This window comes from Odontesthes bonariensis, chromosome 12 (genome assembly GCF_027942865.1).
Source record: "Odontesthes bonariensis isolate fOdoBon6 chromosome 12, fOdoBon6.hap1, whole genome shotgun sequence".
Taxonomy (NCBI): Eukaryota; Metazoa; Chordata; class Actinopteri; order Atheriniformes; family Atherinopsidae; genus Odontesthes; species Odontesthes bonariensis.
The window spans coordinates 1296122-1437502 of NC_134517.1; the positions used below are offsets into that span (position 1 = coordinate 1296122).

Here is a 141381-nt window from a genome sequence, read left to right on the forward strand (position 1 = left end):
GTGAGCGGGACCGAGGTGTGCGTACGTTGGGATGTGCGCATGTTGGGGCATGCGCTGGACGCTTGAGCTGCAGCTCTGCCCACACGCACGATACCCTCTGCATACTTACAAGCACATAAAAACCCAAATGCGGAGGGGTTTTTGAAAATTTCTAGGGGGCGCCACTGAGCCATTTTGCTCCGCCCACACACGATACCCTTTACATACGTACGAGGTCATCAGGGTGGACGTGTGTGCCAAGTTTCATGACCTTGCGATCATGATAAGGCTTTCAAATCACAAACGCCATCACACGATTTTCACCGCCTGGCCACGCCCACACCATTCTGAGTTTGGAAAAGTTTCTCCATGAATTTTTCCCCCCATGTCTTAAGAGTAACCTGGCCAAGTTTGAAGCCTGTAGCATTAAATCTGTAGGAGGAGTTTGAGGTGTGGAAAAAAAAGACGTTTCCAACCCCCAGCAGGTGGCGCTGTAGGTGTTTATCACTGTTTTATATGTGCGCATTCAGGCTGGGTCCAGCAATCACCGTATGAAGTTTGGGACAGATTGGATAATGTATGTGGAAGTTATAAGCGACTTAATTTTTCATGGCGAGTCATAAATTTGAGGCGTGGCCACGGCCACGCCCTTTGAGGTTTGAAAAAGTTTCTCCATGAATTTTTCCCCCCATGTCTTAAGAGTAACCTGGCCAAGTTTGAAGCCTGTAGCATTAAATCTGTAGGAGGAGTTTGAGGTGTGGAAAAAAAAGACGTTTCCAACCCCCAGCAGGTGGCGCTGTAGGTGTTTATCACTGTTTTATATGTGCGCATTCAGGCTGGGTCCAGCAATCACCGTATGAAGTTTGGGACAGATTGGATAATGTATGTGGAAGTTATAAGCGACTTAATTTTTCATGGCGAGTCATAAATTTGAGGCGTGGCCACGGCCACGCCCTTTGAGGTTTGAAAAAGTTTCTCCATGAATTTTTCCCCCCATGTCTTAAGAGTAACCTGGCCAAGTTTGAAGCCTGTAGCATTAAATCTGTAGGAGGAGTTTGAGGTGTGGAAAAAAAAGACATTTCCAACCCCCAGCAGGTGGCGCTGTAGGTGTTTATCACTGTTTTATATGTGCGCATTCAGGCTGGGTCCAGCAATCACCGTATGAAGTTTGGGACAGATTGGATAATGTATGTGGAAGTTATAAGCGACTTAATTTTTCATGGCGAGTCATAAATTTGAGGCGTCGCCACGGCCACACCCTTTGAGGTTTGAAAAAGTTGGCCAATGATTTTTTCCCCCCATGTCTTAAGAGTAACCTGGCCAAGTTTGAAGCTTGTAGCATGAAATCTGTAGGAGGAGTTTGATCAAATGCGAGGTGTGGAAAAAAAAAGACATTTCCAACCACCAGCAGGTGGCGCTATAGGTGGATGTCACTATTTTACATGTGCGCGTTCAGGCTGGGTCCAGCAATCACCGGTTGAACTTTGGGAAAGATTGGATTATGTATGTGGAAGTCATAAGCGACTTAATTTTTTGTGGCGAGTGATGGCGAGTCATCAAACTTTGAGGCGTCGCCACGGCCACGCCCTTTAAGTTTTGAAAAAGTTGGCCAATGAATTTTTCCCTCCATGTCTTAAGAGTAACCTGGCCAAGTTTGAAGTCTGTAGCATTAAATCTGTAGGACAAGTTCGATCTTATGCAAGGCGTGGAATCGGTCAAAAATGGCACGAAAACGCACTTTCCATCCAAAATGGCCGCCTTCCTGTGGACGTGGGACCATGGCGGCAAGAGACTTTTTTGTGCGTCTGGGCATGATGAATGAGTGTACCAAATTTCGTCGTCCCATGCGAAACTAATCCTATTAAGGGGACCATTTTTAAGCATCATAGGGGGCGCTACAGAGTCAGTGAGCGACTCCCAAAAATATAAAGTTTAGATTCTTTCATGTCGTCGACCGGCACGTGGCGCTCGCAAAATTTCCTGAGTTTTCGCATACCTTTTGCAAAGAATAAGAAAGAAAGAAAGAAAGAAAGAATAATAACTAGAAAATTGCAAGCAGCTGTGAGCGGGACCGAGGTGTGCGTACGTTGGGATGTGCGCATGTTGGGGCATGCGCTGGACGCTTGAGCTGCAGCTCTGCCCACACGCACGATACCCTCTGCATACTTACAAGCACATAAAAACCCAAATGCGGAGGGGTTTTTGAAAATTTCTAGGGGGCGCCACTGAGCCATTTTGCTCCGCCCACACACGATACCCTTTACATACGTACGAGGTCATCAGGGTGGACGTGTGTGCCAAGTTTCATGACCTTGCGATCATGATAAGGCTTTCAAATCACAAACGCCATCACACGATTTTCACCGCCTGGCCACGCCCACACCATTCTGAGTTTGGAAAAGTTTCTCCATGAATTTTTCCCCCCATGTCTTAAGAGTAACCTGGCCAAGTTTGAAGCCTGTAGCATTAAATCTGTAGGAGGAGTTTGAGGTGTGGAAAAAAAAGACGTTTCCAACTCCCAGCAGGTGGCGCTGTAGGTGTTTATCACTGTTTTATATGTGCGCATTCAGGCTGGGTCCAGCAATCACCGTATGAAGTTTGGGACAGATTGGATAATGTATGTGGAAGTTATAAGCGACTTAATTTTTCATGGCGAGTCATAAATTTGAGGCGTGGCCACGGCCACGCCCTTTGAGGTTTGAAAAAGTTTCTCCATGAATTTTTCCCCCCATGTCTTAAGAGTAACCTGGCCAAGTTTGAAGCCTGTAGCATTAAATCTGTAGGAGGAGTTTGAGGTGTGGAAAAAAAAGACATTTCCAACCCCCAGCAGGTGGCGCTGTAGGTGTTTATCACTGTTTTATATGTGCGCATTCAGGCTGGGTCCAGCAATCACCGTATGAAGTTTGGGACAGATTGGATAATGTATGTGGAAGTTATAAGCGACTTAATTTTTCATGGCGAGTCATAAATTTGAGGCGTCGCCACGGCCACACCCTTTGAGGTTTGAAAAAGTTGGCCAATGATTTTTTCCCCCCATGTCTTAAGAGTAACCTGGCCAAGTTTGAAGCTTGTAGCATGAAATCTGTAGGAGGAGTTTGATCAAATGCGAGGTGTGGAAAAAAAAAGACATTTCCAACCACCAGCAGGTGGCGCTATAGGTGGATGTCACTATTTTACATGTGCGCGTTCAGGCTGGGTCCAGCAATCACCGGTTGAACTTTGGGAAAGATTGGATTATGTATGTGGAAGTCATAAGCGACTTAATTTTTTGTGGCGAGTGATGGCGAGTCATCAAACTTTGAGGCGTCGCCACGGCCACGCCCTTTAAGTTTTGAAAAAGTTGGCCAATGAATTTTTCCCTCCATGTCTTAAGAGTAACCTGGCCAAGTTTGAAGTCTGTAGCATTAAATCTGTAGGACAAGTTCGATCTTAAGCAAGGCGTGGAATCGGTCAAAAATGGCACGAAAACGCACTTTCCATCCAAAATGGCCGCCTTCCTGTGTACGTGGGACCATGGCGGCAGGAGACTTTTTTTTGCGTCTGGGCATGATGAATGAGTGTACCGAATTTCGTCGTCCCACGCGAAACTAATCCTATTAAGGGGACCATTTTTAAGCATCATAGGGGGCGCTACAGAGTCAATGAGCGACTCCCAAAAATATAAAGTTTAGATTCTTTCATGTCGTCGATTGGCAGGTGGCGCTCGCAAAATTTCCTGAGTTTTTGCATACCTTTTGCAAAGAATAAGAAAGAAAGAAAGAAAGAATAATAATAATAATAATAATCCTTACAGATACAATAGGGTCCTTGCAGTTTCACTGCTCGGTCCCTAATAAACCTTACAGATACAATAGGGTCCTTGCAGTTTCACTGCTCGGTCCCTAATAAACCTTACAGATACAATAGGGTCCTTGCAGTTTCACTGCTCGGTCCCTAATAATAATAAACCTTACAGATACAATAGGGTCCTTGCAGTTTCACTGCTCGGTCCCTAATAAACCTTACAGATACAATAGGGTCCTTGCAGTTTCACTGCTCGGTCCCTAATAATAATAAACCTTACAGATACAATAGGGTCCTTGCAGTTTCACTGCTCGGTCCCTAATAAACCTTACAGATACAATAGGGTCCTTGCAGTTTCACTGCTCGGTCCCTAATAAACCTTACAGATACAATAGGGTCCTTGCAGTTTCACTGCTCGTTCCCAAAAACACCGGGGAAAATACCGAGGTCATGACCTGTGTGTCCTCAATGCTGGTTACGGCACTGGTGCCCCCCCCCTATGTCTGTTCAAAGAAAAACGTTCAAAAGTACATTTTCAGTTCAAACTTTCAAACACATTTAGAAAGCAATTTCCTACTTCTGTCGGGCAGTAGAATGTAACATATATAGACTTATTATTATTATTATTATTATTATTATTATTAATAATAATTTATTTCGTATTATTTTCATTAAAGACAGAACTCTTCAGCTTTGTGTTCTGTTGGCCTCCAGAGGAGAAGAATCGCTTTTGCTTCCCTCGTGTTACTTGTCGGGTGCAGTGTTGTATAGTAACGAAGTAAAAATACTTCACTACTGTACTTAAGTATATTTTTGAATACTTTGTACTTTCCTCGAGTTTAAATTTTTTTGACAACTTTAACTTTTACTTCACTATATTTCCGAACTTAATTGCATACTTTTACTCCAATACATTTTCATTGTTCGGTTTAGTTACTCGTTACAAAAAAAAGAGAGAGAGAGAAAAAAAACGCAACAGTGTTTTGACCCCATGCATGTTATGCCTGCCCAAAGACGTGGAAATTCTATCTTACAGAAACTCCCCTTTTACAGGTTTTAAGGTAGTTTTACAAAAAAGGTCTTCCTCTTCAGATGCCAGATAAGCTGCAGTTCCCTCCCAATTCTTTTTTTCTTTTGTATAATGACTATAGGAGGTGCTGTGTGTGCACCTCCTATAGCTTGTGAAGTACAGTAATGTAACAGCTTTTTTTCTTGGTGATGTTGGCCGCATTTTCTGTACTGAGTTATTTTATTTATTTTTTAGAAAGGTTTACAAAAGGGGTTTCAAACTGGACTCCCTCTTCAGATGCCAGATAAGCTTCAGTTTTCTCCTATTTTTTTCTTTATTCTTTTTATTCTGCTTTTTTCTTCTTGTTTATAATGATGGCAATAACAGTAGCAGTCTCTTTTGTTTCATTTTTTTCTTAATGGTGTAATGTACGCCTCATTTTCAGCACTGACCTTACTTGAAGAAGAAAAACTTAAAGGTTCACAAAGTTTGTATTTTCTGTCTAAACCTGGTCTAAATTTGGCCTGCACTTGGTTGTGTGTAGATTTTAAGTGTATTTGATCTTCAAAGTTTACCCAAAATATTAAAAATGTCATTCAAACTGCATTTGCCTTGTTTACTTTTTACTTATACTTTTCATTACATTACTTAAGTACATTTATTTTTACAGTAATTCTCATACTTAAGTACAAGACGTTTCAGATACTTTAAGACTTTAACTCAAGTAACATTTCAGTCAGTGACTTGGACTTTTACCAAAGTCATATTTTGGAGGGGTACCTATACTTTTACTTGAGTGTGAGATTTCAGTACTTTATACAACACTGGTCGGGGGCACGTTGTCCTGTGTGCGCGCGCTGCGTTATGAAAGCTCTGAGCTGAGTCAGAGTGGTGTAAAAAGTATTATCTATATGTATCTAAAGCTCTGAGCTGAGTTATCTGCTGCTGTCAGATGTGAGGCCTTCAGCTGCTCCTGGGAACATGCAGACTGATGCTTTCCTCTTTCTTTTGCTCTTTTTTAAAATCTCATTTCCTGATATGTGAAACTTTGTTTTATTAGCTTTAGTTTGGTCAATCTGTGTTGAACATTTTGTTCATTTCATCATAATAAGGAAGTGAAACTCATGATTCATTTGAGCATCCAAATGTTCTCAGGATAATCCCCTTTTAGGAGAGATTTTAGTCTATTTGAACTTTAGCTCTTCTGTGAAACAGCTTAGATGTGATGACAGCATCTGAAACACCATGTAGTTGTTGAGCTGCTCCCCATCAGGAATGATGACAGGACCACCAACACCTCAGCAACCCACAAAGGATCCAACCCACAGAGGGTCCAACCCACAGAGGGGTCCAACTAACAAGTTCAACAAGTTCAACAAGTTCAACAAGTTTTCAGATGTGTTCAGATGTATTATCCCAAAACTGGAAGACAAGGAGTGTGCTTTTTCTTGTCTGACCACTAAATGTAGCAGAGAAAACAGTCAAATAATTTCAGGACTCTTGTTCAGTTGGTTTTCAGTTCGCTGAGTCTAAAGGAAAATCACTCAGAAGTCGGAGCTGAGCAGCAGTCCATGAACGCAGCAGTGGGAGGAGCTTGTTGAGTAACCGTTGTTGTGAAGGACAGACGTGCACGCGGGGCTGAGGTGTTGTTCAGCTACCTGAGCCCTGAGGACAGCCGGCGGTAAGTGCCAGCCGAGTTTCGGTGCTCACGCACGGGGAGGGGGTTGGTGTGGTCCCGGTGGGGTCCCGGTGGGGTCCCGGTGTTGTGCCGAATTCGGCACCCCTGCTGTCAGAAACACCCCCTCGCGGGAGCGAGCGCGCCCCACTCGTTTGTTCAGAAAGTGAAGCATTTCGCCTAAACAAACGCTGGGGAACATACTATTCTACGATTTAATTATTTATGAAGGAGATGGAAGAGAAGAACATCGGTTGCTTTCAGTCTTTAAAAGTCTAAATAGGGGGCGGTCGGTGGCGTAGTGGGTTAAGCAGCCGCCCCATGTACAGAGGCTACAGTCCTCGCTGCAGCTGGCCCCGGTTCGAGTCCCGCACCGGACGGCCCTTTGCTGCATGTCTTCCCCATCTCTCTGCCCCCTGCTTCCTGTCTCTCTCCAACTGTCTATCCATTAAAGGCATAAAAAAAGCCCCCCAAAAATATTAAAAATAAAAAAAAAAGTCTAAAGAGTGTACCGATGTGCTTCTCAACACAAAATCTCGTTATAGCGAACGCAAAACAACACTTTTCTGTTCTGTGAAAATATATACCCCAGCCATAAGTACAAAATGAATGGACTTGATTTTTTCAAAACAAGGTGAATATATTTGACTTGGGGTTTCACAAGACTAAATATGATTCCAGCTTTTGTTGCAAGGTTCAAAAGTAAGTGCTTTTATTTGTGTTAACCTGTAGGCTATGTAGGTCGAAACAATAGCCTTCTGATCCTGAATATCACTATATGAAAATGTAATTTGATCTATGCCTGATAGACAAGTCATAGCATCTGTGTGTTTCTCACCATTAAAGAACATATTCTCATATTCAATAGCTACACTTGTTTTTAAGAAATGAAATATTTTTCTTGCTGCTTTATAAGATAAAATACAATAAACCAATCCCCCATCCATAACTAACATATCTGTTATCAAACCTATCAAACTCATACATATATTGGCACCAAATTCATGCAGTTAACAGTACCTAATGCTGAGGTCAAAGAAATAAAATTGTGCAGATGGGGAGCATTTCATGGCAGGCCTTGTGTTCCCTTTCCTGTGATACAGCATGTCACATGCACTAAACTGACTCTGGTTAAACACACTAGTCTTATCTGTGTACTGTGAAAAGCATTTGATGCTGGGATCAACAGAAGAAATATTAAGGGGGGGGGTGCTTATTCCGGCAGGTGGAAAAACAGGCCTGCCGGAATAAGCACCCCCCCCTTAATATTTCTTCTTCGGTACACTCTTTAGACTTTTAAAGACTGAAAGCAACCGATGTTCTTCTCTTCCATCTCCTTCATAAATAATTAAATCGTAGAATAGTATGTTCCCCAGCGTTTGTTTAGGTGAAATGCTCGCTTCCGCGAGGGGTGCATCTGACAGCAGGGGTGCTGAATTCGGCACAACACCGGTACAGAGCGCGCTGAGGGTTTTTTTTTTACAGCTCTCATCAGCTCTGTTAGAGGACTTCCATCAGAACTTCCGTCCTGATGCAGACTTTATTAAAGTGTGACAGGATCCGGCTGCCTGAGAAATGCTCTGATGCTGCACACAGAAGAGCAGCAGACACATCCTGCATTATCTGAAGATTGATGCTGTTTCTCTGTGAGAGAACGCCATGAAAGCAGACCGACAGGAGCTTCCTATCCTCAGTTTTCCTGAGTTCTGGTCTGAGGCTGCTGCTGGGTTTGGGATCCAGATGTGTGTCTGTGATAATGAGGCTTAGATTTAACCCTGCCAGCAGTTCAGCACCAACACTGTGAAGAACTACTTTCATAGCAGTTTTCTCCTCAGATATATAACATTATTAATGTGACAGCTGTTAGAATCAGCTTTGCTCTCAGACATTATGAACTCATATTCTGTATTTTTCTAAATGAGCCTTGTTCCTATCCTGTGTCCCTCTGCTCAGACCACACAGTGTGTCCCTGAATGGTCTAAAGCCCTATTCAGACGGGACTAGTTCAATGGGGGGACGTATGGTAATGTTGGTTAACCAGACGACGCCAGGGAGAAGAAATGACCAATTCGGACGGGACAAGAAATCCCTGTAATATTCATCTAACATGGGAGGAGTTGTTGGTTACGCACAACCGTCACATCCTGGATGCCATGCACGTCTTCATTTCACTTCTGTAAACCCCATCTGTAAACAGACATGGCGCCGACCTTGCGTGCTTGCAAGCAGCGCTTCATCCAGAACCTCCATGTTTGCAAACAGACACACCTAATTGTTTCTCTCTTTAAAAGGATGTGACGACATATTCCGTACTTATTACCGAAGGTCGCATTCGCACGGGATTAGTATTACCTATGGTAGATACTCCGGACCGTTTCACAGGAGGTAGAATTCTCGGCAAAGTTTACCGACATACTCCGCTATCTTTACTGACATGGCGTGTTCGGAAGGGACTAGATTTCCCGGTTATCATTACTTTACCCCAGGTCCCCCCATTAAACTAGTCCCATCCGAATAGGGCTTTAGACTGACTAGTCCTGACTAAATAAGTGGGTCAGATGGGTGTGCTACAGTAGAAACACGCCCGGAACACTCACACACGATGTTTATCTGATCCAAAGAGCATGGCGACGACGGCCTGCTCATGTCACTAATAACTGAACACTTGTACTCGGGCACATGTTAGGCCAGCCTCTGAGATAAAGGTGAACGTTGATGTGAAATGTTTCTGGCTGCTCGGGCTGACGGAGGTGCTGCAGGAGCTCCGTCACGCTGAGTCAGCGCTGCCAGCCTCCACTTGGGACCACCTGGGACCACTAATACAGACTGTAACTGTAACTTCTCCCCATCCTGATGATGTCCCGTGTCTTCCTCCCAGGCCGCCATGGAAGGTGACATGAAGACGCCCCTGCTGGCCCCCCCGGCCCCCCACCACTCAGGGCTCCTGTCCCGGGATGAAGGGGCTTCTGTTATCGCCATCATTGGCTCGGGAGACTTTTCCCGCTCCCTGGCCATCCGACTGGTGGCCCGTGGTTTCCGGGTGGTGGTGGGTAGCCGCAGCCCCCACCGCGTCGCCAGGGGTCTGTTCCCCGATGGGGTGGAGGTGCAGTCGCAGAGGAGGGCGGTGGAGGCCGCAGAGAAGGTGGTGTTCGTGGCTGTGTTCCCGGAGTACTACCCCTCCCTGCAGGGCCTGAAGGAGCCGCTGGCTGGGAAGGTTCTGGTGGATGTGAGCAACGCCACCAGCATTAAGAGCGGGGGACCGTCCAACGCCGAGAGGCTGGCAGGGCTGTTCCCCCAGAGCAGCGTGGTGAAGGGCTTCAACGTGGTCTCTGCCTGGGCCCTGCAGGCTGGAGCCCAGGATGGGACCCCCAGACAGGTGAGGGCAGCAGAGGGTGAGGGTGAGGGCAGCAGAGGGTGAGCGTGAGGGCAGCAGAGGGTGAGGGTGAGGGCAGCAGAGGGTGAGTGCAGCAGAGGGTGAGGGCAGCAGAGGGTGAGGGCAGCAGAGGGTGAGGGCAGCAGAGGGTGAGGGTGAGTGCAGCAGAGGGTGAGTGCAGCAGAGGGTGAGGGCAGCAGAGGGTGAGTGCAGCAGAGGGTGGGGGCAGCAGAGGGTGAGGGCAGCGGAGGGTGGGGGCAGCAGAGGGTGAGGGCAGCAGAGGGTGGGGGCAGCAGAGGGTGAGGGTGAGTGCAGCAGAGGGTGAGGGTGAGGGCAGCAGAGGGTGAGGGTGAGTGCAGCAGAGGGTGAGTGCAGCAGAGGGTGAGGGCAGCAGAGGGTGAGGGCAGCAGAGGGTGAGTGCAGCAGAGGGTGAGGGCAGCGGAGGGTGAGGGCAGCGGAGGGTGAGGGCAGCGGAGGGTGAGGGTGAGGGCAGCGGAGGGTGAGGGTGAGGGCAGCGGAGGGTGAGGGTGAGGGCAGCAGAGGGTGAGGGTGAGGGCAGCAGAGGGTGGGGGCAGCAGAGGGTGAGGGCAGCAGAGGGTGGGGGCAGCAGAGGGTGAGGGTGAGTGCAGCAGAGGGTGGGGGCAGCAGAGGGTGAGGGCAGCGGAGGGTGAGGGTGAGGGCAGCGGAGGGTGAGGGTGAGGGCAGCAGAGGGTGGGGGCAGCAGAGGGTGAGGGTGAGGGCAGCAGAGGGTGAGGGCAGCAGAGGGTGAGGGTGGGGGCAGCAGAGGGTGAGGGCAGCAGAGGGTGAGGGCAGCAGAGGGTGAGTGCAGCAGAGGGTGAGGGTGAGGGCAGCAGAGGGTGAGGGTGGGGGCAGCAGAGGGTGAGGGCAGCAGAGGGTGGGGGCAGCAGAGGGTGGGGGCAGCAGAGGGTGAGGGCAGCAGAGGGTGGGGGCAGCAGAGGGTGAGTGCAGCAGAGGGTGGGGGCAGCAGAGGGTGAGGGTGAGGGCAGCAGAGGGTGAGGGCAGCAGAGGGTGAGGGCAGCAGAGGGTGGGGGCAGCAGAGGGTGGGGGCAGCAGAGGGTGAGGGCAGCAGAGGGTGAGGGTGAGGGCAGCAGAGGGTGAGGGCAGCAGAGGGTGGGGGCAGCAGAGGGTGAGGGCAGCAGAGGGTGAGTGCAGCAGAGGGTGGGGGCAGCAGAGGGTGAGGGTGAGGGCAGCAGAGGGTGGGGGCAGCAGAGGGTGGGGGCAGCAGAGGGTGGGGGCAGCAGAGGGTGAGGGCAGCAGAGAGTGGGGGCAGCAGAGGGTGGGGGCAGCAGAGGGTGAGGGTAGCAGAGGGTGAGGGCAGCAGAGGGTGGGGGCAGCAGAGGGTGGGGGCAGCAGAGGGTGAGGGTAGCAGAGGGTGAGGGCAGCAGAGGGTGAGGGTGAGGGCAGCGGAGGGCGGGGGCAGCAGAGGGTGAGGGCAGGGGAGGGCGGGGGCAGCAGAGGGTGAGGGCAGCAGAGGGTGGGGGCAGCAGAGGGTGAGTGCAGCAGAGGGTGAGGGCAGCAGAGGGTGAGGGTGAGGGCAGCAGAGGGTGAGGACAGCAGAGGGTGAGGGCAGCAGAGGGTGGGGGCAGCAGAGGGTGAGGACAGCAGAGGGTGAGGGCAGCAGAGCGTGGGGGCAGCAGAGGGTGAGGGCAGCAGAGGGTGGGGGCAGCAGAGGGTGAGGGTGAGGGCAGCAGAGGGTGAGGGTGAGGGCAGCAGAGGGTGAGTGCAGCAGAGGGTGAGTGCAGCAGAGGGTGAGGGTGAGGGCAGCAGAGGGTGAGGGTGAGGGCAGCAGAGGGTGGGGGCAGCAGAGGGTGAGGGCAGCAGAGGGTGAGTGCAGCAGAGGGTGAGGGCAGCAGAGGGTGAGGGCAGCAGAGGGTGAGGGTGGGGGCAGCAGAGGGTGAGGGCAGCAGAGGGTGGGGCAGCAGAGGGTGGGGGCAGCAGAGGGTGAGGGCAGCAGAGGGTGGGGGCAGCAGAGGGTGAGGGCAGCAGAGGGTGAGGGCAGCAGAGGGTGGGGGCAGCAGAGAGTGGGGGCAGCAGAGGGTGAGGGCAGCAGAGGGTGGGGGCAGCAGAGGGTGAGGGTGAGGGCAGCAGAGGGTGAGTGCAGCAGAGGGTGAGGGTGAGGGCAGCAGAGGGTGAGGGCAGCAGAGGGTGGGGGCAGCAGAGGGTGAGGGCAGCAGAGGGTGAGGGCAGCAGAGGGTGAGGGTGAGGGCAGCGGAGGGCGGGGGCAGCAGAGGGTGAGGGCAGCAGAGGGCGAGGGCAGCGGAGGGCGGGGGCAGCAGAGGGTGAGGGCAGCAGAGGGTGAGGGCAGCAGAGGGTGAGGGCAGCGGAGGGCGGGGGCAGCAGAGGGTGAGGGCAGCAGAGGGTGGGGGCAGCAGAGGGTGAGGGCAGCGGAGGGTGAGGGCAGCAGAGGGTGGGGGCAGCAGAGGGTGAGGACAGCAGAGGGTGAGGGCAGCAGAGCGTGGGGGCAGCAGAGGGTGAGGGCAGCAGAGGGTGGGGGCAGCAGAGGGTGAGGGTGAGGGCAGCAGAGGGTGAGGGTGAGGGCAGCAGAGGGTGAGTGCAGCAGAGGGTGAGTGCAGCAGAGGGTGAGGGTGAGGGCAGCAGAGGGTGAGGGTGAGGGCAGCAGAGGGTGGGGGCAGCAGAGGGTGAGGGCAGCAGAGGGTGAGTGCAGCAGAGGGTGAGGGCAGCAGAGGGTGAGGGCAGCAGAGGGTGAGGGTGGGGGCAGCAGAGGGTGAGGGCAGCAGAGGGTGGGGCAGCAGAGGGTGGGGGCAGCAGAGGGTGAGGGCAGCAGAGGGTGGGGGCAGCAGAGGGTGAGGGCAGCAGAGGGTGAGGGCAGCAGAGGGTGGGGGCAGCAGAGAGTGGGGGCAGCAGAGGGTGAGGGCAGCAGAGGGTGGGGGCAGCAGAGGGTGAGGGTGAGGGCAGCAGAGGGTGAGTGCAGCAGAGGGTGAGGGTGAGGGCAGCAGAGGGTGAGGGCAGCAGAGGGTGGGGGCAGCAGAGGGTGAGGGCAGCAGAGGGTGAGGGCAGCAGAGGGTGAGGGTGAGGGCAGCGGAGGGCGGGGGCAGCAGAGGGTGAGGGCAGCAGAGGGCGAGGGCAGCGGAGGGCGGGGGCAGCAGAGGGTGAGGGCAGCAGAGGGTGAGGGCAGCAGAGGGTGAGGGCAGCGGAGGGCGGGGGCAGCAGAGGGTGAGGGCAGCAGAGGGTGGGGGCAGCAGAGGGTGAGGGCAGCGGAGGGTGAGTGCAGCAGAGGGTGAGGGTGAGGGCAGCAGAGGGTGAGGACAGCAGAGGGTGAGGGCAGCAGAGGGTGGGGGCAGCAGAGGGTGAGGGTGAGGGCAGCAGAGGGTGAGTGCAGCAGAGGGTGAGGGCAGCAGAGGGTGAGGACAGCAGAGAGTGGGGGCAGCAGAGGGTGAGGGCAGCAGAGGGTGAGGGCAGCAGAGGGTGAGGACAGCAGAGAGTGGGGGCAGCAGAGGGTGGGGGCAGCAGAGGGTGAGGGCAGCAGAGGGTGAGTGCAGCAGAGAGTGGGGGCAGCAGAGGGTGAGGGTGAGGGCAGCAGAGAGTGGGGGCAGCAGAGGGTGAGGGTGAGGGCAGCAGAGGGTGAGGGCAGCAGAGGGTGAGTGCAGCAGAGAGTGGGGGCAGCAGAGGGTGGGGGCAGCAGAGGGTGGGGGCAGCAGAGAGTGGGGGCAGCAGAGGGTGAGGGCAGCAGAGGGTGAGGGCAGCAGAGGGTGAGGGCAGCAGAGGGTGAGGGTGAGGGCAGCGGAGGGCGGGGGCAGCAGAGGGTGAGGGCAGCAGAGGGTGAGGGTGAGGGCAGCGGAGGGCGGGGGCAGCAGAGGGTGAGGGCAGCAGAGGGTGGGGGCAGCAGAGAGTGGGGGCAGCAGAGGGTGAGGGCAGCAGAGGGTGAGGGCAGCAGAGGGTGGGGGCAGCAGAGGGTGAGGGTGGGGGCAGCAGAGGGTGAGGGCAGCAGAGGGTGGGGGCAGCAGAGGGTGAGGGCAGCAGAGGGTGAGGGCAGCAGAGGGTGAGGGTGGGGGCAGCAGAGGGTGAGGGCAGCAGAGGGTGGGGGCAGCAGAGGGTGAGGGTGAGGGCAGCAGAGGGTGAGTGCAGCAGAGGGTGAGGGTGAGGGCAGCAGAGGGTGAGGGCAGCAGAGGGTGGGGGCAGCAGAGGGTGAGGGCAGCAGAGGGTGGGGGCAGCAGAGGGTGAGGGCAGCAGAGGGTGAGGGTGAGGGCAGCGGAGGGCGGGGGCAGCAGAGGGTGAGGGCAGCAGAGGGCGAGGGCAGCGGAGGGCGGGGGCAGCAGAGGGTGAGGGCAGCAGAGGGTGAGGGCAGCAGAGGGTGAGGGCAGCGGAGGGCGGGGGCAGCAGAGGGTGAGGGCAGCAGAGGGTGGGGGCAGCAGAGGGTGAGGGCAGCGGAGGGTGAGTGCAGCAGAGGGTGAGGGTGAGGGCAGCAGAGGGTGAGGACAGCAGAGGGTGAGGGCAGCAGAGGGTGGGGGCAGCAGAGGGTGAGGGTGAGGGCAGCAGAGGGTGAGGGCAGCAGAGGGTGAGGACAGCAGAGAGTGGGGGCAGCAGAGGGTGAGGGCAGCAGAGGGTGAGGGCAGCAGAGGGTGAGGACAGCAGAGAGTGGGGGCAGCAGAGGGTGGGGGCAGCAGAGGGTGAGGGCAGCAGAGGGTGAGTGCAGCAGAGAGTGGGGGCAGCAGAGGGTGAGGGTGAGGGCAGCAGAGAGTGGGGGCAGCAGAGGGTGAGGGTGAGGGCAGCAGAGGGTGAGGGCAGCAGAGGGTGAGTGCAGCAGAGAGTGGGGGCAGCAGAGGGTGGGGGCAGCAGAGGGTGGGGGCAGCAGAGAGTGGGGGCAGCAGAGGGTGAGGGCAGCAGAGGGTGAGGGCAGCAGAGGGTGGGGGCAGCAGAGGGTGAGGGCAGCAGAGGGTGAGGGTGAGGGCAGCGGAGGGCGGGGGCAGCAGAGGGTGAGGGCAGCAGAGGGTGAGGGTGAGGGCAGCGGAGGGCGGGGGCAGCAGAGGGTGAGGGCAGCAGAGGGTGGGGGCAGCAGAGAGTGGGGGCAGCAGAGGGTGAGGGCAGCAGAGGGTGAGGGCAGCAGAGGGTGGGGGCAGCAGAGGGTGAGGGTGGGGGCAGCAGAGGGTGAGGGCAGCAGAGGGTGGGGGCAGCAGAGGGTGAGGGCAGCAGAGGGTGAGGGCAGCAGAGGGTGAGGGTGGGGGCAGCAGAGGGTGAGGGCAGCAGAGGGTGGGGGCAGCAGAGGGTGAGGGCAGCAGAGGGTGAGGGCAGCAGAGGGTGGGGGCAGCAGAGGGTGGGGGCAGCAGAGAGTGGGGGCAGCAGAGGGTGAGGGCAGCAGAGGGTGAGGGCAGCAGAGGGTGGGGGCAGCAGAGGGTGAGGGCAGCAGAGGGTGGGGGCAGCAGAGGGTGAGGGCAGCAGAGGGTGAGGGTGAGGGCAGCGGAGGGCGGGGGCAGCAGAGGGTGAGGGCAGCAGAGGGTGAGGGTGAGGGCAGCGGAGGGCGGGGGCAGCAGAGGGTGAGGGCAGCAGAGGGTGAGGGCAGCAGAGGGTGAGGGCAGCGGAGGGTGAGGGCAGCGGAGGGTGAGGGCAGCAGAGGGTGGGGGCAGCAGAGGGTGAGGGCAGCGGAGGGTGAGTGCAGCAGAGGGTGAGGGTGAGGGCAGCAGAGGGTGAGGACAGCAGAGGGTGAGGGCAGCAGAGGGTGAGGACAGCAGAGGGTGGGGGCAGCAGAGGGTGAGGGTGAGGGCAGCAGAGGGTGAGTGCAGCAGAGGGTGAGTGCAGCAGAGAGTGGGGGCAGCAGAGGGTGAGGGTGAGGGCAGCAGAGAGTGGGGGCAGCAGAGGGTGAGGGTGAGGGCAGCAGAGGGTGAGGGCAGCAGAGGGTGGGGGCAGCAGAGGGTGAGTGCAGCAGAGAGTGGGGGCAGCAGAGGGTGAGGGTGAGTGCAGCAGAGGGTGAGGGCAGCAGAGGGTGAGGACAGCAGAGAGTGGGGGCAGCAGAGGGTGAGGACAGCAGAGGGTGGGGGCAGCAGAGGGTGAGGGTGAGTGCAGCAGAGGGTGAGTGCAGCAGAGGGTGAGGGCAGCAGAGGGTGAGGACAGCAGAGAGTGGGGGCAGCAGAGGGTGAGGACAGCAGAGGGTGGGGGCAGCAGAGGGTGAGGGCAGCAGAGGGTGAGGGCAGCAGAGAGTGGGGGCAGCAGAGGGTGAGGGTGAGGGCAGCAGAGGGTGGGGGCAGCAGAGGGTGAGGGCAGCAGAGGGTGGGGGCAGCAGAGGGTGAGGGCAGCAGAGGGTGAGGGCAGCAGAGGGTGAGTGCAGCAGAGAGTGGGGGCAGCAGAGGGTGAGGGTGAGGGCAGCAGAGGGTGGGGGCAGCAGAGGGTGAGGGCAGCAGAGGGTGAGGGTGAGGGCAGCAGAGGGTGAGGGCAGCAGAGGGTGAGTGCAGCAGAGGGTGAGGGTGAGGGCAGCAGAGGGTGGGGGCAGCAGAGGGTGAGGGTGGGGGCAGCAGAGGGTGAGGGTGAGGGCAGCAGAGGGTGGGGGCAGCAGAGGGTGAGGGTGAGGGCAGGTGAGGGTGAGGACAGCAGAGAGTGGGGGCAGCAGAGGGTGAGGGCAGCAGAGGGTGGGGGCAGCAGAGGGTGAGGGTGAGGGCAGGTGAGGGTGAGGACAGCAGAGGGTGAGGACAGCAGAGGGTGAGGGTGAGGGCAGCAGAGGGTGGGGGCAGCAGAGGGTGAGGGTGAGGGCAGCAGAGGGTGAGGGTGAGGACAGCAGAGAGTGGGGGCAGCAGAGGGTGAGGGCAGCAGAGGGTGAGGGTGAGGACAGCAGAGGGTGAGGGTGAGGACAGCAGAGAGTGGGGGCAGCAGAGGGTGAGGGCAGCAGAGGGTGGGGGCAGCAGAGGGTGAGGGCAGCAGAGGGTGAGGGTGAGGACAGCAGAGGGTGAGGGTGAGGACAGCAGAGAGTGGGGGCAGCAGAGGGTGAGGGCAGCAGAGGGTGAGGGTGAGGACAGCAGAGGGTGAGGGTGAGGACAGCAGAGGGTGAGGGTGAGGACAGCAGAGAGTGGGGGCAGCAGAGGGTGAGGGCAGCAGAGGGTGAGGGTGAGGACAGCAGAGGGTGAGGGTGAGGACAGCAGAGAGTGGGGGCAGCAGAGGGTGAGGGCAGCAGAGGGTGGGGGCAGCAGAGGGTGAGGGTAGCAGAGGGTGAGGGTGGGGGCAGCAGAGGGTGAGGGCAGCAGAGGGTGGGGGCAGCAGAGGGTGAGGGTGAGGGCAGCAGAGGGTGAGGGTGGGGGCAGCAGAGAGTGGGGGCAGCAGAGGGTGAGTGCAGCAGAGGGTGGGGGCAGCAGAGGGTGGGGGCAGCAGAGGGTGAGGGTGAGTGCAGCAGAGGGTGAGGGCAGCAGAGGGTGGGGGCAGCAGAGGGTGAGGGCAGCAGAGGGTGAGGGTGAGGGCAGCAGAGGGTGAGGGTGGGGGCAGCAGAGAGTGGGGGCAGCCGAGGGTGAGGACAGCAGAGGGTGGGGGCAGCATAGGGTGGGGGCAGCAGAGGGTGAGGGTGAGGACAGCAGAGAGTGGGGGCAGCAGAGGGTCTTCACTTTTAGATTGAATGAGCCAACACACAGAATTTTTTCTGGACTTTTTCTGCTGTTTACACTTCACTTCCTCTTAGATTCAGCCTGTAACACTTGAAAAAACTCTAAGATAAAGAGCTTAAATAAGAAAGCTGTGAGGACTTTCATCATCTGAGACAGCTTCTGATTTCATTTGATCAGCTGGGGGTCACATAGAAATGTTGTCTTCCTTCATTCTGAGAGAAGAATGAGCAAAGAAATGAAGGCCAGAGCCTGCAGCTGCGTGCAGGAAAACCAGTGATGACAGTTCAGCTTTTGCACCATGGCTCATTGTTACATCAGCAGTAGGATGACATAACCAACAGAAAGGCGACAGAACATAAAACACGTTTACCTCTGACTACACAGGCCCCACCTACACCCAGCAGGCCTGGGGGGCCACAGCAGGTTTCTGCTAGAAGGCTTCTTCCATTTCACTGTGACTCAGGGCTTTCACATATCTGGTTGCTGTGATGGTGACATGGGGTAACATTCCCTCCTTTTTCTGATGAAGGGGGGGGTATAAATTGAGATGCAGCCTTCTCGGGACTGATAGAGAGGAGGAGCTAACAGCTAAACACCTGTGCAGAGTGCAGCCTGTGGCTGTGCCATTTCTCTCTGATGGTAGTGACAGAGCTGATCACCTTTGTGTTTAGCTCTGGAACACCTCTGGTTCTCTCTCTGGTGGTCTCTCTGGTTCTCTCTCTGGTTCTCTCTCTGGTGGTCTCTCTGGTTCTCTCTCTGGTTCTGTTCTGCTGGGTGTGACAGGCCTGCTCCTCCTGCTCCTCTCCAGGTGCTGATCTGCAGCGACTGCTCTGATGCTAAAGCCACGGTGCTCCAGCTGGCCCGGGGCCTGGGCTTCAGCCCCGTGGACATGGGGGGTCTTTGTGCATCTGCAGACATCGAGGAAGCTCCACTCATCCTCTTCCCCTCCTGGAGTTGTCCCATCTTGGCCACCTTCCTCCTCTTCCTCTTCTTCTATGCCTACAGCTTCATCAGGAACATCCTGCTGCCTTACCTGGATCATGGAGAGAACAACTTCTACCGGCTTCCCCTGGTCACTGTGAACGAGACGCTGCCGGCCGTTGCCCTGGTTACGCTGGCGCTGGTTTATCTCCCAGGTAAGGACCAAAGTTTGAGCCAGTGTTTAGAGACTTCAGATAGATGCTGTTCCACTGAGGCCAGAAGATGTGCATCAGTGCAGGCTGCAAACACCTGATCCTGCTCTGTCCCTGCACAGATGTGGAGTCTGCTCCTGACCAGCTGTTTGGGTCTCAGATGGCCTGTAGTCTGTAAATGGGTCTCAGATGGCCTGTAGTCTGTAAATGGGTCTCAGATGGCCTGTAGTCTGTAAATGGGTCTCAGATGGCCTGTAGTCTGTAAATGGATCTCAGATGGCCTGTAGTCTGTAAATGGGTCTCAGATGGCCTGTAGTCTGTAAATGGGTCTCAGATGGCCTGTAGTCTGTAAATGGGTCTCAGATGGCCTGTAGTCTGTAAATGGATCTCAGATGGCCTGTAGTCTGTAAATGGGTCTCAGATGGCCTGTAGTCTGTAAATGGGTCTCAGATGGCCTGTAGTCTGTAAATGGGTCTCAGATGGCCTGTAGTCTGTAAATGGGTCTCAGATGGCCTGTAGTCTGTAAATGGGTCTCAGATGGCCTGTAGTCTGTAAATAGGTCTCAGATGGCCTGTAGTCTGTAAATGGGTCTCAGATGGCCTGTAGTCTGTAAATGGATCTCAGATGGCCTGTAGTCTGTAAATGGGTCTCAGATGGCCTGTAGTCTGTAAATGGGTCTCAGATGGCCTGTAGTCTGTAAATGGGTCTCAGATGGCCTGTAGTCTGTAAATGGGTCTCAGATGGCCTGTAGTCTGTAAATGGGTCTCAGATGGCCTGTAGTCTGTAAATGGATCTCAGATGGCCTGTAGTCTGTAAATGGGTCTCAGATGGCCTGTAGTCTTTAAATGGGTCTCAGATGGCCTGTAGTCTGTAAATGGGTCAGATGGCCTGTAGTCTGTAAATGGATCTCAGATGGCCTGTAGTCTGTAAATGGGTCTCAGATGGCCTGTAGTCTGTAAATGGGTCTCAGATGGCCTGTAGTCTGTAAATGGGTCTCAGATGGCCTGTAGTCTGTAAATGGGTCTCAGATGGCCTGTAGTTTGTAAATGGGTCTCAGATGGCCTGTAGTCTGTAAATGGGTCTCAGATGGCCTGTAGTCTGTAAATGGATCTCAGATGGCCTGTAGTCTGTAAATGGATCTCAGATGGCCTGTAGTCTGTAAATGGATCTCAGATGGCCTGTAGTCTGTAAATGGGTCTCAGATGGCCTGTAGTCTGTAAATGGATCTCAGATGGCCTGTAGTCTGTAAATGGGTCTCAGATGGCCTGTAGTTTGTAAATGGATCTCAGATGGCCTGTAGTCTGTAAATGGGTCTCAGATGGCCTGTAGTCTGTAAATGGATCTCAGATGGCCTGTAGTCTGTAAATGGGTCTCAGATGGCCTGTAGTCTGTAAATGGGTCTCAGATGGCCTGTAGTCTGTAAATGGATCTCAGATGGCCTGTAGTCTGTAAATGGGTCTCAGATGGCCTGTAGTTTGTAAATGGGTCTCAGATGGCCTGTAGTCTGTAAATGGGTCTCAGATGGCCTGTAGTTTGTAAATGGGTCTCAGATGGCCTGTAGTTTGTAAATGGGTCTCAGATGGCCTGTAGTCTGTAAATGGGTCTCAGATGGCCTGTAGTTTGTAAATGGGTCTCAGATGGCCTGTAGTCTGTAAATGGACCTCAGATGGCCTGTAGTCTGTAAATGGATCTCAGATGGCCTGTAGTCTGTAAATGGGTCTCAGATGGCCTGTAGTCTGTAAATGGGTCTCAGATGGCCTGTAGTCTGTAAATGGGTCTCAGATGGCCTGTAGTCTGTAAATGGGTCTCAGATGGCCTGTAGTCTGTAAATGGGTCTCAGATGGCCTGTAGTTTGTAAATGGGTCTCAGATGGCCTGTAGTCTTTAAATGGATCTCAGATGGCCTGTAGTCTGTAAATGGGTCTCAGATGGCCTGTAGTTTGTAAATGGATCTCAGATGGCCTGTAGTCTGTAAATGGGTCTCAGATGGCCTGTAGTCTGTAAATGGGTCTCAGATGGCCTGTAGTCTGTAAATGGGTCTCAGATGGCCTGTAGTCTGTAAATGGGTCTCAAATGGCCTGTAGTTTGTCTTTAAAGATAAACGCTGTTCTTCCTGCAGGTCTGCTGGCGGCCGTGTTGCAGCTGGGCAGGGGAACCAAATATAAGAGGTTTCCTGACTGGCTGGATGGTTGGCTGTGCAGGCGGAAGCAGCTGGGCCTGCTGAGCTTCCTCTGTGCTGGACTCCACGCTGTGTACAGTATGTGCCTGACGCTGCGCAGGGCTGCAGGGTACACGCTGCTCAATGCTGCCTACCGCCAGGTGAACACGTGCGCAGCATGCGCTCAACATGCGCTCAACATGCGCTCAACATGCGCTCAACGTGCGCTCAACATGCGCTCAACATGCGCTCAACATGCGCTCTGTGTCAACACACTGATGGGTCTCTGCTAACGGATCTCCTTCTGTTCAGGTGAAGGCTGGGGTGGAGAACTCCTGGGTGGAGCAGCAGGTCTGGAGGTCTGATCTTTACCTCTCCTGTGGAATTCTTGGATTGGGGGTCCTCTCTCTGCTGGCCATCACCTCTCTGCCCTCGGTGGGCAGTGCTCTGAACTGGAGGGAGTTTACATTTGTTCAGGTGAGAATGGCCCCACCAGCTGTCTGCTCATAACAGAGCCCGTTTGGGCCACTGCAGCTAAAATGCAGCATGGAGTGGCCGGGTCTGTCTTTCAGCTGTTAGTCTGCTCATCTCTGGCTCCTTTTCACCGTTGCATATCCTCCATCCTATCTCCACCCTGCATGTCTTATTCCAGGGTTTTAAGGAGCAGTTCCTGCAGCAGAGTCGAAACAAACAAAAGAAAAAGCTGAGACACAGAAAAAAACCTGTATTATTCATCAGACCCAAACTTTTCAAACACTCCTAAACATGTTAGATGGGCTGAAGTCGTGCAGGATGGAAGCTAAAGCCGACACAGATCATGTGTTTGGCTCCCTGGTTCAGCTGGACTCAGAGGGGGCGAGGTGCTCTGCACATGCTCCATCTGTCAGTAAAAGCAGTAAAGTGGACATAAATCCAAATGAGCAGAATTCGCAGGTTAAAACATTTGATCAACTCCTGAAGTCACTGAGCGACTTCAGGTGATCTCATCAGAAACTCCACCATCGGTTACCACGGTGACCGGTGGGTGTGATATGGTGTGATGTAGAACCCAAATGCAGCTCAACAGAGCAGAAGCAGACAGAGATAAAGATGCTTTAAGCTTAAAGAGGCTAAGACAGGAGAAGCAGCTCCAGTCAGGATTATTTATTCCATCTTTGCTTGTGTCTCCAGTCAGGACTCTAACCCTTCCAGATTATTTATTCCATCTTTGCTTGTGTCTCCAGTCAGGACTCTAACCCTTCCAGATTATTTATTCCATCTTTGCTTGTGTCTCCAGTCAGGACTTGGCTACGCTGCTTTAACCCTGTCCACCATGCACACTCTCTTCTTCGGCTGGGACTTTGCCTTCTTCCTCGGGGCCTATCCATACTACCTCCCCCCGGTGTTCCTGCTGACCCTCATCCTGCCCTGCATCGTGATTGTGGGACGGCTCTTCTTGGCTCTGCCATGCCTGAATATAAGACTGGCAAAGATTCGCAGAGGCTGGGAGAGTGCACAGCACCGGGCCCCACACCACCAGGAAGCTGGAGGCTCGGGTGATGCAGAATCCCAACCAAACTTTGATGTCTGAAGAAGAAAACACAGGACGAGCCCTGCAGAGAGGGCTATGGAAACAAGCCTCACGTGTGCCTTTCCTCTGCAGACAGCCCCTCTTAGGTGTACAGAAGGACTGGCAGGCTTTATTTCAGCTGGTGTGTAGAACAGTGCCGGGGACGTCCATGAAGCTGGTTGGATAAATGTGCTGAGTGTGCGCAGCTGTCCTCAAAGGGACTAACTTTTCAAGAATTCACAGAATGAAAAATGCTTAGTTTTTCTACTTTCTTATCAACACAGTTGTGTTTGTGTTATTTCATAGTTTCTTTTTCGTTGGTTTACCATGTAGAAAATATACAGAACCTGTGTTCACTGTGAGAGATATGCCCAGATGTTTATACAGCCGTGGTACTAAAGTAAGTGAACCTGGTTCAATTCTAAGACTCTGTGCACATAGAAGGTAATCTGCTCCTCAGCAGGTGTTAAAGCTCAGTAACTCCACCCTCAGCTGAACACAGGACGTATCACACTGAGTCATTATTCATGGAAGAAAAACTGAGACAAAACACAGAAGCAGTGTGTGAGAAACTAAGTGAACCCCCGGATGTAAACCAGCTTAAACCAAGTTTAAAGCCTTTTGAAAAAGCTTGTGTTTAATTGATCTTTTTATGGAACACTTGCTTAAAATGATCTTTTTTGCATATTAATTTGCTTTTGTTGTTTTGCTGCTACTCAAAGTGTTGCCAATCTGTTATATCTGATAAGTTTGGATTATTTTATAAAGCGCTGTGGGTTTATGAGAAGTGCAATAAAGCTGACAGTGTCAGGTGTTCTAAGTGTTCCAGGTGTGGTGAGCTGCTGATGAAGGCTGCAGAGTTAAAGCATCTGATCATTCCCAGATCACAGCATGGACCCCCTCACCCACAGCCACTGATCGTCCCAGACGGTCCTTCTCCCCGTACCTGCATTATGGACAGTCATCATGTGAAGGTTACAGTTTAGTCCTAACTATGATCGTTTTCCAACCTTGACCAAGTGATGGAACTGCCTCAGTCCAGGCAGGAGGTGACAGCGTTTTTAGCCCAGAGTGGTCATGTTGCTGACGGAGCGTCAGGTGCTCCTGATCCATCCACCTCCCCTCCTTCCTGGGTCTTCTTACAGTGGAGACCGTTCAGGATGCTGTTGTGTTACTAACGCTCTGATCAGCCAGCTCCATGGGACACACATGGCATAAGGAATCTAGTGTGATGAGTCAGTCTGATGAGACTGTTTCACTCGGCTGAAAGCAGCAGATCCTGAACGAATATGGAAATATTTCATGCTTAAGTACAAGGATGAATCCTCAGCTCCTCACTAACACATAAAGATATGAATCAAGTAACAGCATTAAACACATTATTCACAGATTGAATTAATTAGTCATAAATACTGAAGCACAGCAAAGGTCCTGATCAGCCTCATTTCTTTACATAATTCCATTAAAGCAGGAAGCAGCTGATTCACTGAAACATGTTCCAACATGAACATAAACCCAGAATCTGAGGCAGAAGCAGAGTTAGTTCAGTTCTGAGCAGCTTTAAAGTGAATATCTGCTCTGAGCTCCTTTCTCCTCCAGCACAGCCTGAACCCTCTCAGACGAGCTTTCTGTCCTTTCTTTAAGGAGTCTTCAGGAATAGTTCTCCAGGCTTCTTGAAGGACATCCCAAAGCTCTTCTTTGGATGTGGGCTGCCTTTTGTTGCATTCTCTGCCAACATGATCCCACACTGCTTCAGTAATGTTGAGCTCCGGGCTCTGGGGAGGATTCATCCCTCCATCAGACCTGCTGCCGCTGATTTTCAGTCCCACTCGTGGAAGAGGAGAACATGCACACTCCACACTGAAAGAACCCAGCAGAGATTCAGAGCTGGGGACCAGGCCACCATGCTGCCCCATATTTTGTCATAAGTATAGAAAAACAGGCTTCAGAAGTCTCCAGCAGAAACAGACGAAACACTGCCATCAAGTGGTGATATGAGAGAACTGCAAGACGTTTTAAACAAGCACAGTTAAAGTATAACTATGTAACATTTCTACCTTAAAATAACAGCTTGAAAAAAATTGTGCGGCTAGAATGAGTTTTAATATTACGATTGGCCTGTCTCCTATGCCCTTCGGGGGTCTGAGTTGGAATAACTGCGCCATGTAACTTTGCTGGACCGGCCCGGGAGCTGAGCGGAAGTACTTCGACTTGCTTTCTGGCACACCTACCGCAAAAACCAATAGACCCCTCTCACGCTCCCAGGTACATTTGATTACTCTTACCTTCTCGGTCGACATAGCTGGCACCTTCTGACTCCTCGCCGGTTCGTCAAAAAACGTGAAACGTGAAAGTGAAAGGGTGTTGTATTTACGACAGTGTAACTGTACATTACCTACAAGCCTGTAGGGGGAGCTCCAGAGTGGGCTTTTTGAGAAGTTACATTGTATTGCTTTAAAGCAACATGAAGTTTATTTCTTTAAAGCAATACAATGTAACTTCTCAAAAAGCCCACAAGCTGTTATTTTAAGGTAGAAATGTTACATAGAATTGCTTTAAATAGGAAAGTAAAACACTTCTAAATCTCTTAAATGCCTCACCCAAGTTTTCTTCCCAATTGATAAAAGGTGTGACTGTGTGTTAAATTAAACTATTTCTGATGTGGCAGGAAAATATCTAAAAGCATCAATGTAGGTTTGGAGAAAATTATGGAGAAAAGGTTAACAGAAGAGAACCAGTGATAGCTTCAGAAAGATGGCTGCCGAAGGCTTGAGTGGTTTGTCAGGCTCCACTCAAACCCTCTTTTATTTAGTTATTTTGCTTTTAGCCTAACTGGCAGCATAGTCATTGCATTTTGTCTAATAACTATGGGTTCAAGAAAAAAGAACAGACGCCAGATACACACAGGGACGCAGGAACACGTTTTCAGCAGGGGGTGCTGGGGGGGATTCATTTTTTTTAGATGCAATTTCCTGCATTCTAATCAATTTTAGGGTGAGGAATAGCGAATCCTAGGCTATCTGACTTACTCTCGCATGTTTTATGTAGCCTAAACAAGGAGGCTAGATTTTACCATTTTTTTATTTTAAATCTCACGTTGAAATGATGAAGTTCTTCTTGCGGAAGGGAAACGCGCACCTGATGTGGAGACGTATCGCATATCGCAAGCCTAAGCTGCCATATCCACACGTCGAGAGCACACGCTATATATCTTAAAGATCGCGTTTTGTTTTTTTATATCACACGTGGTGTAAGGACACCCGTAAAAAGCGCCCCTTTTCCTCCTTACGGGACGCGCTGTATAATGCTTGCTTGAGGACGCGTGCCGAAATACACCACGCGTCCTCTAGACATCTAGGCACAGTGTACAGTTGCAACACTGACAGCATTGTCCGACGCAAGGTACAAGAAAATGTACAGTCCAGATGGTTTTCACTGTTCCTCAGTGGTGGAATAAGGTACCAGTTCCTACAAGAGCAGAGTCATCCCTCTCAACCTTCAAGAAGCCAGTGAAAACTCATGTCTTCTGAGAAAGCCTGTTTGACACTTAAACATAGGCCCTAAGTAGTTCTGCTCACCTCGTGACTGTAGGGTGTTTTTCTTCCCCAAGTTTTTAGCTTCTTGTCTTATTAGGCCACATCTTTGTGTGCCTACATTGCCTTGTATGTGTCTTATTATTTTATGCTACATCATTTTACCATGTGTTGGACATTGCTGTCAGTGTTGCAACTGTACACTGCACCTAAATGTCCTGTTTATTTAAATTTGCTGTGTTACCCTTATTATTTTAGGCTCCATCTTCTATTACCATGTGTTGTACGATGCTTCCAGTGTTGCAACTGCACACTGCGCCTATGTCTTTGTATATTATATACATTTAGCTTCTTAACACTTTTTTTTAATGCATCTTATTTCTTATGCTACATCTTCTTGTACGTTGCGTTGGACAATGCTGTCAGTGTTGCAACTGTACACTGTGCCTAGATGTCTTACCCTCTTCCTGCTTAGAGGCTTTGGTCAAAGGTGTCTGTGAAATGTAGTGTAAGGTAATGTAAATAAATGATTTTTTTCTGGTTCAAGTTCCATCAGCAATATGAACTACATGTACACAGAAACAAGCTATATCGTTAGTTAAGTCATGAGTAATTTTACGTATTTTTTTTTAATGGGTATTGATTTGAATTCATTTCAAGCTGAATAAAACATAATAATCAAGCTGGAACATTCCCTGTGTGTGGCACTGGCTACTCCTTATAGAATGGTATAGGCTTAGGCACGCTAACAGGGAAGAACGGTTATGAAAGTTATTTTATTATTTTTTTCGGGTTTCGAAGGGGCGATTTTAAGAGGTGAAACATGGCCGCAGGCCTTAAAGGGACACTCCACCCATTTGCATTAGGCTTTGCATTGTTAGAAACCCAGTCATACTTTTGAATGGTCATGCAACACTCTCTCACATCCCCCTGAGACGGGAGTAATCCGTATTCACCTCTTTACACTTCCTCCTACAATGACGCAAAAATCGTCATTTTGCGTCATTGTAGGAGGAAGTGGAAGAGGGGTGGATTTCTGTAGAAACTACAAGCGCTAGTTCCCACCCTTCAACACCGCCCATAGGGGGGTTGGACCTAATGCGCTAACAGACCTATCACAGATCAGTGCCAGTGCTTTTGAGAGCTGCAGCTAACATGGTCGAAGGTACCGAATACTCAGACAGATGCAATACGGAGGACTGGGATTTAGAAGAAGATATGGCTCGAGCTGGGGAGAATTGGTGGTGCCTGTGCTCTAACTGTGAGCCAATGGACACAGAACAAGAGTCTGTCTCCTGCCAAGAATTCCAGCGGTGCCAATTTCTTCTGGACGAAATCGGAGGATGACACGGACGTGTGTGTTGTTGATCACCCGAGTTTCGCACCCCATATGGATAGTGGCGTCCTGGAGACTTACTTTAGAATACCTAAAGTCAACTGGAAACGACAGCCAAAGCCTACAGGGCCAAATGGACGTCTTTCTGTAAAGTAAGTTTGTTTTCTTTGTTACTATGTCAAGGAGTACTCTTGCTAACACGCTAACGTGGCATGTTCATTGCACAAATAGCTTGCAGTTATGCAAGCTACTGTGGCACGCTAGGCTCAAATGCCATCACTCACTTTGTGATCAATGTTTTGTCTAGACAATTTCGTCTAACAGCCTACCGGCACTTTCTTGAGTGGGTCCTGCAAGGAGAGAGATTGGGCAGAGGGCGTCGTGTCGTGCAGGCTATCCGCCAGAACTACCCAGCTCCAGACGGCCAGTACTGCGGGCACCAAGAAGTGGAGGATGCCCAGGAGATAGTTTCCTTGTTTTACATTCATTCAACAGTTGTATTGTTTGTGTAGTTATTTAATTAAATGGTTAAATGTACGTTGTTGTGGTTCTTAGTAGCCTAATGTTGCTCCAAGTGTATTCGAGTTATTTAACGACCAACATTTAAGAACTGGAACCATATAGCTACTGTTACCTCAGATGACAAAACGACAGAATTGTGATCATAGCCTACCTATAATTACTATAAATTATGAAGCATTACAAGTATACATTGCACTATAAGTTTGTTGCAAATCAGTTACCTCCTTCCAAGTTTATGATGCTATTCTAAACTTTGTTGAAGGCAGACAGGAGAGAAGGAGTGACATTTTGTTTTTTAATTCACAAAATAAGAATTGTCATGAACATAAAGACACACAAACAACATTATCCACACTATTAAAAAAAAGAGGTATTGACCCTGTGATTGAGTATACAGTAAAGTGCTCGATGGAAGTGCAAACAGGTAAGGCAGTGCAAGGATAAGGTCAAAAGACCATATAAGACAAAGACATTTAGGACATATAAGACATGGTAATATTACAAAATGTATCACGAGGAATGGGTTAAGGTACAGCTGACGTCTGGCGCTGTCTGGGATTCAATGTTTTCTGATGATGAGGACAACTCTGCAGCAGACGTCGACGTCGTTTTAGTCTGAAATGTCATACGTTCAACAACGTTAAAAACATTTGAATAATGTCAGGGTAACAAAGTAAAACAAGGTGGATTTACATCGCTAATAACGAACTTATTTAGATCTACATAGCAAAGTGTCTAACGTTACATTGCTAACTTTGCTGACGAGTGGAGTTAGCGAGGCAGACACACTAGAACAGCAAGCGACCAAAACATAAAAGATATTTACTTTGTAAACAGTCAAATCATATGAGATGTGCTGCTTTACAGCAGACGACTATATCAGTGTGTGTTCTCAGTAGCCGCTAGAGTCGAGTTAGAAAAAAAGCCTTACCTCCAGGCAAATGCGTTTAGCATTGCTAGCAGTTCCAGAAGTTCCTGGCTTTTTGCACAAGTCCAACTCTTTGGGTAATCTATGAAAACTTACTCCGTGTATTTTCCTTGTGCTGGCTGAACATCCCGGTACCATGCAGGTGCACACCATTTCGAAACACAAATGAGGAGTAATTCACTAATGATTTCGCAAACTCTTCACTACAAATTGTGTGACATGATTTCCAGGTAGCGTAGTCGGTGCTACTCTCGGGGGAGTGGCCTGCGGATCTTGAGCATTGCAATGCACTATGGGGATTGTTGTCTTTAATCCAAAAGCACAAAAAAGTCATTTTCTGCCTTTTCTCGATCAAGAAGGCACCAAATTAGAAATTTATGCTACTATTCTACCACATATATGGCCCACTTTCAATACATATTCATGTCTCCACTGGTGGAATGTTCCTTTAAGCCAAGGGATAGCCTACCAAGCGCCTTGTGCTTTTTGCAGCAATGTGTTTGAAGTCAAAACAAACGGTACAACATTGTCAAACTGAATTACTTGAGAGGAGTGTGTGGTAAACGTTGACTCAAACAAGATTCGAACCGGCAATTAAAAGGCTGTTGTCATAGCTGACCATACACTTTACCACTAGACCACCAGAGGCTGATAGTGGGCCAAGTGTTTTTAGAAACTCAACTCAAGTCTAAAGCTTGTCTGGGCAGGCTTTCAAGGTTAACATGGTAAATGTTTAATTTCGTTTCATTTTCTTTTTTTAAGAAAACACCAAACAAACATCCAGTGAAAAAAGGCTGTGAATTCTTGCTTAAGCTGACAGAAAAAAAGACTGCAAACCTGCAGTCCTACGGTTCACTGCACTTTGCTTGCAAAGAGGAAGATCGGTGCTCAGGGAGATAGGCGATAGACTGGTCAGGACTCTTGGTGTATGCTAATGATTATTTAAATTCGTTCTAGAGGACGCGTGGTGAGCACGCGGGCTCATATTTCGGCACGCGGGCTCAAGCATAATACAGCGCGTCCCGTAAGGGGCGCTTTTTACGGGTGTCCTTATACCACGCGTGATATAAGCAAACAGAACGCGATCGTTAAGATATATAGCGCTGCTCTCGACGTGTGGATATGGCAGCTTAGGCTTGCGATATTAGAGGTTGGGGGAGGGACCTGAAAGTTGTATCAGTTCGAATTTTCCGACTTTAGACTCGCAATTTTGAAAACCTGCCGACCTCAGCTTTAAAGATAAAGCCTGCCATATAATCCAGTACTCTGTACTCTGGAGGAAGCGCTCTGTGATCGATTCACCGGGTCTGAACCAGCTGAAAGTTCTCGATTTATCCGTCACTCCCCGTATCTGCCTGCCACTAGTTTCATGGTTTCATAGGCTGAGAAGCTCATGCAAACGGAGCAGGAAGAGACACGAAGAGGCCCGACCAAAGACCCGGAGTTGTGGCTGCGGGTAGAGAGGACATGTCCGCCGAGGCCGTAGTCACCGTTCGTCTGGTGAGGTCTTTCCAGCACAGGAACTTCAAGCCGGTGGTGCTGCACGGAGTCAAGCTGGACCAGAGTGTGCACGACTTCATTTGCCTCGTCAGACACGGTCAGTCAACAGAACCGAGCCGACTGAACACGGCAGAAACTATCGGATCTAACGGATCCTTACGAGCATCCAAAAGCCGAACTGGAGGCGAACGTTTTTCCGTCCAAAATGTGCCAAAATGTGCTTCCTGCAGCTGACATGTTGTCCTCTGCCTGTGCGGTGCAGGGATGTGGAGAAAGAAAGAGATATTATACCGAGTACATTATTAACATGGCTTCCATAGAAACATTCAGACTTCACATCACTTGCTATAGATTTATACACACACACATATATATACATATATATATATATATATATATGTATATATATATATATATACATATACATATAGATAGATAGATAGATAGATAGATAGATAGATATGCATGTGTGTGTCTTTGGTCATATGGCTGTAGGAGATCAGTTGAACAAGTCATAAGAAAAGTGAGAATATCTGATGAAGATACAGTAAATGTTCTTAAAGCACCGTCCTGCTCTGCAAACATTGGCAGGTGATCACTGTAGAGAGACAGATGTTACAGATGTGAGCAGTTTGATTCAATAGTTTAACTGTTACAAATGGATTGATGCACAAAATCCCAATCTAAGCCTGAACTTTTCTTCCAGATATCACTTCCAGAGCAGAACTTCCTCCCCCCTTCAGGAACTATGCTTATGGTATGTATGTCTGATCTCAGACAGGCAGTCAGAACATCAGAAAGCTGCCCAGTTGCACCCCATTCTTCTCCTGTAACAAACACTCAAACTAAAGGTGGACACTGGAGACGGCTGGAATTGAGATAATTTTAAAGTCGGCTGAATGTGTTTGTTTGTGATTTCAGACACGATGAAGATCATCCACCAAGCTCATGGAGCGAAGGTATCAGAAAGGAAGTGTGTCTGTGCAGGCCGTGGCCGTCATCCCCCCCGTCAGAGAAGGGTTCCAGCTTCTGTCTCTGGAATAACATTTCATGTGGGCTCGGTTAAGGTCTGAAAGCTTCAGCCACATGTGTTCTGTTTTTCCTCAGACTAATGAGTTGGTGATGAGTTTAGACGATGATGAAAAGCTCCTTCTGCACGATGACCAAACCCTGAGCGCGGCTGGCATCGGTGAGCGCTCTGAACTGTCCACTTCACATGCTGCTCTGTTGTTGCTTTCACTCAGTCCTAAATTAAACTGGAGCCAAGACAATAGTCTGTGTCTAATAATGTTTTTGCAAGCTTTCCGTTGGGCAACAGGAAGTATCCAGGTGTTGCTTCTACAACCGCTCAGAAACAGTTGCTCTCTCACGCAGCCACAGTTTGCATCCCCCCCCCCCATAATAAGACGCCCGGCTGTAATCTCTGTGGTGCTGCCCTCTTTCATTTTCTGGATCTAATTCTAGCTTGAACGTGTACTGTTGGCTTTGAGATGCTCAAAAACAGCATAGTTTCTCCTTTGTTTATGAGTTGTAGCTTACTGAGCGTAGTAGTGCACGTTCACAAGTCACCAACATCCTGCTGTCCACCTCGGAGGCCAGCCTCCAGAAACTCAACCAACCAGAACACTCCTCCCACAAGCCCTCTGGTTCTCAGAAGAGGCTCCCTCAGAGCTAAAAGCTAAAGCTCTCCTCCTCTGCAGGCATTACACACTGTTTAGAGTTGGGATGGGTCCAGAGCTAATCAAGATAAAATGACTCCGTCTCATCTCCTTTTTCAGCAAATGAAACCGAGGTGGCCTTCTTCAGGAAAGAAGACTATGGTCTGTATAAAGCAAACCCCCAAAGTGCCTGGTGACCCCAGAGGGGCCCGCCCCGCCCAACGCTGCAGGTCAAGCATGGAAGAACCATTTAACCAACGGGACATTTCTGTGTCTAAAGCTTGTCATGCATCAATGTGGTGGTATTTATTTGACTTTTCTTATCTTTTGCTTCTGGTAAACATAAGCATGGTAATTCATTGGTTGTAAATGTTGTTTTAGAACATGTTGAATAAATCTTTTGACACATAAATGTGTTTTAAATGTTTTAGTGACAGTAATGTGTCCAAAGCTGTCGGTGTGGTCAGGAATAACCCATTAAAATGTGTTCTGTTTAATTCAATAACTAACCTGCTCAAGGAGCCACTGTGCTCTGCAACAATCAGTGACTTCATATCAGAATCTAACTCGCTTGTCAACAAAGACAGATTGATCCAATCCAATATGGAAGTATTGATTAAGGGGAAACAGTCTGGTTTAGAAGAGACTATTGCTGTTGTTAGTTCAGAGAGATCAACTGGGCAGAAGCCGTCTAAATACAAATCAGGTTCTAAAGATACTTCTAAAGCTGCTGTACTTGATGATACATCACTGATAATAGTGGGAAGGACTCCATCAATCTTCTCTCTGATAGAAACAATTTTATTAATAAAGAAGCTCCTGAAATCATCACTGCTGAGAGTTAAAGGAATAACTGGCTCAGCAGAGCTCGGACTCTTAGTCAGACTGGCTACAGTGCTGAAAAGAAACCTGGGATTATTCTTATTCTCTTCTATCAATGATGAATAATAAGCAGTTCTAGCTTTACGAAGGGCTTTCTTATACGTTATTAAACTATCTTTCCAGACTAATTGAGACTTCTAAATTAGAGGAACGCCACTGTCTCTCCAGCTTTCTGTAAGACAAAATATATCAATGATCACAGATCAACTCCTTCACTCACAGACTTGGAAAGGAGGGATCTGATATTCAGCAAACCACAGTTAACAGTTTGTTTTTGTTGCATTGCCGTACTGTTTCCTCACACAGTCCACGGCGTTGCATTGTCAGACATGTAAACGGGGGTCTTGTTAAATGGCAGTCGAGCTGTGACCGCAGCTTGATTCAACTGTTCATGTACCGACGACTCAAAGGAGTTGAAACTGATACAGAGGGCTGGCTCTGTGTTTGGAACTCTGTTGGAAATGACTGAACAAAGAAGAACGTTAAAACAACTGGACGATTTACACACCCTTCACTCAACAAAGTGATCTATCTGCAGTCTGTTCTGTCAGGGGCTTCTTCAACAAGGCTGTAACGGCACGTCAATCCTGCCCACCACGGTAACTCTTTACCATGACTTTTCTTTCTTTGCAGTGACTAATGTCTGGGAACATCTGGGACCGATCCAAAGAGACTCCCAGAAAAAGCTTCTAGATGTTCATGGGTGTGGATTTAAAAGATCTCCAAATTATTACTATGTAGTTATCATATTATTTCTATGTCCTTCTAAGTAGCTTATTGTTAGCTTTGATGTTAGCTGTAATGTTATATATGTAGTTTATTGTTAGCTTTGAAGTTAGCTGTAATGTTATATATGTAGTTTATTGTTAGCTTTGATGTTAGCAGTCATGTTATATATGTAGCTTATTGTTAGCTTTGATGTTAGCTGTCATGTTATATATGTAGCGTATTGTTAGCTTTGATGTTAGCTGTCATGTTATATATGTAGCTTATTGTTAGCTGTCATGTTATATATGTAGATTATTGTTAGCTTTGATGTTAGCTGTCATGTTATATATGTAGCTTATTGTTAGCTTTGATGTTAGCTGTAATGTTATATATGTAGCTTATTTTTAGCTTTGATGTTAGCTGTCATGTTATATATGTAGCTTATTGTTAGCTTTGATGTTAGCTGTCATGTTATATATGTAGCTTGTTGTTAGCTTTGTTGTTAGCTGTCATGTTATATATGTAGCTTATTGTTAGCTTTGATGTTAGCTGTCATGTTATATATGTAGCTTATTGTTAGCTTTGATGTTAGCTGTCATGTTATATATGTAGCTTATTGTTAGCTTTGATGTTAGCTGTCATGTTATATATGTAGTTTATTGTTAGCTTTGAAGTTAGCTGTCATGTTATATATGTAGTTTATTGTTAGCTTTGAAGTTAGCTGTCATGTTATATATGTAGTTTATTGTTAGCTTTGAAGTTAGCTGTCATGTTATATATGTAGCTTATTGTTAGCTTTGATGTTAGCTGTCATGTTATATATGTAGCTTATTGTTAGCTTTGATGTTAGCTGTAATGTTATATATGTAGCGTATTGTTAGCTTTGATGTTAGCTGTCATGTTATATATGTAGCTTATTGTTAGCTTTGATGTTAGCTGTAATGTTATATATGTAGCGTATTGTTAGCTTTGATGTTAGCTGTCATGTTATATATGTAGCTTATTGTTAGCTTTGATGTTAGCTGTCATGTTATATATGTAGCTTATTGTTAGCTTTGATGTTAGCTGTCATGTTATATATGTAGCTTATTGTTAGCTTTGATGTTAGCTGTAATGTTATATATGTAGCTTATTGTTAGCTTTGATGTTAGCTGTCATGTTATATATGTAGCTTATTGTTAGCTTTGATGTTAGCTGTCATGTTATATATGTAGCTTATTGTTAGCTTTGAAGTTAGCTGTAATGTTATATATGTAGCTTATTTTTAGCTTTGATGTTAGCTGTAATGTTATATATGTAGCGTATTGTTAGCTTTGATGTTAGCTGTCATGTTATATATGTAGCTTATTGTTAGCTGTCATGTTATATATGTAGATTATTGTTAGCTTTGATGTTAGCTGTAATGTTATATATGTAGCTTATTGTTAGCTTTGATGTTAGCTGTCATGTTATATATGTAGCTTATTGTTAGCTTTGATGTTAGCTGTAATGTTATATATGTAGCTTATTGTTAGCTTTGAAGTTAGCTGTAATGTTATGTATGTAGCTTATTGTTAGCTTTGATGTTAGTTGTCATGTTATATATGTAGCTTATTGTTAGCTTTTATGTTAGCTGTCACGTTATATATGTAGCGTATTGTTAGCTTTGATGTTAGCTGTCATGTTATATATGTAGCTTATTGTTAGCTTTGATGTTAGCTGTCATGTTATATATGTAGCTTATTGTTAGCTTTGATGTTAGCTGTCATGTTATATATGTAGCTTATTGTTAGCTTTGATGTTAGCTGTCATGTTATATATGTAGTGTATTGTTAGCTTTGAAGTTAGCTGTAATGTTATATATGTAGTTTATTGCTAGCTTTGATGTTAGCTGTCATGTTATATATGTAGCTTATTGTTAGCTTTGATGTTAGCTGTCATGTTATATATGTAGCTTATTGTTAGCTTTGATGTTAGCTGTCATGTTATATATGTAGCGTATTGTTAGCTTTAATGTTAGCTGTCATGTTATATATGTAGCTTATTGTTAGCTTTGATGTTAGCTGTCATATTATATATGTAGCTTATTGTTAGCTTTGATCTTAGCTGTCATGTAGCTTATTGTTAGCTTTGATGTTAGCTGGGAGGAAAGGTGGGGGGGAGGCTGCCTTATTTAAAGATACATTCTAGTGTAAAGATATCTCATTTGGTGAATTCACTTCTTTTGAATATCTTAGTTTTATTTTAAAGGGTGTTCCTAAAATCCTGTTCTTAATCATTTACAAATCTCCAGGATACTGTGCAAGTTTTATTGATGAATTTTCTGAATTATTGTCAGTTATTTCAACTGATTTTAACCATTTTATCTTGACCGGGGATTTTAACATTCACATAGATAGTATGACGGATGCTAATGCCAAAGAATTTTCTTCTGTGCTGGACATGTTTGGTTTGTGGCAACATGTAACAGAACCAACCCACCTTCGAGGTCACATTCTGGACCTGCTCATTTCTAAAGGTGTTGATATTTCTTATGTTGTGGTTATTGATTTGGCCTTGTCTGACCATTTATCTGACCTCATACGTGTAGCGTATTGTTAGCTTTGATGTTAGCTGTCATGTATATATATGTAGCTTATTGTTAGCTTTGATGTTAGCTGTCATGTTATATATGTAGTTTATGGTTAGCTTTGATGTTAGCTGTCATGTTATATATGTAGCTTATTGTTAGCTTTGATGTTAGCTGTCATGTTATATATGTAGTTTATGGTTAGCTTTGATGTTAGCTGTCATGTTATATATGTAGCTTATTGTTAGCTTAAATGTTAGCTGTCATGTTATATATGTAGTTTATTGTTAGCTTTGATATTAGCTGTCATGTTATATATGTAGCTTATTGTTAGCTTAAATGTTAGCTGTCATGTTATATATGTAGCTTATTGTTAGCTTTGATGTTAGCTGTCATGTTTTATCCTCATTTGTAAGTCGCTTCGGATAAAAGCGTCTGCTGAATGCAGAAACATTTACAATCTATTAATCCAGATTGTCTCATAAATTGACAGAATATTTTAAAGGCTGAGCCCACTAGACAAATTCATAAGGCCTCTGATATTCATTTCCTGAGCTCCAGATGATTTTCTCTGTGTATTACAAACCCTGGCAGAGGAGGCTGGATACATACTTACTTACATGAGCTGAAGCTCCTCTGAACACACTGAAACAGTGTAACAGCTGACAGGCCTGCTGACCTTCCCCTGCTGACCTCAGTCTGCCCTGCACTTCTTATCTGCCCCAGATCTGCAGGAACATGCCCCAGAGTCATAAACCAAAGTTATAAACCAAGTTAATTCTTTATATCTCTATGTCATTAACAATAGACAGTAGAAATGATTGGTCCCTTTTATTCACGCCACCCACTCAACCATCGCGATAATATGGCAGTCTCCGGGTCAGCCAATAGCGTTCAGAGGGGCGTGTCCGCGGCGGCGTGCTGAGGCTCCGGTGAAGTGGACTTCATCCTTCCAGACTGCAGCCCCACTGTCATCTGTCCGACCCGCGAGCTGTTTGTTACCCCAACTAACGAGGTTCATCAGAGATGGCTGACCTCCAGGTGAGTGTTGGGGGGTTCTGGGCCGGGAGGGGGCTGCTGGGGCGGGGGGTTCTGGGCCCGAGGGGGCTGCTGGGGCGGGGGGTTCTGGGCCCGAGGGGGCTGCTGGGGCGGTTCTGGGCCCGGGGGAAGCTGCTGGGGCGGTTCTGGGCCCGGAGGCGGCTGCTGGGGCGGTTCTGGGCCCGGAGGCGGCTGCTGAAGATCGCCGCAGCCCTGCCTTCCTTTTCCTTTTTCCTTTGGCCTTTATCTCCGCGCACCATCGCGCGTTGATGAAGCGCGTGTAAGTGTAGTGTAGTGTGTAGTGTATCAGCCTATGCGAGGGGTCGCGTGTGCAAAAGTACAAAGCAGCTGATGTGGAGGGTCGTTCTCCAGGAGCTGGGGTTATTTGAGCTGTCAGAGGGGTAAATGCCCCCCCCCCCTCACACCAACAACGGACCGCTGTGACGTGGCTTTACTTCCGGGGACTTTGGACACTGAGATGAATGGGACCGCCGCTGAGCCGGTCACGTGGTCACACGGTCACATGGTGGGTGAAGTTCAACAGTGACAGAAATGCCAGCAGCCTGATCTGAATAATCAGAAAGATGGTTTCCCTGGGCTCCAACCTCTGGCCCAGTTGGCACAGAACCACTCAGCTCTGGGCCAAGCGCTGCCTACTTCCTGGAGTCTTAGAAATGTTTCCATCCTGAGGTTCTGGTCGAGTGTTTCACCCTGTAACATGCAGTTAGTCCGAAGGATACGGTAGCTTCTGGGAAGCCCAGAGGAGAAAGGTTTTAATGAGCTTGTTCTGGGGGGGGACCTGTGGCCACCCTGGTGGGGTCCAGTTACTGTGTCGGCCCGGGTTCTGAGCTGTCCTCCTCTCCTGTGCAGGCCAAGTTTGATACTGCAGCAGCTGAGGTGAAGCAGCTGAAAGCCAAACCTGCAGATGAGGAGATGCTGCAGGTCTACTCCCTGTTCAAGCAGGCCAGCGTGGGCGATGTCAACACAGGTGAGGCCCCTCCCACTGCCGTGAGGCCCCTCCCCCCGCCGTGAGGCCCCTCCCCCGCCGTGAGGCTGAGGTCACCACTCTGCTGCAGGCTGACAGACCCAAAGCCAATAACAGATAGAAATATTAACCAACCTTTATTAGAAGCTCTCATGTGGGGGAACACCAGTTTAAAAGCCCCTTTAGCCTGTTTAACTGCCACCTGCTCAGTCTCTTCTCAGCACTCGTGGGCCAAACAAAATGTTCTTGTTAAACATGAGTGTGCAGCTGTGGGATTGGACCGCCACCTGCTGGATGTGTACTGATCTGCAGCTGCAGGCAGAGCTTGCCTCAGACACATAGGGGTGTTTTAGCAGTGTAATGACACTGTTGTCCAACATAAGCTCAAATGCCTTCCACCTGCAGGTCAGCAGCTAACTTGTGTTGTGTATTGAAAGCATTATTATTATTAAAGCACATTACCTGCCTACATCTGTGTCTTTTTGTCCTGCTGAAGCTCGTCCAGGGATGTTGGATTTCACCGGGAAAGCTAAATGGGATGCCTGGGAGAAGCAGAAAGGTGCGTAGACGTGGCACTTCCTCCTATGTTCCAACATGTTTGAGCTTTCCGCTGTGATTTCCTCCTACCAGCACTTTAACAGGATGCAGTGTGATTGATGTGAAACCTGACGGTGAACCTGACGTGTTGCTGTGAGAGCTGTAACTGTGGGAGGGCTTTGCAGTGCCACAAACAGGCGTGTAAAACAGGCAGCTGCAGTCACTGCTGGAACAGTTTAATGAGTCTGCATGTATTTAATGACTTTCCATCAGGGAAGAGCAAGGAGGACGCTATGAACGAGTACATCAAGCTGGTGGAGGAGCTGAAGCAGAAGTATGGAGTCTAAGGGTGTCTGCTGGGGACAGCTGCTGGATGGGCTGAGACCACTCCCAGCCCCCTTCATCCCAACAATGTGAAATGCCTTAAAGCCAAGGAGCACGTCCTCACACTGAGCTCTGATGAGCACCTCAGGGACCACCGGTCCACAGACATGAAGCTGCTCTGAGTACATGCTGATGTCAGTCTTCCACCGCCTGCTATTACGCTCCATGTACCTGAGAGAATCCTGCCATTTCAAAATAAAACCTATCTTCTCAAAGCACTGTGTGTGGTCTTTGTATTGAGAAAGTGCCAAAATCTGAACAGGTTTCCCTACACTGATCCCACCATAGCTTGATGACCCAACTTTAGGACGAATAGGCTCAGAGACGGGTTCTTCCCCAGAGCCATCAGCACTAAATACTCACCACAATAAAACACATCGACTTTAACTCCTCAAGCAAAATAAATCTGTGTGCAATCACCCTGCCCCTCCATCACCCTGCCCCTCCACCATCCTGCCCCTCCATCACCCTGCCCCTCCACCTGCTGGTGCAGTTATGTATATCCTTTTATTGGCCTTATTCTGTTGGACACTTTAATTCAACTTCTTACTTTATTGCTGTGGCACCAAACGGAGCAGCGCTCCTAATTGTCATTGTATGCAAGTCAAAATGGATTATACCGTTGGTTCCAACTCTGATGAGCTGATAAAAAAATTTATTATGAGGGATAAACTGTGTAATTTTGAATTTTATCAGGTTAATAACGCGAAGGTGGAAATGTTGCTGAAATCTTTGACGGTTGGTGGGTCTGCTGGCACAGACAACTTGGATAGTAAGCTGTTGAAATTATCAGCCGTACATGTTTCTAAACCAATCTGTCACATATTCAACAGATGTTTGATAAGTGGTGTGTACCCAAAACTTTGGAAGGAGGGCAAGATCATTCCTTTATCCAAGGATACAAAATTAACTTTCTGTGGTTCAAATAGTAGGCCTATTAGCATTTTGCCTATTTTGAGTAAATTATTGGAAAAAATTGTATTTGAGCAAGTGCAAGGTTATTTTTCTCACAAGGATTTAACCACTAAGTTTCAACATGCTTATAGGTCTGGTCATTCCACCTGTACTGCAATGACACAAATGTCGGATAGCTGGTTATCATCAATTGATAATTCAATGCTTGTGGGTACAATATTACTTGACTTCAGTGCTGCCTTTGATATGATCGACCATGACATTTTGATTTCCAAACTTATTAGTTATGTTTTACTTCCTCTGCAACCAAGTGGTTTACAAGCTATCTGTCGGAGAGGTCACAGAGAGTTTATTTTAATGGTGCATTATCTAGTAGTAAATCCTTGGACTGTGGGGTTCCTCAAGGAAGCTGCCTCGGACCTCTTTTATATTCAATCTTTACTAATGATATGCCATATGTACTCAGCAAGGCTGCATTGACTATGTTTGCTGATGATTCTACTCTTTATTATGCAGCCCCTACATATTCAGAACTTAATCAGGTTCTGTCTTGTGAGATCTGCAAATTATATAACTGGATCAAAACTAATAAACTTATTTTAAATATATCAAAAACAACGAGTATAATATTTGGTTCCAAGTATAGATTATCAGATAATCCTAAATTGAATATACAAGTAAATGGTAAGACTATACAGCAAGTAAAAAGGGTGAAGCTTCTCGGACTTTGGCTTGATTGCACATTGTCATGGTCTGATCACATCAATAAAGTGGTTGCCAAAATGGGCAGAGCTGTTGCCATAACGCGTAAATGTGCTCCATTCGTCAATTCACAGTTGTTTAGTCGTGTTGTTCGTACATTGGTTTTATGTCATTTAGATTACTGTTCAGTTGTATGGTCTGCTGCATCAAATGGTCTTCTTAGTAAACTACAGGTGGCTCAAAACAAGGCTGCAAGACTGGTTCTTGGTTGGCAGATGGTCAAGCATAGACTATCGGCTAATATATTAATATATTTTCACAGAATTATAAATACTCACACTCCTAAATTTCTTCATGATAACATAATTTATTGCTCAAATACACACTCACATTATACTAGAGGGGCAAGTAGTGGACAGATCACTTTACAACTGCCTAAGTCTGAATCCATGAAGAGGACTGTTTTCTATCGGTCAGCTGTGCTATGGAATAATCTTCCAGTGGTGGTTCGTGAAATCAAAGGGAAAATTGTCTTTAAAAAGAGACTAAAAATATATTTGTTCTCATCTTGATGATGTAATATAGCAAGGTTGGGCATAAATGAAGCGCATGTTGTTTTTCATTATTTTATTGTTTGTATTTTAATGTATACTTTCGGTATTGCTGTTTTTGTGCTTTGTATGTTTTGTCTGGACCCCAGGAAGACTAGCTGTCGTTTCGGCGTCAGCTAATGGGGATCCTTTTAAATAAACAAATAAACAAATTCAATGACAATAAAGGCTTTCTGTTTCTAAATGGAGCACAGCTGGCTGCATCCAAACAGTGGCGACACTCAGTGGTTACTGGCAGGGCAGTCCCTAAAAACAACCACCAGCCTCCATGTTAAGCTCTGTACGGTAGATGTATGCAAGAACTACTGACAGACTGAAGCAGCATTTTTAATTAAAGGTGTCCTGATTTCTTTCATCTTGAAAATAAGGTCAAACCAATCAAAATGCAAAACATATCAGGAACCAACCAGAGACGACTGCAGAGCAGGTTAAAGTGAACCCTCCTCATGAACCAGTTAGAGATGTCACAAACCAGATGAATTAATGTCGGGGCCCTCTGCTTCTGCATGTCCCTCAGTATGCCTTCACCGTGTTTAACATTGGAATCTGTAATCACAGGAATAATATTTAATCACAGGAATAATATTTAATCACAGGAATAATCTGTAATCACAGGAATAATATTTAATCACAGGAATAATCTGTAATCACAGGAATAATCTGTAATCACAGGAATTCAATATAAACACAAGAAACTTGTGCTAAAGAAAATAAAAAATAAAATAAAATAAAATAAAGGACCAGACTCAGTGAATAATTCCCTACACTCCGTATTATATAGATCAATGAGCAGTGCTGACCAACATATCATTGGGGTCATCAGGTGGGAACCTCCTTTCATCAGTGTTTCGTCTAGTTGGGCCCACGACACCTCCAGGAGGCTAGACAATGACCACTGGCGTCCCAGAGTCACCCCCCTAATGCCAGCCAACACTGCCCCTCACACCACAACGACCATAATCTACCTCAGCCTCTCACCAACTGCACACCAGTTAAAGCGGGGTGGGGATGCAAACCCTGGTTCGGGTAGGGGGAGAAATAAAAGAGGTAAGAAAAGCAGGAATGGGATTCAAACCCTGGTTCGGGTAGGGGGTAATGAAAGTATAGAGGCTGCCAGAGGTGGAGGAAGGACAAGACACACTAGCAGATTCAGCAGACAAACTCACCTAAACAGTCCTATAATCACTAAAATACCAGCAAAAACAAATCCATACAACTCACTCTCACCAACTGCACACCAGTCACAGCGGGGTGGGGATGCAAACCCTGGTTCGGGTAGGGGGAAGAAATAAAAGAGGTAAGAAAAGCAGGAATGGGATTCAAACCCTGGTTCGGGTAGGGGTAGTGAAAATATAGAGGGTGCCAGAGGTGGAGGAAGGACAAGACACACTAGCAGATTCAGCAGACAAACTCACTTAAATAGTCCTATAATCACTAAAATACCAGCAAAAACAAATCCATACAACTCACTCCAAGCCAACTCACCCAAAATGGCCGCCTGGTTTCAAAAGGATCACATGTGCCTGTAGCGACCCGACGTGAGTGCTTACCGGATGTGAGTACTCCGGATATCCGGGCGAGTATTTACGTGCGTTTCAAACATCACGAATGCTTTGCGGTACCACTGCTACCCGATGTGAGTCGCGCTGTGAGTCGCGCATGAGCAGAAGTAATCTCACGGTTGACACGAAACAATAACAATATAAGATTAGTACGACGCCGTTTGGTGCTATTGTCTACCATTTACCACTACACACGCGCTGTCAAGCAGACTGGACTGAAAGTCTTATAAACACCATTGTTTTAAAACTTTAGGATTACACTAATCTATGTTGGGAGTCAAGCACAAGACCAACCAAGAGCTGAATGCGCATAGTCAATATTGAAATATAGTAGTAAAAAAAAAAAAAAAAAAAGAATTTCATTTCAAAATTAAGGGGACATAAACAGTAGACTAACTGGTTTTATACGATTAATTTTGCAAAATATATACTAACTGGTTTTATATGATTACTTTTGCATACATTGGTGAATGACAAAAATATATATAATAATAAAAAAAAATATATATATACACACACACACACACTTACTCTCTGTTCCAGCCACTCCATCCAAGGGCAGACAGTGGAGCACGTGGAAGTTTTTAGGTACCTGGGCACCGTCTAATGTCTGTGAGAAAGACCGGAGCCACACCAAAGACAATTTTCTGTTGTTGTGCCACCTGACATTTTTGGGGGCAATCTGTCTTTACTTCTGTATGCTACAAAAAAAATAAAATTAACGCGATTTGAAATTCCACTAACCGTTAAGTATCAACAAGTGTCTAACTTATGAAAACCTGGTGCATGTGTGACCAGGGGATGTTACACAGGTCAAAACTTTGACTACGCCAGTCTCATTAAGGGTGAGGCGTCACTGGGGCTGCTGTACACAAACAATTTCCCCTGCAGGTTTGAAAGAACTTGAGGACACAGTTGTTGCAAAACATATACTTTCCTTTATTTTCTTCTTCTTGTATAAAACATTCTAAATGTGCAGAGTTGCAGAGAGGGCAGGCGAGTAATAAAAGCACAGTGCTACTCTGATATGAACATGTATAGTACACATTGCGAACTTGAAACACAGCAAACAAAGAAAACCAACACAGAAGTTAGTACATGATCTTACTGTGTTCACAATGTAGAGGTATACATTGAGACAGTCACTAGGTTCAACCTTACTCTGTCAATTGTGCCAGAAGTATATTATATGCAAACCGGAAAAACACTGGCAATTAGATTCAGACAAGGTATAAAATAAAATCCACAAGAGTCAGAAGGCCTAGACCAAAAACAAGTGGTATATAGTCATAAGGAACAGGGTGTTCAGATGCAGCCCCTGGTGGCAACAGGGGTGAGGAAAAACTCCCTTTTTACTTGATTTGATATTTTTCTTGGGATAAAAACTCAGTATAGTCTGAGGAAAAAAAAAAACCCATGAAGTCAGGAAGAAACCTCAGGCAGAGACCGACGGCCACCAAGGGGAGCCCCCTGCCAGGGCTGGTTACGAACAGGTTAAAGGAAGAGGGAGGTAGGGGGGGGTGCAGCAGGGTGACGCAGGGTGACGTTGTCTGGCCTGGGCGACTAAGAATAGGCAAGGGTGAAGAGGTGGGTCTTCAGCTGCTTCTTGAAAGAGTCGATGGAGGTAGAATCTCTGATGTGAAGAGGAAGGGCGTTCCATCTCTTGGGCGCGTAGATTTCGAAGGCGGCTTCACCAATCTTCTTTGGTGGGGGGTTGGGAATCCCTAGTCGCTAAGCATCAGTGGATCTGAGAGCTCGGGCAGGGGCATAAAAAGAGAGCACGTCAGAGATGTAACAGGGAGCAAGACCGTGTAATGCTTTAAACACTGTTAGCAGAATCTTAAAGTCAATTCTATAGGAGACAGGCAGCCAATGTAGGCCTGCCAGAACAGGAGATTATGAACACTAAGAGGTGGACAGTAATTGGAAAAACGAAACAACTACATTGCGAACTTCCTGCACAGCAAACGAAGAAAACTAAAACAAATAAGAAAATAAACAAACTCCAAACTAAGGAAAAAAAATAGCACAGCAATCAAGGCACAGCAAACAAAGAAAACCAACACAAACAAGAAAATAAACAAACTGCAAACAAAGGAAATAAATAATTGCACACCTCTACACAGTAATCACAGCACACAGATGTTTACAGCACAAAGTTCGCAATGTAGAGGTATCATGCAACCATATTAAAAGCATACCATAACCATAAAAGCACAGCAAATAAAACAGACCCCTGACCCCTAAAAACACTTTGTACACAACGGGGCAGGGCGCAGGGGAACTATAGCTTCAAATTGATACATTGTGGACTATTGTAGTTTCATGCCAATTTGCTTACCATTGGCATGTTCTCGGCCTCCCTCACGTGGTCCTCCACAGGATCCACAACCAGGTCCTCCACAGGGTCCTTTTCAGTCACCAGGTTGAATGAGGGATCACCGGTCCGAGAGGAAAACATACACACAAATGGACAGTAAAGGGTCAGGTGTGCGCACACACACTTTAGTCTTTCCTTCCAACAGAGGTAACTTATCCGGGTAACCAGTACACCTGTGTATTTGTCTTACAATCAGCTGACTGGTTGGATCAAGTTTGTGGTGGGTTCTTGTAAGGTTTTTAGTGTGTTACAGTAACAGCTATGAAATTTCATGTGCAAGTGTTGTACTTAAACCATGAATTTACTTTTCACACCTCTGGTTTGGCCATACCTTGACTTTCCGACGAGGAAGCCTATAAAGAGGCTCCAGCTTCCCGCAGAGCAGATCTTTAGCCTCCTGCGTCCAGAATGCAAAGCGTTGCCCGTGTCTGCAGAGAAAATCAATGAATACTACATGTAGTGATGTGAAATCAACAAGAAGTTTAAAAATGTCTATCCACTTTTAAATGGTCCTACCCTTCAATGGAGAACCGCTCCATGACCTCCAAACACCACCATTTGCGGATTGATGGCATGTCCTCCTACATAAAACCAATTGTGTGAAACCACTGTGAACATTTGTATCTGTGAAGACTAGACCTATGGACAATGTTAATTATGTCAGCCAATGATGAATATACAACTTACCTCTGAGAAGTTTAATGGAGAGCTGATGCAAAAGCTGAGCGCATACTACAAAACAAAGGGGAAAATATTAAGTGGAAATATTAAGAGACCACTTCGAAAGGATCAAAGTGGTCTCTTAATTTTTTCCGCGGCTGCATGTATATTAGGCAGCATACATATTAAGACGCATCTGACAAAAAAACATATTAATAATTAAATAATAATAAATAATCTTTTCAGAAGTCACTTGCCAGGGCATCTTGAAAAGGACCTGCGTCTTTGGCCCATTTGTCACCCAACCAGGCGTATCCATGGTCTTGCTTCAGGGAACAGGAATTGTAACCATGGTGGTCATGATAGACTGACAGCCTCTGACAATCGTGGCCTGCTAACATACCACGAAAACATTAATAAAAGAGAAATTAACTTTAATGTCATACAGATCACCTCCACAAATTAAGCTTCAAAAGATAAGATAACTCTTACTCTCCACTCGATGATATGGCTTGAGACGAGAGATATTGTGCTTTTGCCGTGTCCCCTTCTCTGTAGTGATTGTGGCAACACCTTTTCCCGACAGGCCTACAACTGTATATGGCCCTCTGTGGCGGGCAGACAGGCCTTCTGTGAGGGTCTTGTTCCTCGGGTTCTGCGACACCAGCACCTGATCACCAACACCAATTGGACGGACTGGCAATTTTTTGCCCTTGCGGGTGGCAAATCCCTTCATTTGGCGTTGCTGTGCCCTTTCAATGTTTTGCAAAACCTAAAATACAGTAGTAGACATAATACAATAGTCATTGTAGGCCTGGCTAAAACACACCTATTCTGATCATCACCTATTGTCTTTTAGAACTGACCTTCTCGTTCACCGCTTTCATTTTATTGACCGCACTGTCAATGTCCTCCTCTGGATTGCCCAATTCAAAGTCTGTCAGGGGACAGGCGTTATGCACCTCGGGCAACACTGGATGGCGGTGGAACATCAGATAGAAAGGTGTATGCCTTGTGGATGCCTACACACATAGCACATTTACATTAGGATTATAAATAGACAACAGGAAACAGAAAAAAGCTAGAACGAATAGCCACCTGTGAAGATGTGTTGATGCCATAGATGACAGCATCGAGGTGCAGATCCCAGTCATCATGAGCATCGTTCACATATTTCCTTAAGGCACGCTTGATGTTTTGGTTAGTCCGCTCATCCTTCACATTAATAAAAAGTACAAATTAAAATGCAATAAATTATTTTTTTAAAGCATAAATTCCATGCACGGTATGTACAAAAAAAAAAAAAAAAACATTATATTTTTTATTACCTGGCCATTCGTCTGGGGGTGATAGGCACTGGAGACCGAATGCTTAATGTGGAGCATGTCAAAAATTCTCTCATTTAACTGTGGACAAATTATGTAAAAAAGATTATGGTTCCATGAATGATTTCATTCATGGAGAAGTATGATGAGCCACAAGTTTGTAAATGGGCCAGAATGACAACAACTGAACTGGATTGAAGGCAGTTCTACTGATGCAGACACCAACACTGTTACTGATGTAAAAAGCTTCTCACCTCGTTTACAAACTCCTTCCCTTGGTCAGTTATTATTCTTTGGACCATACCGAACGTGTACATGATTTTTACAAGTGCTCGGCATACCTCCACTGCTGTCTTCGAAGGAAGAGGGGCGGCAGCAACCCACTTACTGTACAGGTCGGTCATGGACATAATGTACTTATGTCCTCTTTCCGTTTCCTTCAGTGGACCAACAAGGTCCAGCCCGATGACGGTCCAGGGATCTGTAACCTGACAAAAATGCCTCATATTTATGTCACCTACATTTTGCAGATGGATACATAAAAGTAACACACATTGTGTATGTTTTTTCTTGAAAGAATGCAAACCGCCTGCTTGAATTGAATAAAAACTCGCTACCTTTATGGGATGCAGGGCTGGGGCATCCGTTTGGATGGGGTCATTGAGCTGACACTTGTGGCAGCATCTCACCTTAGACAAATAATAACAACACATAGGAGACTTCTTTCCACTCACATTTTTACTGCGTGTGACGACAAAATCAGACACAATGAGGAACTAGGCATACAAGATGATATGAATAAAATTCTGAATAAAAGTAGGCTTCTTACTTACCCAGTTCTCGACGTCCTTTGCCTGGCCGTCCCAGAAATAGCCAGCAATAGTTTTATTTCTAGTACCCCTTACACCTCTGTGGTTGCCAGACCCAGGGAGATTGTGGCACTCGTTAAGGACGGCAGTTTTTTCCGCGTCACTGGTCACCACCAGCCGCATGTACTGCCGCTTTGGTCCGACATAAAATATGCGACGATCTATTAAAACAAGAAAAATTATAGGCCTAACGAATTTAGACTTTTTGATAAGGCTACGTGAGGTTAAGTCCTGATCGCGAATCATCTCCTTGGCTCGCTGCCAAGTGCTAGTCAGCATCAAGCGACAGTTCTGACAAACATTGACATTCTGACAAAACAGAGTAAAACAACAAAATGTAATAACATGACAGGGTGTATACAGGTATAAACAAGTTAAATTTAAGACTTTTTAAGACCTTTTAATACCACTTCTAAATGAAATTTAAGACCAAACATACGATGGAAATACCAAGTATTTCCAAGTTGACACACTGACAGTATGGTAAAATGACAATTGAGTTTAAGAACATCGGCTAAATGTGTGTCATGCGAAAAGATCGCAAAAGTGTCATCACTGTCCTAAATTAAATTTATTACAATATTTTCAGAACATTTAAGTCCCATGAACAAATGCTTATAAAATCAAGTAAATATATATAAAAAAAAAATACTGTTCCTTTAGAGCAAAAAGAAAAATACACAAATATTTAAGACCCATGCAATGTGAATTTAAGACAATTTAATACTTTTTAAGGTCTTATTTTCAGGAAAATTGATTTACGACTTTTTAGACTTTTTAAGGACCCGCGGCCACCCTGCATGATTAATGACAGTAATAAATGCGCCTCCGCTTCCGAACAAGCGGATAGGTAGGCCTATAATTGCTGACATAAATTAAGTTTATTATTTATATCTCGAGTAAGATTGAAAAAAATGTCAAGTCGGGAATGTGATGAAATTGGGCTTACCTTTCAGTACAAAGCTTTTCGATGCGCGGCGAACCTTCCATCTTTCCTCCTTCCCCCAGAGGGGCAAAACTTGCCCCGTCTCTAAAAAAGTTTTTACATTCTCATAAAACTGAGAGCCTTCCATCTTCTGTCAGGAGTCAGACCTGTCAGGAGTCTGACCACAGATTCTCTCCTCCTACTCAACTAGGTCTGTGCTACTCAAATTAAGTAGCTGAGGTAAAACTGTCGTAAATACGCGCCAAATACGTGGCCGGATATCCGGAATACGCGGACGGATATCCGGAATACGCGGCCGGATATCCGGAGTACTCACATCGGGTAAGTACTCACGTCGGGTCGCTACAGTGCCAAACCCACCACTTAAATAGCTTGAACTTCTTCTTTGCTTTTTCAAAAGTCTGTTTACCCTAAGTGCTCCCCCTGCTGGGCCCCCAGCTGCTATTGCTTCTTCTTATCCAAATCCACTGACTGGATTGTAATGCTTTATCTGAAACCTCCTGCACTATTTTTCTCACACTCTGTCCAGTTACACCCAGCTCCCTCAACAATGAGACAACAGACTTTGCAACAAATCCTCTACATCCTACTTCCACTGGACAAATTCTAACCTTCCATCCTCGCTGCTCTGCTTCTGCCCCCAACTCCACATATCTAAGCTTTTTCCTTTCATATGCTTCCTCTACCAATTCCTCCCAAGGAACAGTCAGCTCTATGAAATAGACTCTCATTCTACTCCTAGACCACAAGACTATATCAGGCCTTAAGTTTGTAGAGGCTATTTCCTGGGGAACAACAAGCTTATTTCCTAAATCTACCTGCATCTCCCAATCACAAGCATCCTCCAAGCTGCCGTGCCTCCTTATCGTCTTTTTAACTTTCTCCCCCTGTTGAACAAACTGAATTGCAACTCTCTGTACCTTGGACCCTCCTAAGTTTACCTGCCTTCGTTTATCTTCAATACCTGCAGCTAAACTTCTTAATACTTGGTCATGTCGCCATGTATACCGAATAATATTTAATCACAGGAATAATCTGTAATCACAGGAATCTGTTCCATCAAAGGTGTGTGGGACCCAGATGATGTTGGAACCGGTAAGAAAGGAAACACTGATTTCCACAGACCACCTTCAGCTTCCTCTGCTGCACTGCAGCGTCTATTTGTTTGGGTTCTGGGTTTTTTGCCTGGAAGGAAGAGCACTTCGTTCCCTGGAGCTGGAGGCGGGGCTTGTGTAAATATGGCACCATGCACTTTGGACAGTTTGCACATTGCAGTTTGCATTTTTTGATATAGATATAGTTATCATTCATTGGCTGGTTTCTATATTTCTTGTCCCTCTTTTAAAATGTTAACTGTGCTGGTCGGTGCTGTGATGTTCACATGGTTCCACCTGCAACAAAGGGACATCACATGTAATGTGCATCTGTGTGGAAATGCTGAGAGGAAGTAATGTGTGTAGATGTTGTGCAATAAGTGTCAGTGCATCGTAAAGTGTGTGTGAAGTGGTACTTACCAGTCTCTTCATAGACTTTATGAAGATTGTTTATATGTCTATGAGTCTCTCTGTCTCCAGGGTGTTTGAGTAAAAGGCTTCCCCAGCAAACAGGCACTATTTTTATAGTTCTGGGGCAGCCAAGCGGTAGTTAGTGCAAGGTATTGGAGAAAGTGTATTTTTCTCGCATAGTGCAATACACTAATGAACAGCGGCGGTCGGCCCATAGGGGGCGCTGGGGCCTGAGAAGAGGAAGGGAAACGTAAAATATATTTTTATATATTCAGTTAAAAATGTTGGTTTAAACACAAGTTTGTGCCTACATGCAATATTCATTATATGCACTAAATTCACCAGTGATTTTCCACAGACAGACTCGTATCTTTTCTGTCTTGGGGCGCTGAAAATGTGGCCCCAGCAGCAGATTTCAGGTTAAAAAAAGGTTTGTGCAGCATGGTAAATCAGCGGGATGATGGTGAACTTCACGAGCGAGGTGCAGCTTCCACCGAATTCAGGGAGATCCTGATTTATCTACCCGAAGGGGAAGAAGTTAGCTACAAGAAGCACAATGGAGGAGAAAGTCCGGATTAAGGAGCTGGGACCCGACAGCCCGACCTTATGATCAACCAGCAGACCGGGGAGAAAAAGTCTGCTGACAGGCTGTGGAACAGCCAATGAAGGAGAACTGATGACCTGCTGGTATGTGGAAAATTACTCAAATCATTATCTTGCAATCCAGTGCTTATATGCAGTGTTGTTGGTAATGTGAGTTGACCAGATAAAACACAAATAGTGACAGCGGACTTGCTACTTATTCATTGGCCCATTGAATGGGTCACTTTAGTCATCATAGCTGCTGTTGCCCCCCCCCCTCCTGAGAAAAAGGATTATCACCCAAAGCCATCAGGGGCCCAATTCAGGAAAAAAAGAAAAGAAGAAGAGGAGAAACGAGCAAAGGTTAAAGCTATGATTACTGTATCCATCATCCGTGTTATGGATGAAGGCAGGGCCGCCCCTCGCAAAACTGGGGCCCCAAGCAGAATTTTATTTAGCTCCCGACTCGTACTCTCCACCTGCATCCACCTGCAGCCTCTGGCCGCTGATTGGTCAGATGCTGCGTGCTGTCGATCATTGCGTCTCTTTTTCTTTTGTCTCCTGCCTCGGGCTGACCTCACAGCAGCGATGCGCAGCCTTTGCGCATTTGTGAAGAATGCGTCCCCTTGCTCAAAATGGGGGCCCACATGGGGCCTACGCACAGCGCATGTTCTGCGTGTAGGGAGGGGCGGCGCTGAATGAAGGGCTAATGTTAAGGCCCAATCCCAATTCACCCCTTACCCCTTACCCTCCGTTTTGCGCGTTCACGTGAAGAGGTAGTGTTGTCCCAATACTCTTCCAAAGCCCTTCCCCTTAGCCCTACCCCTCCGTTGTAGCCCTTGAAACGGAGGGCTTCGGCCAGGCAGACTCCGTTTGAAGGGGTATGATATATTTCCCAGAGTACAACGCGACTAACGGGAGATCGCGAGTCTTTTTAAAAATTCACCACACAAATGTAAGTTCTTCTAATTTTTTTTGCCATAATTTAACTGTTTTAACCGTTTTAGGTTGTGATAACTGGTGTATTGTGTGAGTTTAACATGGTGGCAATGTGTAGTTGTTTTCTGCTATAAACGCACATGGGAAAAGTCGCTATTTACATGGAGTAATCGGTCAATGCATGTGAAGGTGCTGCGAAAGAGTTGTCGTTTTTGAAATTGTAACACGAGTATTTACAAGCAATGTAGTTGGTTAACCATAGAGAAGTTCCTTTTGAGTGACATGAGCGTCATTTCGCTACCTATTATCACAAGTATTCACATACGTGACTGATTCACAGGGACTCAAGCACAAAGAGCCTGATCAGGTTTAGCGCCCAAAATGAAGATCTGTTTCTAAAGTCATCCCCATCCCCAAAAAGAAGTAGGAAGTCCAATCCCATAATGGATTACCTGATACAGAAGAGCCTGAAGGAGCAGAAGCGCCACGAGGAGACGGAGCAGAAAACGGAGCCCTTTTTTGCTCAGTTTGAGCGCATGATAGACAAACTTTACGGTGAGTTGATGCGCCATGCACCTATTGTACACACAGCCAACACTACCGCATTCTGAAACACCTTTTTAAATTTTTTACAATGGATGAAAGTGCATGCTATAATGTCATGTCGTGCCTTGTTCCCCCAGAACATCACTGAGCCCATCAGCACCTCCGATGCGCCATGCACCTTCGCTGTTCCTGCTCCGGTCATCTCGTTCTTGATGATTGCACTGTTGCCCGTTTATATTCATACTGTTTATTGTCCATATTTGCAGCAGACACTTTACAGCAGACACTTTAAGCTGTTATTTCTGAAAATAAGCAGCCTTACCAGTCTGTAATGTGAGCCTAATAAAAGAAATTAAGGACAAAGGGTTTGTGAGCATGATTATCACATCAACATCATATGAACGACTGGAACGGATATTGGTATGAAGAGATTTATTATACAAGGGATAACAAAAAAATTGGGGTAGGCTACATGTTGTGGTCCAATCGGCAATAATTTGTAGGATGACCCGTCTGCTGGAAAGAAAAACATGGAAAGATCAGGCTTTCATCCTCCCAAACCAACACATTGATAGCACACACAAGGCAGTGCATTTATTTATATCATCAAATCTGAACCTGGTACAAAGAAAACCGCTTCAAAAACGCATGAGCTGCATGTTTATCCCAAACGGAACGAGGCGAGTAACAAAGGCTAAACGTTAGCTTATGCTTTCAGCTAGGTTAGCCAGGTTAGGATACTACTCCAGTCAATAAATCAGCAAATCTCACGAGACAAGCAAATTGTTTCTATATTACGCGATTATATGTACGGTTAGAAGCACTTTCATATACACACACAAATATATTATCATTTTCACACGCCGGCTCTGGAAGCTACCAGCTGCTCACTCACACGCGTTATTTGCATTACGCAAATAATTGTACATACCGTAACAAGATCCAGCAATGCTCCCAGATGTCGAAGACGCCTTCGCCTGATGGCACTCCGTCGATTCGACGCAGATATTTCTAAAAATATCCGAATAGCCCAGGACAGCGCGAACACCACAGCACCGGTCATGTTTGTTTACTTCTGGCTAAAGCTGTCGCTTTTGGTTATGTAACAACTGACGGCGCGGACTTATTACGTTCGTGAGTGTGAAGTGCTGTCCCAATTCGAAGGGGTATGTTTTCAGCCCTCCGCCTACCCCTACGTTCGAAGGGGCGAGGGGTAGGGGTGAGGGGTGAGGGGTAGGCGAAGGGGTAGGAAAATAGAATTGGGATTGGGCCTAACTCTCACGTTTGTTAGCCTTCTTGCTGGGATGCTTACTATGCTTATCCAACAATAATTTGGTCTTAACTCAACAAACACGAGACCTAATTTCACCAGAAGATTGTGCTTTATAAAACTGTTACAGTTGGGTTATTATTTATTTTCCATCATTTGGGTTAACGTTGGGCCCTGTAATTAGCCAACAGAATCTGTAGGTAGTTTCAAAGACGAACATTTGCCATCTGCTACAACTCTATTTCGTGACAAAGCATAGTTTAACCATTCAGAACTAAAAGTGTGCCAATAATTCAAGGCAGTAACTGAGGAGCTAATAGTTCCTCCTGAAAGACAGATTAATATAGCGTCTAATGACAGACATTTAGCATGTAAGGGCATGTTTATTTCAATTAAAGAGTTATATTGTAGCCTGCGGTCTTTTGATGTCAATTTCAGTTTCAATTTCAGGGGCACTTCGAAAATATTTTGGAGCATCTTCTGCCACTGGTCAGGATGAGCCCCCCATCCTGGCCCCCTGGACAGGCCTCTGCTGGAATAGTGGGGTTACATGGCACTGAAAGGATCGGATTATTGGCTAAATTACAATCAGACTGAGTTATTAAGTGCATGTAGACACCTTAATCTGATATAAAACTGGATCGGATCGGATTAAGACCCCGAGATAACTGGGTTGAAAGTCACTCTAAACCTGCTTGTAGACGCTGAAGCACGTGGTGAATCAGACTTTGCGTTCTGAGCATGCTCCAGATGTTTTCCCGGGGTCGTGACCCGGAAGTCAAAGGAGACGATATTCCTGTTGTTGTCGCCGTCAGAAAGAAACAAACAACGCGATGGAGAATGCTCCGTTGGGCATCGAGTTTGTGCAACAAGCAGCTCATCACGGACCAAATGTAGAGGGACGTAGCTTCATCTGGCTCTGCGTTCTCCATCTTTCTCCAATGCCTGAGTTTGTTGTTGTTGTTGGTGGTGAAGAGGTCAACAGGAAGTGGCTCTATTAGCAACAGTTGGAATGGGTACAGCGCCACCTATCATACCGGGGTATGACACGCTTTGTGCCTCTGATCCCATTCATTCACCGCCATATATCCAAGGAGAATTACCCTTGCTCAGCTCTGTCTGATTGTAATTTAGCCAATAATCCGATCCTTTCAGTGCCATCAGGATGAGGAGCAGCCATCTACCTCATCAGCTACACGGGTCTCTTCTGGAATGGTCTCGACCCTTCAGGGTGAGGAGTCATCTATGTCCTCAGGTACTCACATGTCTCCACACATATCTGATATTGAAGACCTCTTAGTAGGCCTATGAGTTATGCTCCACTGCTATGCGCTTGGAGTAATGTGCCAATATGCCGCCTGATAGGAACGCCTGATACTTTACATTCTTACTGTTCTCTGCTCTCGTTACATTTTGCATCCCTGCCCAGGGAACCTGCGGGAACGCCGACCTTCTGGTAATTGGACGCCCCAATCTAACCACTGAGCCACAGCCGCCCGTCATGTTGATGTGTACATAGCAGTAAGATTATGTGGATAACCGGAAAAGAGATATGTGAGCATGTCAGAACGGTGAGTGGATTCTTCCTCCTTCAGTTGGCTGGACACCATTTATAAGGCGTGTCAGCTGGAGGTGTGACAATAAAAGAGCTCTTCTGTGACACTGACAGTCTGCCTAAGTATTCTTTTGCTGTATCGTCCAACCGTGATGATTCATTCTTACACTGTCCTTGTTTTAATGATTTACATCATTGGAGGAGCTTATTATCATATATTAGTTCTTTTTTCATATATACACCTTTTATTTGACCTCTCTGTGGTGGTACTGCTGTAATCCCCTTGTCTTGTTCACACAATCTCTTATTCTGTTGTCTATCTCTTTTTGCACTTTCTTTTATTCCACGTATTCAGTCACACATGTGGGGATTCATATACTGTATTAAATGTTTGTGTTGAAAGAGAAAACTACCTCTTATTGGCTCCTCACAAAATCCAATTTAGGCTTTAATATAATTCTCTCCACACTTAAGCTTGTTGAAATGTTACATTTCAAAGGTGTCCTGATATAATATCATCCCAACACAACTCATCTCCCACTGTGCACTCCTCCTTGTTGTTCCTATGAGTTTCTGGAAGAGGAATAGGTGGAGAAACCTGCTTATCCAATAATGAAATTGTACTTTGAATCAATGGTAATACAAGCTGAATAGTTGAGTATTTCTCTAAATATACGGTCTTGTCCTTTATCCAGACTCCCTCGGGTGTTTGCAGCTCAGTAAGTAAAACTTTCTACCTTTTAAAACAAGTCACCTGGAGGAGTAAAGGCAGCAAAGAGAAGACACCTTCAGTGCTGAGGGACTTTCCAAGTCTTAAGCTGTTTCTTAGGTGATTCACTGTGATTGGACTCAGGTGTAATCCTCCAATCCCCTGTTCTGACATCATGTGGAGCGTACCTGAAGCATGAAGTTTCTGATGTCGGGCCTTTCTATCTGACACAACCCTTCCTGGTTCTCTTCAAACCCTCTTTGGTTGCTTCACACTTCCTGTCTTGAGGGTGGAGTCTCTCTTGTCACACAGTGTTCAGAGCAACTGTCAGCCACCACCCAGAGCAGCATCTTCCTGTTTCTGGTAAGTGGTTTTTCTTTTTCATAAGGAAATTGTATTTTTCTTTTAAGAGAAAAACAAAGAAAGAAAACAAGTTTATTGGCCTTGTTGGTATTTGCAGGTTTTATAGTTCTGCTCCTACATGAAAGGCAGGTGTTGCTGTGTCTGGAGAAGGACAAAGTAGGACAGTAGACGGATAGTGAAGAACTGTATTTTGTCTCAAGACTTCATAATACCTACAGGAAGTCAGACTGCTGTCTTACAGCATCACTTCAACACCAGCTGGTAGATGTTTGTGGGACGATACTGAGCCCGACAGTGAAATTAGCTTGTTTTCTGGATCATCATTGGCTGTCACACACTAACTTTTACCATTAGAAATGTATCATCCAAATGTTGTGTTTAAGAATAAAATCTAAAATGTTCTTTAGTACACTTCACAACCAGTCACTGGACTGTTTAAATGAGAGGTTTTTAATGACCTGTCGATTAATTCAACAGCTTATATCCACAGTCATAAGGAAGCAAAGTGTCTCCTGCCAACAGTACATTAACACTGCACTCAGGTTAGTCTGTTTTACAGCTGCAAATATCAGGAAATGTCTGTAGTAAATGCACAACTGTTGTATATAATTACAGGGCCGCTGTGGTTGTCCTCTAACCCCAGCAGGTCAACATGTCAAAGTGTCCTGGAGCTGGACACTGAAAACCCAGCAACATGCCCACTGATGTGAGAGTGTAGGGATGAACGTCCGGGGAACTCTCTGCAGTGCTCAGAACTTCATCTCTGCACTCACACATCAATGTAGATATACGAAAATAAGCGCTGTATGAATGTGAGTGGGAATGAGTGAATGTCATTTGTAGTGTAAAAGTACACTCCATTTACCACTCATATGGTTTGTAAATTAAAAATTAGAAGTAGAGTAAAGAGGGACAATGAAAGCATCCAAGCAGATTTATTTGTGTTCCCCATCAGTTTATGGTAAATCAGCTTCCTCCCGCTGTTAGCATGTTGTTAGGGTGTGTTTTCTCTGTGTTCCCCATCAGTTTATGGTAAATCAGTTTCTTCCCGCTATTAGCATGTTGTTACGTTAGGGTGTGTTTTCTCTGTGTTCCCCATCAGTTTCCTCATGCTGTTAGCATGTTGTTAGGGTGTGTTTTCTCTGTGTTCCCCATCAGTTTCCTCATGCTGTTAGCATGTTGTTAGGGTGTGTTTTCTCTGTGTTCCCTATCAGTTTCCTCATGCTGTTAGCATGTTGTTAGGGTGTGTTTTCTCTGTGTTCCCTATCAGTTTCCTCATGCTGTTAGCATGTTGTTAGGGTGTGTTTTCTCTGTGTTCCCTATCAGTTTCCTCATGCTGTTAGCATGTTGTTAGGGTGTGTTTTCTCTGTGTTCCCCATCAGTTTCCTCATGCTGTTAGCATGTTGTTAGGGTGTGTTTTCTCTGTGTTCCCCATCAGCTTCTTCCCGCTGTTAGCATGTTGTTAGGGTGTGTTTTCTCTGTGTTCCCCATCAGTTTCCTCATGCTGTTAGGGTGTGTTTTCTCTGTGTTCCCCATCAGCTTCTTCCCGCTGTTAGCATGTTGTTAGGGTGTGTTTTCTCTGTGTTCCCCATCAGTTTCCTCATGCTGTTAGCATGTTGTTAGGGTGTGTTTTCTCTGTGATCCCTATCAGTTTCCTCATGCTGTTAGCATGTTGTTAGGGTGTGTTTTCTCTGTGTTCCCCATCAGTTTCCTCATGCTGTTAGGGTGTGTTTTCTCTGTGTTCCCCATCAGCTTCTTCCCGCTGTTAGCATGTTGTTAGGGTGTGTTTTCTCTGTGTTCCCCATCAGTTTCCTCATGCTGTTAGGGTGTGTTTTCTCTGTGTTCCCCATCAGCTTCTTCCCGCTGTTAGCATGTTGTTAGGATGTGTTTTCTCTGTGTTCCCCATCAGTTTCCTCATGCTGTTAGCATGTTGTTAGGGTGTGTTTTCTCTGTGTTCCCCATCAGTTTCCTCATGCTGTTAGCATGTTGTTAGGGTGTGTTTTCTCTGTGTTCCCCATCAGTTTCCTCATGCTGTTAGGGTGTGTTTTCTCTGTGTTCCCCATCAGTTTCCTCATGCTGTTTGGGTGTGTTTTCTCTGTGTTCCCCATCAGTTTCCTCATGCTGTTAGGGTGTGTTTTCTCTGTGTTCCCCATCAGCTTCTTCCCGCTGTTAGCATGTTGTTAGGGTGTGTTTTCTCTGTGTTCCCCATCAGTTTCCTCATGCTGTTAGGGTGTGTTTTCTCTGTGTTTCCTATCAGTTTCCTCATGCTGTTAGCATGTTGTTAGGGTGTGTTTTCTCTGTGTTCCCCATCAGTTTCCTCATGCTGTTAGCATGTTGTTAGGGTGTGTTTTCTCTGTGTTCCCCATCAGTTTCCTCATGCTGTTAGCATGTTGTTAGGGTGTGTTTTCTCTGTGTTCCCCATCAGTTTCCTCATGCTGTTAGCATGTTGTTAGGGTGTGTTTTCTCTGTGTTCCCCATCAGTTTCCTCATGCTGTTAGCATGTTGTTAGGGTGTGTTTTCTCTGTGTTCCCCATCAGTTTCCTCATGTTGTTAGGGTGTGTTTTCTCTGTGTTCCCCATCAGTTTCCTCATGCTGTTTGGGTGTGTTTTCTCTGTGTTCCCCATCAGTTTCCCTCATGCTGTTAGGGTGTGTTTTCTCTGTGTTTCCTATCAGTTTCCTCATGCTGTTAGCATGTTGTTAGGGTATGTTTTCTCTGTGTTCCCTATCAGTTTCCTCATGCTGTTAGCATGTTGTTAGGGTGTGTTTTCTCTGTGTTCCCCATCAGTTTCCTCATGCTGTTAGCATGTTGTTAGGGTGTGTTTTCTCTGTGTTCCCCATCAGTTTCCTCATGCTGTTAGCATGTTGTTAGGGTGTGTTTTCTCTGTGTTCCCCATCAGTTTCCTCATGCTGTTAGCATGTTGTTAGGGTGTGTTTTCTCTGTGTTCCCCATCAGTTTCCTCATGTTGTTAGGGTGTGTTTTCTCTGTGTTCCCCATCAGTTTCCTCATGCTGTTTGGGTGTGTTTTCTCTGTGTTCCCCATCAGTTTCCCTCATGCTGTTAGGGTGTGTTTTCTCTGTGTTCCCCATCAGTTTCCTCATGCTGTTAGCATGTTGTTAGGGTGTGTTTTCTCTGTGTTCCCCATCAGTTTCCTCATGCTGTTAGCATGTTGTTAGGGTGTGTTTTCTCTGTGTTCCCCATCAGTTTCCTCATGCTGTTAGCATGTTGTTAGGGTGTGTTTTCTCTGTGTTCCCCATCAGCTTCTTCCCACTGTTAGCATGTTGTTTCGGTGTGTTTTCTCTGTGTTCCCCATCAGTTTCCCTCATGCTGTTAGGGTGTGTTTTCTCTGTGTTCCCCATCAGCTTCTTCCCGCTGTTAGCATGTTGTTAGGGTGTGTTTTCTCTGTGTTCCCCATCAGTTTCCTCATGCTGTTAGCATGTTGTTAGGGTGTGTTTTCTCTGTGTTCCCCATCAGTTTCCTCATGCTGTTAGCATGTTGTTAGGGTGTGTTTTCTCTGTGTTCCCCATCAGTTTCCTCATGTTGTTAGCATGTTGTTAGGGTGTGTTTTCTCTGTGTTCCCCATCAGTTTCCTCATGCTGTTAGCATGTTGTTAGGGTGTGTTTTCTCTGTGTTCCCCATCAGCTTCTTCCCACTGTTAGCATGTTGTTTCGGTGTGTTTTCTCTGTGTTCCCCATCAGTTTCCCTCATGCTGTTAGGGTGTGTTTTCTCTGTGTTCCCCATCAGCTTCTTCCCGCTGTTAGCATGTTGTTAGGGTGTGTTTTCTCTGTGTTCCCCATCAGTTTCCTCATGCTGTTAGCATGTTGTTAGGGTGTGTTTTCTCTGTGTTCCCCATCAGTTTCCTCATGCTGTTAGCATGTTGTTAGGGTGTGTTTTCTCTGTGTTCCCCATCAGTTTATGGTAAATCAGTTTCTTCCCGCTATTAGCATGTTGTTACGTTAGGGTGTGTTTTCTCTGTGTTCCCCATCAGTTTCCTCATGCTGTTAGCATGTTGTTAGGGTGTGTTTTCTCTGTGTTCCCCATCAGTTTCCTCATGCTGTTAGCATGTTGTTAGGGTGTGTTTTCTCTGTGTTTCCCATCAGTTTCCTCATGCTGTTAGCATGTTGTTAGGGTATGTTTTCTCTGTGTTCCCCATCAGTTTCCTCATGCTGTTAGCATGTTGTTAGGGTATGTTTTCTCTGTGTTCCCCATCAGTTTCCTCATGCTGTTAGCATGTTGTTAGGGTGTGTTTTCTCTGTGTTCCCCATCAGTTTCCTCATGCTATTAGCATGTTGTTAGGGTGTGTTTTCTCTGTGTTCCCCATCAGTTTCCTCATGCTGTTAGCATGTTGTTAGGGTGTGTTTTCTCTGTGTTCCCCATCAGTTTCCTCATGCTGTTAGCATGTTGTTAGGGTGTGTTTTCTCTGTGTTCAGCCATCAGTTTCCTCATGCTGTTAGCATGCTGTTAGGGTGTTTTTTCTCTGTGTTCCCCATCAGTTTCCTCATGCTGTTAGGGTGTGTTTTCTCTGTGTTCCCCATCAGTTTCCTCATGCTGTTAGCATGTTGTTAGGGTGTGTTTTCTCTGTGTTCCCCATCAGCTTCTTCCCACTGTTAGCATGTTGTTTCGGTGTGTTTTCTCTGTGTTGCCCATCAGTTTCCCTCATGCTGTTAGGGTGTGTTTTCTCTGTGTTCCCCATCAGCTTCTTCCTGCTGTTAGCATGTTGTTAGGGTGTGTTTTCTCTGTGTTCCCCATCAGTTTCCTCATGCTGTTAGCATGTTGTTAGGGTGTGTTTTCTCTGTGTTCCCCATCAGTTTCCTCATGCTGTTAGCATGTTGTTAGGGTGTGTTTTCTCTGTGTTCCCCATCAGTTTATGGTAAATCAGTTTCTTCCCGCTATTAGCATGTTGTTACGTTAGGGTGTGTTTTCTCTGTGTTCCCCATCAGTTTCCTCATGCTGTTAGCATGTTGTTAGGGTGTGTTTTCTCTGTGTTCCCCATCAGTTTCCTCATGCTGTTAGCATGTTGTTAGGGTGTGTTTTCTCTGTGTTTCCCATCAGTTTCCTCATGCTGTTAGCATGTTGTTAGGGTGTGTTTTCTCTGTGTTCCCCATCAGTTTCCTCATGCTGTTAGCATGTTGTTAGGGTGTGTTTTCTCTGTGTTCCCCATCAGTTTCCTCATGCTGTTAGCATGTTGTTAGGGTGTGTTTTCTCTGTGTTCCCCATCAGTTTCCTCATGCTATTAGCATGTTGTTAGGGTGTGGTTTCTCTGTGTTCCCCATCAGTTTCCTCATGCTGTTAGCATGTTGTTAGGGTGTGTTTTCTCTGTGTTCCCCATCAGTTTCCTCATGCTGTTAGCATGTTGTTAGGGTGTGTTTTCTCTGTGTTCAGCCATCAGTTTCCTCATGCTGTTAGCATGCTGTTAGGGTGTGTTTTCTCTGTGTTCAGCCATCATCTGGCTGAGTACTTCTGCAGAGCACCACTGTAAGCCACAGAAAGGCCAGATCAGAGAGATAAACAGTGTATTTTTTCCTCTGGTTGTTAAAACGGTAGACCTGACATGGTCTTTTTATGACTGCGATAGCATGAAACCAGATTGTGGAAGCCTCCGTGTCTCATCCAAAGATGCCAAATGATGGTGCATTCAAAGCCAAAGCTAACATGGTTTATTCACGCATCAGTTTTTGATGATCGGGGTCGTATAAACCAGTTTCATCTGTCTGAGCGGGACCTCTGGCGGGTGACAGGTTGTATACGCTGTTTAGTTGAACTCCCCACAGATCAGGTTTCTCTCTCCACTACGCTTCCAACGTTCCAGCAGTTCTTCTCTGGACCAAAGCTTTAAAACGGACTGAGACAAAGTGGAAAACTGGGAAGTGGTCCGATGGATCAAAACCTGAAATTCTGTTTGGAAATAATGTGAAGTAAAAGGCATTTTTCTTCTGATTAGCGGGTCAACTGTTTCTTGCCCTCTTGATTGTTTGGCTGAAAAACAGCCGCAGTGATGATGCCCTTCAGAAAAATCTAAGATTTCTCTCTTTGTGTGCTCAGAGTGGCCAATGAATGTAAAATGTTCAGACAAAAGACGCTGCAGTTAGTCTGCTCTCTACAAACATTTAACAATCAGAACAAAAAGTGATGTGGACACCAGCCCAAATATGGTTTTCTGTACTCTCCATCATTCAGGCCGCAGTTACTCATGTTTGCCACAGCGGTTAAACAATACACCTCCAGCTACTGCTGGGAAATGTTTGTGTTGTTGTTTGAAAAGCACAGATGTGTGGAAACGGAAGTTTGTGGCTGTGGTTTGAGTTATATTAGTCCTTTTATAGACCTAAAACGCACAGTTTGTGTGTTTGGGTCAGCATGAAATAGTCATTTCATCAGCGGTTATATTTGCTAAAACTGTTTTATCAAATGACAACTCATGAAGTATTGTTGTGTAAGACTTCTGTCTAGTTCTGAGGGAAAAGACGAAGTGACTCGGTGAACTTTTGTTAAAAAAAGGAACAGTAGAAGAAGTAATTACACATCAAACATTGCAGCAAGATAAATGCAGTCTGCTCTCAGCGTGGTGACTTTTTTAGTCTGAGTCAGATAGAGGAAATGCTCTTATAAGACAACGTATTCACTTCTTCCTTTTATGGTGCAGACTTTAAACTGCCGCACCATTCTCTGTGAGATGGTGACAGGATACAATGTTGGTGTCATGTACGCCTTTGACTGCGTAATGCTGCAGTGACATTTATATTTAAACCCAAAATGTATCAGTCAACCAGCTCTTACAGGAAGCTCCCCAGTCTCTGGTGTTCATATGCACCAAATTAAACTGTTAACTCAGTTTGAGCTGTGTGGTATTCAGCATTTATACAGCCCCAGTTCACAACATATGAATCATAAAGCAGCCTGTCCCACCACCTGTCCCAAAACATGGCTGGATTCATCATGTTAAACTCCAGATCTCAACGGTGTGTGACCATCTTATACACAGCTCAGAGCATACTAACAGCATGTTGGTGTCATACAATCTTCATCTGAACAGAAGTCATTTTCAGGCTTAGTTGTATTTGGTCAGCCAGCTTTTAAAGGGGACATCTTATTTAAAATCACACATTTGAGTGTCTGAAGTCCCTACCAACTGAAAAACCTCAGAGAAAACATAGAACCTGTCCTTTGTTTTGTGTTTAAAAATGTCTCGTTCAGTTACCTGTTCAGATTTTCAGTTTCATATCATTGGTCAAGTTCACGTCCGCCCTCATTGCCTTGCTCACATCCCCCCTGCTGGACGGATGAAGCCAGCTTCTGGTGGAAATGTTCTGCTGTCAGCTGCACTGAGGAGCATGCATCTTCCATCCAGCAGCAGCCTCAGAGGATATCAGAGCCCCCGACTATCGTTTAGGGAACTGGCAGCTGGTTCCACAGAGAGGGGCCTGATAACTGAAGGCTCTGCCTCCCAAACTGGCAGCTGGTTCCACAGAGAGGGGCCTGATAACTGAAGGCTCTGCCTCCCAAACTGGCAGCTGGTTCCACAGAGAGGGGCCTGATAACTGAAGGCTCTGCCTCCCAAACTGGCAGCTGGTTCCATAGAGAGGGGCCTGATAACTGAAGGCTCTGCCTCCCAAACTGGCAGCAGGTTCCACAGAGAGGGGCCTGATAACTGAAGGCTCTGCCTCCCAAACTGGCAGCAGGTTCCACAGAGAGGGGCCTGATAACTGAAGGCTCTGCCTCCCAAACTGGCAGCTGGTTCCACAGAGAGGAGCCTGATAACTGAAGGCTCTGCCTTCCAAACTGGCAGCTGGTTCCACAGAGAGGAGCCTGATAACTGAAGGCTCTGCCTTCCAAACTGGCAGCTGGTTCCACAGAGAGGGGCCTGATAACTGAAGGCTCTGCCTTCCAAACTGGCAGCTGGTTCCACAGAGAGGAGCCTGATAACTGAAGGCTCTGCCTTCCAAACTGGCAGCTGGTTCCACAGAGAGGAGCCTGATAACTGAAGGCTCTGCCTTCCAAACTGGCAGCTGGTTCCACAGAGAGGGGCCTGATAACTGAAGGCTCTGCCTCCCAAACTGGCAGCTGGTTCCACAGAGAGGGGCCTGATAACTGAAGGCTCTGCCTCCCATTCTACTTTCAGAAACTCTGGGAACCTCAAGTAAACCTGCAATCTGAGAGCAAAGTGCTCTGTTGGGAAAATATCCAACTATGAGATCTTTAAGATATGATGGAGCTCGGTCATTAAGAGCTTTAAACACTAATAAACAGATTTTAAATTGCGTTTTGGATTTATCAGGATGTCAGTGAATGCTATAACTCAAAAAGTCATCTCTATTGCAGGTTCCAGTCAGCATTTTGGATCAGCAAGAGGATTCTGATCGAGCTGTTCGGACTCCTGCATGGTAAGGAATGACACTGGTCCAGCTTTTTCAGCATCACTTTAAAACAGATCTAATGCAAGACTTAGGCCAGAAACAGGTTTGCTTTTGATTACAGATAGGCGTGTTTATCATGGCTGCCTGCGTTTGTTTGGAGCGTCGTTTGTAGGTGACCAGTAGGGGCAGTGTAGGGTCTGAGTCGTCTGTCAGACGATAGAGGATAGAGAAGGTCTCTATCCTCAGGCACAGTAAACAGCTATGCCCACAGCACAGGAAGTTGCTTCCATGAATGTGTGATTAAAAAGGAAGGAAGTATACATAAGTGAAGGTAGATTTAGAGACTAGTTTTAAACTTGAGTTAAAGCAATACAATGTAACTTCTCAAAAAGCCCACTCTGGAGCTCCCCCTACAGGCTTGGAGGTAATGTACGGTTACACTGTCGTAAATACAACACCCTTTCACTTTCACGTTTCACGTTTGTTGACGAACCGGCGAGGAGTCAGAAGGTGCCAGCTATGTCGACCGAGAAGGTAAGAGTAATCAAATGTACCTAGGAGCGTGAGAGGGGTCTATTGGTTTTTGCGGTAGGTGTGCCAGAAAGCAAGTCGAAGTACTTCCGCTCAGCTCCCGGGCCGCTCCAGCAAAGTTACATAGCGCAGTTTTTCCAACTCAGACCCCCAAAGGGCATAGGAGACAGACCAATCGTAATATTAAAACTCATTCTAGCCGCACAATTTTTTTCAAGCTGTTATTTTAAGGTAGAAATGTTACATTGTATTGCTTTAAAGGACATACCATTGTACAATATAAACAGTTTACTCACACTCAGCTTTATTGTCATTCAAACCACTTGGCATGATAAGAACGCAACAGGTTTCTTGGGTTTCGGTGTGTGCAGTGTGGCTACTAAACAATAACAGGTCAAATACTAAAGACTAGAACAAAGTAACTAAAATAAATATGAGATAGAATTAACTAGATAAAAATATCTGTAATAAATGTATAATATTGCACGATGTATGTCAGGAAACAGCAACAACTTAAGGTGGTAAATGCACAGTACAGCAGCAAAACATCAGCAGCAACAATGTCTTCCCTGCAGCTGTTCAGGGCAGGCTCATAATTTATAACATTGCTCCTGTCAAGGTTAGAATGGTTAAAAGTAGGCAAAGGGCGCCATGGAGGAAAGAAGAGTCGGTCAGGGCACAGAAAAGGGAGTGCTGGAGAGCCGAACGGAAATGGTGCAAGTCAAAGCTCCAGGTTCATTATGAGACTTACAAAGAAAAGCTATGTGTGTTCAAGCAGACTTTGTGTAGAACAAGGGAGAGTTATTTTTCTGAAATCATCAAAAACTGCAGTAACAACTCTCGTGTCCTGTTTGCTACAGTAAACAGATTAACAAACCCTCCAGTTTTACTGCCTTTAGAACTCATTTCTACATCCAAGTGTAATGAGTTTGCAATATTCTTTAATGACAAAGTTCAAGACATTAAAAATGAAATAATTTCCACAACACAAATAACTACTCTGCAGCCAGCTGGACACCTAGAGCTTACACATTTCACACCTTAAACTGTGTTTTATCTGCACTCTTTGCTTTTAATTGAATAAATTAATGATTATTTTATATGTTTCATGGAATGATTTCATTTGCCTTCTTGTGATTTTATGTAGCTGTAAAGCACTTTGGATTATGCTCTACAGATGAACAAGCCTTGCCTCGCTTTGCCTTCACACGTGGCATGTTGCAGCATCAAGGCATGCTGTTGAGGTGTAAGCGCTCAGTATTTGGGGTGGAGCAGTTAAGCGGTCTGACTGCATGTGGGTAGAAGCTGTTTAACTTTGCAGTAACTTTGCTGGCTTCATAGATACGTACACACTCAAAGAAGTATTTCAGTAAACCCATCAGAGCTATTCTGCTTTATTCAGCTAATGTAATATTAGTTCAACTCAGACCCAGTGACCCCAGTGAAAACCTTTAATTAGCCTTCAAGATTATGTTCTTATGTTAATGAATCTGATAAAACAATACTGTTAAATGTTGAAAGAAGAGCATATGAATGTGTTTAATTTTGTTCCATTTCTTTCTATGTTCATTCACAAGAGCCTGATTTACTTACAACCAGCAAAACTAATCACTTAACAAACCTTCAGTCAGTTTTAGTGGCAGCAGGAGTGTTTCTATTCTCACAGAGACAGACTTTGTTCATCCCAGCTGAGAGTTAAAGGATACATGGCTCCACAGAGCTCGGACTCTGGGATGTTCTTATTCTTCTCTTCAGTGATGAATAAGGAGCATTTCTAGTTTAGCCTTTTATATGCAGATGATATCAAAGAATCTCCAGATGAAACACGACTTCTTCTCCAGCTTCCTACACATCTGCTTTAAAGTTTACAGTTGTGATTTACTAACTCCTTTCTTAGACAGGCAACTATGTCAAGCATTGTTAAGCTGTGCTGGAGGAAGATTCATGTCGCTGTACTTACACACAGCACTGATCAAACTGGTGGAATCAGTCTGCACCAGCTATGATGTAACCTCCTCCCAAAAACTGTGTAGTCCATTGGTTTATTATTAATAAATTGTAACAAAGCCCTGTTTAACTATCACACACTGAAGATGCTTTTAGTTTTCTGTGCTCACACTAAACAGAAACAGTAACGGCCAACGGCCTTACAGCCTTACAGTCTCCTGTAACAGGCGACTGTAACAGGAGGCTGTAACAGGAGACTGTAACAGGAGGCTGTAACAGGAGGCTGTAACAGGCGACTGTAAAAGAAGGCTGTAACAGGAGGCTGTAACAGGACACTGTAATAGGCGACTGCAACAGGAGACTGTAACAGGAGGCTGTAACAGGAGGCTGTAACAGGAGGCTGTAACAGGCGACTGTAACAGGAGGCTGTAACAGGAGGCTGTAACAGGCGACTGTAACAGGCGGCTGTAACAGGCAGCTGTAACAGGCGGCTGTAACAGGAGAATGTAACAGGCGGCTGTAACAGGCAGCTGTAACAGGCGGCTGTAACAGGCGGTTGTAACAGGCGACTGTAACAGGAGACTGTAACAGGAGGCTGTAACAGGAGGCTGTAACAGGAGACTGTAACAGGCGACTGTAACAGGAGGCTGTAACAGGAGGCTGTAACAGGAGGCTGTAACAGGCGACTGTAACAGGAGGCTGTAACAGGCGGCTGTAACAGGAGACTGTAACAGGAGGCTGTAACAGGAGGCTGTAACAGGCGACTGTAACAGGAGGCTGTAACAGGAGACTGTAACAGGAGACTGTAACAGGAGGCTGTAACAGGAGGCTGTAACAGGCGACTGTAACAGGAGGCTGTAACAGGAGGCTGTAACAGGCGGCTGTAACAGGAGGCTGTAACAGGCGACTGTAACAGGAGGCTGTAACAGGAGGCTGTAACAGGAGGCTGTAACAGGACACTGTAATAGGCGACTGTAACAGGAGGCTGTAACAGGAGGCTGTAACAGGAGGCTGTAACAGGAGGCTGTAACAGGCGACTGTAACAAGAGGCTGTAACAGGCGGCTGTAACAGGCGGCTGTAACAGGCGACTGTAACAGGAGGCTGTAACAGGAGGCTGTAACAGGACGCTGTAATAGGCGACTGTAACAGGAGGCTGTAACAGGAGGCTGTAACAGGCAGCTGTAACAGGAGGCTGTAACAGGAGGCTGTAACAGGCGGCTGTAACAGGCGACTGTAACAGGCGACTGTAACAGGAGGCTGTAACAGGAGGCTGTAACAGGCGACTGTAACAGGAGGCTGTAACAGGAGGCTGTAACAGGCGGCTGTAACAGGAGACTGTAACAGGCGACTGTAACAGGCGACTGTAACAGGAGGCTGTAACAGGAGGCTGTAACAGGCGACTGTCAAATCAAATCAAATCAAATTTATTTGTATAGCACATTTCATGTACAAACAGTTCAAAGTGCTTTACATAAAATAAAAGCATTGCAGCAGGGAGTGCAAGAAGCATTAAAAATACATAAAATAATATAAAGAGAAACAAATAAAATCATTTAAATGAATTTAAAATCAGGCAACAGTCTAGATAAGTTAAAAGATATTTCATGCATAGACACATGAGAAAAGAAATGTTTGTAACCTGGATTTAAAAATGTCTACATTTGGTGAAAGTTTAATCTCCACTGGCAGTTTGTTCCACTTGTTTGCAGCATAACAGCTAAATGCTGCTTCTCCATGTTTAGTCTGGACTCTGGACTGGACCAGCTGACCTGAGTCCTTGGATCTAAGAGCTCTGCTGGGTTTATATTCTCTGAACATATCACAGATGTATTTTGGGCCTAAACCATTCTGGGATTTGTAAACCATCAGCAGGCTTTTAAAATCTATTCTGTGACTGACTGGAAGCCAGAGTAAAGATTTTAAAGCTGCTGTGATGTGTTCAGATCTCTTAGTCTGGGTTAAAACTCCAGCAGCAGCGTTCTGGATGAGCTGCAGATGTTTAATGCCCTTTTTGGGAAGTCCAGTTAAAAGAGCATTACAGTAATCGAGTCTACTGGAGATGAATGCATGGATGAGTTTCTCCTGATCTTTTTGGGAGAGGAAACCTTTAATTCTGTTGATGTTTCTGAGGTGGTAAAAAGCTGCCTTGGTGACAGCTTTGATGTGGCTGCTGAAAGTCAGATCTGAGTCTATCAACACTTCGAGGTTACCAACTTGGTCAGTGATTATAAGGTCCCGAGTCTCAAGATATGTACCAACGCTGACCCTCTTCTCTTTGCTACCAAACAGAATGATCTCAGTTTTGTCTTCATTTAATTGTAGAAAATTATCTCTCATCCAGGTGTTTACTTCCTCCAGACACTGACACAGTACGTCTGCTGGGCTGCAGTCGTCCGCTGACAGAGACACATAAAGTTGTGTATCGTCTGCATAACTGTGATAATTGATGTTAAAATTCTGCAATATCTGACCCAAAGGGAGCATATACAAGTTAAACAGAAGAGGTCCAAGAATTGACCCCTGGGGGACTCCACAAGTCATGGCCACTCGCTCAGATTCATAGCTGCCAATAGTAACAAAATAACTCTGGCCTTCTAAGTAGGACCTGAACCAGTTAAGGACCGCTCCAGAAAGTCCAACCCAGTTTTCCAGCCTGTGCAACAGGATTCTGTGATCTACAGTATCAAACGCAGCACTGAGGTCCAACAGAACCAGGACTGAAACATTACCAGAATCAGTATTCAATCTAATGTCGTTTAACACTTTGACCAGAGCTGTTTCAGTGCTGTGATGACGTCTGAAGCCTGATTGAAAGTTATCAAGACTTCCACTTTCATTCAGAAAGTCGTTGAGCTGGTTAAATACAACTTTCTTAATAATCTTGGATATAAAAGAGAGATTAGAGACAGGTCTGTAGTTGTTCATCATAGAGGCGTCTAGAGTTCTCTTCTTTAGGAGTGGCTTAATGGCAGCTGTCTTTAGTGACTTGGGAAAAATGCCTGATGCCAGTGAGCTGTTAACTATTCGTAGGAGATCACTTTCTACTGAGGTAAAAACAGTTTTTAAAAAGTCGGATGGTATTATGTCCAGAGAACAAGTTGTTGATTTCAGCTGCCGAACTGTTTCCTCTAGGATTTTTAAATTAACAACATTAAATTGTGACATAACGTCAGAGTTATTTCTAGGTTTTAGACACAGATTAGTTTTCTTGTTTGTCTGTGTTGCGTGAATGTTTTGTCTAATTGTTTTGATTTTTTGGCTAAAAAAGTGGGCAAATTCGTTGCATTTCTCAGTGGAGAGGAGGTCTGGGATTGACTGTTTAGGAGGATTTGTGAGTTTTTCAACCATAGCAAACAGAGTTCGAGAATTGTTGACATTCTTATTAATCATTTCAGATAAATGCAGCTGTCTGGCCTTGCACAGCTCATTGTTATAACTACGCAGGCTTTCTTTATACAGCTCATAGTGAATCTGAAGCTTTTTTTTCCTCCATTTACGTTCAGCTTTCCTGCATTCTCTTTTCAGGTTTTTGACCGTAGTGGTGTTTCTCCATGGGGTTTTCTGTTTGATCAAGGTGCTCTTGATTCTTATCGGTGCAACAGCTTCCATTACATTAGAAATTTTCAAGTTAAAATGATCCAGCATTCCTTCAACCGACTCTGCACTCATTGTTGGTAACATAGCTATGGCCTCCCTAAACTGAGCACTTGCTTTCTCATTGATATACCTCTTCTTAACTGAGAAGCTGGTTGTTTGAACATTCTGAGTAATATGTAAATCAAATAAAATACAAAAATGGTCAGACAAGGCCAAATCAGTAACAACAACAGAAGAAATATCAACACCTTTGGAAATGACCAGGTCCAGAATGTGACCTCGAAGGTGGGTTGGTTCTGTTACATGCTGCCACAAACCAAACATGTCCAGCACAGAAGAAAATTCTTTGGCAGTACCATCCGTCATATTATCCATGAGAATGTTAAAATCCCCGGTCAAGATAAAATGGTTAAAATCAGTCGAAATAACAGACAATAATTCAGAAAAATCATCAATAAAACTTGCACAGTATCCTGGAGATCTGTAAATGATTAAGAACAGGATTTTAGGAACACCCTTTAAAATAAAACTCAGATATTCAAAAGAAGTGAAATCAACAAATGATATCTCTTTACACTGGAATGTATCTTTAAATAAGGCAGCCTCCCCCCCACCTTTCTTCCCATTTCGGCATTTATCCATAAAACTAAAGTTTGGGGGGGCTGCTTCATTAAGAACGGTAGCACTTGTGCTCTCTATTAACCATGTTTCTGTCAGAAAAAGAAAATCTAAATTGTGTGAAATGATGAAGTCATTAACTAACAGTGACTTATTGGACAGAGATCTAATATTAAGTAAGGCTAGCTTTGTGGAGTTTACAGTGGTCTCTGTTGTATTCTGAGTTGTACGTGGTACCGATAACAGATTAGATAAATTCACCCAGCAGGTTAACTGTTTTCGATTCCTTCTTTTACTAACTAATACAGGAATCCTATTGGGCCCCAGCTTGTTCTCAGAACAGCTGTCAGAAGTCGGACTTCTATAGCAGGGACCCTGAACACATCATGGCATGGTATCTTTGGTTTGAACAGTGCTATCTTTGTTTTGAACTCTGGATGTTGTGCTGCTCCTTGAACATCCTGCACATCCCCTTGTGTCCTGCTCTGCCAGGACAGATGATGTAAGAGGAGGAGGAGGGGGTGCCCTGCGTTTCTCGGTTGATGGTGGTCGCTGGAGTCCTGGCTGGGATAGAGACATCCTTTGGAGACCTTGGGTGATGTGGAGTAAAGGGTCTGGTGAGGGGGAGGGCTGGGGGTTGTTTGCCTCGCTGATGTGTCCTTCAGTCTAATCTGTACAGTCATGTTTGGGTTTGCCGTCCCAACAGCATGACGTAAATGTGCACCAAGTAATCTGCATCCAGTTCGATTGGGATGCACGCCATCAGGTCTGAAACGCTCCTTACAGTTCCAAAAGATATTAAAGTTATCAATGAACTTAATCCCATGGGCGATGCATGCATTTGACAACCATGTGTTCAGGCCAAGAAGTCTGCTGAAAAGTTCAATTCCTTTACCCACAGTAGGAATGGGGCCAGAAATGGAGACCCAGTGTGCTCCATAGTGACACAGTCTCTCAAACAGCAGAGAAAAATCCTTCTTCAAGATCTCAGAGCCACTCTTCCTTCTCAGAATATCAAAAGACCCTGTGTGGACAATGATCCTCGTGCCATCTGGATGAGTAGACAGAATGGTCGGCAAAATATCTATCAGTTCCCTGACTGATGTATCAGAAAAAGTTATATTTTCCGTCTTTGCCATTCTGACATGCTGTGTTATAGAGTCCCCGATTAGAATGGTGTCTATTGCTTTTTGTGTGGAGGTGTCGATCACTTCCGTAGTCCTCACCTTGGTTGTGGGATTTGGGCTTCTCCTGATGATCTGGTTAGCCCTAGGCTGAGGTTTGGGGCCATTTATTTTGTTTGTCTTCATGTTTGGGTTACATTCATCATCACACACTCTATTTTGAGTCAACGGATCGTATCTATTGTGCAATAGAACTTCAGGTGGCGGAGTGAGTGCTGGAGGTTTAGGTTTAGTGCTGGATTTACCTCTGCGACGGACAACATGAGACCAGATCCTGGCTGGGGTTGATGATTTGGGTTTGGCACCAACACTGTTCCAGTGTGAGATGACAGTCGGACTGTCCGGTTTGGAAGCTTCGCCAGATATTCCAGTGTCATTTGGACAGATCCAAGGAAGTGTGTCAGCCAGGGCTGCAGTATGAGATTCCACATCAGCTGTGATCCCGTGTAGAAAGATCTGAGTTAGTCCTTTGGCACATGAAGGCTCCACAGCCTGCGCAGGAACTATAATAGAGTCAATAAATTCCTCGTCGTTACGAATGTCTTGCAGCGTTTCAATCCTCTTCCCGAGCTGTGCTACCTTCGCAAAGAGTAGCTCACACTGTGTGCAGCTCACTGATACTGCAGGGTTAGGAGACATTTTTTCTGTCCGATTCTCTTTGTAAACAGGAGGGCTAATACCGTTTACAAATATACAATTAAAAGAAAAAGAATAAAAGAATAAAATTATATCCAAGACTTGTGGAAAGAAGTAGAATGATTTAAAAGTGAATAAAGCAATAAGCAGCAGGAGGAAGCAGGAGGAAGCAGAGACACGTCTGCACTCTTAAGAAGCAGGAAGTAAGGGGTTCTGTAACAGGAGGCTGTAACAGGAGGCTGTAACAGGCGACTGTAACAGGAGGCTGTAACAGGAGGCTGTAACAGGAGACTGTAACAGGAGACTGTAACAGGAGACTGTAACAGGAGACTGTAACAGGAGACTGTAACAGGAGACTGTAAAAGGCGACTGTAACAGGAGGCTGTAACAGGAGGCTGAACAGTAGACTGTAACAGGAGGCTGTAACAGGAGGCTGTAACAGGAGGCTGTAACAGGAGACTGTAACAGGAGACTGTAACAGGCGACTGTAACAGGAGGCTGTAACAGGAGGCTGTAACAGGAGGCTGTAACAGGAGACTGTAACAGGAGGCTGTAACAGGCGACTGTAACAGGAGGCTGTAACAGGAGACTGTAACAGGAGGCTGTAACAGGAGGCTGTAACAGGAGGCTGTAACAGGCGACTGTAACAGGAGGCTGTAACAGGAGACTGTAACAGGAGACTGTAACAGGAGGCTGTAACAGGAGGCTGTAACAGGAGGCTGTAACAGGAGACTGTAACAGGCGACTGTAACAGGAGGCTGTAAAAGGAGGCTGTAACAGGAGACTGTAACAGGAGGCTGTAACAGGAGACTGTAACAGGAGACTGTAACAGGCGACTGTAACAGGAGGCTGTAACAGGAGGCTGTAACAGGAGGCTGTAACAGGAGACTGTAACAGGAGGCTGTAACAGGCGACTGTAACAGGAGGCTGTAACAGGAGGCTGTAACAGGCGACTGTAACAGGAGGCTGTAACAGGAGGCTGTAACAGGAGACTGTAACAGGAGACTGTAACAGGAGGCTGTAACAGGAGGCTGTAACAGGAGGCTGTAACAGGCGACTGTAACAGGAGGCTGTAACAGGAGGCTGTAACAGGAGACTGTAACAGGAGGCTGTAACAGGAGGCTGTAACAGGAGGCTGTAACAGGAGACTGTAACAGGCGACTGTAACAGGAGGCTGTAAAAGGAGGCTGTAACAGGAGACTGTAACAGGAGGCTGTAACAGGAGGCTATAACAGGCGACTGTAACAAGAGACTGTAACAGGAGGCTGTAACAGGAGGCTGTAACAGGAGACTGTAACAGGAGGCTGTAACAGGAGGCTGTAACAGGCGACTATAACAGGACGCTGTAACAGGAGACTGTAACAGGCGACTGTAACAGGCGGCTGTAACAGGAGACTGTAACAGGAGGCTGTAACAGGAGACTGTAACAGGAGGCTGTAACAGGCGGCTGTAACAGGAGGCTATAACAGGCGACTGTAACAGGAGACTGTAACAGGAGGCTATAACAGGCGACTGTAACAGGCGACTGTAACAGGAGGCTGTAACAGGAGGCTGTAACAGGAGGCTGTAACAGGAGACTGTAACAGGAGGCTATAACAGGCGGCTGTAACAGGAGGCTATAATGGGCGACTGTAACAGGAGACTGTAACAGGAGGCTGTAACAGGCGACTGTAACAGGCGACTGTAACAGGAGGCTGTAACAGGAGGCTGTAACAGGAGACTGTAACAGGAGGCTGTAACAGGCGGCTGTAACAGGAGGCTGTAACAGGAGGCTGTAACAGGCGACTGTAACAGGAGGCTGTAACAGGAGGCTGTAACAGGAGACTGTAACAGGAGGCTGTAACAGGAGGCTGTAACAGGAGGCTGTAACAGGAGACTGTAACAGGCGACTGTAACAGGAGGCTGTAAAAGGAGGCTGTAACAGGAGACTGTAACAGGAGGCTGTAACAGGAGGCTGTAACAGGAGGCTGTAACAGGAGGCTGTAACAGGAGACTGTAACAGGAGGCTGTAACAGGAGGCTGTAACAGGAGGCTGTAACAGGAGACTGTAACAGGAGGCTGTAACAGGAGGCTGTAACAGGCGACTGTAACAGGAGGCTGTAACAGGCGACTGTAACAGGACGCTGTAACAGGAGACTGTAACAGGCGACTGTAACAGGCGGCTGTAACAGGAGACTGTAACAGGAGGCTGTAACAGGAGACTGTAACAGGAGGCTGTAACAGGCGGCTGTAACAGGAGGCTATAACAGGCGACTGTAACAGGAGACTGTAACAGGAGGCTATAACAGGCGACTGTAACAGGCGACTGTAACAGGAGGCTGTAACAGGAGGCTGTAACAGGAGGCTGTAACAGGAGACTGTAACAGGAGGCTATAACAGGCGGCTGTAACAGGAGGCTATAATGGGCGACTGTAACAGGAGACTGTAACAGGAGGCTGTAACAGGCGACTGTAACAGGCGACTGTAACAGGAGGCTGTAACAGGAGGCTGTAACAGGAGACTGTAACAGGAGGCTGTAACAGGCGGCTGTAACAGGAGGCTGTAACAGGAGGCTGTAACAGGCGACTGTAACAGGAGGCTGTAACAGGAGGCTGTAACAGGAGACTGTAACAGGAGGCTGTAACAGGAGGCTGTAACAGGAGGCTGTAACAGGAGACTGTAACAGGCGACTGTAACAGGAGGCTGTAAAAGGAGGCTGTAACAGGAGACTGTAACAGGAGGCTGTAACAGGAGGCTATAACAGGCGACTGTAACAAGAGACTGTAACAGGAGGCTGTAACAGGAGGCTGTAACAGGAGACTGTAACAGGAGGCTGTAACAGGAGGCTGTAACAGGCGACTGTAACAGGAGGCTGTAACAGGCGACTGTAACAGGACGCTGTAACAGGAGACTGTAACAGGCGACTGTAACAGGCGGCTGTAACAGGAGACTGTAACAGGAGGCTGTAACAGGAGACTGTAACAGGAGGCTGTAACAGGAGACTGTAACAGGAGGCTGTAACAGGCGGCTGTAACAGGAGGCTATAACAGGCGACTGTAACAGGAGACTGTAACAGGAGGCTATAACAGGCGACTGTAACAGGCGACTGTAACAGGAGGCTGTAACAGGAGGCTGTAACAGGAGGCTGTAACAGGAGACTGTAACAGGAGGCTATAACAGGCGGCTGTAACAGGAGGCTATAACGGGCGACTGTAACAGGAGACTGTAACAGGAGGCTGTAACAGGCGACTGTAACAGGCGACTGTAACAGGAGGCTGTAACAGGAGGCTGTAACAGGAGACTGTAACAGGAGGCTGTAACAGGCGGCTGTAACAGGCGACTGTAACAGGAGGCTGTAACAGGAGGCTGTAACAGGAGGCTGTAACAGGAGGCTGTAACAGGAGGCTGTAACAGGAGACTGTAACAGGAGGCAGAAACAGGAGACTGTAACAGGAGGCTGTAACAGGAGGCTGTAACAGGAGGCTGTAACAGGAGGCTGTAACAGGCGGCTGTAACAGGCGGCTGTAACAGGAGGCTGTAACAGGAGGCTGTAACAGGAGGCTGTAACAGGAGGCTGTAACAGGAGGCTGTAACAGGAGGCTGTAACAGGCGACTGTAACAGGAGACTGTAACAGGCGACTGTAACAGGAGGCTGTAACAGGAGGCTGTAACAGGAGGCTGTAACAGGCGACTGTAACAGGCGACTGTAACAGGAGACTGTAACAGGAGGCTGTAACAGGAGACTGTTACAGGAGGCTGTAACAGGAGGCTGTAACAGGCGACTGTAACAGGAGGCTGTAACAGGAGGCTGTAACAGGAGGCTGTAACAGGAGGCTGTAACAGGAGATTCTAACAGGAGGCTGTAACAGGCGGCTGTAACAGGAGGCTGTAACAGGAGGCTGTAACAGGAGACTGTAACAGGAGACTGTAACAGGCGACTGTAACAGGAGGCTGTAACAGGAGGCTGTAACAGGAGGCTGTAACAGGAGACTGTAACAGGAGGCTGTAACAGGAGACTGTAACAGGAGGCTGTAACAGGACGCTGTAACAGGAGGCTGTAACAGGAGGCTGTAACAGGAGGCTGTAACAGGAGACTGTAACAGGAGGCTGTAACAGGAGGCTGTAACAGGAGGCTGTAACAGGCGACTGTAACAGGAGACTGTAACAGGCGGCTGTAACAGGCGGCTGTAACAGGCGACTGTAACAGGAGGCTGTAACAGGAGGCTGTAACAGGACGCTGTAACAGGAGACTGTAACAGGCGACTGTAACAGGAGGCTGTAACAGGAGGCTGTAACAGGAGGCTGTAACAGGCGACTGTAACAGGAGACTGTAACAGGCGACTGTAACAGGAGGCTGTAACAGGAGGCTGTAACAGGAGGCTGTAACAGGAGGCTGTAACAGGCGACTGTAACAGGCGACTGTAACAGGAGACTGTAACAGGAGGCTGTAACAGGAGACTGTTACAGGAGGCTGTAACAGGAGGCTGTAACAGGCGACTTTAACAGGAGGCTGTAACAGGAGACTGTTAGAGGAGGCTGTAACAGGAGGCTGTAACAGGCGACTTTAACAGGAGGCTGTAACAGGAGGCTGTAACAGGAGACTGTAACAGGAGGCTGTAACAGGCGACTGTAACAGGCGACTGTAACAGGAGACTGTAACAGGAGGCTGTAACAGGAGACTGTTACAGGAGGCTGTAACAGGAGGCTGTAACAGGCGACTGTAACAGGAGGCTGTAACAGGAGGCTGTAACAGGAGGCTGTAACAGGAGGCTGTAACAGGAGATTCTAACAGGAGGCTGTAACAGGCGGCTGTAACAGGAGGCTGTAACAGGAGGCTGTAACAGGAGACTGTAACAGGAGACTGTAACAGGCGACTGTAACAGGAGGCTGTAACAGGAGGCTGTAACAGGAGGCTGTAACAGGAGGCTGTAACAGGAGACTGTAACAGGAGGCTGTAACAGGAGACTGTAACAGGAGGCTGTAACAGGACGCTGTAACAGGAGGCTGTAACAGGAGGCTGTAACAGGAGGCTGTAACAGGAGACTGTAACAGGAGGCTGTAACAGGAGGCTGTAACAGGAGGCTGTAACAGGCGACTGTAACAGGAGACTGTAACAGGCGGCTGTAACAGGCGGCTGTAACAGGCGACTGTAACAGGAGGCTGTAACAGGAGGCTGTAACAGGACGCTGTAACAGGAGACTGTAACAGGCGACTGTAACAGGAGGCTGTAACAGGAGGCTGTAACAGGAGGCTGTAACAGGCGACTGTAACAGGAGACTGTAACAGGCGACTGTAACAGGAGGCTGTAACAGGAGGCTGTAACAGGAGGCTGTAACAGGAGGCTGTAACAGGCGACTGTAACAGGCGACTGTAACAGGAGACTGTAACAGGAGGCTGTAACAGGAGACTGTTACAGGAGGCTGTAACAGGAGGCTGTAACAGGCGACTTTAACAGGAGGCTGTAACAGGAGGCTGTAACAGGAGGCTGTAACAGGAGACTGTTACAGGAGGCTGTAACAGGAGGCTGTAACAGGAGGCTGTAACAGGCGACTGTAACAGGAGGCTGTAACAGGAGGCTGTAACAGGAGGCTGTAACAGGAGACTGTAACAGGAGACTCTAACAGGAGGCTGTAACAGGAGGCTGTAACAGGAGACTGTAACAGGAGGCTGTAACAGGAGGCTGTAACAGGACACTGTAACAGGAGACTGTAACAGGAGGCTGTAACAGGCTCACTTTAGGCAAGGCAAGGCAAGGCATCTTTATTTATATAGCGCATTTCATACCACAGGCAACTCAATGTGCTTTACAATAAGACAAGGCATATAAAGCAGCAATTTAAAGAGAAAAAAATAGAATAAAAATTAAAAACACAGTTAAAAGAAATCAAAGAAGAGGGGGGGAAAAATGATATAAACTCAACCATAAGCACATCGCAAGAGAAATGTTTTTAACCTGGATTTAAAAGTGCTTACAGTCGGGGCTGATTTCAGTTCTGCTGGTAGTTTGTTCCAGTTGTGTGCAGCATAACGGCTAAAAGCTGCTTCACCGTGTCTAGTTTGAACTCTGGGCTCCACTATCTGACCTGAGATCTCAAAGCTCTACTGGGTTTATACTCTGCTAGCATATCATTCATGTATTCTGGATCTAAACCATTCCGTGATTTGTAGACAAGTAGCAGAACTTTAAAATCTATTCTGTATCTGACCGGGAGCCAATGTAAAGACTTGAGAACTGGGGTGATGTGATCTCTTAGTTACTTTAGTTAAGTTTGCTCCATTATACCTTTCATTTAACCACTGAACACAAGATGTAGATCTGTTCACGGTTAGAAATGTAGTTTTTTAAAATGATGATGTGAGCTAACAGTGATGGTTCTGAGCTCCTGAACTAACTGTCTGTCCTCTGTCCTCAGGACATGGGTCAGAGTCTCCTTCTACTGCTGCTTCTGCTGATGGGTAGAGACGGTAAGTTTTCAAAACCCAAAACACTCAACATGTGTGGGATGAACAGTATGTTGGAATACTGTGCGGTTAGTTAAAGGGCAGAAAACTAAGACGTGAGTCTCAGTCATGTAAGTTTTTCAGGTTGTGTAACGATTCAGTTTGGCTTTCAGAAGCGCCGCCCCCCCCAGCTTAATCCCCTCCTCTTTGGCCTATCAGCCTGAAGATTGAACAGTTTGATGAGTTTCCTCATCTGCTCAAGCTCCTGTTCTGCTGGTGTATAAAACAAGGAACGCTTTCACAGCATGTGGAGGGCAGAAATGCTCCCCTTTATGTATAAAGAACATACTATCAGCTCCTTCTGAACTGGGACATTGTGTCTTCTGACCAGCAGCTGGAAGTTATCTTTGCGATGTGTTCACGTGCTGTTTGGTTTGCCCAGATACTGGCAAAGACACAGCAGGGGGGCACTGATTCTTCACCTCACTATGGTGTATGAGAACCCTAATAATGAGAACGACTGCACAATAGGGTACTTCCCTGACTAGAGTTTTATAATTCAGTATAATTCAGGATGTTTGAAAAGGAAAGCTGTACACATTACAACAGAGTGTTGTGCAATGACACAGAATAACCTCTCATCCTTACCAAATACAGTTATCATCTATAAGGAAGGCATACAGATGATTATTTTGGATGATGCACAGCGTTTAACTTCCTTTGTCTGGTACATTTTTGTTTTGCTGCTTTCTTCGCAGGACTGTGTGAACAAGAGGAAGTGTGCTTAAAGTCGGAGATCAACTCCTGTGGTGACTGCATCAAATCTGGGCCATACTGTGCATGGTGCCAAAAGCTGGTGAGGAAGGAAGCTCGTGCCACTTTCACAGCATGAATTACACAATCCACCAGTTTACCAGTCTTTATCATTGATTCATTCTTAAAATGTTGTGAAAATGAAATATATATGTGATCCTGATGGAAAGTCTTCTTCCTTTGATGCAGGATTTCACCAAGCCCGGAGAGCAGGAAGCAGTGCGCTGTGACACCCGACGTCAGCTGCAACTGAGAGGCTGCCAGATGGAAGATATTATCTCCCCTGTCAACGTTGTGAACATTACAAAGGACAACCCTCTCTCTGCTTCATTTGTCCAGGAGGAACCTGTCCAGATGCGGCCACAGATGATACGCCTAAATCTGCGACCCGGTTGGTGGAGTCACTTTGAACATTAAAGAAATGCTGCGTCCGGTTTCCGTGTCACGGCAGAATATGAGCACTTCCACACCTCTGCATCTCTCTCCAGATTTGGGAATAAATCCTAAACACATCTTGTCATGTATTCCAATGTCATGAAGTTTGATTTGATCAGAATACAAACCTTCTGCCTCTGAGCTACAGTCATTAATGCTGTGTATCAGTCAGCTTACAGACATGACTAACTATACAGGCCTGGCAGGGTACCTGATCTTTTTCTCTTTTCATCACTGTCTCGTCTGCTTCTACAGGTCTTCCTTCCACCTTCACCGTTTCTTTTAAGAGAGCTGAGGGTTATCCAGTGGATCTCTACTATCTGATGGATCTGTCTTACTCCATGAAAGATGATCTAGCAAAGGTCCAAAACCTGGGAAATGATCTTTTTGTTGCTCTGGCAAAAATCACCAAATATGCCAAAATAGGTAACGAGACACCAGTCTAAGTTTAATGATGACACTTCACATTCTGTTCAAAGCTTTTAATGTATGTACGAGGACACCGACCAGAGTTCTCCTGGTTGGAATGCCACCAGGAGAACTCTCCTGTTAGACACACACAGAAATAGATGGTAGATACACGAGTGAGTCCGCTGCTTTTCCTGTTGCCAGGCAGAAAAAGTCTCCTTAAAACAGGGAGAATCTGCCAAAGGAGGATTTTCTGTTTTTAAAAGATGACACGGCCAATGTGCCCTGCAGGAAAACACAGATAAAAAGATATATGCGTACATGCCGGCACATTCTGGAATAAAACCTCTTCAGCAGATTCTCTGACTGTGTTCTCCTTGTTAAACTAAATCATTGCTCAGAGATGCTGAGAAGCTGGAATGCAAACATGCGACAGCGTCTCTGCTGTCAGAGGCTGTGTGCAGCTCCTCTTCTCCTCTGCTCTGTGCTTATAGTTCACACGAAATGTAAATGGGATCTCTGTATATACACAAGAAAGAGTCAGAAAGGCTACAGCTAACTGTGTAATTACAGGGTTTGGTGCCTTTGTGGATAAGACCGTCCTTCCTTATACCAACACCAACAAAGAGAAACTCCAGAAGCCGTGTGATGAGGATGAGCAGTACTGTCAGGCTGCCTTTGGCTACAGACATGTGCTCAGTATGACGTCCAGCGCGTCCGAGTTCAGAGTCAAAGTGGGACAGCAGTTCATTTCGGGGAACCTGGACTCTCCTGAGGGGAGTCTGGATGCCATGATGCAGGCTGCTGTGTGTGGGGTAAGTTTTGCAGCAGTGCTCAGACAGGAGAGCAACACAGGAATGTTAAACATGGTTCGAACTGTGTTTGGTTGAGGCGGGGCATTGAAACTTTACTGCCAGCTGATGGGAATCCTACTGTGCAGGATAAGTTAGGCTGGAGGAACAGCAGCACTCGTTTGATCGTGTTGGCCACGGATGCTGGATTCCACATGGCTGGGGATGGAAAACTGGCTGGCATCCTGGAGCCCAACGACGAACAATGCCACATGGAAAACCAACTTTATATCAAGAGCAATCACATGGTGCGTATAAATTCATGTGAGTTTAGTCTCATGACTGTCCCCAAGCTTTGATCACGCTCTGTCCCGGACTCTTTCATCTCCTTCCTCAGAGTGCTTATCAAAAGAAATGAATCATGGGTCATATTAGAGGGAGGAACACACTGCTGTGGATGTTGAGTGTCGGGGTGCAGTGCTTCCTGTCACCTGTAGGCTCAGGGATAAGCTTTCTGTGCTGCTTATGTGCAGGACTACCCATCTGTTGGACAACTAGCTATGCAGCTGGAAAAACACAACATTCAGCCCATATTTGCTGTGACACAAAACATGGAGGCTGTGTACAAGGTGAGCAAGTTTAAACTATTTTCCCTTTTTCTTTGGCTCCGCAGAGCAAACATGATCTTTCTTTACTTCGTGTTGTTCCCAGGACCTCTCTAAAATGATTCCAAAGTCAGAGGTGGGCGTTCTGTCAGCAGATTCAAGAAACGTTGTTCAGCTGATTGAAAACGCCTACAGTGTGAGTGGCCGTGTGTCTTTTTATTACCTTTTTCATCTTTTTAAAAGCGTTCCTAATGATGGGATGTTTCACTACAGAGGTTATCGTCTAAAGTAACTGTGACCCACGACAATCTTCCTGAGAACGTGAGAGTTCAGTACAACCCACGGTGTGACAATCCAGAGCCTTCGAGCAGCAGCAAAGGAGTTTGTAATGACGTGCGTGTGGGAAAAAAGGTTTGTGTTCCTTTCTATATTTGATATAAAAACAGGAAGCAGCTGCAGAGATTCACTGAAACATGTTCCAACATGAACATAAACCCAGAATCTGAGGCAGAAGCAGAGTTAGTTCAGTTCTGAGCAGCTTTAGAGTGAATATCTGCAGATGTTTCCATGGTAACAGCTGCAGAGATTCACTGAAACATGTTCCAACATGAACATAAACCCAGAATCTGAGGCAGAAGCAGAGTTAGTTCAGTTCTGAGCAGCTTTAAAGTGAATATCTGCTCTGAGCTCCTTTCTCCTCCAGCACAGCCTGAACCCTCTCAGACGAGCTTTCTGTCCTTTCTTTAAGGAGTCTTCAGGAATAGTTCTCCAGGCTTCTTGAAGGACATCCCAAAGCTCGTCTTTGGATGTGGGCTGTTTTTTATTGCATTCTCTGCCAACATGATCCCACACTGCTTCAGTAATGTTGAGCTCCGGGCTCTGGGGAGGATTCATCCCTCCATCAGACCTGACTCAGAAATGTTCCTGCAACATGCATCATTTCTCTTTATTTTAGAACCTGGTCACTCGTTTGGGCCAAGGCACACACAACCAATCCAGACTCAAATGGACCGTGCTAATATTAGAACTCTTCCAAATGTAAAGGGCTGCTGGTGTGTTCCCGAACCAGGAAGCAATCCATCTGGATATGGACTCAGTAACTGGTGGACGCCTAGAACTCGGTGGCTTTAAGGATGACTTGATTTGAATTTTCTCTACTTCTATGTTTTTGAATTGTTTGAAAGGTGTCCCTGAACTGAAATGTGCTTTTCAGATCTCCTTTGACATTACTGTGACCACGCTCTCATGTATGGAGGAGGAATCTTTCACCATCAAACTGCCGGGCATTAGAGACACGTTGACTGTGGCCTTATCTACTAACTGTGAGTGCCAGTGTAAGGATCACAAAGACACCCCCCACCCACACTGCCAGAGCAAGGGAAGCGTCGTCTGTGGAGTCTGCAGGTAGGCTTTCATCAGTGTGTTGGAGTCTCCTGCACTTTGAACCAGTTTATTCAGAATCAGAATCAGAATCAGAATGCCTTTATTTGTCATTGTACATGGTACAGCGAGATTTAAAGCCACCAAAACAGTGCAAAGAGAAAATAAAAATAAAAATTTTAAAAAATATATATATAAGTATGTACAATAAGGGAAGGGTGTAAGATGCAACAGTTTTACTTACGGTAAATGAAATAAATGGAATAAAATATGGTGTTAGTGGTGATAGATAAATAAGGTGTAAGTAAATTCAAGTTAAAGGATATATTGCACACAACAGTTTTTGGCATTTTTTGGATATTGCACAAGAGTAGGGAATTGTCCAGAGGGATGATCAGTGAGTGTCAGAGTTGAGAGTGATTATGGCTTTGGGGAAAAAGCTGTTTTTAAGTCTGCTTGTCCTTGCCCTGATGTTCCTGTAGCGCTGCCCTGAGGGCAACAGGTCAAACAGGGCAGAGCCAGGGTGGGAGCCGTCTTTGGAGATTGCCTTGGCTCTGCTGAGGCAGCGGGAGGTGTAAATATCCATCAGGGAGGGGAGAGGGCAGCCGATGATCTTCTGTGCTGCCTTGACGACTCTCTGCAGCCTCTCCCTGTCAGCGGCGGTGGAGCTGCTGAACCATACTGTGATACAGTATGTCAGCAGGCTCTCAATGGATGAGCGGTAGAAGGTCAGCAGCAGGTTGGAGTTGAGGTTGTGCTTCCTGAGAACTCTCAGGAAGTGTAGCCGCTGCCGAGCCCTCTTGATGATGGCTGTGATGTTCTCTGACCAGGAAATGTTGTCAGAGATGAGTACGCCGAGGTATTTGAACGTGTGGACCTGTTCCACGCGCTCGCCATTGATGTAAAGGGGGGCTGTATCAGTGCTGTGCCTCCTGAAGTCGATGATGACCTCTCTGGATTTCTTGGTGTTCAGAGAAAGGTTGTTCTCTGAGCACCAGTCTGCCAGCTTCAGGACCTCCTCCCTGTAAGCAGCCTCATCACCCCTGGAGATGAGACCGACCACCGTATTATCGTCAGCAAACTTAACGATAAGGTTGTCCTTGTGGGCCGGTCTGCAGTCGTGGGTGTAGAGGCAGTAGAGGAGGGGGCTCAGCACACAGCCCTGTGGGGAGCCAATGCTCAGCGTGCGGGTGGATGAGAGATGGGGCCCCAGTCGCACAGTCTGGGGTCGGTCAGACAGAAAGTTATTAATCCAGGCACATGTGAAAGGGGGGAGACCAAGGGTTTCCAGTTTTGTGGTGAGTCTGTCCGGGATTATGGTGTTAAAGGCAGAACTGTAATCCACAAAGAGCATCCGAACATAGCTCTGCTGCTGCTCCAGGTGGTTTAGCGCAGAGGGGAGAGCTACGGCGATGGCATCCTCTGTGGATCTGTTCGCCCGGTATGTGAACTGATGGGGGTCGAGGTCTGGGGGGAGGTAGTCCGTGATGTGCTGAAGGACCAGTCTCTCAAAGCACTTCATGATTACCGGAGTGAGGGCCACCGGACCGTAATCGTTCAGGCTGGTGATGGGAGACTTCTTCGGAACCGGAATTATTGTTGAAGTTTTCAGACAGGATGGGATGACTGCCTGGGCCAGGGAGAGGTTGAAAATCCTGGTGAAGGTGGGGGCGAGTTGGTTGGCACACGCTCTGAGCACCTTTCCAGGAACTCCATCTGGGCCAGCAGCTTTCTTGGGGTTCACAGCCAGGAGCACACTTCTGACATTGTGCTCCTGGACAGTGAGTGGAGTGATGCAGGAGCCGGGTGGAGGTGGAGGTGGGGGCAGGGCAGGAACAGATGAGTGCTGCTGGGATAATCCAAAACGGGCAAAGAAGCTGTTTAGCTCCTCTGCCAGTGGTGCACTCAGGTCTGCTGTAGATGCATCACGACCTCTGTAGTTGGTAATGTCGTGTATTCCCTGCCATACCTCCCGTAAGTTGTTGCTGGACAGATGGGACTCTATCTGCATCCTGTGGTCTGTTTTTGCCCTTTTCACTCCTCGTCTCAGATCAGCTCTAGCAGCACAGTAAAGCGCTTTATCCCCTGACCTGAAGGTGGTGTCACGGGCCATGAGGAGTGTGCGGACCTGGTTGGTCATCCAGGGTTTCTTGTTAGGGAAAACCCGGATGTTTTTCTCCACAGTCACATTCGTGATACAGAACTGGATATAGTCCAGGACCGTTCCTGTGTGTGTCTCCAGGTCCTGATGCTCAAATAGGTCCCAGTCTGTCTGTGAGAAGCAGTCTTCGAGTGTGGTGAGTGCATTGTCAGGCCAGGCTGTCACAGTCTTTATGATGGGCCTGACTCTGCGTCTGAGGGAGATGTAGGTTGGGGAGAGCAGGAGGGAGAGATGGTCTGACTGTCCTAGGTGGGGGAGGGGTGTGGCTCTGTATGCGTGCTTGATGTTGGTGTAGCCGTGATCCAGAGTGTTCTCCCCTCCCCAGGGTGCAAGCATCAGTCTAAATGCTGCAATCATTCTGACTGCATCATTTCTCTGAATCTTTATTTGATCAATTTATTGACTGATTAATTCAACGTTCATTGCTTCATTCATTCCCAATTTAGTTTCTAATTCTTGCTGCTCTTTGAAAGCAGCAGATTAAAACCACAGAAATATTCACACACATTCCTGCCTCACATTCAGAAAGCTGAGCGTACGTACGGTTCTCCTTTATAAATCAATCACTGTCAAACTTTCACACCAGCATGAACCTGATTTCAAATCCCTTTTAGAAAGAAAGCAGATTCTTTCCTACTTTCCCACTCATTGTTTACAGCACAATTAAACCGAGAACATAAAAACGGCTGAATTAAAACAATAGAAGAAGAGATCGCTCTGTTAGTTAGGTAAAAAGAAAGAGTGGGATTATAACACATCTCAGTGAGCTGCTGAGCAGGAGTTTCTATCAGCCCACGGTTGGTACAGAGTGAAGACATGAACGCAACCCAGCTGAGCTCCCACTGTCCCTGTTAAAGGTAAAGGTGTGCTATAAAGGTGTGTTGTTGCTGCTGCGAGGTCAACCAAAGAACGGTTTCACCTCACAACACGCTGGTGGCTGCCCGAGCTGTGGAGGTGGAGGTCTTAATGACGCCCCTGAACTGCAGGCCGGGCGGTTTAACCTACTATAGACACCAGAAACAAGACAAACTGACCAATCCCTGACCAATTTTTATTTGAAAAAGCCCACACAGTGTTCCATCCGTGCATTCAGAAGCATCTGTTTGCTGTGTGGCAGGTCTGTGGACGGCTGAAAACACCCAACCAATGAATGCCTCACCTTCTCTGATGAAATGCAGAGCTCTGCGGGTGCAGACGATTCTGTTTTTGTTGGGTTTTCTTTGCTCATTTTGGGTTTGGCTGTCCTCAGCTGCTTGGAAGGTCACGTGGGACAGTTCTGCAACTGCTCCATCGGTGATAAAGACGAGCGCTCCCTGAAAGAGTCCTGTCGGAGGCAGAATGGCACCGAGTGCGAGGGCCGAGGAGACTGTGAGTGTGGCAGGTGCCGGTGCCACACTTCAGAGAGCGGAAAGAGTTACTACGGGGAATTCTGCCAATGTGACGACGAACACTGCGAGAAGTTCCAGAACAAGCAGTGTGCAGGTAACAGATTTTCACTTTTAAGATTAAGATCCGATTTATTGGTCATGCATACACATGAAATTTGTCCTCCGCTTTTAACCCATCCAGGTTGGCACCTGTTGACACACACATGCACACACACATGCACATGCACAGGGTCACACACTCAGAGACAGATGCCAACCTGGAGCGGTGGGCAGCTATTTAGCGCCCGGGGAGCATGGGGGTACGGTGGACTGCATGGACTGACACCCCTCCAGCTATCAGTTACACCTAGGGATGCTCCGATCAGCATTTTTGGGGGCCGATCTGATCACCGATCACAGGAATCCTAAATCTGCCGATACCGATCACCGATCACAAAATCGATTGGCGAATAATAAAAATCCTCAATGTTGTGTATTTACAATCTAGCCTTGTGCACCACTTAAGTGTTAAAAAAACCATATTTGTACTAAAATAAATAATAAAGACATTTATGTACCACCATCAGCTTTTTATTTATGTAAACATTACATGCCCTTTCAAGAGCAATAGATAAATAAAAAATCAACAAATAAACCTTAACTGAGGGAATAAGCAAGTAAGAATAAGCAACCAAAATGTATTCGGTTGCTCATTCTTACTTGCTTATTCCCTCATAACGATATATAAGAATAAGTACAGTTTTTAAATAACCTTTTTAAATAACCTTAACATTTTTAAAAAACCTTGGCACAAACCAACAACTAGACCTTAACTATGAGGGAATAAGCAAGTAAGAATAAGCAACTGAAATGTATTCCATACGTCCGAAGGCTCCTGCTAAAGCGTCGGCTGTGTGTGAATTCTTGGCAGTGCAGTACGAGGTTGTGTCGCTGGGAGTTCGGGTCGATGAAATGCGCTGTTAAACTTAACATCAACATGGGACTTGCACTCGAACTCCAAATATCAGTTGTAAAACTGATTGATGTGACATTGTCTCTCAAAAGTGTGTTGACGTGTGTGTATACTGTCTCGTACAGCTGAGGGAGACATACATCCGTTAGGTATTTACGTCCGGGGGGGCATAGCGTGGCTCCAGGCACGATAACAACCGTCCGAAACCCCGTGTCCCTCCACCACAAACAGAGGCTGCTCGTCAAGTCCAATGAATTCCATAAGCGTTTTTGTTATATCCCGCCACCTTTCACTGTCCCTACGACTCCAGGCGTTTAAACGTTTCACTGACGGTGAGCTCAGTGACGGTTGGGGTTTGTTTTCCTCGCGCTTGTTTTTCATAAAACAGTCGCCGGTAAGTTACGTCACGCGCGGGAAAGAAAACCGTTTAATTCATATAAATTTAACATAAATCTCATTGATAATTTCATATAAAGTCACGCGGAGTAAAAAAAATAACTTTTTTTTAAATATGCGATCGGCTTTTCTGATCAGCACTTCCAGAGCCCACCGATCAACCTGTTTAGGGTCCCTATCGGCCAATCACGATCGGAGCATCCCTAGTTCCACCAATCTTTTTTGGGTGGCGAGAGTGGGAATTGAACCACCAACCTTCCGGTTATTGGACGACCTACTCTAACCACTGAGCTACGGCTCTTTCAAGTAGTGTGTCATTATTAGTTGTAAGTGATAGCAGTACTAATAGCAGTAGTCACTAGTTGAAAAGCCACTTGAGGCTATTGCATGAATGTTCAATAATTGTAGCTCTAATGACATTTGGCTAGAGCATTTGTTACTTGTTGACACACAGAGTGCAGGCAGTCAAACCAGTGGTCAAGTTCAAGTTCAAATGTTCTCCATCTCATGCCAAGACAAGATCTATGTAATGTTGGGCTTCTGTGTTTATGGTCTGGTCTTACAGATTATACAGTCACTGAAAACAAAACTTGTCTGACATAATTCTAAGTAACAGTATACTGGTCTATGACAGATGTGTCAATATTGCATTCTACACTGGATATATTGTACAAAAACCTTTATATAACCCAGTAAGTCATACTTCTGTCATTGTACTTCTGTGTGCACATCATGTAGTAGGCTATAGCCATGTTAAGCCAGTGCAAGAATTTGTTTGGGCACATTTTCAGATATTATATATCTAAATTATGTTTTAGTATTGACAAGCATAACTGACAACACATTATAAAAACAAGACTTGCAATGTCTTTAATTTGTGAAACTCATGTAAAAAACTTACAGTATTTAAATCAACAGACAATACAATAGACATTTACAACAAACACTTCATAACAGGTAACAAATGCTCTAATCAAATGCTCATCAACTTATTTGGGAAACAAGAAACATATTATAACATTATAACATTCATGTGTCAGCCTCAAGTGGCTTTACACTATTTGAAAGAACCAAATGTGTTTTTTCTTTGCTCATTGTGGCAAACAAACTGCTCAGCAATCATTTTCCTGTCCAACAGATCCAACTTGTGCTTTTGCACATGACACACGGCTACACTATTGAGGCGTGTTTGTGTCATTGTACTTCTTAGCCATGTCTTAAGCCTCCGGAGGCCGCTGAAGCTCCTTTCAGCTTCTGCGGAAGACACTGGGATGACTAGTAGTAATCTAACTAGAGTCTCCACTTGATTAAAGAGGCCACGGACCTCTGGAGACATCCCTTGTAAAATGGCTGCAACCTCTCTGCGCGACTGGAATGTGTATCTTGACCTAAACATTGCAAGCTGTACACTCAGATACTCAGGGTTTAGTTCTGGGTAATTTTTCACAACCTCTGCTACTTTCCCAGTCAAGAGGACTTGTTCCATTGCTCTGATTTGTTGCATCCCTTCCTGTAGAAATCGTTCATTAAACTGGACATCCACAACATCAAGAATTTTGTCAAATTCTACTCTGTAGTAATCAATGGGGGATGCATGTTTATGTGCAGGAGCACACCCTGTGAAACGGTGAGGTGGCTTGTAGGCTCGTGGAGAGGTAATGGGATTAATGTCTAGGCTTTCGCACATCTCTGTGGCTTTTCCGTACACATTGTTGAAACTCTCTGTATTTCGCTTCTGGGCATAGGTGTGTTTTACACATTCTACCGCCTTAAGCACACCATCCACTGTTTGTGCTCTCGCCTGAAGGGAAACATTCAACATCTCCAGATTCTCAGTTGTTTCCAGTGCAAACATCAGACCCAAGACAACATTTCCCTGAGTAAATTTGTCATGTAAACCTTGAGCCTTGATTGCTGCATCGCTTGAGCTTTCACCCATTTCTGCCAGGGAGTGCAAAATGCGCTCATACTGATTAAGTACAGCACGAATTGCACCTGTACGAACTGTCCACCTTGTTGGACAAAGAGGCCTGATCTCAGAGGTGTGACAGGGACCATTCTCTGACTTGGCTATTGCCTTGAAAATCTCCTTTAACTTCAGTGACTGGCCAAACAAATTCCCCAATTCATTTACCCACTCCAGTGCATTGCGGACAAAATGTGTGGCAGTGCAGGCCTGCTGTGTGATCAGATTAACACAGTGAGCTGTGCAATGTACGTAATGGGCCAGAGGTTGTTGCTGTTTAATAATGGCTTGGGCACCGTTGTATTTTCCTGCCATGTTTGCCGCCCCATCATACGCTTGACCCCGCAAACCACTGATTGGCAAATTTAGGCGCTGCAGAACATCTAACACCACTCTTGCTAGATTTTCTCATCACAGAGTACTGCAGATGTGGAACAGATGTGATGGCATCTGCAATTTCCCTAATTATTGAACAGCTGAAAAGTTTAAGCAATTCGTTCTGGATTGGGGCAGATACATACGTATTCTTTCTAGTGAGCCATTTGGAAAGGCAGGGGTCGTCCTCTGCCTTGTACTTCAGTAGTTGGTCAAAATTCCCCTCACCACTATCATGCCCTCGCATAGCAAGACCCTGCCTGGCTAGCATCTGTAACCCTCCAATTGTTTTGAGGAGACATGACCTTGCCTCCTCCTGCTGTTGAGCAGCCACACTAGACAGCTGGCACTGCACTGACTTGCCTTCCTGCAAATGGGTTGTGATGGCCGTTTTGTGGCATTCACTTTTTTCGTGAGAAATTAATTTCTCAAGGGCTTTTTTCCAATTTTTGAAGCCAGTCATTATGAAGGCTGGCTCTGAATTTTTGGCAAGCGGGGATGTCTCCGATTGAAAAGCTTTATTGCAATAAAAGCAGAGTACCCCTTCCACACATGGACTCACATGAAGCCATGGGAATTTTTTATACCACTGTGCCTGGAAAGAGAGTGTGTATTTTGAAAGAGACTGCTTCACCACATATTTAGGGTCAGGCTGATTGGGTTTAATGAAAACTGCACTCTCACTCCTAGCCTTCTCATTCTGGCCTTCTCCTTCTTCCTCCTCCGTATCTGTCCACCTCACTCCTGGACACATCTCTCAAATCTTCATCCTCCTAATTGAAATATTTAAAATTAAAATGCAGAAGATTCTATATTTCTCTATATCCTCTATATATCTATATAAATATCTATATAGTATATCTTTTATAACTCTACCCTCTCTAAATTACTACAAAGCTATGGTAAGACCACACTATATCCATTCTCAATTTCAAAGATATTAGATTGCTCACCTCTGCAACATCAATTACATCCTCATCTCCTCTCACTGAGGCAGGGAAATGCGGCAACTGCGTATCCTAAACAAGTACATAGCAATGAGCAGGAGTGTAGTGAATATTTAATGCTGGGACACAGAGTCCCCTATGTCTTATCATTCATGTATTGCTCAATTTTTAATATTTCTTTTAAGTTCGCTTGTCAAGCAAACCTCTCCTAGTTGCCTTTTGGAGACAGATCATCCTAAAGGTGTCTGCTAAATGTTATGTAATGTGAATCAAATGTTGATTATAGACCATATACACATATTCCTCCTCACTTCCTAAATACACTCTTACTTTGTAAGCACAGTGGTACAAAATATGGCTTCATGTCAGTCAGAGATCTGCTTTTATTGTATCCATCCATCCATCCATCCATCCATCATCTTCCGCTGGTCCGGGGATCGGGTCGCGGGGGCAGCAGCTTGAGCAAAGAGACCCAGACGTCCCTGTCCCCGGCCACTTCCTCCAGCTCTTCTGGGGGGACCCCGAGGCGTTCCCAGGCCAGCCGAGAGACATAGTCTCTCCAACGTGTCCTGGGTCTTCCCCGGGGCCTCCTCCCAGTGGGACGGGCCCGGAACACCTCACCGGGGAGGCGTCCAGGAGGCATTCTCACCAGATGCCCGAGCCACCTCATCTGACTCCTCTCGATGCGGAGGAGCAGCGGTTCTACTCCGAGCCCCTCCCGGATGACCGAGCTTCTCACCCTATCTCTAAGGGAGAGCCCAGACACCCTGCGGAGGAAACTCATTTCGGCCGCTTGTATTCGCGATCTCGTTCTTTCGGTCACTACCCACAGCTCGTGACCATAGGTGAGGGTAGGAACATAGATTGACCGGTAAATCGAGAGCTTCGCCTTCTGGCTCAGCTCCTTCTTCACCACGACGGGCCGGTGCAGAGCCCGCATCACTGCAGACGCCGCACCAATCCGTCTGTCAATCTCCTGTTCCATTCGTCCCTCACTCGTGAACAAGACCCCGAGATACTTGAACTCCTCCACTTGGGGAAGGATCTCATTCCCACCCTTTTCCGGCTGAAGACCATGGTCTCAGATTTGGAGGTGCTGATGGTCATCCCAGCCGCTTCACACTCGGCTGCGAACCGCTCCAGTGAGAGCTGAAGGTCACGGCCTGACGACGCCAACAGAACCAAATCGTCCGCAAAAAGCAGAGACCCGATTCTGAGGTCGCCAAACCGGACCCCCTCAACGCCCTGGCTGCGCCTAGAAATTCTGTCCATAAAAATTATGAACAGAATCGGTGACAAAGGGCAGCCCTGACGGAGTCCAACCCTCACAGGAAACATGTCCGACTTACTGCCGGCAATGCGGACCAAACTCTGACACCGGTCATACAGAGACCGAACAGCCCATATCAAGGAGTCCAGCACTCCATACTCCCGGAGCACCCCCCACAAGAGTCCCCGAGGGACACGGTCGAACGCCTTCTCCAAGTCCACAAAACACATGTAGACCGGTTGGGCGAACTCCCATGCACCCTCCAGGATCCTGCGGAGGGTATAGAGCTGGTCCACTGTTCCACGGCCAGGACGAAAACCACACTGCACCTCCTGAATCCGAGATTCGACTATCCGGCGGATCCTCCTCTCCAGTACCCCCGAAAAGACCTTACCAGGGAGGCTGAGGAGTGTGATCCCCCTATAGTTGGAACACACCCTCCGGTCCCCCTTTTTAAAGAGGGGGACCACCACCCCGATCTGCCAGTCCAGAGGCACTGCCCCCGATGTCCACGCGATGCTGCAGAGGCGTGTCAACCAAGACAGCCCCACAACATCCAGAGCCTTGAGGAACTCAGGACGGACCTCATCCACCCCCGGGGCCTTGCCACCGAGGAGTTTTTTGACCACCTCGGCAACCTCAGCCCCAGAAATGGGAGGTCCCACGTCCGAGCTCCCCAACTCTGCTTCCTCATCGGAAGGCGTGTCGGTAGGATTGAGGAGGCCCTCGAAGTACTCCCCCCACCGACTCACGACGTCCCTAGTTGAAGTCAGCAGAGCCCCGCCCTCACCATACACGGTGTTGACGATGCACCGCTTCCCCCCCCTGAGCCGCCGGATGGTGGACCAGAATCTCCTCGAGGCCGTCCGGAAATCGTTCTCCATGGCCTCCCCGAACTCCTCCCAAGCCCGAGTTTTTGCCTCAGCAACCGCCGAGGATGCGTTCCGCTTGGCCTGTCGGTACCCATCAGCTGCTTCCAGAGTCCCACTGGCCAAAAAGGCCCGATAGGACTCCTTCTTCAGCTTGACGGCCTCCCTCACCACTGGGGTCCACCAGCGGGTTCGGGGATTGCCGCCACGACAGGCACCGACCACCTTGTGGCCACAGCTCCGGTCGGCCGCCTCAACAATGGAGGCACGGAACATGGCCCATTCGGGCTCAATGTCCCCCACCTCCCCCGGGACATGGTTGAAGCTCTGCCGGAGGTGGGAGTTGAAACTCCTCCTTACAGGGGATTCCGCCAGCCGTTCCCAGCAGACCCTCACAATACGTTTGGGCCTGCCAGGTCTGACCGGCTTCCTCCCCCACCAGCGGAGCCAACTCACCACCAGGTGGTGATCAGTTGACAGCTCCGCCCCTCTCTTCACCCGAGTGTCCAGGACATACGGCCGCAAGTCCGATGATACGACTACAAAGTCGATCATCGAGCTGCGGCCTAGGGTGTCCTGGTGCCAAGTGCACATATGGACACCCTTATGCCTGAACATGGTGTTCGTTATGGACAATCCGTGACGAGCACAGAAGTCCAACAACAAAACACCACTCTGATTCAGATCGGGGGGGCCGTTCCTCCCAATCACGCCCCTCCAGGTCTCACTGTCATTGCCCACGTGAGCATTGAAGTCCCCCAGCAGGACGAGGGAGTCTCCCGGAGGAGCACTCTCTAGTGCCTCCTCCAGGGACTCCAAAAAGGGTGGGTACTCTGAACTGCCGTTCGGTGCATAAGCACAAACAACAGTCAGGACCCGTCCCCCCACCCTAAGGCGGAGGGAGGCTACCCTCTCGTCTACCGGGGTAAACCCCAATGTACAGGCGCACAGCTGGGGGGCGATAAGTATGCCCACACCTGCTTTACGCCTCTCACCGCGGGCAACTCCAGAGTGGAAGAGAGTCCAACCCCTCTCGAGGAGGCTGGTTCCGGAGCCCAAGCCATGCGTCGAGGTGAGTCCGACTATATCTAGCCGGAACCGCTCAGCCTCGCGCACCAGCTCAGGCTCCTTCCCCAGCAGAGAGGTGACGTTCCACGTCCCAAGAGCCAGCTTCAGTAGCCGAGGATCAGACCGCCAAGGTCCCCGCCTTCGGCTGCCGCCCAGCTCACATTGCACCCGACCCCCATGGCCCCTCCCACGGGTGGTGAGCCCGTAGGAAGGGGGACCCGTGTCGTTTCTTCGGGCTGTGCCCGACCGAGCCCCACGGGCACAGACCCGGCCACCAGGCGCTCGCCGGCTTTTATTGTAATAAAGATTTTAATTCAGAGACAGCCTTATGACTGGCTTTAAAAACTGGATGATTATATTAAGATAATACATTAATACACAGTGTAAATAAGGATGGTGTGTATTATTAATATTCATGTCATTTTCAATGTGTAATAGAATTGTCATATATCATTTTGAAATCACAGCTTTCTTTAAAACTTGACATCCATTCTGGTCCAGAAACTGAAGTAGGCCTACAACACTTTGGAAATTACTCGAATTTTAACAAACACATGCTTTGTGTATATTTTTAGTGATACATCAGTGGGACACCGTGGAGATTGAAGTGCGTTGTCGACGTTTGAAAATGACATGAATCACACGAGGATAGCTCTCTTCTGCATGTAGCCTAGTCAAACCTGCGCATCCCAACGGCGGTAGCACTCGACACAGACAACCAGTGACACGCTTGCAACTTACAAGCATGTCAATGTCTGCAGAGGGGGAGTGGAGAAGACAACTTACTTGTTTTTTCTTGAAAAAGCTGTCTATTGTCCCCTGTCTTTTCCTTTTCTGCATCATTGGCTATATTGCACGAAAAAAGAGGACAGTTTTAAAACTAAAGTAGGCTATATAAGTTAGGCCAGTTAGAAGAATGACTGGGAACTTTATGCTAGTAGGTAAACTTAGCCTAACTGTCATGAACTAGCCAGGAAACCTGCGTCTGTTAATGGCTTAACCTATGATGCCTGAAAATGTTGCCTTCATGGCAGGCAGTGAATTTTGCTGATCTAAAACAGTGATTAAATTCTACCTTTTCAGCGACTCTTCATTGAAGGCGTCAAGTGGGTATATGCAGCACCACGAACAGCACAACGACCTGTGAGAAATTGTTTGAATGACTGCGCTGAGCTCTCAGCAGTCAGACTCAGCACCAGTGTTGCCAGATCTTCAACGCGAAATAAGCGAACGGCGTCCTGAAAACAAGCCCAAAAGAAGCGGCCGAAGACTAATAAAAAAAAGTCAGCAATTGGCAACCCTGGTCAGCACCGCCGCAGCGCTTTCGGCAGGATGCGCAAGCTGTTGAGGCTATCCTAACCTCACCTGTTGTGCTGGGATTTACAGAGTGAGGCCTAACGACAGCAACCATTTTTAATTTCCTACAACAGGCGAACGTTTACTATTTTATTACAAAAGTAGATTTTAGTGAGGTTTTGACGGACAAAAGTGGGGGGGATGGAATGGCCTTCCAGTAGAAGTGAGGGGGATGCATCGTACTCATCCCCCCCGTAGAATACGCGCCTGTGCTGAGGAGGCGGCCATGTTGGGATGCTGCACATAAAGCACACACCCCTCTGTACAGCCTCCTCTAACGCACCGACTCCCTTTGTGCTGCCTTCTGCTGGTACGGTAGTTATGTTGTTCTGCCTTCTCCTGGTACGGTAGTTATGTTGTTCTGCCTTCTCCTGGTACGGTAGTTATGTTGTGCTGCCTTCTCCTGGTACGGTAGTTATGTTGTTCTGCCTTCTCCTGGTACGGTAGTTATGTTGTTCTGCCTTCTCCTGGTACGGTAGTTATGTTGTTCTCCCTTCTCCTGGTACGGTAGTTATGTTGTTCTGCCTTCTCCTGGTACAGTAGTTGTGTTGTTCTCCCTTCTCCTGGTACGGTAGTTATGTTGTTCTGCCTTCTCCTGGTACGGTAATTGTGTTGTTCTCCCTTCTCCTGGTACGGTAGTTATGTTGTTCTGCCTTCTTCTGGTACGGTAGTTATGTTGTTCTGCCTTCTCCTGGTACGGTAGTTATGTTGTTCTCCCTTCTCCTGGTACGGTAGATATGTTGTTCTGCCTTCTCCTGGTACGGTAGTTATGTTGTTCTGCCTTCTCCTGGTACGGTAGTTATGTTGTTCTGCCTTCTCCTGGTACGGTAGTTATGTTGTTCTGCCTTCTCCTGGTACGGTATATATGTTGTTCTGCCTTCTCCTGGTACGGTAGTTATGTTGTTCTGCCTTCTCCTGGTACGGTAGTTATGTTGTTCTGCCTTCTCCTGGTACGGTAGTTATGTTGTTCTGCCTTCTCCTGGTACGGTAGTTATGTTGTTCTGCCTTCTCCTGGTACGGTAGTTATGTTGTTCTGCCTTCTCCTGGTACGGTAGTTATGTTGTTCTGCCTTCTCCTGGTACGGTAGTTATGTTGTTCTGCCTTCTCCTGGTATGGTAGTTATGTTGTTCTGCCTTCTCCTGGTAAGGTAGTGCTGCCTTCTCCTGGTACGGTAGTTATGTTGTGCTGCCTTCTCCTGGTACAGTAGTTATGTTGTTCTCCCTTCTCCTGGTACGGTAGTTATGTTGTTCTCCCTTCTCCTGGTACGGTAGTTATGTTGTTCTGCCTTCTCCTGGTACGGTAGTTATGTTGTTCTCCCTTCTCCTGGTACGGTAGTTATGTTGTTCTGCCTTCTCCTGGTACGGTAGTTATGTTGTTCTGCCTTCTCCTGGTACGGCAGTTATGTTGTTCTCCCTTCTCCTGGTACAGCAGTTATGTTGTTCTGCCTTCTCCTGGTACAGTAGTTATGTTGTGCTGCCTTCTCCTGGTACGGTAGTTATGTTGTGCTGCCTTCTCCTGGTACGGTAGTTATGTTGTGCTGCCTTCTCCTGGTACGGTAGTTATGTTGTTCTGCCTTCTCCTGGTACGGTAGTTATGTTGTTCTGCCTTCTCCTGGTACGGTAGTTATGTTGTTCTGCCTTCTCCTGGTACGGTAGTTATGTTGTTCTGCCTTCTCCTGGTAAGGTAGTTATGTTGTGCTGCCTTCTCCTGGTACGGTAGTTATGTTGTTCTGCCTTCTTCTGGTACGGTAGTTATGTTGTTCTCCCTTCTCCTGGTACGGTAGTTATGTTGTTCTCCCTTCTCCTGGTACGGTAGTTATGTTGTTCTCCCTTCTCCTGGTACGGTAGTTATGTTGTTCTGCCTTCTCCTGGTACGGTAGTTATGTTGTTCTGCCTTCTCCTGGTACGGTAGTTATGTTGTGCTGCCTTCTCCTGGTACGGTAGTTATGTTGTTCTGCCTTCTCCTGGTACGGTAGTTATGTTGTGCTGCCTTCTCCTGGTACGGTAGTTATGTTGTGCTGCCTTCTCCTGGTACGGTAGTTATGTTGTTCTCCCTTCTCCTGGTACAGTAGTTATGTTGTTCTCCCTTCTCCTGGTACGGTAGTTATGTTGTGCTGCCTTCTCCTGGTACGGTAGTTATGTTGTTCTGCCTTCTCCTGGTACGGTAGTTATGTTGTGCTGCCTTCTCCTGGTACGGTAGTTGTGTTGTTCTGCCTTCTCCTGGTACGGTAGTTGTGTTGTTCTGCCTTCTCCTGGTACAGTAGTTGTGTTGTTCTGCCTTCTCCTGGTACGGTAGTTATGTTGTGCTGCCTTCTCCTGGTACGGTAGTTATGTTGTGCTGCCTTCTCCTGGTACGGTAGTTATGTTGTTCTCCCTTCTCCTGGTACGGTAGTTATGTTGTTCTCCCTTCTCCTGGTACGGTAGTTATGTTGTTCTGCCTTCTCCTGGTACGGTAGTTATGTTGTTCTGCCTTCTCCTGGTACGGTAGTTATGTTGTTCTGCCTTCTCCTGGTACGGTAGTTATGTTGTTCTGCCTTCTCCTGGTACGGTAGTTATGTTGTTCTGCCTTCTCCTGGTACGGTAGTTATGTTGTTCTGCCTTCTCCTGGTACGGTAGTTATGTTGTTCTGCCTTCTCCTGGTACGGTAGTTATGTTGTTCTGCCTTCTCCTGGTACGGTAGTTATGTTGTGCTGCCTTCTCCTGGTACGGTAGTTATGTTGTTCTGCCTTCTCCTGGTACGGTAGTTATGTTGTTCTGCCTTCTCCTGGTACAGTAGTTATGTTGTTCTGCCTTCACCTGGTACGGTAGTTATGTTGTTCTGCCTTCTCCTGGTAAGGTAGTTATGTTGTGCTGCCTTCTCCTGGTACGGTAGTTATGTTGTTCTGCCTTCTCCTGGTACAGTAGTTATGTTGTTCTCCCTTCTCCTGGTACGGTAGTTATGTTGTTCTCCCTTCTCCTGGTACGGTAGTTATGTTGTTCTCCCTTCTCCTGGTACAGTAGTTATGTTGTTCTGCCTTCTCCTGGTACGGTAGTTATGTTGTTCTGCCTTCTCCTGGTACGGTAGTTATGTTGTTCTGCCTTCTCCTGGTACGGTAGTTATGTTGTTCTGCCTTCTCCTGGTACGGTAGTTATATTGTGCTGCCTTCTCCTGGTACGGTAGTTATGTTGTTCTGCCTTCTCCTGGTACGGTAGTTATGTTGTTCTGCCTTCTCCTGGTACGGTAGTTATGTTGTTCTGTCTTCTCCTGGTACGGTAGTTATGTTGTTCTGTCTTCTCCTGGTACGGTAGTTATGTTGTTCTGCCTTCTCCTGGTACGGTAGTTATGTTGTTCTGCCTTCTCCTGGTACGGTAGTTATGTTGTTCTGCCTTCTCCTGGTACAGTAGTTATGTTGTTCTGCCTTCTCCTGGTACAGTAGATATGTTGTTCTGCCTTCTCCTGGTACGGTAGTTATGTTGTTCTGCCTTCTCCTGGTACGGTAGTTATGTTGTTCTGCCTTCTCCTGGTACGGTAGTTATGTTGTGCTGCCTTCTCCTGGTACGGTAGTTATGTTGTTCTGCCTTCTCCTGGTACGGTAGTTATGTTGTTCTGCCTTCTCCTGGTACGGTAGTTATGTTGTTCTGCCTTCTCCTGGTACGGTAGTTATGTTGTTCTGCCTTCTCCTGGTACGGTAGTTATGTTGTTCTGCCTTCTCCTGGGACGGTAGTTATGTTGTTCTGCCTTCTCCTGGTACGGTAGTTATGTTGTTCTGCCTTCTCCTGGTACGGTAGTTATGTTGTGCTGCCTTCTCTTGGTACGGTAGTTATGTTGTTCTGCCTTCTCCTGGTACAGTAGTTATGTTGTGCTGCCTTCTCCTGGTACAGTAGTTATGTTGTGCTGCCTTCTCCTGGTACGGTAGTTATGTTGTTCTGCCTTCTCCTGGTACAGTAGTTATGTTGTGCTGCCTTCTCTTGGTACGGTAGTTATGTTGTGCTGCCTTCTCTTGGTACGGTAGTTATGTTGTGCTTCCACCTTCTTTCACTTGTTCAGTGATGGGTGGATCGCTCTGGTGCCCTGGGGCCAACATGTGCAGATCATTTGAAAGGAGCCCAATGTTCTTCTACCAGAAAAAGGAAGACAGGCTAATGAACTCATTTACCCCAACTGCCTTTCAAGGGCCTTTCAAGGATTGGTTGTGATTCTAAGCTCTTAGAACTATTTGATTTGAATACTCATTCACTGTAAAACCAACGGCCCCACAGCGTGACAGAGCTGTCCTAGATCCGGGATGATAAGACTGGACCTCTTTACTCTTCCCTGCCTTTAGGAAATGGTGATTGCAAATGTGGACGATGTGTGTGCCATGACGGTTTTGAGGGCTCCGCCTGCCAGTGCAAAAAGGATGTGACCGAATGCCTTACGCCCAACAACACCGTGTGCTACGGCAGAGGGGAGTGTAGCTGTGGCCTCTGTAAATGTCACGGGACCTACCAGCCCCCACACTGCCAGAAGTGCCTCGGCTGCCCTGACCCATGCCTGACCAAAATGTAATCAGTCCAAACTTTCAAATCCTCATTATTGTTGCTCCAGTATTTGCCTGTGTTGATGTCATTAACTTTAAACCGCTGGAATTGATCTTGATTTTCAGGAGCTGCATTGAATGCCTGGGCTTTGAATTGGGGCCCTTTAAAAAGAACTGCAGTGCTGCCTGCCGTCCAAGCATCGAACATGTCGTGGTGGACAAGTTCACCATGGCAGGGAAGGAGTGCCGACAGAAGGACAGTGAGGGATGCTGGGTGACATTTAAGCTGGTCCAGACGTTTGGAATGGATAACTACACGGCTGAAATCCTGAAGAAGAGAGGTGCGTAGATGAAATACAGAGAACTCATGTCACAGTTTTAATGCAGCATCAACACAAGTGGCAGCACAGCCGCTGTAACTGAGGCTGTGCTGCATTTAAATCAAACACCGGACACATCAACACGTTGACCTGCTGATGGAAGGACAGTCAGAGGATCACTAAAGTTAGAACTGCAGTGAGAATGAAACAACCTCGTCCTCATGGAGCAACACAGGAAACAAGCAGGGTGACCAGAGTTGCATCGTCCAGCAGGGAGCAGGTGTGTTAGGCCCCGATACGCTGGGCCTCAGCTGGCCCCTGGTGGCCCCTGGTGGCTGTTCTCACACTGGTTCTTAGGCTGCTGTGTCCCTGCATGCATGCACACACCCAGCACACCCTGTTTCATCTAAAACCACCACACAGCTACAAGCAACTCATTTATTTGCTTGTTTCATTTTTTAAATAAATGGCTTTTTAAATGAATTTGAAGTGATGCTGAGGTCATCCTAAAATATCCAGATTCTCACTCAGCTTCCTGTTTGCTTATACTTTACCTGCATGAACATGTACAACAGTAAATAAATAGTTATTATTAAGCAATTCAATCGTAACTTCTCTACAGGATCCCTCTAATTTTCCAGAGTTATTGTTAGTTAGTTCTTACATCTTACAGCAGTGTGTGATAACAGAGAAGGTACCCAGGAGATGAAGAACAGCCACAGCTTCGCTTCTTTGTGAGACCCTGAATGTTCCCCCGGTGTTCCTGAGCTTCACATCTAACATACAGATGTAACATGCGTTTCTGTGTACACTGCAGTCACGCTGTGATACCAACTGTAGTTGAACTACAGTTTGTGGGCTGTAACTGTCATCTGAAACTGTTCCTGCAGATTGTCCAGAACCACCCAGCGTTCTAGCCATTATTGGAGGCTCCGTTGCAGCCGTGGCTCTCATCGGCTTACTGCTGCTGATGCTCGTCAAGATATTAATCTACATGAAGGACCTGAAAGCTTGGAAAAAATTCGAGAATGAAAAGAAGAGATCCAAGTGGGCAGAGGTGAGTTTTTTTTGGTGTCAAATTAAACCACAAATAAGACATCCCATTAGCTTGAGGAGAGCTTTCTTCATATATGTTGTTAAATGCTTCTATAAAGTCGAAAGGTTTGTCTCTTTAGTCTCTGGTTTGGTCCTACATTTCCACTCACTCATATTTCAGTTATTAGTTGGTTGTAGGATAATTAGAAATAAACCAACCAATCGGAATAACAAACCAGGGATCCAACATCAGATTATCCTGCTGAGGGAGTTTCCAACCCCTCTGGTGCCGGTATGCAGGTCCAACCCAACGCCAACTTTTAAAAAAGATCTGGCATCAGTCCTCAGGACTACCAGAACTGGGGCCGGTCCAACACCGTGGATGACAGCAGTGGAACAGAAAACTCTGAAAATCAGGGGCGCTGAGGACAATCCAGCTGTCAGGTCAGCTGGATCCTCCAGATCCTCCGGGGCCACGAGCACGGCTAAGCTGGCGCACTCACCAACACTACGAGTCCAGAGACATGAGGGGAAAGTGGAGGGAGATTCAGGCTGGAGCAGACTACAAACGAGCACATCAATCAGAGGCTGAGACCCTGATCACATCCCTGGTCGGGTGCTAAAGGCCTGGACTGCCCAGCCTGCAGCCACTAAAACAGCTGTTTAAGCAGCTGTTGTTCAAAGCCGCCGCCTTCGTCCCAGTGACCAAGAAAAAACTAGAAGAATCTCCTGCCTGAGTGACCGCCGTCCAGGGTCACTGACACTATTTGGCTTGGTCTCCCTTTCAGTTTGGACATCGTTCTGAGCGGTCCAAAGGGGACACGTCTCAGTACACACCACCCGGTCCCAGCGGGACAAAAGAAGCAGCTGTGCCAGGAAGCTCTTCATCCCACCTGGTGAGAGGCATTTGGGAGATTTAGTTGAACCCAGACAGACAGTGTGGGTGGGCACCCTGGCACCACCTTCCTGAGTATGGGCCCCCAGGGCAGCCTGCTCAGCAGAGGATGCCCTTCCTTTGGAGGCTGAGGTGGGGGAGCATCCCTCCTCCCAGCCTCCCAGACCTCCATCAGCTGAGCGCATCCTGGCAGGCTGCGGTGAGTTCAGCTGACCTCTACGAAGACGGATGTGGGAAGAGAGCTCTCTACATCGTGGGAGCTCATGGTCGGCCCCCCGGCAGGAGATTTGTCTCCACTTAAGTGAAGACAGCCACAGTGTGAATCGCTTCTTTCCACTGGCAATAAGACTGATAAAAAGGATTCACTTTATTCTTTATTTTCCAACCAGCGTGTACATCAGGCCAGAGAAACTGCCAGTGAGTGGTTAGTGTGATCAGTTATCATGTTACTCCTGATGCTGAGCCCTCTGGGATGCATCAGTAAAGAATCAGATGTTTCACATGAACTGAGCTCGACACCAGGTTGAGTGAAATGAATCTGTCTCAGTGGTGCTGAGCATGGCCCTGAGGACAAGCTTTTTCTGTGAGAGTGGGGGTGAAAACATGCTTAAACGCATCAGTAATGCTGAATATATTCCTATAAGTGGGCTCATCCATACATGTACGTAAAAACTTTAGCTGTTGCTCAGAGAAAAGAACAGAAAGCCGTCTAATCGCTGAACTTTCTCCATCACCAGGCGGACAACCCACTGTTCCAGAACGCCACCACCACCGTGGCCAACCCCACTTTCACCGGAGAATGAAGACAACAGCAGCGATTGATGCAAACCTGTGTGTCTGTGATGCTCACACTCACATGAGCTCATATATTTCCTGCATTGATGTCCAGGCGCTTACTTTCTTATTCACTTATTACTCTCTATGCATTTCAGCAGCTGCAATGATTCTGTTTTGTCCAACAAATATACTGAGATCTGCTGATTATTCTTATATTACATTATATTAATTATATTTAACATTATGTCCTGTTAAAGTGTTCACTGGGGTAACAAGTACCAATCAGCCAGAACATTAAAACCAGTAACCTGAGTCACTCTGCTCATCTTCTAACTGACCCCCCCCCCCCCCCCCAGTCAACAGGGAGCCCACCCCACAGGGCTCAAAGGGTCTGCTGCTGGGGTCCCAGTGCTGGAAACGCACCCACAGAGGATCTCTGTGTCCACCCTGACAGCTCAGAGCTGTTTAAAAAGGGGGGGGGGGGCGTGCTGAGTAACAGGCAGGTGGTCATAATGTTATGGCTGATCGGTGTATAATCTGTACAGGAAAGGCAGATAATGATGAGAGTTTGGAACCATTTAGAATCTGAGACATTTCTGCGTGTTTTAGAGGAACTAAATGCTCCTGATCAAATCTCACATTTAAATCTGAACTTAGAGTCAGTTCTCCAGCCAATGGGAGGACAGCCCATTGTGTTCGAGCAGAGCAGGCGTCTATCAAACACCCATCCTCACAACACCGTTTTTATTGGAGGCTCTCAGAAAATTACTTTTAGATGCTTTTTAGGTTGGAAAAATCCTCCAAAGTTTCCCAGACTCTTTTAAAGGAAAAGGCTCTTAGCCTGCGATGGTCTGCAGCGTCCCACAGATCTGTCTCCCGCTGGCTCATACTGCTGTCCATCAGTCCATAAGCAGGGCACTGGGCTGCAGGGTGTGCACGTGGGGCTGCAGGGTGTGCACGTGGGGACAGAAGCACAGTTCTCTTTCCAACCTTCCTGCTGGCGTTAACATTACAATATGTTGGTCAAACCTCATCCAACATCTTTCACCTGTGATGTGTTGTTTCTGTGGTTTTAATTTGATCTGCTAATAAATCACTGATGGCTTGTTTTAGCAGAGTGTGAAGCAAAAATAAAAGCCTCGGCTTCTCATCCTGAATATACTGTTAATATATTTGGTTCCGGTTTCCAGTTGAAAGGCAACAGAGGAAGCCTTCCCCTCCCTGGACAGCTTCCTGAACACCTCTATGATCCTTTTAACATCATTGTCAGCGAGTAAGAAATAACTCACGGATTTAGCTAGTTGTCATGTCTATAATTACCGTTCAGGTCTTTCCATCTTCTGGTGCATTTCCCCACTGTGGGACTAATAAAGGTTCATCTTATCCACCACAATAGCCGCTTTCGGACAGAGCCGTTCTAAGAACGCAGTTATCAGAACTGTCCTACTCGAATTTCGTTCTGATAACTATCCTTCCCCAGCGGAACTGTTTCAGTCTGCATTCGCACATGAGTCGGGACCTGATAGGGACTGATGCGCCGCGCGCAGCCGTCTGCTTCAGTGACGTGTTACTTTAGCGCTACATTCAACAACAAAACAGAACAGAACAAAACAAAACCCGGTAAAAGTAAGGAGAGTAGAAAAAACACCACCAAGAAGCTAACATGGAGAGCGGGGAGGCCGCTGTGTTTATGGTCTGCATGATGGTGATATTAATCATGGACAATCACATCAGGCGTCTAATATCGAGGCTGGAAAAGCTCACAGAGAGAGTCAGGAGACGATACTTTTTCATTTCATGAAGGAAGAAAGGAGAGCAGAGTGCTGCAGACAAATGAGACCAGTGTAAGTTTAACTTATTAAACACCCGCCGGTTGTGTCCGTGTCTATGAGGAAACATTTCAGCCTGATAGCATGACATGGGGCGTAGCTACCGACCACCACACACCTCCGTTAGATTCGTTCAATAAGAACTATGAAAAGACCCGACCTCGGAGAAGGAGCTAAATAGTTATAGGAACTAAAGGAGAAAGCCCCGAGTTCCTGTATGTCCGAACACGGGAGAAAACGGCCCCGCAGATTAAAAGGTTATTAGAACTGCCAAAGGTTCCTACAGTCCGAAAGCGGCTAATCTTACTTCTGCCAGGTTTGATGTGCTGCTTGGGAGTGAGAGCTCTTTAAGCTGGGAGTAATATGCATTCAGAACCCGTTTGTTTTCCACAGAACCATCAGTCACGGCTGTTTGCCTTTCGTTCAAACCTTAAAAACCAGAACAAAGCTCAAATCCACAGAACTGAACCAACAGGTCGGATGTAGAGCGGCTGGGTGTGGACGGGTTCCTTCAGTCAGGGATCGCTTCAAACCACCCAGGCACTCAGGGATTTTTGAGAAACAAGATGCTTTTATTTTTATTGTTGAATGAGAAGAACTACAGTAGTAACCCACTGCAAGTAGTCAAAAAACACACCCCAAGGCGGTGGCACACATCCACAGCTCGGCGGGACTCAAGCAGCAACAGACAAATAGTCCTTTGCCAGCAGCTATTAGCTGTTAGACTAAATATCTTATACATCTAAAATTAGACCATTTTCATTCTAGTGTCAGGTAATAATCACGAGTCAATGGAGTGACTCCATAACACCATGTTAAGACAGGCTCAAATATGATTTTCAAGTTAATTTTCTTTTTCACAGGATTTGTCGGCAGACACGATCAGACTGGTTTAAACCTCTGGGATGTGTCGACCAGGATCACCTTTGTGCTAAATCTGCTGCAGTTTGAACCTGGTTTAGGAGACAGAATCGTGTTTTAATCGGCACATAAAGACAGAAGGAGGGTCTGTTTATTATAGATAACCTGACCATGCAAGCAAAGTGCAGGGCTGTAGGCCTCAAACAAAGTCAGAGAAAGAGAAAACACAGAGGTTGCTTTGAAATCCTGAACTAATTCAAAGCAGGAGACCCCGAGGAGGGGAGAGATGCTGCCGCTGGTGCTCTACATCTGCTGGGTGGAGTTCCCGTTCCAGGTGTTGTTGTCATCTTCACTGTCCTCCTGAGTTCTAAGCCTGCAGATTTTACCGTCTTTCTTGAAGTCCTTGGGCCTGTTTTCCAAAGTTTGCTTGGAGGGAGGGTCTCTGAGCAGATAAAGAGCAAAACAGAGCAGGTATGACATTAAAGTAGACTTTGGTCCAGAGAGTGCAGCTGAGCAGCTGAGCTTCTGTGGCCGGTCGGAGGAAGAGCTGCACAACAGTCCTGCATGCTGGTTTCCCTCTGCTGTTTCTCACAAGTAAGAAATGACTCAAGAAAAAGGCTCAAGGTTTGAGCTGGAAAACTGAGATTTGTGTCAGTAATTACTTTAACTTTTAGCGTCTCTAAGGCCGGTTTAAAGGTTCTTTAAAACCTTCTTCTTTAGAAATGTTTGCAGATGTAAAATTCAACTAGAAAGAGCAGTTCCTGTGAAACAGCAGTGAGAATGCTTATGAGCTGAATGGGGATAGCTGACCATGCTAAAAAAAGCTGAAAATAGTTCAATTTTAGCAGTAAAAACTGTTGCTGAGGTATTGGTTGTAGGGATTTTGTGATTTTTGTGTACTACCAAACTTAACATTGGAGTTAGTCAGAGAATTTGAGAGGTTGATCTCGGTTCAAGGCTCATAGCTGAAATTCTGTAAATGTTATATTTTCTGTAAATGTTATAAAACTCTTTAGTAGTTACATCGGCTGAAAGAGGACAATTTTCCTACATTTTAAGGTATAATTTGTTTCTATAAGTTAAACTGTATAAAAGTTAGAGGAATTTGTTTGAAAAAAATGAAAAATTTGAAACTTATCAGCACGCACTCAGCTGTGTTCTCATTCATAAAAATCAAGGAGCAAAATGTTCAGGTTTTTGAAACTCATATTTCAAAATTGGCTGAAGATTTGAAAAAGCTGAAACAATAATAATAATAGCTGATAGTGTTGTGACGTTCGTGAACGAGCCGGTTCTTTTGAACGGCTCTTTGATATGAACGAAGGGAGCCGAGTCGCGGCAGCCGTTCTATTTCTTGTTCTTTTTTTTTTTACTCATGCGTGTTTCACGCAGCTCCCAGGGGACATCTAGTTGCGGATTCCCCCCACATAGGACAACTACGAGTAGGGGGGGGTAGGGCGCAGGCAGCTTGCACATGCCCTTCACATGAGCAATGAGTGTCTGAGTGAGCACTGACACTTCTGTATGGTGGGGGGGAGCCTTCGTGGCGTGAAAATAAGTGCCTAAGCGGCGCCACGCCGACACGTGCACACATAGAACATGAGGGAAAAGTAATATAGGAATCTAGTCAGACAGTCAGTCACTTATTGCTCGCAGAAAGGGAAGCAGCCAAATTTGTTTCGAAATGAGCCAGAGAAAGAGGAGCAATATTGGGACCACTTTTCAGCTGAGGGGGATACCAAAGCTAAATGTAACTTATGCATCTTATGTATGATTTCTGCCGCATTCCCAAATGTGTGCAGGACTTTGCGTTTGTGGAGTAACCAGAGACGGTCAAATAAGACTAAGAAAATCTTTTGAGTAACCATGGGTACGAGCGGACATGGCGGAAATTGATTATAAGCCTAAACTACTTAAACAAAAAAAAAAAAAGAGCCAAACAAGCCAGTTTTTTGAACGGCTCTTTGAAAGGAACGAGCCATAAAGGGCCGGATCCCCCAAAAGAGCCATAAATCCCATCTCTAATAGCTGAATGTCCTGTGACCCGTTTAAAGTTTGAATGGTGTCTGTAGCTGAAAGCATGCAGAAATAGTTGGAAAGAAGAAGATGATTTGGAAGAGCTGAAAGCAGTTTCCATTCATTTGAATGACGGGAAAATTTGAATAAAAGTTGAATATCTTAAAAACACCAAAAATGATAGCAGGAATCTGCTGAAAGAGCTGAACGTTTTGATACCAAAATTGTAGAAATAGTTGAAAGTATGCAGGAGTAGTTAGGTGCCGAAAACTGGCGGAATAATAATAATAAAGAGAAAGAGGAACTTAATTGTGAGAATGCCTAAAGCATTTTTACAATTAAAGCTGTGTTCACAGCTTTAAATGCTGCAGCAGTCTGGCGCTTCCAACTTTCCTCACCTCTTTGCTTTGCTGGAGGATGGCTCTGAGTTGGTGTAGGAGTTGGACTGCTGGACGGGGCCTCTGGATGCAGCTGCAGAAGGGCTCGGGGTCGCAAAGAGAAAAGAGCTGAGGAATCTCCACACAGCCAGAAGCGGGTAGAGGATCGTGCCCAGAGCTGCCCAAATACCATTCCCAGAGGACTGGACCACTGTGTTAGAAGGCCTGCTGGACTGCTGAGACACAGAGGGGCCGCTTAAAGTGTTACTGCAGGCACATTCAGAGGGCTGAACATTGTGCACACATTTACTGTTCCATGTGAAGCTGGTGTCACCAAGCCTGCAGCACACACTCACAGAGGGCTGAACATCATGTTAGCACACACTCATGTCCACACATCACATCCAGGAGAGACTGACAGAAGGAAACTGAACATGACTTTTATGTGCTGTACAAGGGTAGAGATTCAGTCCGATAGAGACACGGGCCTCCGTTAGGGGTCCGTTAGGGGTCAGTTAGAGGCACGGGCCTCCGTTAGGGGTCCGTTAGGGGTCAGTTAGAGGCACGGGCCTCCGTTAGGGGTCCGTTAGGGGTCAGTTAGAGGCACGGGCCTCCGTTAGGGGTCAGTTAGGAGTCAGTTAGAGGCACGGGCCTCCGTTAGGGGTCAGTTAGAGGTCAGTTAGAGGCACGGGCCTCCGTTAGGGGCCAGTTAGAGGCACGGGCCTCCGTTAGGGGTCAGTTAGAGGCACGGGCCTCCGTTAGGGGTCCGTTAGAGGCACGGGCCTCCGTTAGGGGTCAGTTAGGAGTCAGTTAGAGGCACGGGCCTCCGTTAGGGGTCAGTTAGAGGTCAGTTAGAGGCACGGGCCTCCGTTAGGGGCCAGTTAGAGGCACGGGCCTCCGTTAGGGGTCCGTTAGAGGCACGGGCCTCCGTTAGGGGTCCGTTAGGGGTCAGTTAGAGGCACGGGCCTCCGTTAGGGGTCAGTTAGAGGCACGGGCCTCCGTTAGGGGTCAGTTAGAGGTCCGTTAGAGGCACGGGCCTCCGTTAGGGGTCAGTTAGAGGCACGGGCCTCCGTTAGGGGTCAGTTAGAGGTCAGTTAGAGGCACGGGCCTCCGTTAGGGGTCAGTTAGGGGTCAGTTAGAGGCACGGGCCTCCGTTAGGGGTCAGTTAGGGGTCAGTTAGAGGCACGGGCCTCCGTTAGGGGTCCGTTAGGGGTCAGTTAGAGGCACGGGCTTCCGTTAGGGGTCAGTTAGGGGCCAGTTAGAGGCACGGGCCTCCGTTAGGGGTCAGTTAGAGGTCAGTTAGAGGCACGGGCCTCCGTTAGGGGTCAGTTAGAGGCACGGGCCTCCGTTAGGGGTCCGTTAGGGGTCAGTTAGAGGCACGGGCCTCCGTTAGGGGTCAGTTCGAGGTTAGTTAGAGGCACGGGCCTCCGTTAGGGGTCCGTTAGAGGTCAGTTAGAGGCACGGGCCTCCGTTAGGGGTCAGTTAGAGGTCAGTTAGAGGCACGGGCCTCCGTTAGGGGTCCGTTAGAGGTCAGTTAGAGGCACGGGCCTCCGTTAGGGGTCCGTTAGAGGCACGGGCCTCCGTTAGGGGTCAGTTAGAGGCACGGGCCTCCGTTAGGGGTCAGTTAGAGGTCAGTTAGAGGCACGGGCCTCCGTTAGGGGTCAGTTAGAGGCACGGGCCTCCGTTAGGGGTCAGTTAGAGGTCAGTTAGAGGCACGGGCCTCCGTTAGGGGTCCGTTAGAGGCACGGGCCTCCGTTAGGGGTCCGTTAGGGGTCAGTTAGAGGCACGGGCCTCCGTTAGGGGTCAGTTAGGGGTCAGTTAGAGGCACGGGCCTCCGTTAGGGGTCAGTTAGGGGTCAGTTAGAGGCACGGGCCTCCGTTAGGGGTCAGTTAGGGGCCAGTTAGAGGCACGGGCCTCCGTTAGGGGTCAGTTAGAGGTCAGTTAGAGGCACGGGCCTCCGTTAGGGGTCAGTTAGGGGTCAGTTAGAGGCACGGGCCTCCGTTAGGGGTCAGAGGCACGGGCCTCCGTTAGGGGTCAGTTAGGGGTCAGTTAGAGGCACGGGCCTCCGTTAGGGGTCAGTTAGAGGCACGGGCCTCCGTTAGGGGTCCGTTAGAGGCACGGGCCTCCGTTAGGGGTCAGTTAGAGGTCAGTTAGAGGCACGGGCCTCCGTTAGGGGTCAGTTAGAGGTCAGTTAAGAGGCACGGGCCTCCGTTAGGGGTCCGTTAGAGGCACGGACCTAGTTGTGTTGTATTATTAATATCTATAAATCTGGGGCCTTACAGCGGGCCTACATGTTGCATGTATGCTTAAAATGGGGCCTGACAGATGTATGCAGCTCTGATGTGCCTGGTGCGTTTATATGTTGCACTGTTCCAGTACCAAAGAGAGAAACAGAGGCCTGTCGAAGAACTGCTGATCTGGACCGAAGGTGGAACATTAATGACGTGTGTTCAGCTTACTGGCAGGAGGACGATGGAAGCACTGGGAGCCAGTTCCAGCTCCAGTAGGGTCTTGTTCAAGTCTTCACTGGTTAACTCTCGTCGAGGAAACATGGTTGCTAGAGAGAAGTTACCGTAGCGATTTCCCACTTCCTGAAACAGGGCCAGCACAAAACATTGTTACACCGACTCTGCACTGAGGTTTACTAATGAAATCACTTTTTAAAATCCTCCTAAAAATATCAGTTCAAATGTTACAGCAGATGGAATCAAAACACTTTCAAGCTCCTTAGCACCGTACAAACTCTGTTTTTCCCTTATTCACTGTATGTTGGACCATTCTTTAACAAATCACTGACACTATTTCCTGCTTTTCTCTGGAAATATGGAAAGAAGTGAGGCTGAGGACCTCTGCACAGTAATGTAGATACTGCAGCAATGTCATGTACTCTTGGGATGAATAAATGATCCTTCAGCTCAAAGACTTCATCATGCCCCATATATCATATACCATATACCAGTCATAATGAGTCTCTTTAGAGGAGGGGGCTCCTCATTTAAAAATGCTCTTTGTGCTGCGTAATAACAGCTCAGAAGAGATTCCATGATTTCTCCCTTAATCAACACCTCACACTGGATGTGATGAGTCCATCTTTATCGACACATCACCCAGTACTTCATTACTACCACAGACTAAGGTTGCTGTGGTTGCACTGGCTTATAGAGGGGTCAGGGACGTCCTGTAAACTGTGTCACTGAAGGCCGACAGTTAGAGAAGACGACATCCACAGCAACACCTCCTGACGTCAGGGCCGCAGAGATGTAAGTGTACGGTAAAATTGGTGTTTAATATCAACAAAATTCACCAACTTAAAAACTAAAAACTGAGAAATTTGGTTATTTTCTGGCCTTTTTGTATTTTCTGTTTGTCAGCTCAGTCAGCTTTTTGAGTTTAAACTCCCCCATTAAATTCAATACAAATTAAACTGTATTAAAAAAATAAACCACCACATATATCAGCAACAAAAGTACTAGCATCTGCTAAACGTGCTTAATATTTCAGTTTTGGAACAATATTTCTCGATGCAAGCCCGTAGGACAGGCTGGACGGCAGGTTTATGGAGCAGGACACCAACCAGAGAGATAAAAAACCTCATCAACAGTGATGTGAGCAGGGACTGTGTGTGGCTGCATGGCTCAAACCTTCACAGCAAAGTCCCAGGCCTCCTGCAGTCTGGTCTGTGAGGGGAACTGGTTGGTTAAAGACGAGCCATCTGGGAGGCGGAACTGTATCCTCGCAACGGTGCTAATCATGGAGACACAACATTAAACACCTTTCACTGAAGCAGGAGGAGCAGGAGTTAAAAATACACACTCATTTCTATTTCCTTCATGGTGCAGTGAGCCGCAACGTTGTTTAGGACCTAAGGTCTTCCTTCAGTTGTCAGGAAATAATCTGTCAGTTGTTTAAATGATGCATCTGTACACCAGAGCTGACAACCAGCCTGGGACAGCCAGCCTGGGACAGCCAGCCTGGGACAGCCAGCCTGGGACAGCCAGCCTGGGACAGCCAGCCTGGGACAGCCAGCCTGGGACAGCCAGCCTGGGACAGCCAGCCTGGGACAGCCAGCCTGGGACAGCCAGCCTGGGACCACCTGCCTTCTCTCTCTGACCAACGTTTCCTTCCTGGCCTCCTGCTCTGCCTGCCTGGCCCTCAGGAGGGCCTCCTTGGCGGCCTTGTCATCCTCCTGGGTTTTGGCGTAGCGCACTGCTCTTTCAGCTCGATCCTGCAGGACAGAAGGACAAAGACACGTGGGTGATGTCTGGATTGTTCGTAAAATAGGTTTAATAAGGATGAATCTACAGAGTCTGACCAGAGTTTGGATCGTGACTTGCTCTGATGCTCCACATCATCCACCAGTCATATGCTGAGTTTTCCATAGAATCGGATAATACATGTGGCAGTCATGGACTGGGGAAAGGTGGGGTCTAGAATGTTGCCTACTTTAATGTATATTTAAATATACTTTCCTCATTCCCATCCCTGTCAGCTGTGGAGCTGCTCGTCCATCACTCACTGAATGGGCCGCGGCCACAGTGACAAGTTCAAGGTCTTTGCAGCTAAACTGGGAGCGCTATGAGCAGCAGCGGGAGTCTGATGTGTCCTTACTAATCAGATACGTGCTAATTTAAGCTCAAAGCCAAGGTATTGTTGCAGAATTAGATGCATAAATGTATCCAGTACAGGCAGAGCTCGAGTTGAGACGGTCTGCTGTGGACTAAGCGCCATCTGCCAACTGATCATGTCTTCCATTGGAAGATGTTTTAGTCCCAAACAAAAGAAAACAAGACAACAACCCGTAATGTGTGCAAAGCTGAGATTCTGAGGGGTGGAAGCTGTGCTAACAGAGAAAACCTCAACGAACGTCCAGCCAACAGAACAAAGGCTCCCGGCCTCCATCTGTGCTGCTTCATCACAACTGGTGGTGCAGTGAGACACTTGCACACCTGCAAAAGGAAGCCTGAAGAATGGGATTTCTTACTTATCAAACAGTGTGAAAGAAGGTTGTTACTTCCTGCACATTAAAGAGGAGAAAGACTAGGTTACCATGGCGATCTGCTGCTTGACCCGCTCCCTGGCAGCCTTCTCCTCTGCCTTCTCTCGGTTTCTTTCCTCCAGGAGCCTCTTGGTCTTATCGTCTTCCTGTTTCCTCTTTAGGTCTTGAACGTTTTTTCCCATCTGCCGGCGCTCTATTTCTTTTTTTATATCAGCCTGCAGGAAAGCAACATGGTCAAACACAAGAACATCTACAAACAAAATCAGCCGCTCGAGGGAACAAAGGAATACTTTAACAACTGAAGAACCAGAATATTTTTATGGCTGCTAGAATAAATGCAGACACATGCAATCCTGAAAGACGATAAGGACGGAGAACAAAGAATAACTCTCAGAGGTTTCTGCCCTAAAAGACAACGATGCTGGGGGTGAAAGCAAAAATCAAGGATCAGAAGTACTACAGAGCACTGTGGTTACTTCAGGTTCAGATTTCTATGTTTAGAAGATGCACGTGAAAGTGGCATGTGGGCTCTACTAACCCACTGAGGCTGAGGCTTCCACCAGCATACCTGTGTCATGCTTCTGGATCTACATGGAAAACAGGAAGCAGCATTCTCCTTACCTCCTCCTCTCCTTTCTTCTTCTGCTCCCGTCTCTCCTCCAGCTTCTTGGTCAACCTGACAGAAAATATCATTAGAATACACCTCACCCTGGGAATAATCCTGTAAACCGCAGCAGGATCTGTTATACATCCCTGCACAACGTTTAATGCTGGTTGGAGCTGAGACTTGTTGATGCTATTTAGGAGAAAAATACTGCACATTGAGAATAGTGGCTGATAATCAGGGAAAAGTCCTGATCCTGAAGTGCTGCCTACTCCGGCTTCAAACTGATTTCATTTCATGTATCGAGGTTCCAGCTAACCCTCCCAACCCCAACACCTTCCTCACCAGGCAGTGATGCTGCTAAATTACCAAACTAGTAACGGATCTGATGCTGAGGAGATAACCGAGAAGCCTTTAAGAGAAGAAGAGAAGCCACTGTAACCAACCTTTGGTGGTTTTTCTACAGTTACATGTAGATTTATCCTGAAAGGAAACATGTGTCTGAGACTTTTTCAGCTCTTCTACAGAAGTACCTCCAAAGAGATTATATCTTTAGTATCCAAAAGTCAGCACAAAGCAGAGCTACTCCTACCTTTCCACCTTGGCATCCAGGTTCTCTTCACTCTCAGAACACCAGTCCGAGCGATCTGAGGAGGCGTTCTCTGGAGGAGGCTTTGAGCCGGAGGAGGTGGCATCATGCACCGCACCTGAGGGGATTTCTGTGTAGGAATGAAAGGAACGAGTTCATCTGCTGATGCCACCTCGTCAGATCACAGCAAACAGAGCATATTCATGATCAGGGTGGCTGATCAACACCAGCCCAGACAAACTGCTTACAAAGAGTCTGTGGTCATTTAAGGTCAAACACGACTGAAAAACAACAGTGGAAGATCAATTTGATCTGAAAGTATGAGCGCACACACCTGCTGCTGCTGCTGCTGCCGACCCAGCAGGACCTTCTGGAGCTGAGTCCGGTTCTGAGGCTGCACTGCCAGGTGAGCTGGTCTCCACAGGATCACTGGCCTCTCTTAAAGCTGCAGCGCTTCCAATTTTCTGTTCGGGCATCATAATCAATAATAGATTCATATTTTTAGAATATTTTAAGGTGAACCAGGGAAATCAATTCAAGAGTCTAGAAAGGGTGGCCATTTTATTAACAGTCTTCCAGATGTTGGATCCCTTAAAATACCTAAAAAGTTTCTCGGCTCTTGTTCAGAGTGAAGACTACGAGTGAATTAAGTCTCAGAGTTTTTGGTGAAACATTAACTTTGTAAAGTGTTAAGTTCATTTCTCCACAGGCTTCCTTTGTATTTTACTATTACACAAGCATTATAAAATCATTTTAACAGAATATTTCTTCCATTTAAAGTAGAGGTAGATTCATCCACCTGTGGAGATCAGTCTCAATCCAACAACCCAACACCCACAGACAGTATAGATGTAAGATAGTTCATGATATTTCTCATGAACATTGATGAACATCTCAGACCTGCAACACATCCCATAAAGGTTAGGACAGAGGGGGGGGTTGTCTCAGAGTTTGGGGACAGGTCAGGACTGCAGCACCCGTCCCCTCTTCTTCCTCAGCCCTGCCTTTGGAACGTCTGCAGAATGTGCTTTTCCATGGTCTGCTTGAACAGTGCACGGACTTCCCTGGAACAGATGTGGTCCTGAAGGCAGCACATGTTGCTGTAAAATCTCAGAGAACTTTTCTGCATCAATGCTGCCATCACAGAAGTGGAAATGAGCTTTGCTCATTGGGGCCCTGATCCAAGCCCATCCCATCCCAGAGCCTGGCTGCAGGGACTGCTTGCTGACAGCAGGCTGGATGCTCCTTTGGCTCTTTGCTCCGTTTCTTCCAACAAAGATCTGGAACACTGATGGCTCTGACCACAGCACACGTTTCCACCGTGTGACGCTCCATCCCAGACGCCTCCAAGCCCAGAGAAGTGGACGCCGCCTCTGGATCAGGTTAACATCAGGCTTCTTCTCTGCTCAGTAAAGTCTGGGAATGGAACTCTGGATCATAGTGCTGGACAAAGGTTTCCCACAGTAATCCCTTGTCTGTGTGCTTCTATCAGCTGTTGATGAATGAGGGTTCTTGATGCAGCGCCGTCTGAGGGATCAGAGATCACGGGGGTCCAGCTTGGATAAGTTCAATTCCTCTGAGGCTGGAGAATAAAACAAGCTCCTTCTACATAGTAAATTCAAATACTAAAACACTCAAATGCCGCTTTCTTCAGCTTTGGGTGATGTTTAAGGTGAGATAATAAATGCAATAGGCCCTTTCATTCTGTGTTTTACCTCATGTTTGCTCATGTTTCAATAAAAAGCTGCACATTTTTCCTGTTTTCAGAAAATGTACATAAAGAAATGATAGGTGGGCCGAGACGTTTGCACAGTGCTGTAGAAACATGGCACAACTGTCTCCTCCCTCCACTTTCATTGTTCCTCACTTATAAAGAGCAATACGTGCACGTGCACACAAAGCTTCCCTGCCCCTTTCACAGCTTGTTTTAAACCATCGGGGAGGTTTCCGTCCGAGTCGCTCTCAGATTGGTATTTTTCCAGATGGATGGATGCTCGGTCTTCCACAAAGCGAACATCTCTCTGAGGTGGCGCTCCACGCCGGCCAAAAGCTGCAGTCAGCTGGATCCGGGAGGGTCCACACAACAGCTGATTTCATAACAAAGCATCTGCAGTCCAGAGTGACTTCAAAATGTTTTCCTCTACTTCATCACACAGAAAAAACTACAGTTTCATTCAAACTTTTTGAGGTATGCTTAAAGCCAGAATGTTCAGCTATTAAATACAATAGTTTGGAGTTAAATCTGAGCTTTTATATCTGAGCCATGGTTTTCACTGAGTGTTCAGACATTCCACTGGTGTTCCCTGTTGTTGAACTCAATCATGTCTTCTGCAGGAAAACAGTGCAGTTTGCACGTCATGATAACTGTTCACGGTTCAATAAGTGTTCAAATAAACCAGAAGACCGAGCAGCAAGTGCAATGATTTCATGCTCACTAAAATAAATAGAAAAGAACATCATTATCAGGCTATATAAACTGGATTCCTGTCAGCTGTGGCTGCCTCCTGCTGGCCTGAGGTACGTGCTGATGGCAGTTTGTAATCCTACCTGTAACTCGTTAACTTTGTTGATTCTCTTGATCAGTTCTTCAGGAGACACGCTGCCAGCGATGACCTCCAGAGGAATGCCGCTCTCTCCGATGAAGAAGCCGGAGGGTATGCACACCACAGGATCTTCAAACGAGCGGAGTTAAGGAACAGACTCAACTTAGAAAACAGATTTGAGCAGTTTCAGTTCAGCACACCTTTGTGTTTCAGCCTTCCCACAACAAACATTAAAACAAGAAAAGGATACAGATCTGGGAGAACTGCACACAGGCATCACTGTGGAAAGAAAACGGTATCAGATTGATGTGTATAACACTGAAGGTCTGTCACATCGACTCATGGTGAGACATATAAGTTATCTCTTTTTCTGGGAAAGAAGAAGACTGATGTGAGCTCACTTCTTAATGTTCCCAGAACCTTTGACTTATCTCAACAACAAGTAGAGGATCAATCGCCAAAAACAAACGTCTGAGCAAATCTGCCATCAATATTTCTCTTTGTCAGCTCTTTGAGGTTTCCATAGGACAACAGAAACTCTTTAAGAGTCTCAGTTAAGCTCAGGACTGTTGGGTTTTTACACAACAGGCACACAAACTAGATTAACTGAAAGGACAGTAATAAAGTCCGGATTCTCTGGCCAGGAAGATTTAGTGAAATGTGTGAAAGAAAGGAGTCAACATTCGTCATTTATTTACAGCTAGCACACAGGAAAAGAAGCTGTGACTAATCAGAACTGAACACTCAAACACAAAAGAGAAAAATGTGACAGGAGTCTCAGGGAAACCCAAGAACACCCTCAGACAGAGACTGCTTCACCCTCAGGCAGAGACTGCTTCACCCTCAGGCAGAGACTGCTTCACCCAAACCCAAACTGAGGGGTGTCGTGTATGCAGTGTGTCGGACACAAAGCAAGTCTTCCTCCATTAACTTTGAGCATTTCATGCATCCCAGTGGATTTAGAGTAAAAAGATGTTTAGATCCAGGTGACGATGGAAAATACACAGGAACAAAATGCAGTGTTACTTTCAAATATTAACTCCACTGTTGATCAGTTTCTCTCCTCAGTATCATCCCTGTTGAGTTAACACGGTCCCGGCCAGAATCCCTCAGTTGTAAACACTCTATTTGGAACATTTTCATAACTATATTAACCACAAAGGTTAGAGGTCATGACAGCACAGTTAGAAACAGGCTGAACAGGTTTGGCTTGTGTGGAAGGGCTGCAGGAGAAAGCCTCTTCTCTCTAAAAAGAACATGGCAGCACAGCTTAGGTTTGCAAAGCTGCATCAGAACAAACCACAAGACTTCTGGAACAATGTCCTTTGGACAGAGCAGACCAAAGTGGAGATGTTTGCTCATAATGCACAGCAGCACGTTTGGAGGAAACCAAACACAGCATATCAGCACAAACACCTCACACCAGCTGTAAAGCACGGTGGTGGAGGGCTGATGATCTGGGCTGGTTCTGCAGCCACAGGACCTGGGCACCTTGCAGTCATTGAGTCCACCATCAACTCCTCTGGATACCAAAGTGTTCTAGTATAAACCTTTGAATTAAAAGAGTGTGTACTTAACTTTTTTACCCATTACTGTGTTTGATCAGCTCATTTCGAGTGGACATTCAGCTTATCAGAATGGTTTTATAGCTCATTTTTCTTATGAGGACACAAGTGTGTGCTTGCTACATCAAATCCTTCGCATCTAAATTAAATTAGTTGCCTTAAGGCTCGTGTATACTTCGCAGCAGTGTGTCGCAGTGAGCTTGTCGCAGACACGACGCAGTTATTTTTTATTTATGCCTTGAAGCGCTGTCTGCGCTATGTTAATCCCACGCCACAACGCAAGAGGGACAATCACGAACAAGCTAGGATTGTGGGTGTTACGGTTACGGAGGTCATTCAACAACAATGGCGACTGGACGAATGCGCACTTTGATTGAGATGCAGATGATCGATCTAGAAATAGAAGAAATATTGCTACTACTGGAGCTGGCAGAGAGGCGAAAGAAGCGTCACGGTTAGCGTCAGCCGGTTAGCAAACCGGAAATACGCATAATGTAGAGCGGATGTAGAGTTGACCAATCAGAGGCCTCCTTTCTCTCCTCCCTGCGGCGATGTCTGCGGCACTGTCTGCGGTGAGGTAGTCGTCCACTATTCCGGCACGTCAACGTAACTCGCCGGATTGGATGCCTAGTCTCGCCGTGTTGCTACTGCAGTGGGTGTGTACAGAGGGGCGTGTAGAATGGCTCCGGGGGAAAGTAAATAACTTGTGATTTTAACCAACCGAAGTTTCTCCCTCTAAAAATTTGAGTTTTGGAGGGAAATTAATGTGTATAAATCGTCAGCAATGGAACATTATTTCATATTGTACCATGGATCCGGATCTGCGAGTGAGGAGAGCTGCTGCTGCTGCTGCGACACAGGAGAACACATGATCTACTGTCATTGGGTAACGCACTCCGTCTGCCGTGGCAAATTTGCATAAACTTCGAGCGAGCCCAACTTTTTGACGTGCCGCCGGTCCCCCGCTCGCCGTGCCGGAATCCCAGCATGCTTTGCGAGCACGGCGACAACGATCGGCCGGATTTCATTGAAAATGAACTGAATGCGTTGGATACGGCTTGACGTGCCGGAATAGTGGACGCCTACCGTTACAATTTTGAGGAGGTGCACCAGAGTGTCTGCGTAGTGTCTGCGTAGGGGGGGGGGCATGTCTGCGTTAACTGCGACACACACGCAGACGACCTGGTTTCCGAGTATAAATCAGGCTTTACATCGAGCAGCACACATCAGTACCTGCTGGCATCCAGTTTGATGGCCACACAGCATTTCTGCGCCGCCTCTGAGACTCTGTCATCCTCCCAGCTGGACATCAGCTGTGCTGACTGCTCATCTTCACCTGCGTGATAAATGACAGGCATGTCATATTTCTGCGTAGACACAACGGACCAACGCTGTCTCCACAGAGGGCTGCAATAGTGGAAAAGCTGACTCACACTACTACTAGCGCTAAAACTGCTCCCTCTGATGCACCCACCGTGTCACTGTCCCGATATAAACATGTCACATAAGTCATTAGTGTAATTATTGAGGTGGCCTACATGACCAAGCTACCTGGTTAAGCTATTAGACGGAGGGGTCTGTTGCATAATGCCATTTCATATCACCACAACGTTAGGCTAACATGTTGTTACACGTTTTATCCAGAATGCTTTGATCTTATTTGTCTCTAATTTGAGAGACGACACGTTTATTTGACATGTGGTTGTCAATGATAGCTGGCTAATGGCTAACAGGGCTAGCATGTTAGCACTACTGCTTCGTTGTAGCACCCAGAATCTCTGAAAGTTCGTTCATCTTCACACACAAAGTTACCTGCAATGACAACGACAAAAATCAGACTGCGTTGTTTAGCAGAGTTGATGGCATCAGGAATCGTGCCCTCAAACCAAAGCATCTCTGGAAGCTCTGTTTCTGTCTCTGTTCCGGTGACGTTGCTGACCAGCGAAGCTTCATGAAAGAACAAGTCTGTTTCTACTTCCAATGCGCATGCGTCGAGAATCTCTCCAAACAGCTGTCACGAGCGGTCTTCTTCGTGTGTTTGTGCGAATTACGATACAGACGCAAGGTGTACAGCACCCTCTACCTTACCGGAGTTTATGGGGCAGGACCTTCTTTTAAACCAGAGGTCTTCAAAAGGGGGTCGCGACCCCCAGGGGGTCCGCGGATGTACTGCAGGGGGGTCGCGAAATCTTTGGTTGATTAGGTGATTTTTAATATTTATTTTTTTTTTTTTTTTTCAAACAGTTTTTTCTCACAAATTGCAATGTCTTTAAATACACATTAACACGAATCCAAAATATTGTAGCGAACGGAAAAATGGAGGCAGAAGATGTTATCTTTCAGTCAGCAATGCACGCATTCACGGCCACCCTGTACCTTGCACATGTTTAAAATAAAAACATGAATATATTAAACTGTGTATTATTTGAATAGCTTTGTATTGAATGTACAATAACAGAGTAGCTAGGTTTATACACGGCACTAGGCCCCGTTTAATATAAAGCACAATTGTATGCCATATAAATAGTAGGGGGGTCCCTGGCCTGAAAAACGTTGAAGACCCCTGTTTTAAACCATCTCATTTAAACAAGTTTCCCGCAGTTTCACCGCATATAATCTCACCTAAAGTACTAATCTGGTCCTTTCTTCATGCGGTGCATGAAAATATGTTTCCAGTTGCATCACAGTGGCTGTATTGTTGCTCCATCATTCTTACGATTGAAGACAACCTTCAGGGGCCATGTAAAAAAACGGTTTAGTTACTACTATATTGTGATACTGGAGGTGGTCTCAGCAGGTATCACCTTTGCAGCACTTACAATGCAGTATTGTCTCCCATGCCCAGACAGCTGCACAACCATTTGCATCTTGGATCCTGTGACCAAAACAATCTCTTTCATACAGGTAGACAATTCACAGGTCAGAAGGACTTAAATGACCTACACATTGGTCAGGTGGTTCAGTGGCACACGTGTCACCTTTACAACCGCCGTAAAGAGTGAGCGGCCCCTCTAAGCCTTTCAGATAAGAGGTGAAACGTTCTCAAGAAGAAGAAGTCCAGTTGTCCTTATTCAAGTTCTTTGGATTCTGTTACAGAGACTTGAACATGTTATTGGGATTAAAGGAACTGCATTAGGCTGGTTTAAGTCATATTTATCAGATAGATTTCAGTTTGTTCTTGTAAATGAAGAATCTTCCTCACACACCAGAGTAAGTCATGGAGTTCCTCAGGGTTCTGTGCTTGGAACGATTCTTTTCACTTTATACATGCTTCCATTAGGTAACATTATTAGACAGCATGGCGTAAACTTCCATTGCTATGCTGATGATACTCAGCTGTACTTATCTATAAAACCAGATGAACCCAATAGGTTGGTCAGACTGAAGAAATTAATAGAGATTATGTTGTCTTTAATTCCACTCGCCATCTTTTGTGTAACACTGTATAACCAGACTTGTTGGCTCTGGGGCGCCCTCTCCCAGAGACACATAGTAAACAAATGCCACTGGCCATCCAAAGAAGTGCCAGTTAATGGGAGACATTGTTAAGTGCAGCACTTGTGTTGTGTCTTAATGTGTTGGCCATCTACAGTATGAACATAAGTGCATTGTAAATTCTGGAACTGCAACAAAAAAGCCTAACGAGTGTGTTGGCTGTCCGTGTCCAAATACTGTTAAAATGTGTAACCGTTGTCTGCGTTGTGTCGTGTTTTTAAGAAGGACCGACACTCTTTCAGCTTCAGGACTGGACTTTTATTGCCTGCATGATGATATGGAAACCGACTGGTCAGCTCATGGTCAGCTCATGGTCAAGCACAGCACTCGTTTGGCACAGCTTCATGAGAGAAAGTTAGCAAGTTTGGCTTAGCCTTCAAGCTAAGATCGGTAACAATAAACATTATATTGACATTACAAAGTAAAACCTTTTCAACACATTTAGTTAAATGCAATGCTGTCGCCATCTTACTGAGAATAATATCCTGCTAACTGTATCATACGCCTGTAGCGTAGCTGAGCTGGTCACACCCAGTAAAGTAAAACTGGGTCTCATAATATATTTCTTCTTTTAAATGTCCTCTTTGGGGCTCCATACTGCGACAGCCTGTCTCAAATGATGAAAAACTTTACTTGTTTCTGTTATGATTTTATTTAAAAAAAAAAATTGTAAATAAATACATCAACAAGCCTTATATAAAAAAAAAAATCATGTGTTTAGGAAAAAAAAAAAATCAAGAATGCACTGTAGCATTTTTGATAAAAATGAATTCCCATTTCTGAAAATTCAATAGCCAAATCAACAAGTGGAAACTACATTTTTAGCTGGCAACAACGCAGGGGTTTGCTTGCTAAGACATGCCATCAATAAGGTGAAAAATGTCTTGTATTAATAGGATTATGTATATAATACTGTAATCATGAAACACGATGTTGTGACTTGACATACATATTTTTGGAACATGGACATATTACAGAGTCACCTGAAAAGATATTCCTCCAACAATAATGTTTGACAGTATAATGTGAGAGAGTTCAGGTTTGGTTGTATCTTTAATGTAATTTTATGAGATCTTTTTTAAGCGCTTCTGGCTCACTCGGGCTTCCATAGACCGACACCAGTCTGCTGCCTTTAACTTTCACTTTTCATTTTGACTTCACAGGTTACAGCAAACTGCAGCTGCGGTCTTCACAGAAGTCTGCTCACGGTTGGATTGCACTTGGACAGCCAAATAACCCCACCTAGAAGTAAGAGGTGGGACAGTTTGGACAGTTCGGGCCGGACAGAGATCTGGAACTATAACTGGAACTGGAACCAGTTACGTGTTTTTGCGCAGATAAGTTTCGTTTTCCTCGATCAGTTCGAGGCCTGCTTTAAGAAAAAGCGTCACATAAGCAAAAGGTAAGGAAATGTTCTGTAATAAAAAATGTAAATGTGTGATGGACCCACAGACTGATGAGTGTGTTTTGTCAGATGGATGGTGGTCCGGAGGAAAAAAGCCTCGCACAGGCCAAGAGAGAGCTGAATGCGTGGAGGGTAAGAGGCCCTTCTGTTCACCTTTCTGTCAGAAGCAGAACAACTGGGATGTTTGCTTATGTTTTCTGTGGGACAGTTTATGAATCCACAAGGATTTCATAATGAAACCGGTAAACTGAAGCAGGACGGACACATTGTTCTATTTTTATTTTTAATAGTTGTGTCACTCAGAGTCACCGGGGCCCTTAGTGCCAGGAAACAGGCTGGCTTTGCTGGGAAATGACTTTGCCCCAGCCCAGCCCTGTAGAAATACCGAGGTTCCCCGGATACTGATGTGGATAGAAGATGGACAACAGTGGGTCCCCCATGCCAGGGTTAGGGTTAGGACAATACTCAGAAAACCCCTCACCTCTTGTCTTACTTTTCAATTTGTACATGTTTGCCTTGCCTGGTCTCAGTCCTCCCCCCAGGCAGAGGAGGGAGGAGGCCTGGTGGCAGGTAAATATCAGGTAAATATCAGGTAAATATCAGATAAATATCAGATAAATATCAGGTAAATATCAGGTAAATATCAGAAAAATATCAGGTAAATATCAGAAAAATATCAGGTAAATATCAGGTAAATATCAGATAAATATCAGGTAAATATCAGATAAATATCAGGTAAATATCAGGTAAATATCAGGTAAATATCAGGTAAATATCAGAAAAATATCAGGTAAATATCAGGTAAATATCAGGTAAATATCAGGTAAATATCAGATAAATATCAGATAAATATCAGATAAATATCAGGTAAATATCAGGTGGGACTCAGGTAAATATCAGATAAATATCAGATAAATATCAGATAAATATCAGGTAAATATCAGATAAATATCAGATAAATATCAGGTAAATATCAGATAAATATCAGGTAAATATCAGGTAAATATCAGGTAAATATCAGGTAAATATCAGATAAATATCAGATAAATATCAGATAAATATCAGGTAAATATCAGGTAAATATCAGGTAAATATCAGGTAAATATCAGATAAATATCAGGTAAATATCAGGTAAATATCAGGTAAATATCAGGTAAATATCAGATAAATATCAGATAAATATCAGATAAATATCAGGTAAATATCAGATAAATATCAGGTAAATATCAGGTAAATATCAGATAAATATCAGGTAAATATCAGGTAAATATCAGGTGGGACTCAGATAAATATCAGATAAATATCAGGTAAATATCAGAAAAATATCAGGTAAATATCAGGTGGGACTCAGATAAATATCAGGTAAATATCAGGTAAATATCAGGTGGGACTCAGATAAATATCAGATAAATATCAGGTAAATATCAGGTAAATATCAGGTAAATATCAGGTGGGACTCAGATAAATATCAGGTAAATATCAGGTAAATATCAGAAAAATATCAGGTAAATATCAGGTGGGACTCAGATAAATATCAGGTAAATATCAGGTAAATATCAGGTAAATATCAGAAAAATATCAGGTAAATATCAGGTAAATATCAGAAAAATATCAGGTAAATATCAGGTAAATATCAGGTAAATATCAGGTAAATATCAGAAAAATATCAGGTAAATATCAGGTAAATATCAGATAAATATCAGGTAAATATCAGGTAAATATCAGGTAAATATCAGATAAATATCAGGTAAATATCAGGTAAATATCAGATAAATATCAGATAAATATCAGGTAAATATCAGGTAAATATCAGATAAATATCAGATAAATATCAGATAAATATCAGGTAAATATCAGGTAAATATCAGATAAATATCAGGTAAATATCAGGTAAATATCAGGTAAATATCAGATAAATATCAGATAAATATCAGGTAAATATCAGATAAATATCAGGTAAATATCAGGTGGGACTCAGGTAAATATCAGGTAAATATCAGGTAAATATCAGATAAATATCAGGTAAATATCAGGTAAATATCAGGTAAATATCAGATAAATATCAGATAAATATCAGGTAAATATCAGGTAAATATCAGGTAAATATCAGATAAATATCAGATAAATATCAGGTAAATATCAGGTAAATATCAGGTAAATATCAGATAAATATCAGATAAATATCAGGTAAATATCAGGTAAATATCAGATAAATATCAGATAAATATCAGATAAATATCAGGTAAATATCAGGTAAATATCAGATAAATATCAGATAAATATCAGGTAAATATAGATAAATATCAGGTAAATATCAGATAAATATCAGGTAAATATCAGATAAATATCAGGTAAATATCAGGTAAATATCAGATAAATATCAGGTAAATATCAGGTAAATATCAGATAAATATCAGGTAAATATCAGGTAAATATCAGGTGGGACTCAGGTAAATATCAGGTGGGACTCAGGTAAATATCAGGTAAATATCAGGTAAATATCAGATAAATATCAGGTAAATATAGATAAATATCAGGTAAATATCAGATAAATATCAGGTAAATATCAGATAAATATCAGGTAAATATCAGATAAATATCAGGTAAATATCAGGTGGTACTCAGGTAAATATCAGATAAATATCAGGTGGGACTCAGGTAAATATCAGGTAAATATCAGGTAAATATCAGGTAAATATCAGATAAATATCAGATAAATATCAGGTAAATATCAGGTGGGACTCAGGTAAATATCAGGTAAATATCAGGTAAATATCAGGTAAATATCAGGTGGGACTCAGATAAATATCAGATAAATATCAGGTAAATATCAGGTGGGACTCAGATAAATATCAGGTAAATATCAGGTAAATATCAGGTAAATATCAGGTAAATATCAGGTAAATATCAGATAAATATCAGGTGGGACTCAGATAAATATCAGGTAAATATCAGGTAAATATCAGGTAAATATCAGATAAATATCAGGTGGGACTCAGATAAATATCAGGTAAATATCAGATAAATATCAGGTGGGACTCAGGTAAATATCAGGTAAATATCAGATAAATATCAGGTAAATATCAGGTGGGACTCAGATAAATATCAGGTAAATATCAGGTGGGACTCAGGTAAATATCAGGTAAATATCAGGTAAATATCAGATAAATATCAGGTAAATATCAGATAAATATCAGGTAAATATCAGGTGGGACTCAGATAAATATCAGATAAATATCAGGTAAATATCAGGTGGGACTCAGATAAATATCAGGTAAATATCAGGTGGGACTCAGGTAAATATCAGGTAAATATCAGGTAAATATCAGGTAAATATCAGGTAAATATCAGGTAAATATCAGATAAATATCAGGTAAATTTCAGATAAATATCAGGTAAATATCAGGTGGGACTCAGATAAATATCAGGTAAATATCAGGTGGGACTCAGGTAAATATCAGGTAAATATCAGGTAAATATCAGGTAAATATCAGGTGTGACTCGGCTCTATCAGTGTTTTGTAGCAGCCCAGCCCAGTTCTCAGGGGAACATTAACTAAAGGGCACAGGAATCCCTGGCATGCATCCAAACGAACACCGTACAGGGGACATTGGATGGACCTCGTCTGAACGCACTTACCTGACAGCTTCCTGTCTGCCACCTTTTGAGAATTATTCCAACTCTGAGTATTATTCCAAACCAAGAGGAGTTATTTCTCAGATGCTTCCATTTCCCTGCTCTGAAGTTCAGACTCTGAGAGTTGGAACTGATCCCTCTTTGTGGCTCAGTTTCTTCAGTCCAGCGTTGAACTGGACCAAGTTGTTAAAACAGTGGGATAAAAAGTGGTGCACATCCACAGTCTTTAGCTAACTCTGCTGGAACATTAGCCTCAGATAGAGTTTATCCACAGTCTTTAGCTAACTCTGCTGGAACATTAGCCTCAGATAGAGTTTATCCACAGTCTTTAGCTAACTCTGCTGGAACATTAGCCTCAGATAGAGTTTATCCACAGTCTTTAGCTAACTCTGCTGGAACATTAGCCTCAGATAGAGTTTACCCACAGTCTTTAGCTAACTCTGCTGGAACATTAGCCTCAGATAGAGTTTATCCACAGTCTTTAGCTAACTCTGCTGGTACATTAGCCTCAGATAGAGTTTATCCACGGTCTTTAGCTAACTCTGCTGGAACATTAGCCTCAGATAGCGTTCATCCACAGTCTTTAGCTAACTCTGCTGGAACATTAGCCTCAGATAGAGTTCATCCACAGTCTGTAGCTAACTCTGCTGGAACATTAGCCTCAGATAGAGTTCATCCACAGTCTGTAGCTAACTCTGCTGGAACATTAGCCTCAGATAGAGTTCATCCACAGTCTTTAGCTAACTCTAATGGAACATTAGCCTCAGATAGAGTTCATCCACAGTCTTTAGCTAACTCTAATGGAACATTAGCCTCAGATAGAGTTCATCCAGTCTGTAGCTAACTCTGCTGGAACATTAGCCTCAGATAGAGTTCATCCACAGTCTTTAGCTAACTCTAATGGAACATTAGCCTCAGATAGAGTTCATCCACAGTCTGTAGCTAACTCTGCTGGAACATTAGCCTCAGACAGAGTTTATCCACAGTCTTTAGCTAACTCTGCTGGAACATTAGCCTCAGATAGAGTTCATCCACAGTCTTTAGCTAACTCTGCTGGAACATTAGCCTCAGATAGAGTTTATCCACTGGGCTCTGATATCCTCTGAGGCTGCTGCTGGATGGAAGATGCATGCTCCTCAGTGCAGCTGACAGCAGAACATTTCCACGAGAAGCTGGCTTCATCCGGCCAGCAGGGGGACGTGAGGGGGCGGGGTTTAACATAGGAGGCGGAGTCAACTATTGGAGTGACGTAACTTCACCTCATCGAGTGAGATATTTTCAGTCCGAGGGAGTCCGAAACAAAGTGCCAGGGGTTGTGTTTTTTCTGAGTTTTACACTTCCTGGTGACATCAGATGCCCTGATATATGCTCCCAAGCACAGAAAAGGCTGATATTTCAATAATGCGTCCTCTGTAAACCCTTCAGGGAGAACAGGAGTATCACATTTCTGTTTGCTCGGTACATTCCACAAAGTGAAACTCATGCTCAGCTGGAATGAAGCCGAGCATCATTCCAGTCTTTGGTCATAAACAACCTCCAAAGTTTATTTGAGATTCACTCAGTGAGGATCTAAACATGATTTTACAGTATAACAGCATTGTTTCATGTCACATTCACTAAGTCGTGTTGTTTTAGATATCCGTCACTGAGATGATCTCAACAATCTGTCCTTTATGGTGCCGACTCCACCTCCAGAACATTATTTAATAACTGCTGCCACCTTGAACTGAAACTCCATCTGCCTCTGTTCTCTCTGATCTCCTCCTTTATTTAGATTAAAGTAGAGAAAGCTGATGATATGAAAGCCAGGCTGGTGTTGGAAAAGCTGGAAGAAGGTGACTCCAAGGCAAAGGCCCAGCAGGAGATGATGGCTTGTTTGAAAAAGCAAGAGGATTGTAAAAACGAATTCAATGGAAACATGGACACAGTGAAGGTACACATTTCTTAGATATCTACAGGCTGTTGGGAAGAACTGAAATGTAATGATGTTTAACCTGTTTCTTTTACAAAGGATGAAATGCAGAAGCTTTGCCATCACAACCAGGATTTAAAGGATAAACTGAGGACATATCAAGCAGAGCTGGAGGCTAAGAGAGCCGAGTCCATCAAACTGAAGCAGAAATTTAAGGTGGGAATGAAGGAAAGTCTCTCCTTGAAGCAGAACTTCAGTGTGTCGCCTAGTTGCATACATGCTAACATTTCTTAAGTGTGCAGCACACAGGCATTTTAAACCATCACATTTTTAATAGCACACAGACATTAGTGTTTGTAGTCTCACAGATACAGATGGAAACGGGCATGTATTTCTTGTCCAGATCTGCACTCAGATTCCAGACACAGAGGTGAGGTTTGTTGCTCAAAGTAAAGAGGTGAGAGAGGAAGAAGATGGCAGCAGTCAGCCAATCAGAGGAGTGTTCACCATCAGCCAGATACCTGCTGTGCTCCTGCAGGGGGGGCAGGCACTCCTCACCTTTGAGGAGGACAAAGGTACATCTACCATGACACTGAATGTCTCACTTCTATGTAGTGACTCAGGTCTGTCTGACGGGTGCTTTCATGTGAGTTTGTTATCATGAACAATCTATTCACATTCACAGAATAATACAGTGTTATGGGTCTGCTGGGAAAGGAGGGCACAGCTGCTCTTCTTCCAGCACATTTTGTACATGATCTCTGTGGTGTTGTCCGTCCTCCAGTGGCCTCTCAGATCCTGAGGACTGCCAAGTGTTCTGTGTCCTGTGACACCGCCGCTGTGGACGTGAAACCCAAAAGAGTCACCATGGATACCGCCGTCAAGTACGAGGTACAGAGTCAAACATTAACTGTGGGGCTTCATCACTCTTCAATGAATATGCAGACAAAAAATATTTATGGACCACCTCCTCATGATTAACTAAAGGCCAACTGTTCACTTCAGGATGAGAACTTTGATAAAGTGTTTTATATCTTCATCAAGATGTCACTACTTACTGACCAAGGGACTCCTGCTGCTCCCAGATGTAGAACTGACCGACTGTATGTTGTAGTGCGGGGCATTCACAGGTATACAGAGTGTACCCCCTTATTTTTGGGTCATCAGAGTATAACCACATCTGCTGTAAATCAGGTTTGATTTTTCTGCCTCACATTGGCCTCATGCACGAGATCTGGAAGACTCGTTGCTGACTGATGCTCACTGTCCAATACCAAGCAACAGAATATTTCTGACAATGTGCATCAACTACTGGCACATGTTTGGGTCAGCTGAACGTGGCCGGTTATAACACGGAGCATTTCTCCTTTGCTGGATGAGTTCAGAACGTTCCCACCCCTGAAGGCACAGCAACACAACCTGTGGCTAACTACTGTTGTGGAGAAAAGGAGTCGAATCCGCGTCGGTCAGCCTTTCATTGGGGAAGTTTATTTGAACAGCCGTCACAGCAAATGTGCATACAGGATGTTCACAAATCTCCACCGACCTCATTTTGCGACCTGGCTTTATACTGTCTTGGATCATAACAAGCGTACGTGGCCAGGCCCCAATCTTCTCTGGAGGCGCCTAGCTCTCGCCATTATTATAAACAAGCTCATTCTAACCTTCAACAATATTCATATAAACCAGTCAACAAAGCACACGATGTAATTAGGCCATGTCATGACATTTCTCTCCCACACTACCCAGTCTGAATTCTGAGTTTATAAATAAGTGTCTTATTGTGGAGTACCCCAGCTAAAGACGCTCCCACCCCAGCTAAAGGCGCTCCCACCCCAGCTAAAGACGCTCCCACCCCAGCTAAAGGCGCTCCCACCCCAGCTAAAGGCGCTACCAACCCAGCTAAAGGCGCTCCCACCCCAGCTAAAGGCGCTCCCACCCCAGCTAAAGACACTCCCACCCCAGCTAAAGGCGCTCCCACCCCAGCTAAAGGCGCTACCAACCCAGCTAAAGGCGCTCCCACACCAGCTAAAGGCGCTCCCACCCCAGCTAAAGGCGCTACCAACCCAGCTAAAGGCGCTCCCACCCCAGCTAAAGGCGCTCCCACCCCAGCTAAAGGCGCTCCCACCCCAGCTAAAGGCGCTACCAACCCAGCTAAAGGCGCTCCCACACCACTCTTTGCTGACTTTATCATGACGAGCACACAACACACACACTTATGACAGCTGCAGACAGCAGGCTGCTCAGGGGTTGATATGAGGAAAGCCCCCGGTTGGCAGTCACATGTAGGCCTGGAGGGTTAGGGTTAGCTAACCCTTACCTTAGGTTAGGGTTATGGTTATGGTTAGGTTATGGTTATCTAACCCTTACCTTAGGTTAGGGTTATGGTTAGGGTTAGCTAACCCTTACCTAACCCATCCTGTCAGAAACGATGAGGGCACATAGGAAATATGAATGAACTGATTTACCACTTGTTATGTGCATAAGTATGTGCACATGTCTTACTTTAGGCACACTTGTGTTCACTCTGCATGCTGTTGGTGCTGAGATTTGGACAAATAAACCCGATATTCATCATTTGAATGTGATAAATAATAAAGTGCCAAGAGTTCCTCCAATGAGTGCTTCCTGATTGGTTTGTTTTCAGGGAGGGGCAGATGTGTACAGTGTGTGTGGGTGGGGGGGCTGAATCAAAGCACTGCCATGATGTTGGAGAAGCTTTCTTGGGGTAACCAGCAGCTGCACTATTCTAAACATTTTGTGCTTTCATGGATGTAGGTCTACCTGGATGTTTCCAGGAAGGAGCTGAAGGTACTCAACATCCCCGCTGCCATGCCAGAGGACAGAGTGAAGGACCGACTGGAGATGAGCTTCTCTAAGCCCAGCAGGGGTGGAGGGGAGGTGGAGAAGGTGGACTATGATGGGAACACTGGGACAGGATGCATCACATTTCTGCAGCCTGGAGGTAAAAATCACTGCCGCCTGTGTCACAATCTGTGTGTGTTTAGCTGCCCTGCAGACCCCCAGGAAGGGCTGGTTCTGATGGTTCTGGTTCTGTCACAGTCTGAAGATGACAGGATGATGTCCATAATGGACAGTCACCCTTCCTCAGAATCAATGAAAAAACTTGCTTTAGCCCCCAGATATCATCAGGTATCACCTCGTTGGTAAAGTGTGTATTGATGCTAAAGTGTGTGTGTGTTTCTGTAGTTGCTCAACATCTGGCAATGAGAGAAAGGTACACCATACATCTGGATTCTGAGGTTGATGTGAAAGTTGAACCAACATTTAACTTCAAGCTGAACAAGTTTCAGGTAAGATCCAGTCGGCTCATTAAAGGTCCTATTTATCGAGACACATCTGGAGCCTCAAACATTTAGCAGCCATGCTAACATCTGGAGCCTCAAACATTTAGCAGCCATGCTAACATCTGGAGCCTCAAACATTTAGCAGCCATGCTAACATTTGTAGCCTCAAACATTTAGCAGCCATGCTAACATCTGGAGCTTCAAACATTTAGCAGCCATGTTAACATCTGGAGCCTCAAACATTTAGCAGCCATGCTAACATTTGTAGCCTCAAACATTTAGCAGCCATGCTAGCATCTGGAGCCTCAAACATTTAGCAGCCATGTTAACATCTGGAGCCTCAAACTTTTAGCAGCCATGCTAACATCTGGAGCCTCAAACATTTAGCAGCCATGCTAACATCTATAGCCTCAAACATTTAGCAGCCATGTTAACATCTGGAGCCTCAAACATTTAGCAGCCATGCTAACATCTGGAGCCTCAAACATTTAGCAGCCATGCTAACATCTGGAGCCTCAAACTTTTAGTAGCCATGTTAACATCTGGAGCCTCAAACATTTAGCAGCCATGCTAACATCTGGAGCCTCAAACTTTTAGTAGCCATGTTAACATCTGGAGCCTCAAACTTTTAGTAGCCATGCAAACATCTGGAGCCTCAAACATTTAGCAGCCATGTTAACATCTGGAGCCTCAAACATTTAGCAGCCATGTTAACATCTGGAGCCTCAAACTTTTAGCAGCCATGCTAACATCTGGAGCCTCAAACATTTAGCAGCCATGTTAACATCTGGAGCCTCAAACTTTTAGCAGCCATGCTAACATCTGGAGCCTCAAACATTTAGCAGCCATGTTAACATCTGGAGCCTCAAACATTTAGCAGCCATGCTAACATCTGGAGCCTCAAACATTTAGCAGCCATGCTAACATCTGGAGCCTCAAACATTTAGCAGCCATGTTAACATCTGGAGCCTCAAACATTTAGCAGCCATGTTAACATCTGGAGCCTCAAACATTTAGCAGCCATGTTAACATCTGGAGCCTCAAACATTTAGCAGCCATGTTAACATCTGGAGCCTCAAACTTTTAGCAGCCATGCTAACATCTGGAGCCTCAAACATTTAGCAGCCATGCTAACATCTGGAGCCTCAAACATTTAGCAGCCATGCTAACATCTATAAACTGCCTTAAACTGCAGGACTGCAGTTTAATCTTTACATGACATTTGACACTGTGTCATTAAAAAACTGAAGATTAAGTACAACCCTGATTCAATAATTCAATTTAATCGTAAGTCTTGGATACCAGCCAATTAGAATCCAATTCCTGGTAGAATTCAGTCCAGTCTAATGAGTTAGAGTCCAGTTTAGTTCAAATTGGCCCAGTTCATTGTAGTTGTGTTCATGTTATGTCAGTTCATAAAGAAAAGAATGGCCTCGCTGAGAAAAGCCAACAGATTACACCTTATCTTATCCGTACCTGCAGTCTGAGAGCAAAGTGCTCTGTTAGGAAAATATCTTATAATGAGATCTTTAAGATATGATGGAGCTCGGTCATTAAGAGCTTTATATGTAAGGAGAAGAATCTTAGATTCTATTCTGAATTTAACAGAGAGCCAATGAAGAGAAGCTAAAACTGGAGAAATATGATCTCTGCTGTTAGTTCTCATCAGAACTCTGGCTGCAGCATTTTGGATCAACTGAAGGCTTTTCAGAGAATATGTGGGACAGCCCAATAATAAAGAATTACAGTAGTCCAATCCTGAAGTAACAAATGCATGGACTAGTTTTTCTGCATCACTCTGAGACAAGATGTTCCTGATTTTAACAAGATTACGAAGATGAAAGAAGGCTTTTTTACTTATTAAGAAAAAAAAAACACTGCTGAAAGCATACATAAATAAACCTGAAAAACTCTTCATATAATGTTCATTTTATTCCTCTGATGAAGTTGAAAGAAAAATGAATGAAATCATGATAAATAAAAAGATCCCAGTGCTGTGTTGCAGCTTCTCTGGTGATCAGTGAGCTTCTTTGGTTGTTGTCAGCTGATGGATCACCTGCAGAATGAAGCCTTGTCATGGCACCATTTTGTATTTTCCAGTTTCAGTCAGATTGAGATCTGGACTATTTGCTGGCCGTGTCATTGAGTCGATGCGTCTTTTATCAAGAAAAGTTTGAACTTTAGCACCATGCATCATCCATGCATTTCCCAGGAGCCAAGACTGAAGGGGCCCGCTGCTGCTGATTTAAAACAAGGATCAAACCGGAGCTCCTGCCTGCTACTTACCCTCTGAAGTTAGAACTTTCTGCCTGCACATGAAATACAGCCCAATTTCTCACACTCCTCTTCTGCTTTTGGGCTTTTTTTGTTGAATACATATCGACACTCTGTAATGTGTCATGTGTTGTAGTTCACAGGGGGGCCGCTAGGGATTTTGGGCCACATGAAAATCATTTTTACTGGACCCCCAAACAGAAATTGTGACGCCATTTTACATAAAACTGCATTTTGATGGTATTTTTGACTATCATTCCCATATTTGTGAAAAAAGAAAAACATGACGGTTGATAGGTAGGTAAGCACTAAAATAAAATCTCAGCAAAAAAAAACACCATCAGAAAACAAAATGGCCAATCACCTATTATGATTTCTCATCATCTATAGACTGATACAAAAATCAAAAGAATAGTGTCAGCAGCAGATGTTAAGCTAAGTAGGCTCATAGATAGATACACACCAGGACTTGGCATGGTACATCACATCAGTTACAGTGAACTGACTGACAGCTGCTGCTGCACTTGACTTATCTATTCGGAACGAGCCATCATTCTGACAGAGGGGAGGTCGACTGACTGAACATGAACTGCTGCTAAACGTTTGACTGCATTCATTATTTCACTAAAACAACAGTGAAATGTAAAAATCCAGAGTTTTCTTCAGAAATGAGCCAACATGGGGAGAAGGTGAGCTAGCTTATAGACATGGACAAAGTTAATATTCAAGAACTTTCCAGAACTTTCCTCCACATGAACCAGGAACAACCCCACCTTGCTTTCTGAAGTATCGGGTGACAAACTGTCGACCCTTTGATTCCTTCTCCTCTTTCTTTCCTTTCTTTTCATTTTTGGCACCCTGACTTCTGAGGCATGTTGCCTCCTCTGCCTTCTTACCTGCTGCGGCGCTGCAGCTGATCCAGTCGGACTGAACCATTCTACGTAAATAGAGAGGGGTGGCGAGGGGCTTCATGTTTCCAAAACAAATAAAGTTATTGTTACTAGTTCATTGTAAATAAAATATATTTGTGATAATAAGTTAGTTAATAACTTAGTGTCATATTATTTTTTGTCAATATTATCATCTATTAGGGCCTCTCTGGGCCCCTCTTAGTCATGGGCCCCTACTGCTAAGGATCAGGTGATTTGTTTTTGGCTCCTGCTACATAAAACGCAGAATGTTAGCGGGATGGAGTTGCTCTTTCACACGTTTATGTGGCTAAGCAGCGCACAGGGCATCAACAAAGCCTGTTGCTTTTCGTTTCAGACATTTTGTGGCACCACAACGCGAACCATCCGTCTGGAAGACATTAAGGATGTGGCAGACGAGGAAGACTTGCAGGACCACCTTGAAATCCATTTTCAGAAGCCCAGCAACAGCGGTGGTGAGATGGAGAGCATCAAGTACATCTCCAAGGGGAAGGCTCTGCAGGCGTTTTTCTGCCAGGACGTGAGAAACAACTGAGTTTCACCAGCAGCCTTCTGCAGCCTGGGTGCCTGGGAAGGCTGACACACCTCATCACATCTTCTTAAATCTCTTTCTAAATGTTTTCATGCTGAAATCGAAGGGTTGCATGTTTTATAATTCATATTATATGATGAAATGTCTCTCTGTTGGGGACACACATTTTCTCTTCTGTGGGTACTTATTGTATGCTTTCAGGTCACATGACCCGCCTGACATTTGAAAGTTAATCACACAGTTCCACTCACATTCATGTCAGCAGTTAAAGGACTTCAAATGCAGTCAGAAAACATAATAATGGCTGAATAAAAATTGTCACAGACGAGCTTGAAGGTTTTGGATTCACTCGTGTTTTAAACAGAAATGAAATGTCTCTGTGGGAGTAATGTAATCCTGTGCTTGAACTATCTCTGTCTGTCTCCTTCGCAGTGATTATTAAAAATGTTGAGTCAATCAGAACAGTGTGTGTCTGTTTTAACTGACTCACACTGAGGACACACCTCAGCACAGTGGTGATAAATACGCCCGACAGTCGCTTGTTCTGGATGAACTCAGTCAGTTTACACCAAACTGACAGTGAAAGCTTATTCGTTTGAGCTTAAAACCTCCGGAGACCCCTTTCCTGAGTCGGCCTCTGTGACCTCAGGGTCAGTCCGTCTTTTTCCTCGCCAAACCTCCCACCCTTCCTGCTCGTCCACAACCTCTCAGCCACTCCGTAACCAGGACAGCCAGCAGCAGGTATGCGTGTTAGATGATCACATGTTGCCACAGGCACAGCAGGTGGTTGCTGTGGGCCAGCTGTTAGAGTGATGTTCGCTCTGCTTAGCAGACGCAGGGTCCTGAATGCACATAAACATCCTCCTTTAACCTGGAGCCTTTAATCCTCGAGGCCAACTCAATGTTCTTTATATTCACACAAAAACACCAAAGGCTGAAACAGGCTTTTATCGGATTTTTTTCAACAGACCATCATTTTGAGTTTAAAGCAAGGAATGTTTTTCCTAAAACTTGGGACAGACTGGAAATATTTCATAGCTGTCAGCCATCCATCCCATCCCTCCATTTTCTACACCCACTTGACCAGCAAACAGTCCGGATCTCAGAGATCAGATTTATGGTGGAAACTAGAAAAAAGGGTCCATTAAAGGCTCCATCCTGCAGAGCCGGTCTGTCAGCTGCTGAACGAGAAAGATGGAACCTGACTGATGAAGAATGCTGTTTTTAATCAGTGAAGTCCTCAAAGAATTCAAGCTGTCAGAAAGAGATGCTGAAAGAAGTAGATGTTGTTTTTTACTAAAAGCAGGTGGGCTTTAATTACAGCAGTTGTATTTATTTGTTGAGGCATGTTTAACAAAAACAGAGGGAAATGGTTTACTGTCAAACAGCCCCTTTTTAACTTATTCTAGATTCTCCAAAGAGCTTTACCAGCATCAGAGCCAGTGACACCAGCAGGCTTAATAAATTTATTAAGAAGTCTGGTTCTGTCATCGGCTGCAAACTGGACTCATTTGAATCTGTGGTGGAGAGGAGGACACTGAACAAACTGTTATCCATCATGGATAACAGTTCTAGAATGCGCTGCTGAGGGTGGCAGCTCGTTGGAGTAGCTCTGAACCTCACATTGAGATTTTTCTTTTTTCAAAATTTCATTCCTGTTATTTCTTGGAAGAAATTGCATTTTTTGGACAACTGTTCCTTCCTGCCTTGGATGCTGTGCAGCTGGATTAATTTTTCCCAATACTTTTGTATATTTTACTCTTTTGTCATGATGCATAACCATAGCAACAAGGTGGTTTACAACAGGGAGCAGCTGATTAACATTGGAAAAGCAGAAATAATTCGACAACTGAAGCCAGAAATCCCACTGGAATTGAAAAGGAGGCGTCGTGGATGCAGAGCAGGAGCAAAGAGGAGAGAAAGAAAGAAGAAGTTCAAACCATCTCTGCCATCCGTCATCATGGGCAATGTAAGATTGTTAGCTAACAAGTTGGATGAACTTCTAGCCTTGACAAGGACTCAGCAAGAATATCGGGAATGTAGCATTATGTGTTTTACTGAGACATGACTGCAGGATCATATCCCCGACTCCAGCGTCTCTCTGCCGGGCTTCCTGACTGTACGAGCAGATCGAGATATAAAGAGTAGCAGGAAAAGGAAAGGGGGTGGATTGGCAGTGCTTGTCAACAACAGATGGTGTCACCCAGGACATGTTACTGTGAAGAGTCGTATCTGCAGTCCTGACATTGAACTATTGGCAGTAAGTTTTCGTCCATATTATTTGCCAAGAGAGTTCACCAGTGTTGTTTTGGTGGCTGTTTACATTCCACCCTCAGCTGTTGCCGACACTGCATGTGATGTCATCAGTTCCGTTGTTGCTAAGATACAGACACAACACCCCAATTCTTTTGTGGCAATATCTGGTGATTTTAATCATGCCTCACTCTCTGCTACACTGCCAACTTTTCAACAGTTTGTCAGCTGCTCTACCAGAGAAAACAAGACATTGGATTTGTTTTACACAAATGTCAAGGATTCATACATTTCGAAATCAAGACCTCCCCTGGGTAAATCAGATCACAACCTTGTTTTTCTCTGTTCAGCATATAAACCCCTTGTCCAGAGACTACCTGTCACAAAAAGGACTGTTAGAAAGTGGTCACATGAAGCTGAAGAAGCCTTACAGGGTTGTTTTGATGCAACTGTGATGGGAAAATTCTTAAGTGGAAGTCTTTTAGTAAGTAAGTACTAGTGGTATTAGTTGTCCCATTTTATCCAAAGTCTGTTGTTTTCCATCTGAACTATTCAACTTGTGACCCTTCTGTATGGTCAGTGAGGGAAAACAGATGTTTACTCTATTGGGGGAATGTTCATGGTCGACACCTTTTGGGGAGATTAGTTCAGGGGGTCGTAAAGAGGCTACCTCATAAACTGTGTCATTTCAGATGTACAAGAGAGCACAGAGGAGGGGGATTATTGTTTATTGTTCTTTATTCCCAACCTGAGGGGGAGAGATGACCCCACTATATAAGGAAGGGCTGTGACTGCATTCTGGGCTCTCTGTCCTACACAGGAGACTGTTCAAACGCTGTGTGCCTTTGAATAAAACTTACAGAAAGACAAAATCTAGATTTTCTCTTGTTATTGAGTAACTTCTTATCCACCTTGATAAAAATTCCACTACAACCTTGGCGTCACGAACAGGATTCGACGCGCCAGAGGAACGCAGCAGGGGATAAGGACGCTTGGCCTGCCTGGAGAATCAAAATTGTCTTCAGTCCACCTAAGTTGAAAGAGGGGAGTCCTAGAGCCTGCTGGCGGTTTCTGGCCGATCGAATCCGGACCATAGATTTACAAATATATCTGGGTGAGAAGTTGCTCTAATATATGTATTTTGCTTAAAAATTTCTTATTTTACTTATTACACATTAACCATCATCTCCTAATTAGTTTATCGGCTGCGGAGTGAGAGAGGAGGACACCGGCTGGATGGCCAGTTACCCTGTAAGGAATACAGGGAGGGTCCTGATTGGTAACAATAGGACATAGCAAAACAAAGGGTTTTGCGGGTGGTTTTTGTACTTCCTACACCCAATAAAGGAGGAAGCCCAGGGCTCTCAAGTCTCACGCAATGAGCGTGAGACACACGCATTTCAACAAGTTCACACGCTCACACGCCACACATGCCATTTCTCACGCTGAGAAATGACCAACTTCGTCGCACAGAAATTCTAATGGCCGATACTATAAACGAGTCAATGGCAGGTTACTGTGCGCTCGTACAGCTCAGAACTATATCTCTGGTACAGCTGTCTTGATTTAGCAACCCATTGGCAAATCACAAAATAGAATTTCTCAGCCAATCAGAAAACAGAATTTCTTGTTGCCGGGTGTGAAATAGCTTTCAGCTGCAAGCACGCGTCCCATGAATGCACAGCGGACATAGCCTATTATGCTCTGAATGCGTGCAGAAGTTGTAGACGAGCTGGAGGTGGAAGAGAACCGTCAGGATCATCAGCAGGTCATATCTTCATTTATTTGAATCTTTTATTAGTTACTATAGTTTTCCTACTCCTTGTAAAAAGACCAATACCTGCCGATTAAAGTGTTCGTTGGAGTAGTAGACCTAAATATTCAGCACACACCCTTTGACATGAGCAACTTAATGAAAAATGAAAAATATGTTGGAGTGTAATTAGGCTTCCGTGGTTAATTTTTTTCAAAGGTGACTGGTATGAACAGATTCCCAATAAGGCTACAATTGCCAAACTGGTATTAGTTCTGCCACACTGAAATGCTGATGCA

At 46.0% G+C, this 141381-nt stretch overlaps 6 protein-coding genes across 7 annotated transcripts; 5 read left to right on the forward strand and 1 right to left on the reverse strand.

Moving 5' to 3' along the window:
* The first annotated feature begins 6343 nt into the window (after positions 1 to 6343).
* On the forward strand, positions 6344 to 24620 carry steap3 (STEAP family member 3, metalloreductase). Its single transcript, XM_075478894.1, has 6 exons — positions 6344 to 6452; positions 9325 to 9822; positions 18187 to 18514; positions 20630 to 20829; positions 20981 to 21145; positions 21945 to 24620. Exons 2-6 carry the CDS (start codon positions 9331 to 9333, stop codon positions 22236 to 22238), a joined length of 1479 nt encoding a protein of 492 aa, XP_075335009.1. The 5' UTR covers positions 6344 to 6452; positions 9325 to 9330; the 3' UTR covers positions 22239 to 24620.
* A 4862-nt stretch (positions 24621 to 29482) lies between these two features.
* c12h2orf76 (chromosome 12 C2orf76 homolog) lies at positions 29483 to 32106 on the forward strand. The gene is made up of 5 exons (XM_075478895.1): positions 29483 to 30133; positions 30743 to 30793; positions 30958 to 30995; positions 31144 to 31225; positions 31815 to 32106. The coding sequence occupies exons 1-5, from the start codon at positions 30004 to 30006 to the stop codon at positions 31889 to 31891; spliced, it is 378 nt and encodes a 125-aa protein (XP_075335010.1). The 5' UTR covers positions 29483 to 30003; the 3' UTR covers positions 31892 to 32106.
* Positions 32107 to 36745: 4639 nt separating this feature from the next.
* On the forward strand, positions 36746 to 38991 carry LOC142396069 (acyl-CoA-binding protein-like). Its single transcript, XM_075478609.1, has 4 exons — positions 36746 to 36873; positions 37741 to 37858; positions 38352 to 38414; positions 38666 to 38991. Exons 1-4 carry the CDS (start codon positions 36859 to 36861, stop codon positions 38737 to 38739), a joined length of 270 nt encoding a protein of 89 aa, XP_075334724.1. The 5' UTR covers positions 36746 to 36858; the 3' UTR covers positions 38740 to 38991.
* A 17156-nt stretch (positions 38992 to 56147) lies between these two features.
* itgb2 (integrin, beta 2) lies at positions 56148 to 105362 on the forward strand. Its single transcript, XM_075478901.1, has 17 exons — positions 56148 to 56215; positions 64532 to 64593; positions 79473 to 79524; positions 80259 to 80356; positions 80503 to 80704; positions 81004 to 81174; positions 81730 to 81971; positions 82097 to 82255; positions 82481 to 82576; positions 82659 to 82748; positions 82826 to 82963; positions 83766 to 83956; positions 87343 to 87575; positions 100984 to 101203; positions 101305 to 101519; positions 102389 to 102555; positions 104166 to 105362. Exons 2-17 carry the CDS (start codon positions 64591 to 64593, stop codon positions 104229 to 104231), a joined length of 2343 nt encoding a protein of 780 aa, XP_075335016.1. The 5' UTR covers positions 56148 to 56215; positions 64532 to 64590; the 3' UTR covers positions 104232 to 105362.
* Positions 105363 to 106583: 1221 nt separating this feature from the next.
* Positions 106584 to 121566, reverse strand: ubxn4 (UBX domain protein 4). 2 transcript variants are annotated; one of them, XM_075478903.1, is made up of 13 exons: positions 121398 to 121566; positions 120819 to 120921; positions 118271 to 118299; positions 118025 to 118149; positions 115812 to 115941; positions 115481 to 115607; positions 114906 to 114960; positions 114335 to 114499; positions 113386 to 113513; positions 112930 to 113032; positions 111748 to 111879; positions 109310 to 109521; positions 106584 to 107337 (listed from the first exon to the last, which is right to left on the reverse strand). In XM_075478903.1, exons 1-13 carry the CDS (start codon positions 121477 to 121479, stop codon positions 107199 to 107201), a joined length of 1530 nt encoding a protein of 509 aa, XP_075335018.1. In that variant the 5' UTR covers positions 121480 to 121566; the 3' UTR covers positions 106584 to 107198. The 2 variants fall into 2 exon arrangements, with proteins under 2 accessions (XP_075335018.1, XP_075335017.1); XM_075478902.1 differs by having other exon boundaries at positions 109310 to 109524; positions 121398 to 121565.
* A 2646-nt stretch (positions 121567 to 124212) lies between these two features.
* Positions 124213 to 137538, forward strand: nmi (N-myc (and STAT) interactor). Its single transcript, XM_075478904.1, has 9 exons — positions 124213 to 124482; positions 124555 to 124617; positions 129896 to 130054; positions 130133 to 130249; positions 130437 to 130608; positions 130818 to 130924; positions 132812 to 132998; positions 133244 to 133347; positions 136882 to 137538. The coding sequence occupies exons 2-9, from the start codon at positions 124555 to 124557 to the stop codon at positions 137077 to 137079; spliced, it is 1107 nt and encodes a 368-aa protein (XP_075335019.1). The 5' UTR covers positions 124213 to 124482; the 3' UTR covers positions 137080 to 137538.
* The last annotated feature ends 3843 nt before the right edge of the window (positions 137539 to 141381 follow it).

Excerpts from the sequence above, each read along its gene's own strand:
- c12h2orf76 (XM_075478895.1), top strand. The coding sequence starts at position 30,004 with ATGTCCGCCGAGGCCGTAGTCACCGTTCGTCTGGTGAGGTCTTTCCAG. Across the intron at positions 30,996-31,143 it reads ACCAAGCTCATGGAGCGAAG|ACTAATGAGTTGGTGATGAG; the intron begins GTATCAGAAAGG and ends GTTTTTCCTCAG. Across the intron at positions 31,226-31,814 it reads CCTGAGCGCGGCTGGCATCG|CAAATGAAACCGAGGTGGCC; the intron begins GTGAGCGCTCTG and ends CTCCTTTTTCAG.
- ubxn4 (XM_075478902.1), bottom strand. The coding sequence starts at position 121,479 with ATGCTTTGGTTTGAGGGCACGATTCCTGATGCCATCAACTCTGCTAAA. Across the intron at positions 113,514-114,334 it reads TCAAGCAGCAGATCGCCATG|GATCGAGCTGAAAGAGCAGT; the intron begins GTAACCTAGTCT and ends TCTGTCCTGCAG. Across the intron at positions 111,880-112,929 it reads CCTGGGACTTTGCTGTGAAG|GAAGTGGGAAATCGCTACGG; the intron begins GTTTGAGCCATG and ends GCCCTGTTTCAG.
- nmi (XM_075478904.1), top strand. The coding sequence starts at position 124,555 with ATGGATGGTGGTCCGGAGGAAAAAAGCCTCGCACAGGCCAAGAGAGAG. Across the intron at positions 130,609-130,817 it reads CACCTTTGAGGAGGACAAAG|TGGCCTCTCAGATCCTGAGG; the intron begins GTACATCTACCA and ends TCCGTCCTCCAG. Across the intron at positions 130,925-132,811 it reads ATACCGCCGTCAAGTACGAG|GTCTACCTGGATGTTTCCAG; the intron begins GTACAGAGTCAA and ends TCATGGATGTAG.
- LOC142396069 (XM_075478609.1), top strand. Across the intron at positions 37,859-38,351 it reads CGTGGGCGATGTCAACACAG|CTCGTCCAGGGATGTTGGAT; the intron begins GTGAGGCCCCTC and ends GTCCTGCTGAAG. Across the intron at positions 38,415-38,665 it reads TGCCTGGGAGAAGCAGAAAG|GGAAGAGCAAGGAGGACGCT; the intron begins GTGCGTAGACGT and ends ACTTTCCATCAG.
- steap3 (XM_075478894.1), top strand. The coding sequence starts at position 9,331 with ATGGAAGGTGACATGAAGACGCCCCTGCTGGCCCCCCCGGCCCCCCAC. Across the intron at positions 18,515-20,629 it reads GGCGCTGGTTTATCTCCCAG|GTCTGCTGGCGGCCGTGTTG; the intron begins GTAAGGACCAAA and ends TTCTTCCTGCAG. Across the intron at positions 21,146-21,944 it reads GGGAGTTTACATTTGTTCAG|TCAGGACTTGGCTACGCTGC; the intron begins GTGAGAATGGCC and ends TTGTGTCTCCAG.
- itgb2 (XM_075478901.1), top strand. Across the intron at positions 82,256-82,480 it reads ATATCAAGAGCAATCACATG|GACTACCCATCTGTTGGACA; the intron begins GTGCGTATAAAT and ends GCTTATGTGCAG. Across the intron at positions 101,204-101,304 it reads GACCCATGCCTGACCAAAAT|GAGCTGCATTGAATGCCTGG; the intron begins GTAATCAGTCCA and ends CTTGATTTTCAG.